Raw genomic sequence first — 133,045 nt, forward strand, 5'->3', positions numbered from 1 at the left:
TCTTTGGACATGTTTGTGTTTGTACCATAGCTCTGTGATTTAGTAGCTATACAGCCATGGGAAATTTTTCCCCAGCTGAGTTTTTCTTTTATGTAAAATGTATTTATTTCAGTGCAGGGTTGCTACAATGATTAAATGAGGTGATAATGCAAAGCACTTATTGCTGCACCTGGTATAAAGTAAGGACTCAAATACAGCTCTTCCATTCAAGAAACTTTCATTTCACGAAAGTAATTGATCAAATGGACTCAAAGGCTAGAGAGCAATGTCACATAGGTGGTTGAGGAGAGAAAGCTTAGAAAAAAACAATATGAAAAAAATAGCCACTCATCTGTATAAGTAGAATAGCACAAAAGGAATTGAAAAAATCATTAACATCCCAGCAGAGATGAAGAGGAAAATCCTACTTTTTAAAGACATGAGATAAGGCTGGATTAAAAATTCACAGAACGTGGGGAGCCTGGGTGGCTCAGTTGGTTGAGTGTCTGACTTCGGTTTGGGTCATGATCTCATGGTCCTCGAGTTTGATCCCTGTGTCAGGCTCTGTGCTGCCAGCTCAGCAGGTGGAGCCTGCTTCAGATTCTGTGTCTCCCCGCTGCCTCTCTCTGCCCTTCCCCCACTCGTGCTCTGTCTCTCTCTCTCTCTCTCAAAAACTACATGCACATAAAAAATTTTTAATTTACAGAATGTAACGCTGAACTTCAGAAATACGATCTAAATTTTTCCTGAAGAGACACTAAATCAATATCCATACTTCACAAGATGAACACATTTTTAAAAGTGTCTTTTCCTAATGTGAGTGATGACTTCATATGAGGACTACTGCCATCTGTAGTGCTGGACTTTGTGTTGGTTCCACCTACAGAGACTCTCACTTTCTCAGGATGAAAATAAAATTATTCTTCCTCAGGTACATATCAGTCATGTTAACCTATCATTTAAACAATAAATAATGTACATTTTGATGATTAAAATAGAATTATTTTTCATAGGAAAACAAGGTCTAGCTCAGTATGTTTTGAATTCATGCTCCCAAGAATAAACCCACAACTCTCCATTCCTTTACCAAAAGAGAAAAAAAAAACAAAACTCATCTGTTTTAAAGGATATGATATCCTGACATTTGGGTTAATTTACACTTAAACTATCCAAACATATTTCAAAAACTCGTGGATATTTGAGCATATATATATTTCAGATATTTTAAATAGAAAAATCACATTTTATGTAAGGTAAGCAAACCAAAACACCAAAAGATTGAATCTTGTGGAATCTATGGTCTTAAGAAATACAAATAGATTTTAAAGTTGAAAAGCTTTCTTTTTTATCCAACATTTATTCTAAATTTATGCATGTAAAAATATCTGTAATGTCTACAAAATGCCCAGGTGTTTATAATTATTAATACATGAAAATGTTTGCAGAACTTCATGCCCTTGGCCAGGACATAAAATTTAGACATATTTCCAACAAAAGAACTGTAGAATTTCTTTGATGAGTAAACCACTCATTCTGAAAATAAAAGGATATGTGCAATTCATGAGTTTTAGAATAAGGCCAAATTTGTGGTCTCAAACCACCCCACACAAATAATTTTTAACTATATCACATTCTATCAGATTTTGATATATTGTTGCCTTAGATGTAATGATTTTTTGGCCCTAAAATTTAAATGCTAAGTTTTTGGTTTAGTCAGAACATTCTTTTACAGATATATTTGTCCCTGTCCAGACCAATAACCACAAGGCTACTGCAAATCCACACTTTAAACTACACAAGAAAGGGTTCTATAACATAAATTTTCTCCAGGAAAATTATTTATAAGGTAAATAATGTTTTAAATGTTTATTTGAAAATTTTTAAACGATCACATATTTAAGTTTGATTTAATTAGATTCATATTGTACCTATCTTTCATATTTTCAAAGAAATGTTTTTGCCAGATTGTCAAATTGTCAAAATTGTACATAGCCTAGTATCTTTGAGGATTAGTTCTTCATCTTGATTAAAGTAGCCTGTTTTGAATAAATAAATCTTAGTATTTTTACATTACTCTTGAATTAAACACATCTAAAAACAGAGCATGTTTTCATTCAATCACTAGTACATGTTGATTTGCATATGTTGTTTTGGTGGCTTATTTGCCAAACATTTAGTTAAATGATAAATAGATACTCATTGAGGAATTAAACTTTCCTACAGGGTGGTCTTGATATGAGTCAAGCCAGAAAATTAATGCTCAGTTTCCAAAACACCTAATGCACACTAAAATAATTAATTCTATAGCTGTGTGGGCTTTCAATTCTCTGAATTTATAATGTCTTCCATATTTTATTAATTGTTTAGATAGTTAAGGTATTATACTTTGTCACATCATTTATGTAGGGCTGAGATACAAATGAGTTAATTTACTTGATGTAATCATTAATTACTGATTAATTAATTGCATCTCAGTTGCAATCATTCTGTTTATGAGGTAATTTCATGATGTAGACTGTTTTCCATTATTTTATAATTAAGTACCATTTCTGAACACCCTCTGGTCCCATTAGCTCGCCCTTCCATTTCCATCGAAGGAAAATGTATTAGCAAATTATACCACTGCAGCTGATTCAGGTATTATAAGAAATTGACATTTACTAAAGAAAAACTCTAGCATATACTATAAAAATAACAGTTTAAGTCACTACCATTGAACAAAACTTTTTAAAAAGTAATTTTGAATTGGGGCACCTGGGTGGCTTAGGCAGTTGAGTGTCTGACTTCAGCTCAGGTCATGATCTTGAGGTTAATGAGTTTGAGCCCTGCGTCATGCTCTGTGCTGACAGCTCAGAGCCTGGAGCCTGCTTGGATTCTGAGTCTCTCTCTCTCTCTCTCTCTCTCTCTCTCTCTCTGCCCCTCCCCCGCTCACACTCTGTCTCTCTGTCTCAAAAATAAACGTTAAAAAATTTAAGTTTGAATTGACAACACTCAATTCTGAGAGACACAACTTCTAGCCATCATGAGAAATCTACACAAAAGACTCCTGTTGCAGGCACCCAGGGATCTCCATTCTAATTTAGTCCCTCTCATTGAGACCTCCAGTTAATGAGCAGAGACCAAATCATTGAGTCAAGGATTTTCAATGGCACATCAGCAAAGTCTTGGAGCCTCAAAGACACATATTAGATGTGGAGCTGGCTACACAAAAGAGGCTAGATAATAATGGCAGGCCACAGTCCCTGCTGCTGTGGCCAAGTGCAGTGAATGTTGCAGATAGACTCCATCTGATTCCGACATGATTCCATCATTCCATCAATGATTTGGACATGATAACAGACCAGTTGTACATATTTAGAAAAGGCCAACTATTTATAAAGAAATTCATGTAAATGTCATCTGCTAATTGGTGTTTCTGCCCTTAGGGAATTTATATATAGCAATAAAATTTTATTCAGTTGAGGACCCACAACTATATGGGCAACCACCTTCAACAAAGCAGGAAAGAATATCCAATGGAAAAAAGACAGTCTCTTCAACAAATGGTGTTGGGAAAACCGGATGGCAACATGCCGAAGAATAAAACTGGACCACTTTCTTACATTCTACATTTATTAGAAAAATAAATTCAAAATGGATAAAAGACCTAAATGTGAGACAGAAAACCATCAAAATCATAGAAGAGACACAGGCAGCAACCTCTTTGACCTCAGCTACAGCAACTTCTTACTAGACACATTGCCAAAGGCAAGGGAAACAAAAGCAAACATGAACTATTGGGACTTTACCAAGATAAGTTTCTGCACAGTGAAGGAAACAAGCAACAAAACTAAAAAGCAGCCTACATAATGGGAGAACATATTTGAAAATGACATATCTGATAAAGATTTAGTATCCAAAGTCTATAAAGAACTTATCAAACTCAACACCTAAGAAACAAATAACCCAGTTAAGAAATGTGCAGAAGACATGATTAGACATTTTTTTCAAGGAAGACATACAGATAGCTAATAGACACATGAGATGCTCAACATTGCTCATCATCAGGGAAATACAAATCAAACCATGATGAGATACCACCTCACACCTGTCAGAATGACTAAAATGAACAACACAAGAAATGGCAGGTGTTGACAAGGATATAGAGAAAGGGAAACCCTCTTGCACTGCTGGTGGGAATGCAAACTCGTGCAGCCACTCTGGAGAACAGTATGGAGGTTCCTCAAAAAACTAAAATTAGAACTACCCTACAATCTACCAATCACATGATTGGTATTTACCCAAAGGATACAAAAATACAGATTCAAAGGGGTATATGCATTGGGGACCCCAATGTTTCTAGCAGCATTATCGGCAATAGCCAAAGTATGGGGAGAGTACAAATGTCCATCGATTGATGAATACATAAAGAAGATGTGGTATACATATACAATGGAATATTACTCAGCCATCAAAAAGAATGAAATCTTGTCATTTGCAATGATGTGGATGGAGTTAGAATATATTATGCTAAGTGAAATAAGTCAGAGAAAGAAAAATACCATATGATTTCACTAATATGTGGAATTTAAGAAACAAAACAGATGAACATATGGGAAGATGGGGGAGGGAAGAGAGGGAAATAAACCACAAGAGACTCTTAACAATAGAGAACAAACTAAGGGTTAATGGAAGGAGGTGGATGGGAGATGGGCTAGATAGTGATGGGCATTAAGGAGGGCACTTGCTGTGATGAGCACTGGGTGTTGTATGTAAGCGATGAATCACTGAATTCCACTCCTGAAACCAATATTGCACTGTATGTTAGCTAATTAAAATTTAAATTAAAAAAATTAAAATTTTATTCAGTTGAATTGAATAAATAAATATAATGTGTAATGAGTAAGAAATAAAGCCTAATTAATATGTGGTTTTTAAAAGCTATTTTATGATAAATTATATACAGCAAAATAATTACAATGAATTATGAATAAATTAAATATAAATGGAATATAAAGGGAATTGGAACAGGAGTTAAACATGAGTTTGTATATCTTTACTACAGATTTTATATTTTATTCTGAATTCACTAAAATCCACTGAAGAACTTTATCCAGGGAGTCACATGAAATGATTTGTAGCATACAAACATCCATTTAGTGGCAGTAGGTATAATGGTGTCAACTTGGGGAAAAGAAATTACAAGTGTGAAAACCTTAAGAAATTGTTGCTATAAATCTGTTAAGAAATGATAGGTTCCTAATAAATAATAGACCTAGGCAATACTCATCAATAGCTGTTAAAACCATTAGATGAAAGGTTATTGGGAATTTTTTAATGGATGGATTATTATGATAACACACTAACCCACTGAAAACTGGTATATTATATGTCCCCTGAAATGATGAAATAGGAGCCATCTACAGAGCATTCTTACAAAAATTGTAATCAAGCTTCTAGATCTAAATATGAGTTTATAGAAAATACAGAGATAGAGAAACACCTTAAAGACACCGTGAGGATATAATCAGAAAAATCCATAGTGTGGGAAATTCTATAGGACAAATCACCTGATTCACTCAGCAAACACATGGAAGGAAAAACAAAAGGAAGAAGGAATCTCTAGACTAAATAAGACTGAGAAAAGTAATATCAACCAAATGTAATGTGTGGTTCTTGCTTTAGTTCCAGATTTGAACCAATCTACTGTAAAAACAAGAAATTATGATGCAACCAAGGAAATATAAACACTTACTGGATATATAAGTATATTATAAAAAGTGTTATTATTTTTTAAATAAATAAAACCTGATGATAAAGGTGCTGTGCCTATGTTTAAAAAAAATCTCTTACTGGATATATAAATATATTTAAAGAAATGCTATTATTTTGTGATAATAAAGGTGCTATGACTATGTTTAAAAAAATATCTTCCTTTTAAAAATTAATACTCATGGTTTTACCGATGGATGATATAACACCTGGAACTTTGTTTGTTTGTTTGTTTGTTTGTTTAGAGAAAGAGAGAGTGCAAGCAGGCCAGAGAGAGAGAGAGAGAGAATATCTTAAACAGACTCCATGTTCAGTGCAGAGCCAGAGACAGGACTTGATCCCACAATCCTGGGATTGTGACCTGAGCTGAAATCAAGAGTCAGGCACTCAACTGAGCCACCCAGGTGCCCCACCTGGAACTTGTTTTAAAATAATCCAGTGAAAGGACAAAATAAGAAAGGACTAGAGATGAAACAAGATTAGCCAAATGTTGATAATTGTTGAAACTGAGTGATAGGTACATTTTACTTTGTTTAAAGTTTCCTATAATAAAAAATTAATAATAATAGAAATAAAAGAGGCAGAAGCTGAGAGGATGGGAAAGAAGAGAGTATGTTTGAGCAATACTTAAGAGATGTTACAAGCAGGACACGACAGCCAATTGTATCTGAAAAGTGGGAAGACAGATGGCTTCTAAACTTCTGGCTTGGTGATTAGAGGTATGTTCATCAGGGCAGGAGGTACAGGTGAGAAGCAGATTTCGAAGTGAAATTGACAAGTCTGGTTTGGGGTGTGCTGAGTTTGAAATACCAGGTCTATATCAAAATGAAAGTATTCAAGGAATACTGATGCATAGGGGCACTTGTACCCCAATGTTTATAGCAGCACTCTCAACAATAGCCAAATTATGGAAAGAGCCTAAATGTCCATCAACTGACGAATGGATAAAGAAATTGTGGTTTATATACACAATGGAGTACTACGTGGCAATGAGAAAGAATGAAATATGGCCCCTTGTAGCAACATGGATGGAACTGGAGAGTGTGATGCTAAGTGAAATAAGCCATACAGAGAAAGACAGATACCATATGGTTTCACTCTTATGTGGATCCTGAGAAACTTAACAGAAACCCATGGGGGAGGGGAAGGAAAAAAAAAAAAGAGGTTAGAGTGGAAGAGAGCCAAAGCATAAGAGACTCTTAAAAACCAAGAACAAACTGAGGGTTGATGGGGGGTGGGAGGGAGGGGAGGGTGGGTGATGGGTATTGAGGAGGGCACCTTTTGGGATGAGCACTGGGTGTTGTATGGAAACCAATTTGACAATAAACTTCATATATTGAAAAAAAATAAAAAATAAAATTCAAAAAAAATAATTAAAAAAAAATGAAAGTATTTATTACGTATATTAAACAGAGAAGAAAGTCAAGAATGTAAGTCTAGGGTATAAAAACATGTAAAGGGATGTAGAAAGGAAGTGAAGACTGAGGACTAGTATCCAGATCAATAAGAAGAAAATCGGCTGAGACTGGACTTGCTGAAATAAGGAAAGACACAGCTTTCGGGAAAGGAATCGGTCAGTAGTGTGAATTAAAGAATTAAGTGTAAGTTACAGAAACAAAATAATCCTTAGCTTTAGTAACTAAATAGCAATCAGTGCCAGTTCAAGATTACAAACTGAGCATATGGGTTAATTTCCCCTCATCCCTCAGCTCCCATTAGAGTAAGAATATACCAGTTTAAAAGAAAAGAAAACACAGAGCAGGAAAAAGGACATGAGGGAGTTTATCAATGGATGAACTATTTTAACACAGTTCTGGAAGGTAGAAATTGAGAGGAGAGGTGAAGCAGGCTAGGAAAAGACACAGCCAAGAATAGATATGAAGAGGCTGCAGCCAAGGAGGGAGCCATTCTGCCTTTCAGAACTTAGGGGAGATTATTGACTCAAGATGCCAGGTGTGATGGGCAGCAGAGTACAACACAGGGCTGAAAACAGAAGCATGCATTCAAAGTCTGCTGCTCTTTCCCCATCCTTGTATTCAGAATACACAACAGCCAGGTGTTAACCTCTAAGCAAAAAAAAAAAAAAAAAAAAAGAAGAAGGTTTTGTATGTGTGTTTTCTAAATAAATTTAACACATGGTTTAGCATAAACAAAATAAGTAACTGTTGCTGTTGGAGCATGAGGGAAAAACATTTTGAGAGTCAAGCTTCCCCAGGGTAATAGCAGAGCTGGGGAGAAGGCCTGGCATGGGTCTGAAAACAAAAGGTGGTAGACAGTGTTAAAAGGACTTCATATAAGAAGGAGAAATGTAGTTAGGATCACTACTTACAACGAAGAGCAAAAATGGAAAGAAAGACTGAAACAAACTCTTGACAACTACTTCAAGAGGGTATAGGTTATATGATGCTATAGGTCTAATGAGGCAGAAAGGCATGAACACTGGCTGAAAATAAGAAACTGAAATGAATCCCCCATGTACTTGGTTACCGTTATTTTCTAAATCTTTAAAGAAATCATTTGGTTATCAAAAACTTTCCCACCATGGGGCGCCTGGGTGGCTCGGTCGGTTAAGTGTCCGACTTCGGCTCAGGTCATGATCTCACAGTCTGTGAGTTCGAGCCCCGCATCGGGCTCTGTGCTGACAGCTCAGAGCCTGGAGCCTGTTTCCAATTCTGTGTCTCCCTCTCTCTCTGCCCCTCCCCTGTTCATGTTCTGTCTCTCTCTGTCTCAAAAATAAATTAAAAAATGTTAAAAAAAAAATTAAAAAAAAAAAAAAAACTTTCCCACCAAAAAAAAAAAAAAAAAAAAAAAATGCTGTAAGACATCTGCTCCTAGCTGAAATGGAGTAACAGCGACCAGATTCACCATGCCGCCTGAAACAACTAAGCAGTTAATATTATAATGTTATAACCATGAAAACTAAAACACCGGACAAGATATTCAGGCATCGTATATCATCTCAGTAAGCAGAGAATGTTGATTCCTAAGAGAGGGAAAACAAGCAAGGTGAGCCCCGTGACTGTCCCAGCACACTGCGCAGACAGATTTTCCAGGCTGCGGTGCAGGGAAGGGAATCTAAACAGAACCAGGCAGTAACCTTGAGTTGACAGAAGACATACATGGAGTCTAGAGAGGCCAAGAGGTGGAGTTCAAAAAGCCAAGTGCTGGAGAGAAGACAGCTACACAGAAAGAGAGCTGTGGAGATCCACAGAGATACTCCTAAAGTTTTCAGCTGAGTTTTTAGTAGCATACGACTATGGAGAAATTGCTCAAGGAAAGGGAAAGAACTACTTGAAAGGAACAGATACATAGAACTCAGACAGGCCCAAGAATAGTTCATGTTCCAAACAGCCACAGAGGAAAACCTCATAATGAAAGGACAATGAGGAAGAGCAGGTACAATGGTATCACTTCAGTAGTGGAGAAAATTACCCTTAGATTAAAAGTAATTCTTGTTTCACCTAACAAGGTTTAATAGCAAGCTTAAAAAGATCAAACTCTTACCAAGTCATTTAACTGCACTTCAGACAAATCTCAAGAATATTTATAGGGATATTAAGCTTTTAACAAGGTAAAGATCACAATGTTTGGAATTAAATTAAAAACTACCAGGCATGCAAAGAAGTAGGATAATATAAACCATAATAGAGAGAAAAATCAATAAATAAACACAGTCCCAGAACTGGCACAGATGATAGAACTGTCCAAACAAGGACATCAAAGCAGTTATTGTGACTATATTCTGCAGGTTCAAGAAAGGTAGAAGAAAGATGGAACAGGTAGAATACAAACTTGAAAGATTTTTTTAAAAGGCCCCAATTAAACGTTTTGAGATGAAAAATGCAATGCTTGAAATAAAATATACCTGGGATGGGATAAACAGCAGTTTAGACATTGAAGAATTAAAGACTATTCAACTTAAATATATCAAAACTATCTAAAATAAAATACAGAGAAAATAAAGACTACAAAATAAAATGAAGAGAGCTTCAGTGAGCTATAGAACACAACTGGCCTAATATACATGTAACTAAAATCCCCAATATCTGAGGGGCAGATATTGAAGACATAATAGACAAAAATATTTCCAAATTTAATGAAATCTATAGACCCACAAATCCAAGAATCTCAACAAACCCCAAACACAAGAACCATGAAGAAAACCACACCAAGGTATATTCGATTTAAATGGCTTAAATCCACTGATAAAAGGAAAATGTGACAAGCAACCAGAGAAAAAAGACACATAATATACAAATAAATAAAAAAATAAAAATAAAAATAAGAATGAGAACAAGTTCTTGTTGGAAAAATGTAATTAAGACAGCAGAGCAACATCTTTAAAGTACTGGTGGTGGGGGATGAAACTGTCAACCTAAAATTTTATACCCAGGAAAAATATATCTCAAAAACCAAGGAAAAAGACTCTTCCAGACATCCTAAAATGAAAAAATCATCACAGTCAGACCCTTATTATAAAAACTATTAACACATGTTTTTCAGGCACAAGGAAAATCATATCAGATAAAAATCTGGATCTATACTAAGGAATGAAGAGCAGCAGAAATGGTATGTGCATGGAAATGGAAGTCTTTTGTTATTTTTTTTTTCAAATTTCTCTTAAAAAATAGATAACTGTATAAAGAAAAATAATAATATATACTGAAGCTTAGAATATATAGAGAGCATATGTATACAGGTTGAGAAGGGGAAATAAATGTATACTGTTATTTATTTATTTACTTACTTATTTTGAGAGAAAGAGAGAGAGAAATCACGTGCATGAGCACAAGTGAGGGAGGGGCAGAGAGAGAGGAGAGAGAGGAGAGAGAGGAGAGAGAGAATCCTAAGCAGGCCCCACACTGTCAGCGCAGAGCCCAATGTGGGGCTCAAACTCACTAATCATGAGATCAAGACCTGAGCTTAACTCAAGAGTCAGAGCCTTAACCAACTGAGCCACCCAGGCACCCCTACTGTTAAGTTTCTTAAACTATACATAAAGGGGTATAATATTAACTGAAGATACACTATGATAAGCTAAAGATACTCCGAACACTAGAGTAAACACGAAAGAAAAAAGAAAAAGTTATAGCTAAGAAGCCAATAACAGAGACAAAGTGGAATAAATAAAAATACTCAATCTAAAAAAGGAGGAAAAAAAATAGAAAGCAAATAGAGAATAGACAGAACAAATAAAAAGCAAATAATAAGGAAAAGGATTTTAAACCAAACTGGATCAGTACTTACACCAAATATGAAGGGTCTAAATACCTCAATTACAAGTCATAGGTTGTTGGGACACCTGGGTGGCTCAGATGGTTAAGCATCTGACTCTTGATTTAGACTCAGGTCAAGGCTCATGGTTCATCGTTTTTAGCCCTGTATCAGGCTTTGCACTGACATCACTTGGAGCATCCTCTCCCCCCATTCACACTCACATGTGAGCTTTCTCTCTCTCTCTCTCTCAAAATAAATAAACTTAAAAAATTTTCTTTTCAACTCACAGGTTGTCATATTGGCAAAAATAAACAAAACTCAACTATATGCTGCCTACAATAAATGCACTTTAAATATAAAGACAGAAATAAATTAAAAATAATAGGATGGAAAAAAATCTGTTAACACTATTCAAAAGAAAAAAAAAGAGTGCTTGTATTAATAACAAAATAGATATTAGAGCAAAGATCATTCCCAATGATAAAGAAGGACATTTCATAATGACAAAAGAGATAATTTGATAGGAAGATATAGCCATCCTAAATGTTTATACACTCAATTAACAGAGCTTGAAAATATATGAAACAAAGACTGACAGAACTGTAAGAAGAAACAGAAAAATCCTCACCATAGTCAAAGATGTCAATATTTCTCTGTCTCTCAATAATTGACAAGACAAGTAGACAGAAATTTAGTAAGGAAACAGAAGACTGAACAACACTATCTGCCAAATCAACCTGATGAACATTTAGGGAACACTCCACCCAAAATATATACATTCTTTTCAATTTTACACAGAAGGTTTACCAAGATAGACCATTTTTCTATTTATAAAAAAGTCTCAAAAATGTTTTAAAAGAATCTGTTCATACACATTATACTCTTTGACTACAATGAAATTGAATTAGAATCAACAGAAAGGCCTCAAAAATATACCCAAGTATTTGGAAAATAATTAAAACACTTTAAATAACCTATAAGTCAAAGAACTCAAAGGGAAAATTAGAAAGTATTTTGAACTGATTGAAACTGAAAATACAGCATTTTAAAATTTGTAGCATGTGGCTAAACCAGTATGAAGGGGAAAATGTATAGTGCTAAGTGCCTACATTAGAAAAAGAGAGAGGTCTCAAATTAATGACCTCAGGTTCCATCTTAGGCAACTAGTAAAATCATAGCAAATGGAATCCAAAGTAAACAAAAGAGAGTAAACAATAAAGACCAAAGGGGAAATCAATTAAATAAAAAACAAAAACAACATAGGGGCGCCTGGGTGGCTCCGTTGGGTGAGTGTCTGACTTTGGCTCAGGTCATGATTTCATGGTCTATGAGTTCGAGCTCTACATTGGGCTCTGCACTGATGGTGTGGAGCCTGCCTGGGATTCTCTCTCTGCCCCTCCCCCACTTCCTCTCTCTCTCTCTCCCTCTCTCTCTCTTTCTTAAAATAAATAAATTTAAAAAAAAACAATAGAAAAAAATCAGTGAAACCAAAATCTTGTTGAGAAAAGCGACAAAACTGATAAATTCTCACTCATATTGATCAAGAAGCAAAACAGAAGACACAATCAATATCCGAAATGAGAGAGGTGACATTACTACATATTCTATAGAATAAAAGGATAACAAGGCAATACAGTTGACCCTTGAACAACCTGGGTTGATATTGTGCAGGTTCACTTATATGTGGATTTTTTTTCAATAAATATAATATAGTACTGTATTTTCTCTTACTTATTTTCTTAGTAACATTTTCTTTTCACTAGCTCAATTTATCATAAGAATACAGCATATAATACATATAACATGCAAAATATGTGCTAATTGAATGTTTTTTGTCTTATTATTTTAGAGAGGGATCAAGGAAGTGGGGGAGAGAGGCAGAGGGAGAGAGAATCTCAAGTAGGCTCCATGCTCAGTGCAGAGTCTGACATGGGGTCTCAATCTCACTACCATAAGATCATGACCTGAGCCAAAATCAAGAGCCAGATGCTCAACCAACTGAGCCACCCAGGCACCCCTGCTAATTGAATATGTTATCGGTAAGGCTTCCAATCAACAATGGGCTATTAGTAGTCAAGTTTGGGGGGAGTCAGACATTACACATGGATATTCAACTGCCAAAGAGGATGGAAGACAAAAGGATGACAGAAGGGACCCGTTCTTCCTCTTACCTTGCTTTTCCTGCCTGCATCACTCTGGCATCAACCCCTTATCTTGTGTTATGGATTAAATTGTGTCTCTGCCCCACAATGATATTATAGTCCTAACCCCTAGTACCTATGAATGTGAACTTATTTGAAAATCAAGTCTTTGTAGATGATCAAGTTAAGAGGAGGTGGACTTTAACCCAAGGACTGGTGTCTTTATACACAAAGAGGAAATATGGACACATAGACAGATATGGACATAGGGATATGATATGAAGATATAAAGGGAAGTCAATTTACAAACCAAGGAAAAGAACCCCTGAGCCTACCAGAACTAGAAGAAAGGCACAGAACAGATTCTCCCATATCCCTCAGAAGGAACCAAGCCTGATGGCGCTTTGATTTCAGACATGCATTCTCTAGAACTGTGAGGGAATAACCTCTCTATTGTTTTAAACTACCTAGTTTGTGGTACTTCGTTATGGCCATCTTAGAAACAAATATACCCTATCAGTGGCAGGTGGTTCCAGTCTCTAGCTTCCTTCCAGCACTGCCATAATCTATTTCATTCCACCACCCTGGGGAGTACCTGCAAGTGCTGGGCTGCAGCCCTGTCTCCGTGAGGCCATCAGGGCTCAGTCAGCTTCTGGGTTCTGTTAACCCCCATTCTTCCTTTGTTCCTCAGTCCGTAAGGATGGGAGCAGCTCCTTGCAGTTACTGTTTTACTTTGGTGTTCCTTTTTTCAGTTTCCTGACACCCATTTAACACATGCCTTATACTTAATTCACGCTGTGGATATAGGAAATAGCTAGCACAGTTTCTTCACTTCTGGTAAGAACCCTGAGTTCATCATTCATTCAGAGTAAAAGCCAAAGTTGGAAACCTAGCTTATAAAATCCTATGCAATCTGTGCCCTTCCCCTGGCTACTTCTCGGCCTGCTTTTCTCATCATTTCCTTGGTCACAGCCACACTGATGTCTTTACAAATCCTTAGACCTACTAAGCATGCTTGCTTCATGGCCTTTGACTTGCTGTTCCCTATGCTTGTGGATATCTGGATGCATGTTGCTCCCTACTTCAAGTCTCTGCCCATACCTCTGGAAACATCTTTCTTAACAATGTGTACAAAATTATTTCTCTCAACCCCTGCCTTCTCTTTCCCCATAACCCCCTTCCTCTATAGCAAGCATCCCCTTCTGGCGAATGTCATATCCACATTATCTACTGCCTTCCCTAGTAGACTGCAAGATCCATGAGAGAATCATTGTTCGCTGCTGTGTCCCCAGTGCCCAGAGCAGAGTCTGGCACACAGCAAGTGCCAACTTTTGAAAGGACAACTGAGTAACTGTAGAAAAATACTCATCAGCAGACCTACCCTTGTGTCAGTGTGCTTGACCTGTAACGAATCTTTAATTTTTAAAAGATGCGTGATTATTCTTTGGCTTTGTTGGCTGCCCTTCCTCTGTGGAACTGTACTTTATAATAGCATCTCTTGAAATTCTTTAATGATAGTGCACTTTAAGTTGCATGTTCCCTTTTGTTTAACAATTTAGATTTTTTATAATGCAAATATTTTCTCCATTTTCCAACCTTTAAAAGTATTAATTTGAGGCGCACCTGGGTGGCTCTGATGGTTAAGTGTCTGACTCTTGATCTCGGCTCAGGTCATGATCTCACTGTTTGTGAGATCAAGCCCTCCATCGGGCTCTGCGCTGACAGTGCAGAGCCTACTTGGGATTCTCTCTCTTCTTCTCTTGGCCCCTCTACTGCATGCTTTCTTTCTCAAAATAAGTAAGTAAAATTAAAAAAAAAAGTATTAAGTTGAATAAGACTGGTCAGCCAGCAGAATTTCTGAAGAGACTGGCCACTGTATGAGACAGGTGTATGACATTGTATGAGTAGGATGATTAAAGAGTATGAAATGTATGACACTGTACGATGAGATTCCTCCCTGGGATGCCCGACAAGAAGGAAATGCAATTCCTACCCTCATAGAGCTCAAAGTCTCATGGATATTTAACTCCCACGAAGAAAAAAAATCTCAACAGTTATCACCAATGCACAAATGAAAACAAAGAAAACATAACACGTAAGTGCTGGTTAGATAAGATGCAACAGGCTGAAGGGTCATTCAAACTACAATAATCCCTCGATGTTGAGTAAAAATCCAGGATTTAAAGAAAGAGACAAAGACAAATGAGGATTAGGTACCTGCAAAAGGAAATGACATACATGAATATAACTTCATTAGTTTCCTAGAGTTTATAAACTACACTATAAATTTAACCTCTCTCCTTTCTTAGTTACCTCTTCATTTTGTGCCTCTGCTTAAATGTCTCCTATTCTATTCTGAATTCACATGTTTCTAAACTTCAAATGTTTTTAAACTTTAAATGGTAGTTTCTAAACTTTAAATAAACTCTTTCCAACTCACCTCACAGGTCTCAACTGAAATGTCATTTTCACAGAGAGACTTTTCAGTGACTCAGTCTGAACTAAGTGTGCCTTGTTATTCTCCATCATAGCATGTCTCTCACACCCCTTACCACAATTTATAATTGTGGGTTAATTTATGACCTTATCATTTATCCTCCTTGCTAGATAATAAACTACTTAGAAACAGGGTCATTACTGCACATATATTGCACAGCCCAGTGGCTGGTACTCAGTATACACTTGTTGAAATGTAATAGTGCATATGTTTCTGCAAAGGCTAGAAATCCATACGTAAAACTGATTCCAATATCCAAAATAGTTTTATTTTCAACATTTACTAAGTTTAAGTTGTGCTAATTGCTGATACATAGAAACATGTAACCACATAACTATATATACATACATATATAAATACATACAAACATAATTCATATCCACAGTAATATTTTGAACTTTATCCATGAAATTAACTTCAATTTTGGTCAAATATTTCATCTTTTACAATAAACCTAATCTGTTCACAAGAATCTTCAATCCATCCTTCGTACAGGGTATGACCTGCATGTAGGTGGCAATCTTAGAGGGAGCTGCTCAAGAAAGGTGTGATGGGGCCACCCTAGTGCAGCTTTACTCCTTGCTCACAAAGACTTATTTGATTAGTCCGGCTGAGTTTGGTCAGATAGGGGGTCCCTTCTTCTTCGAACCACTGCTGTTGATTTAGCTGAAGAGGGAGAGCTCCTTGATGGAAGATCATTTTCATGTGCAAGTGTGCACAGAGCTGCGTCACATCCAAGTGGACTTTCAAGGCTCAATCTTAAGAAATAACCCAATGTCGATTCTTGACTCCTAAAAATTATGCTGTCAAGTTGGCTACAGGTGAACTATGCAACTTCCCTCTGCGGAAGAAAAAAAAAAAGTATCAGAAGTGACTTTACTTGTACAAAACTGCTTAGTGACTATACCAGTGACACTGAGAATAAATAAGCTGAGTTATATCATCAGTGACCCGATTTATTGACTCGTCATGACTAACAATACATGGGATCAATTCTAGCTCCCATGTAACAAGAAAGAAAATGCGTGTCTCATTTCAGTAATCTTTTATAAACTCTATTTCTTAAAACATAGGGTCACAGATTATAACAGCCACATAATTTTTTTTAACCAAAATTAATTTACCTTTTAAGTGTCCTTAGTCTTGAAGTACAAACCATAAGAAGGCCTGTTCCAAAACTACTAAGATGAATTCATCACTTGGAGTCGGAGCTCAAACCACTGAAATATAATTTAAAAGATTTTTTTTTTGTTTTGTTTTGTAAATAGAACATAAAACTGGTTATTTGGGAATAAAGGATTGGATAGTGGAAACCAACCCAGATTGGGTCCCTAAATCCTGTTTTTTTAAGCTACCTAGTTAGACGAGATTGTAAAATGATGATTTAATCTTGATGGAATGTCTGTTTTCTCCTGTTTATTAAATGAGAGTTTAAAGTCTTAAGTCCTTATAGTTCTACGATTTATTTTATATTAAAAGTCCTTGATGTAGGAAGCATGTCAGATAAAGCAGTCTGTGGGATCAGAAGTAGCATTTGTGATCACACATAGAAAGAACTCATGTACATACAACAGGCCCTGGGAGAAATGTTAAGGATGCCATCCCAGACCTACACTGAGCTCAGTACCGGACCAAATATCGCAGCAGATTTTTTTCAGGTATTTGAAGCGGTCACCTCTCCGGGGAGAAAAACCTACCTCCACTAGTAAATCCAGGTCCAGAAACTGAAAGGGGCAGAAGCCCTATCTGGCCACTGAGGCCACTTTAACAGTAATTAGTTTAATCCCCTGTCCACTTCCACCATCATCGACTTTCACGTTAGTTTGGCGAAGCTTATGTACTAGAAGTGAAGCAAATCCAAATATGGGGAACATTCTTCCATCGCCCAAATGGGAAAACTGCCTTATCTCTTCTTCAAAATCCCATCTACCAGAAAGTCTGCCTCCCTCTTACTCCAATGGGCACAAGGCACATTTTCTGTGCAACCCTGCCATCGGCTCACCCTCACGCCAAATTGCGGGCATCGCGTAAGCGTCAGGTCACCACTCTTGATAAGGTACAGATCTTTTTCAAAACACTTGTACACAGACTTCGACTAGCTGGGGGAAAGGTTATTATCTAGGTACATCGAGTTCATAGGGCATCCCGCTTCGGGACTCCCGCAAACCTGCTACGAATTCTTCCTCCAGAACTAATGCTTCGGTAGCCTCTGTATTTACACCACCCGGGAAATCTCCCCAGGATTTTTTTTTTTTTTTTTTTTTTTTTTTTCATTTAAAATGAACGCTGATTCTGCGGCCAACTTCCTCTGTCCTCCACCTGAGGGGGGGGTGCGCTCCGGCGTTCCGGGAAGGTGCGGGCGGGGTCCAACTGGGTTCCAGGGCACAGGTCGGACCTCGGAAGGGGCGTCCGGGCCCTGCCCGCAGGACTGGGGGCCCCGACACCCCACCGCCTGCATGCAGACGCGCTTGTGTCACCTCAGCAGGGCGCGGCACCTTAAGCAAGGATGGATACTTCTTCTCGAACAGTCTTCGGACCGCCTTAACCTACTCGGCGGCTCGCAGGATCTGGGTTGTACCCCGGCCTCTAAATCAGACCCCAAAGAAGATCTTTACCGACTTGAGCTTCGCGTTGAAAGTCACCGGCGAGCAGGGGTTGGCCGTGCGGCCAGGAGAGGGAAAGGGACGAAAAGCTCCCTCCCGCCAACTCCAGCCCACTCGGTTCATTCCGCCCCCACTCCCCGGCCTAGTTTGGGGGGTGGGGGCTAGAAGACGCCCCTTTTTTACTCACTTGCTCTCGGAGCCTCGGCCGGGCCGCCTTTAGCCGGGGGTAGTGCGGAGGGGCTCTGGGGAAGAGAGAGGAACCAGCGGGCCATCTCCGCGCGCCCGCGGGCCGGGGCCAGGGACGCCCCCAGCCGGGCGCCCTGGCGAGGCGGGCGCGCTCCGTCCCGCGCCTTCGAGGCTGGCTCTCCGCCAGGCCCTCCCCCTCCGTCCGCCGCCGCGGCCTGTGGCCCCTCCCCGCCGCAGCCGCGAGGCCGTCGGGCCCGGGGGACGCGCTCGCGCCGGGGCCGCCCCCTCCCCTCACCCCCACCTCGGCCCGGGCGGGGGCGCGCGAGGAGCGGTGACGTCAAGGGGCGCGCGGTGGCAGCACCTCCCCGCGCGCTAGTTAAAAAGAAGAAGAAAAGAGAGAGCGAAACATGAGAGGCTGTGTGAGAAGCTGCAGCCGCCGGCAGAGGAGACCTCAGCATCATCTAGAGCCCAGCGCTGGCCCTGCCTGCGTCTGCCCCGCCGCCGCCGCCGCCGCCTTTTCTGTTCCTGCTACTGTCTCACCTAAACAACTCCCGTTACACGGACAAGTGAACCTCTGTGGCCGTCTTCTCCTCCTCTTCTTCCTCCTCCTCTTCCAACTCTTTCTCCTCCTCCCACTTCCCAGCCGCAGCAGGAAGCCCCTAACCCAACTGACCCTGGCACAACTGCAAACGGTGTCATCTGCACAACCCTGTCTTGGTCCTCGGACTCCCCTAAGGCACTGGACCCATCGCCTTGTCTTTTATTTTTCGCAAAGTTGCATCGCTCTACATATTTCCGCCCCCGGCACCACTCTCTGCCTCTCGAGTGTCCCCCGCAGCCTCCTCCTGGAGCTGCGCCCTAGTGCCCCTGGTGGGCAGTGGCGTTCCCCCCCCAGCCTCCCGCGCCGAGCCCCTGCCGCTCGGGGCAGACGATGCTGAAGATGCTCTCCTTTAAGCTGCTGCTCCTGGCCGTGGCTCTGGGCTTCTTTGAAGGAGATGCTAAGTTTGGGGAAAGAATCGAAGGGAGTGGAGCGCGGAGGAGAAGGTGCCTGAATGGGAACCCCCCGAAGCGCCTGAAAAGGAGAGATAGGCGGATGATGTCCCAGCTGGAGCTGCTGAGTGGGGGAGAGATGCTGTGCGGTGGCTTCTACCCTCGGCTGTCCTGCTGTCTGCGGAGTGACAGCCCAGGGTTGGGGCGCCTGGATAACAAGGTAAGCACGCACCCGCCTCACAGATGCGAGAGTGACATGCTGGCTAGGTGGGGGCTCCCTGGGGCTCCAGGAATGCTAGTGGCCGTGAGAAGGGAGAAAACTTGTTTAGAGAGTTCTGTCTGATAACTTTGTCTGAAGTGCTAGCGTGATTCGGTGGTGCGTTCTTCTGGGGTGCGCAGATAGCTCTCCCGCCCCCACGAGTCCGTGGTCGGGATGCTGTGCACAACTGCCTGTGTCAGAAAAGAGAAGCTTCTGTGGTACCCGCATTCTGGGCTGGGTAAATATTTTAAAAGAATCGCGATTAACAGTGTGTTTTGGGTCGAATCGGGCATTGGCTGCGGTGAAACTGTAAATTAAGGTGGCTGTGGTTTCCGGTTTATTTTTCTAGGGTAACAAGATTTGTGCAGTTTTCTCCACGTGCTCGGTGAGGGAGAGGATTGAATCGTAAAGGATGTTGAAGCATGGTTGGTTTATGATCCCCAGCCCCGTCAGAGGGGGTTGTCTTGCATTACAATAGTTAAGCTGCGAAAAGGAACTCCTGGTACTCCAGTTGAGAACCCGAAAAGCTGGCCAGAGATTTTGCTGGGGCGTATTTGTCACCTAAAACCGAGACCGTTCTCCGCCCCAGTTTGTAATGTTTTGAAACATTGTAAATTCAGGCTTTCAAATGGCAGCTAGTTGTCCAGGAAGATCTTCTCTAGAAACTTGTTTTAGGACTAATGGCATTTACACTTCCCTTGTGTTCTTGAGTTTAAACGAATATGAGATAGTGTCGATTGAGTGTGAAGGCAAACTTATTTTTTTTGAGTTTCCAACATCTTTCTTGTCATGGGACGCAGCAACGTGGGCTATCTACTGTACTGCAAAAGGAAAGGGGGGATCCCGTCATTAACAATCACTGCACGTGAAATAAACAATCAGGTGTCTTCGCTCCCCCTCCCGTTCCCCATTTTAGGTTTAATTAAGAATTCCTCTGTTACAACACTGCAGTTGTCAAGGTCTGAGAGACTCTTGGAAAACTTGTGCTTCAGTCTTGCTGGCCCAGGCATTAAAAAAAAAAAAAAAAATACCCAGGCTGAATCTAATTTTTATGCTCAGTTCACGGTAGATTTCACTCTATTCTCATGTAAACAGCTCCTACGAATCAACATATGTGTCTGGGTGGTATCTCTCACTTTGTTTTGTAACAAAAAGCCATATTGCATCATTTAATTTGCTCAAGTCATGCAAATAGGAAAAAATCAATAGGACAAAAAGGGGTCGACTTATCCTCCTCCCCACTAAACTGCTGCCCACACACAGAGTCCTGTTGCTTATGGCAAAAGAATAACAACAACACCATTGTGTTTGTTAGTTGGTTCACTAATGGGTGAAACTAGAGAACATCATTCTCTTTCAGTCCCCAGCTCTGTCCAAATGTTCATGCCTTTTGAGGGAGCATTTGTCCAACTCCCTCTATTCCCAGATGAGTGAGAACCGTCTTGCTGCAGGTTTTCAGCTGCAACTCTCTCTTTATTCTTACCATATGCAGCAGTAGTCTGCGATTCAGGGAACAGATATTCCAGCATTTTATTCAAAACAATGTCATTAAGCTCCTGTGTGGTAATTGAATTAAATCAGAAAAGCTACATTCACATCATCTGCAGGGTTTTACCAGGAGCTTCAGAGAAAGGTTTAGAAATATCTGCCATTAAGTCTCCCTGTGTGCAATGTACACTATGACTACACCAGTGATCTCCAGACCCCTGCAATGCTGAACTCTACCAGGAACATGAGGAATGAAAACTTTAACTGAATAGAGTGGGGAGTTGGAGGGGCCGGGGCGGAACTGAGGGGAGTTATAGCCCTTAAGAGGAGTTACATAAAAAAAATTTTTTTTAAGAAATCATTCTTTAGGAAGAAATCTGCCACGTTAGCTATCCACATTCCTTTCCGTTTTACGTGCTTCCAATCTCCAACAAACCCCTACTCATTTGGAAAATGTGTCTGAATTAAATTCGGTACGCTAGACTTTGCTAGTTCCATTACAAGTGCTTTATAAACCAACAATACTCAAATTGTTCAAAACAGAGAAGTGATATAGCTATGCATGTGCATTCTTGACCTATGTTAGCTCTCAAGTTTTAATAGTTTTTAAAACATGTTATTTTATAATAAACTTCAGTGTTTCCTTGTTTTCCCCTAAGCCTTCCTGGCTTATAATATATGTTAGGGTCTTATTTCATAACGTGTGTACAGGAGAGATGATGGCTGTTTGAAAGGGCCCGTTTTTGTTTATGGAAAAAAAAAATCTCCAGAAAGATTTCTGCAACTTTTCAAGAAACTACAGGCACATCTTTCTCCTATAGGAAGAAACTTCATAGACAGTAGCAAAATAGGTAGGAATATTCGAGCATGCTCAGCTGTGCAGTTAAATCCAGACTCCAAACTAACACGTTTTCTTTAATGTAATGAACTGGCATTGAGTTCAATTCTTTAATGTAATGAACTGGCATTGAGTTCAATTCTTCATAATGGTATTATGCTTTTATGTTTTAATTTTTTGTACATTTTAATAATTTTGTGTATCGTAACAAGATTGTTAACTGCCATTATAAACAAATATTGCCAAAATTTAGGAAGTGCTATTGTCTTGGCAATATTTTTGCAGTTCCTAAATACAACATGTTAAAAGGACCTCATTCCCATTAGCCAAATTGAATCCGCAGCCAACTGAAATACCCCCATTTCTAAAACTTGTAGCCACAGAGGCATAGAAGCTCTCTCTACCTTGGGTGGTTTCACAGCCAAAGCTGTCAAGGAATGGGTGAAAAGTAATTGTTTTCAAGTGTGCCCTTTTACAATCATTTGTTTGCTCTGGCTCTTTCAGGGACAAAGGCTATTGTTGAACACATCCAACTAAACAAATAACTCATCCTGGGGTCCCTTTAACAGCTGCCTGAGTACAATGATCTATTTACATATTAGCCTAAAATTGAAACTGAACTCTTTAATGACATAATCCAGCACTATAGTGCCGAGACGCATGTGTTCCACCCAACAGCTGAACAGCCTTGTAGGCATATGATTTTTAGAAATAACTTTTTGTGTACCCACTGATCTTAAGGCGACATCTTAATATGCTGTCATGTATTTTCTCCTGTTGTCTGCTCATCAAAACCACGTGGGTGCCTTTTTATCCTCTTTGTTTAGTTACTTGATATATAAAGAGAAATACAGAAGGTCTCTGTCACCCATTTTACTATTTGTTGATAAGCTATAGTTCTAGGCCACACTTCACTGTGTACTACGGTGTTCATCTTACCTTTCTTCCGTGGATTTTACTTTCTTGTGGCCAAAGATTAAAGGATGACCTTCCAGATGTTATAAATTAGTCAGCAACAGCCACGGTCATTACTAGGCATGCTGTAATAATGTCTCGAAGTTTTACATGACTTTCAAAGTATATTTAGTTTAAACCACTATAATTTGATGGTTTCATATATGGCTTTTAAAAATCGAAACAGGAAATTAGCTTAAATTTCTTCTTCAGATGGATGACATTGTCAGGCATAAAGTTAAGGACCTATATAGACACAAGCACATAGGCAAAAAAGAAGAAAAAAATACCCTACACACACCAGTACTCATCTGTCTAAAACAGAGTTGCAGCTTGGGCTGAGTCAGTTTAATTGACTTCAGTAAGACTATTGGTTCATTGAAACCAAAGCCAGAATGATGGCTCTATCTATCTTCAAATAGGTATTTACACTGCAGACCTCACACAGAGCAAAATGTTACCATCCTGCTGGGCCGGAACAGCGTGAAACTTTACAAAGAATAATATTATACTGGATTGCAGATAATTTATTGAATCCTATTTCTGAAACTTTTGATGAGAGATCTTGTGGCCAGGACACATTCCAAAAATTGTAAAAGACAAAATTCTTTAGGCACTAAAATCAAGCTCTTCCTGGATAGCAGCTGGGAGAGTACATGGGGATCAGTTTGTTTCAGCTATAAAAAATGGAAGTATGCATATTCTCCATAAAACTAAAGGTAATTACATTCCAGTTTTCCAGCCAGCAAAAAAGGTGGCTTCAGCATCCTGCAGTTGTTTTGTTCTTAGGGGACTGCTGTATGATAAACAAACAGAACAAAGTTGAACAGTATTAATATTGAATAGATCTGGTGAGGTCTGCCAGAGTATGGACAATAAAAGACATTTAAAACATTCTTGGAATGCAAATTCTAAGTGTCTGGCATATGTTTCCTTTTAGAAAATTTAACCATTTAAGCAATTGTCATTTAAATAAATTGATAAAAATCAACGTGTAAATATAATTGTGATTAATAATAACTCTTCTGAATGTTATAGGTAGTGACAACACAGATGTGTGTGTGTATATATATCTATATCTATATATGTACATATATATATATATGGTAACTTCTATAGAGCTTTTAATTACTGCATGCTAAAATTTCAGCATGCTTGTATTCAGCGATTTTTTTTTTTAGCTGCTTTGTTCTTTCAGGTCCAAATTTTGTTATCACCTAGAATATCTTTATCCTAAAAAATAGAAGCCATGCCATTTACTCAAATTAGAACCTCAACTCATGAATGAAGTATTTGCTTTGAACAATGATTTAGAGTTTCAAATGTTAATTTCAGTTCCTAGTTCTAAATAGTTAAGTATAAATTTAGTTATATAAACTGAGAAAAGGTATAAAATTCATTCCCATTATTGTTTTTTATTATGAAAAATCAATGCATGATTTAGACAGCACTACATTTTACGTCTCAAATATTGTGCTGGTATTGTCTTCTACATTTATTAGAGGAGCTCCTGAAGTCAGTTTTTTAAAGTTAGTACTGGACACCAAGACCTATTTTATCTACAAATTACTAACTTCGGTGAATCAGTAACTCCCAAATTGGTCTTATTGAAAAAAAAGACATAATACTGTATAAATAAAGATAAAAGTATTCTTTTTTTTTTTATTAAAACTCACTCAATCCTATACAAAAGCACTTTTATTAAACTCCTGTGTTTATTCACACATATAACATACCTGAGGACCTGGTTAGAAAGTTTTTCCTGGCTAAGATAAAATGAATAATAAAAATTGGTCTGAAACCAGTTTCAGCTTCAGATATTATTTTTCTACAACATGAAAAGGCAATATTCCCCCCACTTTAGGAAATTTTCCCGATGCAACCTGTAGATTGAAAATGAACTGAAACTAGAAAAATGTAATTAAAGTAGTATCTTTGAGAATATCCTATCACGAATTTCAAGAGTGAAATACATTTTTACCTAAGACAGAAATGATCATATCTTAAAAAATTCTACTTTACATACAGTTGGATAAAGGTATTTAGAATTTTAAAGTCAAATATCACTATGCACTATGCAAATATCGCTATGCACTCTGATGCAGAGTAACATGGTAAAGGGTTAAAGGGTCTCAATATAGGTGTCATTTAATTTTTCATACCCAAAAGATAAACAGGCTTTGATCTGCAAGAGTAAGAAGGACTTTTGTGCATCCTTACCCTCCGCTCCCCCAGACCAGCCCAAGAGACTGTACTTCTAGCCTTATTAAAAGCATCCTGTGTTTCTGATATGATAATTCTTTTCAGACAACTACACTGGCTAAGTTATACTATTCTACTTATATGATTACAAAAAACATAACTAGACCTAGCTTCACATGAATAAAAGGAAGTTTGTTTCTGATTTATGGCTTTCAGATATTTTCTGTTACCAACAACACAGAATGTGGGAAGTTACTGGAGGAAATCAAGTGTGCACTTTGCTCTCCACATTCTCAGAGCCTGTTCAACTCACCTGAAAGAGAAGCCTTGGAAAGAGACCTTGTACTTCCCCTGCTCTGCAAAGACTATTGCAAAGAATTCTTTTATACTTGCCGAGGCCATATTCCAGGTAAAAAAAAAAAATTGATAAATTAAATAAACTACTGCAGCATATCCTCACAAGATACCTGATCTTAAATGTTTGCTTCTGAGAGTGTAAAATTTATCTCACCTTCCAAAATACCTACTTTTGCCTCACAATTAACCTTTACAAATTTGTAACCTTTCATTGCTGCTAAAAGGATTACTATCATTTCAGTCTGCACACAGTATGTTGGTTTTGATGGGATGTTTTACAGTTCTTGTTAAATCAACACTACAGTTGGTAATCTACACACATTGGATTATCAGTACAAGTTTCTTGTTGGTGTCTTCTTCATCCATTAGCATCCATATCAAGACAGCCTCCTCTTCTACATAGCTGATATGCAACTGCAGATTGTCCATGGACTTTTAAGGTAGTATTCCCTTAATTAAAGTATCACTAGAAATCCAAAAAAAGTAACACCTTACAAAGCACCTTTACATGTAATGACTAATTTGCTCTTCAAAAACTCTATGCTGCAGGTAGGAAAAGTGAAGTCATCCCCATTTGACAGATGACGATAATTGAGCCTGAGGAGAAGTTAAATGCCTTAACCAAAGTTGTGCAGTGAGGAAGTGATAGAATAGATTAATAAGTTCTTAGGTTGACAGTGTCACGAATATACCTGCTCACTACCATATTTTGGGCCCTAATAAACATATAGATTCTTGGACATGGATTAATTTTACCATCAAAAGTTTATAAACTTTGGTTGTTACTGCTTCAGTTGGAAGAATCAACATAGAGATACAAAAGAATTTAACGACACAGATTCTGTTTAGTTAAGCAAAGTCACACACAAACAAATCTACTGAAGCTAACAGTTTATAAAACTAAATGGCATTGAAGGAAAAGACAAGCTTTAAGAACTGTAGGATGCCCTTGGAGAACTTTTTAACTGCTATGCATATTTTACATTTTTCTCTGACCCAGAAAAGTGTGGATTTTTTTTTATAGAGCTCTCGCAATAACCTAAGAAAACATTTTGACTAGGATTGCTTGCTTCCTTTGGTGTACCATAACATGTATCTAAACCCATTCATGTGAAAATATTATTATTGTCTTTATAAACCACAACCATGTTTGTAAGGCTTTTCCTAAACCAGCTGTTTCTTCCTCTTTATCACGTTCCCCAAAAGCAAAGTAGAATAGGTCACGGTTGCATAGAAGGCCTGCCGAGAAGCGATAACAGATTAGGTACCATAAAGGTTTGCTGCAAATTTCAAGTCTTGAAGGTTTGCCTTTACCAATGTAAGTTGAAAAGAACACTGACACTTCCCATTTTCCTCTACCTTTATCTACTGGAGATAAATACAACTATGCTGTATTTAAAGACTCACCCAGAAAGTCTCCATCTATGTGAAGTTATTTTAGCTTCCAAAACAAACAACAAAAAGCAATATCCAGCAGAAGAAAGAGTGTAGCAAACAGCTCAGGAGCCAGAACTGCAAGCACCTCGCTCCCCAGATCAACATATGTGGTGACGAATGACAAATTTATTTTTCTACAAAGTTTGTATATATGTAAAACTGCTGAAGTGCATCAAGATGTCAAGTGCTTTTGGTGGCCACCCAGGCTGCCTTGAAAGATAACCAGATGAAAGCTCTACTCCAGTGGTAGAGAGAGCAGCAAGGGTGCTTCCCAGGGACAGGCTACAGGCTTTAGCAACAAGCAGGGGGGGGCTTCTCCTGCCTCCGTCAAATGCTAATAATCATCCTGAATACTTGTCGCAAAAGTGAGTTGTAATAACACATTCTTTGTGTTAATTTATGTTAATCAATTTGTTAGCCAGACTGATCCTTGGCACACAGTTGACCATTTTCTGAAGTATGATAGATAGAGAAGATGGTAATCCTCCCCTCAGCCCTTGCCCCAACACAGAAGGCTCTTTACAATTCTAGAACAATTATCTTTCAGAAATTGCTCTCAAAGCAAATTTTTAATATTTTCACCTTCTCAAGTTTACTTAATGACATGGTGTAACTTTTCTCTGGAGTTCAAAGTTGCAAAAAACAGCTACTTTGTGATTCTTTCTTATAAGAAGTCGATATATTTGACTATTCTCATGAACAGCCTCATCTTTCTGCAAATCAAAAACTTAAAAATACAGCACTAAGGCAAATGCTAAAAGGGGTTGAGAGAGGAAAAATAATTTCTGAGATGTCTTCATTTCCCTCCATTGCCCAGAACGTAAAGAAATAAATACATAAATGATCTACCCCTTTGCTTCACCTTCATGACTTTCAGAAAGCACCGCCAGTCACTTGGGAATACAGGTACATCTGAAAGAAACGCTTTAGAAACTTTAATTCAGAAACATTCATGGTGTGCCTATTTTCAAAAAAATGAGAAAAGTTAAAAATTAATATAGTGAGGATATACTAGTGTTTTATTAATCATAATATTCACCAGTTGTGAGTTGACTTAGGGAAGTAAATTCTTAAAACTTCTAAAAATAACAAATTGCATTTGGAAAAAAAAAAAACCCCGCACACAGGAGCTTCTTGCTCAGCATCACAGGTCTTTTCTCCTGCTGCACTGTGATGAGCGGAGTAGATGCTTTCCTGTTCACTCAGTGATGGCATGGTGCACTCTGTGGGAAGTGTACAAAAGGACAGACATGGGCCTTGCTTCTTCCTTTACAGTTGTTACCACGAGTATCATGATACACTTTTTATCACTCTCAGACTGTCATCTCTTCAGCTGTAGGTGATTTAGTGTGAAATGTCAGTATACAATTAGTTCGATTGGTTTAATCCTGTTGCTAATGAGGCCAAGGTCAAGGGTTTGATTCCACTGAGTCTCTCTAGTCCATAGCCACTCCTGACCCCAGGGAGATATCTTATACATGTGTCTTCCCCACGAGAGCAAGCCAGACGGAATGGATGGATACATCAAAATCCACTGCCTCTATTAGAAAATGCTGTCAAGTGCAGGCCTTACTCACAATGGGTTTCGTTTTGTTTCTTTCTTTATTTGCTGAACAGCATATGTAAGGAGGAAAAGTAACTTTTCTCTGGCATACATTCTGAGAGAAAAGCTAGGGCTTAGAATACTCCACAGAGAATATTTGTTTACATGAGCATGTTATGGGGTGCTTTGTGGTATAGTAGGACTGGATTCATCCCGCTCCAGGACATTTGATAAATTATCAGGAGTTTAAAAAAAATACAGCTGCTGGAATAATCTGTGTACTTCCATCATTAGTAGACTTGATGATACTGTGATGATACAGGCTGAACTAAACACCCACCTTCAGTAAAATGCTCTTCAGGGTATTGTTCCAAATAAAACGGTACTATTTGGTAAATCCTGTCTTCCCTGGCAGTAAATGTAAGCCCAGTGTCCTGAAGCCAGGTCCCTTTTAGCTCTTCACAGCAAAATATATCTTATTCATCACTGTCCACAAAATCAGATCATTGTAAAGTATTAATGAAAATGTTAGATGTGTGTAATTATGAGAAAATACCCATATCTTTATGTAAAAGTCTTTTGAGTTGACTCCCTCCTTCATACTTGTTCAGTATACTGAGATTCTATAAAAAGCTAGGAATAATTCATTGTTAATCCCAGTTTTGTTTTTGTTCTCCTTTTGATTTGGTAAGAGAACATAGTACCTCTGGAGCCATAGAGTTTATGAATCTGTACTTAATTAATCTTTAGATGTTCTATTTGAAAACGATTTCTCACTTCCACATGTTTGTCCCCAGCTAATAACTCCTTATAAAATGGAATCAGCCATCAGCATTGTTTGTTAATTTCTCCTTAAGATGGTATTGGTTTGCAGACTATGATGCTGGAATACAGGTTTTTTTTTAAAGCAAATTTGAAATTTCTTCTCAGTTACACTTTGAATTTTTTTTTTTTTTTTTTTTTTTTTTGGTGATCCTGCAGGCAACCATCGTGTTGAAACAAATTTTCTCATTTTCACATTCAATTATAAGTATATACATAGTATGACAGTATTCCTGCGTGCGTAATATTGGCATGGAGATCTTGCTGCCTGATGGGAGCTGTGTGTGTATGTGTGTTTGTGTGTGTGTGTGTGTTTGTGTGTGTATGTATCTGTGTGTATGTGTGTAGGTATGTGTGTGTATGTGTGTAGGTATGTGTGTGTGTGTGTATCCAAAAAACGATCTAGCCCAAAACTGCAAAAGGTTTGATTTAACAACTCCATTCTCCTTCTCTTCTTTTCACCTCAGATATGATCGTTCAACACTACTGGGCAGTTTTCATGTATATTCTTAGCCAGAAAAGAATGGAGGAGAAAGTTATCTTTTGTAAACAGTGACTTGCTGAAGAAGAGTAAATGCTGTGCAGCCTTCATTCCTCTCCCCAATTTCTAATCCCTGAATTTTTTCAAAGAAAGATAACCTCCTTGCAGCTGCCTTGCCCCTCGTGTGGAGCACCCCTCCCAGCTACTATGCCTACTTTCAGTCTCACCCCCCATACCCCCATACACACACACACACACACACACACACACACACACACGCATACACACACACATATACACACACAACTCCCAAGGACATCTGCTCTCACTTGCCTGGTTTCCAAGGATAAGATGCTTCTTAGTAGCCTAGTCAGATATTGGCCTTGAAGAGTCTGTCTCAGAAATTTAGAGGTGATACATTTTACTCAAAAGTTAGGTCAAAATGTACACCAAGATCCTCAGAATTCTAAGATTAGTTTTAGGTTTGAGAGGACCTAGGTCAAAGGCATAGAAAATAAACTTTTAGTCTTTCATGTTTCATTGGTAAGTCTCACATGGTTAAGAATTGGTCCCCAATTCTTGTTTTTAGAAATCCTTGCAAACCTGGACCCATTAACCACTTCTAAACATCAGCTAAGTTATAAGGTGCCTTTATCACAAAGCTGATAGGTGTACAGTAATCTAATTTGTTAGGTAAAAAATCAAAACATTATGCATAAAGATATGACACCAGAAGCAAGAAGTTAGGACATCATATGAGGTCGATTCTGGTAGCCATATCATATTCTGAGAGCAGAAATCATCAGGATATGGAAGTGAATCTTATTAGTATGCCCTCCACCACAAAAAAAGCCAATACTTGATGACTCAAATTGTGAGAGTAATGTCAAAATTCTTTTTTGTCATCAAGTCCTCTTCTTTTTTGAGTCAAGTATAGCTGTTTTTATTTGATAAAAAATTCTTAATATGTAAGAAAAGAGAAAACAGCTTTCTTTCAGACTTCCTTAAGTAAGTCTATTTTGCATTTTTGTTTTGGCTTGTTGTCCTTGTTTGTTTGTTTGTTTGTTTGTTTGTTTTCAGTGAGGGTTGGTATACCAGCTTTCTGATTGAGAAGATTGAAGGGATATATTAAGTATAGTTTTGTTTTACAAAATAATCATTATTTTATATGAAGTGAGGTGTAGGAAAAAGGCACCTACATATTTGAAAATGAAGACTCTGTTCTTAGCACAATTACTGTGAGCCAGTCACTTATAGCATCTAATTACCTTGTGATATTCATTAGATTTATTATTTAATCATATGTGAGCGATAGTACAAAAAAAAATTTGTAAAATGACCAAAATCAGCACCTAATAGCCTATCTCTTCTTTCATTCTAATTTGTTCTTCTTAATAAGTTATTTTTGCTCTGGGGGAAAATGCTGAATAGTGATCAGATAAACGTACAAGTACAACATACGTACCATAGAATCTTGCAAACAGTCAATAACAATAACAAGATTAATGCTGGATTTGTATTATGTGTATTTCAGATGAGTCTTTTAAAATAGCCAATGCAATATTACTCCATTTTAACTGAAATTCTTAAATTTTTTTTGAAAAAAATAGAAATCCCAAGCAAAAAAAAATTAGTTTTCATTCTTTTTATTATTTTCCTAGAATATTCATATACTTTCTAAAAAATCTCTTACTCTATTTTATCTTTCATATAGGATGTTTTTACTGTGACACTAAATATTTCTAATGAGTCTTTTTGCATTTCTTTAAAGGTTTCCTTCAAACTACTGCTGATGAGTTTTGCTTTTACTATGCAAGAAAAGATGGTGGGTTGTGCTTTCCAGATTTTCCAAGAAAACAAATCAGAGGACCAGCATCTAACTACTTGGACCAGATGGAAGAATATGACAAAGTGGAAGAGATCAGCAGGTTCATAAAGATAAATGCTCTTTGATTTTAAAAAAACAAAAACAAAATACCAATTGACAAATCTCGCGGTTTTATTAGTGAATCAACTGTTTCTGTGCTTGATTCCAGCAGCTATATCCTCCAGATGCTTTTTTCTTTCTTTTGGATAGTTTGCTTCTCTAATATCATGTTCCCTTAAAAGCGTTTAATGCTTAGACTACTAATCTTTTATTATCATGAGTTTGGCTTCTCTATGATTCCTGTGAATTTCATGATTACAGTTTTAAACTTGAACTTTATGCTTATTGTTAGCTTATGGAAATATTCAGCACAATTATCATTAGCAAATCAGAGTTTTATAAATAGATCTTAGAACCTTCTCTCTGAGGGCCTTTCTGTAAGGCTTAATTATTGTGAGTAAAGCTCATTTTAATTATAGTCCCTCAAAGATAAGATAATGAGCTTCTGAAATTTTAAAAGATGTAGCATTTTTATGTTGATTCTCTCTTGGACTTTCTGGTAGAAGGCTGTTTTATGTGTTCCAATGAAAGCAGTTTAAAAGAGTCCTGTTGTGACTTTTGGGGTTAACGGCACCTCCTGATTCTCAAAACCATTGATTCCTAGAGGAAGTACCTTTTAAAAAGGATGTTAAGTGCATCCTTTGCCTCCTTCACCTCAAGAAAAGCTTACTGGTTTTCTTTAACTTGTTTAGGAAGCACAAACACAACTGCTTCTGTATCCAGGAGGTGGTGAATGGGCTGCGCCAGCCTGTCGGTGCCCTGCACAGTGGGGACGGCTCGCACCGGCTCTTCATTCTGGAAAAAGAAGGTTACGTGAAGATACTTACCCCCAAAGGAGAAATTTTCAAGGAGCCTTATTTGGACATTCACAAACTTGTTCAAAGTGGAATAAAGGTTGGCTTTTTAAATTTTATTTATCTTTGCTCTGGCTATGTTAATTTTATTTTAGTGTTATCATTCTCACCGGAGGTATTTGTAATAAAAGAAAGAATATTTAAGGAGAAAATAAGGAGACAACATAAGGGAACAAGAATTATGGCAACTGAATTGGGACAGTGGCATTAAATGTCTAATGTTATTTGGTGACTATTAAGCAGTGCAATGAGATTGATATCTTGACATGCTTTCCCTATGTAATTTACACATTTAAACTAAGTCTTGGTTTTATATAGTATGTGTTTAAATGTTGTTTGACAGGCATAATGCGTAGAATTGTGTATCAGCATTTGCTAGTAGAAACAAAGAGGTCTTTTGGTTATTTGGGCAACAGCAAACCATTCTTTCCCTGCATCTGTTTGTGAGTCTGTGTCATAAAAAAAAATGCTACTTATACTGTGCCTTCCTTGTACAATGTTTTTGCAGGTAAGTCAAATGTTTTAATCTATAATTAGCCATCTTTATATTACATATGCACATATTGCCTTCTTTCTCACTTCTCCGATTGAATTCTCGTGTTAAATAATCTAGCGGCATATAAATAAAATTATTGTCAAGTTTGTTTTACAAGAGTGTGACATGCTATAATATTGGCAGTACTAAGCTGTAAAGCAAATTGTGGCATTTTAAAACTGAGGCACATTCAACAGCTCATGACTAAGTTAGGTTGAAACTAACAGTATGATTTGGGAAGAACTGGTTATCTTTGTCATGTCTTACCTGGGGAAAGAAATCAAAGGAGGATTTATACTCTTCTACTCGTAGAGAAATAAACTCCTCCTTGCTTTGTTGAGCTCTATTCAAAGGTAAGAACATCAAAACCAGAAGAAACAGTCGGGGAAAAATATAGGTATATTCCTCACACCAAGTCATTACCTACCATTTAAAATCATTAGAACGATTCCATTAGAATATAGGGATTGCCACATCATTGACACCACCCCACTTCAAGAGTGTGTTGTCAGTGTCACTAAGACATCCTGCATACGAGAGGTACCTTATGGTACTTTTGGTCCTTTAAGGAAAAGTACTTCAGCACCAACACACAGATCATTTGGAAAACCTGTTTAGCTCAGTAGTTTCAACTTTCTTCCAGGAAAAGTTTTCATTAGACTTCACAGCAGATCATCAAAAGTCTCTTAAAATGAAGCATTTGTGTTTTGCACATAAGACTTCAATAAATACTTTTTGGAATGTGTTCTGATAATTCACTGCCAGTGGTACCTAAAAGAACAAAGAATTAAGATACGGCAGCAAATACATTACTCACTAGCAGTGTATTTTTCTTACTGTGAAAGTTATACTCTCTACGAAAGAAAAAATTGGGACTGCATTTTAAAAATCATCACCTATCATCTCATCAGGTAAAGAATATCACTACTTACATTTTGATATACCTCCAACTTTTATGTTAAAATTAGATGAACTTATCCTGATTACAAAGGTAACACAGGTCCATCCATATTAATAAATGTGGAAACACACAAAAATATGTTTCCTTGCAGCTTTTTCCCTAAGCAGCTTTAAAATAAAATTGAAATCAAACCATATATACATCTTTTTAACCTTCTTTTTTTGACATAACAATATGTCGTGGGTATATTACCAAATTTGAAAACTTTTCTCAAAAACCTAGTTTTAATCTCCTCTGGGTATTCCATTTCCTAATTATGAAGTGTTTCCTTTTTAACATTGTAAATAATGTGCTTTATCATTCTTGTATGTATTATTTAACCTGCTCATGAATGACTTCCTTAACGTCCATTCACAGAGCATGACTGAGATGGGGACATAGATCATTACACATCTTGCCAATGGCTTTAGGATATGTTTTCAAGTATTTGAACGAATAACATATAGGGGCACCTGTCGGTTAAGCGTCCAACTTTGGCTCAGATCATGATCTCAGCTCAAGCCCCGTATTGGCTCTGAGCTGCCAGTGCAGAACCCACTTCAGATCCTCTGTCTCCCTCTCTCTCTCAAAAATAAATAAACATTTTTTTTAAAAAAAGAATAACATACAGCTTTTAAGTATTATTTGAATAACAATGTTGGTATTAAAAAGATAATGAATGGTAAAATGTAGGTGTTAGAAATGAGCTCAATTTTGTTGTAAGAAGTAAAGAACTGATATTCTTGTTTCTACTTTAACTACCTAAAGAATGACTGCCTCTTAATCAGGGTTCCTTCGGAACGCCTCCGTTTCAGTTTGTGCCCATTCGTTGGCGTAATGAATGAAAGTTTATCTACTCTGACTTTGAGACATTTTATCATGCAATAAAATTGTATAAGCCAGGTTATGACAGTGCTATGGTTCTGTGCTGTCTATGTTCCTCAGGCCTCTGGAAATTCTGCAGAAGCCCTTGTGTCTTCTTTCTTATGATAGTTCCAGGGCTTTTAGGGCTTAAATATAAACTTCAAAATCCATTATTCGGCATTTGTAGAATATATGACATGACATGTTTTAAAGTGCAATATTTGAATTCCCTTAAAATTTGGCACTAGTGATGTCAGTAAGATAGGAATCTATCACATGGATTTTTGAGTGTGTACTGTGTAGTGAGTAATGATACCACAGCCTTGTTCCCTCAGGTAGGTGATCTGTCCTTTATCTTAGGCTCCATGAAACTTCCATCTCGAGTCATGAGTTGGAAGTATTAGGAGAGGCTGTCGTTGGTATGATGGGGCAGATGCCAACACGTTCCTGAATTGGTCACACCACTGATTTTTGTGATATGCCCCTCAGAGACTTCTGGAGTAAAAACATTTTTAAACTATTTCACAGTAGTTTCTTTAGGCTTCTTGATGTATGAATAGTTAGTGTGTTCATGACAGTATTCTGTGCCAACATTTTGTATAGATGACACAAATAGAATTCTCAAAAATTATTATGTATATCACTTCTCTGTTCTTTCCGTTTTAAAATTCTAAGAGAGGACATAAAGCTGTTTTAACTAAGGTATTGATTGCAATACTCCGTTCACAGAAATTAATAATGTATACTAACCCCAACCTTCGTATGTTTGAAATGAAAACAAGACAAACCACAATGAAGATCCCTCCATGACAGTAATTGATGACCAGTCTGAGTATATTAAATCAAACATAAAGAGGAATTCCTGATTATAAGAGTTTCTAAAAGCTAGGGCTTGCTAGAGGGGAATCTGGAATTCCTTTTCTGTTAATGGTCAAGTAAAAATCGACAGGGGTTTCTATCACCTGGTAATGGACTGACCTTTTTGTGGCAAGGAGTTGGACTTGGTTGATATCCTCAAACCTTTACCAGCTCTGATTCTTAAAACTACTTCACAGAAGTGCCATCCACATAGCCAACCATCTAGGGAACTTAGTCAACTCTTCCCTAAACGGTCCTGTCTGAAGCTAAAAATATGTTGTCTTATTTTTAAAAACCCAAATTGTGCTGCCTATATTGCAGGAGATTTCAGTACACACAATTGTCTGTCTCACCAAACCAAAGTTAGATGCAAAACTGCAAAACACAAGCTAAAGACTTCTTTTGGCTATAGGAAATAAATTGTGGAGTTGGATTAATGGAATAAATTCTATGCCGTATGAATTTAGACTATCATTTTATTTGAGAAAAGACAATTCTATTCACAACTCAAATCCTAGAAGACTGGGGTTTGTGACGTTGCCAAATAAAGAGTGAGTCAGAAAAATGTTTTAATTTTTTTTTAACGTTTATTTATTTTTGAGAGAGAGAGAGACAGACACAGAGCACAAGTGGGGGAGGGGCAGAGAGAGAGGGAGACACAGAACCCGAAGCAGGTTCCAGGTTTTGAGCTGTCAGTACAGAGCTCGACCCGGGGCTCGAACTCACAGACCACAAGATCATGACCTGAGCTGAAGACAGACACTTAACCAACTGAGCCACCCAGGTGCCCCAGAAAAATGTTTTAAAAGTATGTAGTGATTTGATCGAGTTTTGATTATAGTACACTGTAGAAGCTAACTACTAATACTGACACTGAAGAATGACCCAAGTGATCAGCTGGTGAGCAGTCTTTAAAATCATCATTTGTGGATGTATATATGTGTGCACATGCATTGTTTGTTGTTGTTTTATCCCAAAGGGAGAAATTTAAAAAATTATACTCTCTATCTCCCCAGGTAAAAATTTGTTTAAGATACTGGTAGTGTGAGGGGCACCTGGGTGGCTCAATGGGTTAAACATCTGACTTCGGCTCAGGTCATGATCACCTGGTTCGTGGGTTCCAGCCCCACATTGGGCTCTGTGCTGACAGCTCAGAGTCTGGAGCCTGCTTCAGATTCTGTGTGTCCCTCTCTCTCTGCCCTCCCTTGCTTATGCTCAGTCTCTGTCTCAGTCTCTCTCTCTCTCTCTCTCTCTCTCTCAAAGATAAACATTTAAAAATAAGAGATACTGGTACTGTGAAATCTTTAAATTGAGCTTCTGTCTGAATTCTGAATCAGATCTTCTGGCAAGTGCCAGAACCAACTTCATCTATCTGAAGTCTTTGGAAATGACAAACCTGTGCTTCTCAAGAATGGATGCACAGTAGGGGCGCCTGGGTGGCTCAGTCGGTTAAGCCTCTGACTTTAGCTCAGGTCATGATGTCACGGTTTGTGAGTTTGAGCCCCGAGTTGGGCTCTGTGCTGACAGCTCCGAGCCTGGAGCCTGCTTCAGATTCTGTGTCTCCTTCTCTCTCTGCCCCTCCCCCACTTGTACTCTGTCTCTGTGTCTGTCTCTCAAAAATAAATAAATGTAAAAAAAATTAAAAAATAAAAGAATGGATGCACAGTATAATTGCCTGAGAGAGCTTTCAAAATTTCTGCTGCCCAAATTAAATCCCCCACTGTCTGGGATTGGGACTGAGGCATGGGTATGTTTTTAAAGCTTTCCCAAGTGATTTCAATGTGTAGCCAATTTGAGAGCCACTGATCTAGACTGAACCAAACCCCTGGGTCAGTTACATGTTGAATGAGACACATTTTTCTCTGCCCAGATTATGCCCAAGTGCTATTACTAAAACGACCACTAAGAACAAATGGTTGAATACTGGTTGTCCTTTGCCCTATACTTCTTATCACTTAATTGGCCTATACATATTACTTGTCCACTTTGAGTGAAGAGAGGAGTTAATTTTCGTGCCATGTAAGATTCTTGAAGTTTTGAAAAATAGTATTTAAAATCTCAATAATTCTGTGAACAATTGCTTTGCCCATTAAATTTTTCCTGTTTTTGTTCCTTTTGGGCCCTGGTATTCAGCTAATTGGCAAAACATTATCATTCCTGTCCCTCAAATATGCAATTTGCTTTTATATCTGTAAACCCTTGTAAAAATGACACCAAAAGCTAGTCTAGTGCAATTTTACCAAAGTTCTCCTGACTACCAAGGATCTGAAAGTCAGCCTTAGCTTTGTGTGTGTGTGTAGTAAGGACAAGCCTGCACCTGTTACCTACAGGGTGGCCCCTCAAGGAAACTAACACACAGCTTTCTCTGCCACTCAGTTCTCATGAGCGGCCAGAAGACGGAGGGGCTCACACCCACAGCAGCCCTTTTGGCTTGCAGAGTGCAGCAGACAAAGCCGAAAGACTTGTCTGTCACTGGAACAAGTGTGACTGGACTCCTGTCCCTCTCTATCTACTTGGATCCTCATTTCAAAAGATGCTTTTCGAAGCAATCCTTTTACCAGGGGAGGAGAGGACATAAGGCTGAAAGCTGCTGATTGTCCGGGTGACTGAGCCCATTGAGGTGGGACTCTTGAGAGACAGTGGCCCGGGCGCCGGGGAGCTACAGGAGCATGTGGAGGAGGACGCAGGGTGTGCCGGGGCAAGCCCCAGTGGGGCAGCCTCTGATTTCACATGCTTGTAAATCACACGCATAATTATGAGCATCGAAAGTTTAATGAAATCCAAGTGCTCGTCAACCCATCAGGGCTGATGTCCTGCTTCTTGAAAGTTTGTCCGAGACTTAACCTTTCATGTTTTTCTCTGCCTTTAACTTGCTGTCTTGATGCAGCCTCTGGAATGTCAGTATATTTTTGCTCGAGTGAAATCTAAGTGAGGGCAGAAGTGAGAAGCAATTTACTTCCCAAAAGTGCAGTGGAACATAGCATGCACACGTATGCATATGGCTGTGATTGGACCATGTGTCACATACTCCCTCAGAAAATCATTAGAAGTCTGCTTTCAAGCATACTTTAGGTTGGAAGAAAGCATGTGTTCCCTTGAAAGAAAGCTGCAAGATATATTTGGCAAATATTACAATAGAAGAATCACCATCCTAAAATGTTTTTGTATATATGACAAAATTTAAAAGTGTTTGATATTTAATATTTAAAGTGTTTGATGAAATTACTGCATTAAAAGAGAATTGCTATAGTGGTGGAAATAACCATTAGGTAACTTCATTCTGAAAGTGGGTAGAGAGTTAACTAAATAGTCCTCCTCCAAACAAAAGCTTTAAAATGCCTTCCCTTTTTTGACGTTTAACATTCTGGTTCCAAACCATTAAGTTAAAATGTAAGCAAAATGTAGATTGCAAGTAAAATTTGGGTCCTCAGTTATTTTTTTTTATATCAAAGTAGTAAGTAATTAACGATATGGTATTAAACCCAACTCTCTTTTTTTTTTATTGAGTGTAGCTGACACTTTACATCAGAATGCCCTGTACTCTGTGAAAAATGTTTTTAATTTTCCTATAAGTTTAATCTCATCTGAAATCTGCAAATGTCCACATAGAAATTATTTTACGGAAAGCAAAAAGTCCCTTGGTAATGTGAAATAATCTCAGTGTAATTTTTTGTTTGGTTAAGTTGGTTTTCATTTCTGGTGTTCTTATTTCTTTATTTTGGCATTTGCATTGTTATTGATAAAACATTTTAATAAATATAAATGAGCGTATATATGGTGCATGCCAGTGTAAGCCAGTTTAATCTATAAATTATTTTCCATCATGTATCATGTTTTTTACTGAAGCAGAAACTGAAGTGGCAGATGTAATGTCCCTCCAGTTGAACAGAGAAAGGTCTGCCTTCTCCTACATTTTAGATCCCATAAGTCACAGCTGAGGTGAGGAAAGTTTTTACATTAATGTCTTTATATTTATCTAAGACTTGAAGGGCAAAGGAAATAGAGCCTATAAATCTCAGAAGTCTGTGGTAATCATTAAAACAAGTGAAAAACTAAGAAATCTGGACCCCAGAGGAGGTCTCTGCCACTCTTAGAAAGCATCTGTGTGAACATGGCTGCCGCCACCTCACGGTATCTGACTAGAAAGGGAAGAAGAGCTATTGTTGCTACCACCTGTCATTGCTTTCTAGTGGCTGCATTATCTAATGAAAAGGAAATAGCAGGCATCCCAAACTATCTGTAAAGAGTAGAAAGTAGCACAGCACTCCCTTTTAGAGACATTCAATAGCGTTCTTTCCCAAAACTACAGTCCTCAAGCAAGCTGCGTTAACAAGTAAACTGCAGTCTGCATTCTTACTAATCGTAACCACCATTTCTCCAGCACTTCCTTTGCTAAGCCATGACACAGATTACCTCTGTAATCCTGGCATAACTCTGTGAGGCATGTATTAATATCCCATTTCACAGACGAAGAGTCTGAGGCCCAGAGGTTAGGTAAACTGCCCAGCATAGCACAGCTAGCCAGCACCAGGGCCGGATTTCCAAGGCAGCTATCTGATGCGACGCTCTCAACCCCAGCGCTCTCCTGCTCTGTGCCTTTGGTCAGCTGACTGCGTGGGAGGAAGGACGGAGAGGTGCGTTCCAGAAACAGAGATTAGTGACGGGCATTCAGTAGTGCTCCACTGGGCTGGCAGGACAGTGAGGAGGCAGACAGCCTAGATCCAGCGTCAAGCATACAAACTTGGGTTCCAGGCACTGGGTCCCTGCCATGTGCTAATTGTTTGGCCTTAGGCAGATCTCTCTAGTCTTAGTTTCTTCATCTGTAAAACAGAGATAATAAAAGGTTGCACCTAACACTTTATATGCACAATTTCACTTTGTTTCCATGGCAGTCCCGTGGAAACAAAGTGGTATTGATGTATGTGTGTGAGTTTTCTTTAATTCAAAAAGATAAACCTAGACTGTATTTTTATTTATGTGTGTAACTAGGAAAGACCATACCTTCATTTTTACAGCATCGCCTCTTGATAGTAGGTGTATACGGCATTGCTACCTACCTCACGATGCAAAATTCCCCAGTTCTGGAGTTCCTCAGGGCACATGCCTAAGGATGGTTAAGCACAAAGCAGCTGACCCAAGAGGACAGCAGCAACCTTTCACCAGAATTTCCCTGCTTTCATAGTAGTTTTTCTCAACCTGGATATTATAGTAATGAAGGTCTTTTTGTGTGTTTATTTTGGAACATGGTTTGTGTCAATCTGCCATAGAGTTAATAAATTGTAGGATTTGCAAAGGAAATATACTGGGACTGAAAACTAAGAAGGCACATATTTTTGCCCACTAGCAACTATTACTCAAAGTACAGATGTAGAATCTCAGGATTTGGAAAGGAAGCAGTTGGGCAAAGTTGCTATGAAGTTAACATGTAATGTCATGATACAGAGAGTGTATTACTCAACAAAGTTTTGCTTTGCTTTGCTTTGTTTTGTTTTATTTTAGAAAAGTAGATCAGGGGTGCCTAGGTGGCTCAGTTGGTTAAGCATCTGACTCTTGATTTCACCTCAGGTCATGATCTCATGGTCCTGGGACCAAGCCCCAGTGAGGCTCCACGCCAAGTGTAGAGCCTGCTTGAGATTCTCTCTGTCCCTCTCTCTCTCTGCCACTTTCCCATTTGGGCTCTCTCTCTCAAAATAAATAAATAAACATTAAGAAAGAAAGAAAAGTAGATCAGTAAAACTTACCATGAGGTCAGGGAAGAGAGAACTTTAAAGGAGAATTTCAAAGTTAAACAAAAGCAACCACAAACATCAGTGAAATGTACTAGAGATCAGGTACAGGAATATAAAAATGCAATGACCTCAACTATCTCCCTCTTGTTTATGTAGCATTTTGCTTTCAATAGACTTCTTTAATTTTTGTATTTATATGACATATAGATAGATTGATTTATATAATATATGATAATAATTTACAATAAATAGGTTATCAATTACTATAATACATTTTAGTTTATTTCTTGCTAGTATTCATCAATTGACATTAGGTTATTTTTAAGTCTATAAAGTCTGTTTATGTTGAATTTTCATAATGTCAAGGTGGCCAGAACTGAGGACATATATAAAGTGTTTTTAAAAACTGGATCACTGCCTAGATAAAAATCAGCTTTGGACTTTGCAATCAAAATATGCTTTGAAAAATAAAGTCCTGGGGTGTCTGGGTGGATCAGTCAGTTGAGTCTGACTTTAGCTCAGGTCATGATCTCGCGGGTTTGTGAGTTCAAGCTCCGTGTAGGTTTCTGTGCTGACAGCTCAGCCTGTTTCAGATTCTGTATCTCCCTCTCTCTCTGCCCCTTCCTTGATCAGGCTCCCTCTCTCTCTCTCTCTGTCTCTCTCTCAAAAACAAACATTTAAAATTTTTTTTAAAAAAGAAAAAGAAAGTGCTATTTATCAAGGCCATTTTGTAATGTATTATAATGAGAAAAGCTTCAGAAAATCTTTTTCGAAATCATCTAATTTCCTATCCCAGCATGACTTTCTGATACCAGGTGACAACACATTTTGTCACAGTGGCTCTCAGAAATTACCATCGAAAGGGAGGTAAAATTTGAATCCTTTAGCAGGTTAATTTCCATTTCTATCTGGGCATGACATATACAATTTAATTTTAAGTTCATCAATTCACTCATTTTAAAATAATGTGTAGGGGTGCCTGGGTGACTCAGTCAGTTGAGTGTTCAACTCTTAATTTCGGCTCAGGTCATGTTCCCAGGGTTGTGGGATTGAGCCCCGTGTTGGGCTCTGCACTGAGTGTGGAGCCTGCTTAAGATTCTCTCTCTCTCCCTCTGCCCCTTTCTCCCATGCACTCTCTCTCTCTCTCCAAAAAAATAAAAATAAATAAAATTTTTAAAATTCAAAGATAAAATCACAAAAATAAATAATGTGTAATTCCACAGGCCTATATTTCAGATCACAGAAATTCTGTAAAAAGTCATCATTAAAGATACAATATGTGCTAATTACTCTATCATACATATATATAGGTAGGAAAAGAGAACATCAATTAATATGATTAATTACATCATTGCTGGTAATTGAAATTATTTAATCTGATGTGAACTGAGCCCAATAAACTGAAGCTAATATAAAAATGAAACATTATGACAAAAGATATTAACTGTATATATTGTTACAAAATTCTTGAGAAAAAGTATGCCTTTCAAATATCCAAATATCCAATATTCCAGCTCTCTTTAAGAGCAGCTAAATTCTTTACTTTGTTTTTTAATTCTAATAAGTTGTTTCTAAACCAGCCTCTTATCCTAAAGCACCTTTGATCCAAATGGATCACAAACTTAAATAAAATTACATCTGTCCTCAGGCTATTTCTAGATAGGGAAAACACATCTGTTCTAAGAATCCTTAGCCAACAGTTTGAAACTGTTCAAAAAAATTCCTAAAAAAAAGAAAAGACAGTGTATGTAGTGTCAATGGAAGACTCTTGAAGTTAGAAAAAAATTAGGAAAGCACTATTCTAAAAAGGATGAAGAGATAACCAAATTTAATTCCCATTAAATCTTAGGTTTTCTATGAAAGAATTGATGATGAGGCTTTCACAATTCAAACATCTTTGTTGGATAAATGTGAACACACCTGTTCAGAAGAAGATGAAACAAAACTTGAAATGACTTCCATCCACCTACAGGTCACCAAGCATCTGTCATAAGTTATATTTTAGACTGGATTCAAGCCTGTGACCGAGGTTGAAAAAGCTACGTAGCTCATTTGCTCTCTTATGCAGTTGGCTGTGGTTTTTCCTCTTTTAATCACCATTCAAACTTCTGTTTAAATCTCCAGGGGTTTGGAAGGTCAGATTGACCCCATGACATTAATAACGTATTTACACCCAGGGTCTCAGTGCGTGTCACCTGGGGCTGATCTTAGTTAGAATTTTGTGACTTGCAGTAATGCGGCTAGCTCCAAAAAGATTTACCCAATAGCTGCCATAGCTCCTTAATTGCAACATAAAGACAATGAATGGCTCCTTGTCCAAGGAAGCTTGTGTATGAGTGTGTGTGTGTGTGTGTGTGTGCGCGCGCATGTGCGTGTGTGGGTGTGTGGTGTGTGTGTCTATTTTAAGATTTTAGTTTTGATTAAATGTCAATACATATAAAACTTCTGCAGAAAAACAAAACAAAACTTTTGGACATGACTGATTAGGTAAGCTTCTTCCCTTGTAAATAATCATTAGAGGCACTACTAAGTAAAACCTTTGGTGACAGCATCAATTTCCAACACCTTTGATCCCTAATGTGTTACATTCCTGTCATGTCCCGCCTCACTTGGGTATGTGTGAGAACTAATCACTGCGTGGCCTTAATACTCATCCACTGCCAAGACAAGGGTACCAGTTTTGCCATTGGTTGTGTGACCTAGAGCAGTCTGCTTAGCCTTCTAGGATCTCTGGGTCCTCATCTTTGAAGTCAGATGACTAGGCTAAATGATACCTTAGGTCCTTTCTAGCTCTAAATTCTGTGAAATAGAAAGCAGTGTAAGTCTCCCAACTGTTTCTGAGGGAATTACAGTAAAGAGAAGCAGTCGGTGTGACTCAGGCATTGGGAGCTTCATGCTTGCCCAGGGTCAGGGAGTGTGGGGCTACCTTTGCTTTATTTTGGTTTTTGTCTTCTTTGTCCTGATGCAGCAACCCCATCAGTGTCTGCCAATGCAGAGCTTACTGGACACCTTACCACGCTGACCAATAAGTGCCCTCGCCTTCTGTATGATCATCATCACTCCAATTAAAGCTGCATAACTCAGCATGAAGTGAGACTTCAGGTTTCAGTTAATAATGGCAGGGCAATGTCTTTAGTGTATAGGGATAACGGCTGGTTAAGTTTTCAAACCTTCAAGTCTGAAGGTAAAGATCTATTCTGACCTTGAGGTGGGCTGAGGAAGAGACCACTCTGGAGCTGGGGAAAGAAAGAAGAAAGTAGTTCTAGAAGATGAGGTCACAGAGTTGGGCATCTGTGTGTTGGTGGGGGCAGGAAGTATGTATTCATTATTTAATGCAGGGTCTCACATGTTCTCGGGTCTTTGGCTTTTACTCTGAGAGAAATAGGGAATCATTGGAGTGTTTTGAACAGAAGAGTGACATGATTTGACTTAAACTGTTTAAACAAGATCAATAGCAGCCTTGTTGACAGTAGACAAGGAAGAGCAAGAGAGGAAGCAGGGATATGGAATACTGACTTCTAGCACCGGCTCTCCTGTGAATGTGGCCTGTCATTGAGCACTCAAGCTTCGATTCCTCACCTATAAATGAGCAGATCGATAATGGCTTAGTTCCTTTCAGTTCCAACCTCCAGTGGGTCAGTACTTGGAGGAATATTTAGAAATTTATCCTATTTAATGTAATCACGTTTACACACAGTGTTCACTGAATTTACCTTCTTTCCCATAGTTTTAAAGTGCTAATTTTCAAACTCGGTACATTAACAATGTAGAGCATTCAGTGGGTTCCGGTGAAAGGTTGTAAATTATAGGAAAGTATCAATTGTGATACTATAAAGAAGAGGGCTCACTCTGCCAGCTGTAAATGATAATTCCTGAAAATAATAACCACAACCAAAAACTATGTGTGCACACATGCGCACACACATACCTCCTTGGGAAATGCAAATTTAAGTAGAGAAAAAGAGTCAGATGACTTTTTTAAAAAGATAATTACACTTAGGATCGCCTGGGTGGCTCAGTTGGTTGAGCATCTGGCTTCAGCTCAGGTCATGATCTCACGGCTCGTGAGTTCAAGACCCTTGTGGGGCTCTGTGATGACAGCTCAGAGCCTGGATCATGCTTTGGGTTCTGTGTCCTCCCCCCAGTCAAAAATAAGTAAACATTAAAAAATGTAAAGGATAATTCCACTTGGATTTAGCGTACCAGAAGCCAAATAAATCTAGGTGTCTTGAAGTCAGAGAGGATTAAAGAGATGATAGAATACAAAACTATGGACCTTTAATAAGAAGGATATGCAAATGTTGTCGCAGGGAATTTCTAACCATTTAAATGATAAAATAATGGCCTTATAAAATACCCATAATTCACTCTCAAGTAGAATATTCCCAGATATACTCAGTGAATTTCTTCTTTGTGGTTGGCAACTGAACCTCATTTAACTAACCAGTCTTTGGGACTATAAATTCAGCTGGCAAAAAAACGATCTCCTTTTCTACCTGCCTGTGAATCTACAAAAGTTAATTTTGTTGTGGATAGAATAGACTAGATGTGAGAAATTGAAAAGGGAAAGAGAGTAATGCTTGATCATTTTACTTGCACTTGTAAGGATTTCAGTGCTCTGTGTTTCTTTGAGAGAAATCCCATGGTGCCAATTAACCTAACTTATTCCAAAACAATTCGCTGTTTGGAAAGAATAATTTTCATTGTGGGTGTTCCTTGAAATTGTATGCCTCATCCCCTGTTATTACTGAGATGTGTGCTGTGCAATTGAAAGTACCAGCTTCGTTTCCATGCACTGTAGAGATTAGAGCTGTATCCCACACACAGTGTCAGATAATCTGCTTTAATTTTGTCCAATGCACACTTTTAACCTTAAGTAATTTTTTAAATGTGGAAAAGCCATCCCAACTTAATATTAAACCAAATATTTCATGTCAACACTATCAAAAACACGAAAAGCAGGAGATTTGTTTTAATCAGGAAATCAGTTTTCTTGAAAAAAAATGTTAAGTAAGTCAAGTTTCTTGGCTCGGTTTAAATGACATTTTTATTTTTCTTTGAAATAATGTGAATGTGTTTTTTTGCCTCCAGCATAAGACAAAACTGGACTAGAAAAGATTGAAAATAATTTAGCTAACTTGGTAAATGCATTCTCCACTTTGTTAGACTGTGTTGTCTATTTGGATTTCTGGAGTATTTTTTTTAAAACCTAATAAATCAATTAACCAGTATTCATTCTAAGATTTAATTCAGTGAATAGAATATATGTGCTTTTCATCAGGCCACACATCTTTTTTTAAGTCTGAAACCACCACACACAAAGAATTTAATTCTGACAGACATTTGTTCTCGGCATAAATACTTTAGGGCCAATAGTTGTCCCCACTTAATCATGCTTCTTAAAAGTGAATTCCAGAAGACTTGAGGCCCCCAATGACCCCTGGTAAGGTGAGTTGTCAGTAAATTACTTTTATGATGTGCCCTAGGGAAGCAGGTCTGCTAGAAACTTGGTAGGGAGCTGGCCCCCTCTTGCCTGTAGGGATGACCTTTAACTTTATCTAACCTTTGCATTTCTAATTCTAAATTTCTGGGAGGCATTTAGTCACATTGTTGGATATCATACGAAAAGTGAGACCTTTCTTGTGCCCACAAGATAGGGTTAGCCCCACATTTGTTGTTAAACTTCCAGATGAAGCATGCCAGTAAGCTTTTTATTTCTACAATTTAATTTTTTCCCTTTCTATAATTCGTAACAATTTAATTTTTAATACCAAACATTTAGTGAGTTGAAATATAAATGAGTTCAAAACAGACTTATAGTTAAATTATGACTGCCTTGGGTGACATTTGGAAAACACTGTAGAAAATTTAATCCCATAATTTTGGTAATTTGAATTTATTGTGGCATTTGAAAATTTATGGCAGCTATTAAAGATGAATGATGATATTGCATCAGAATACATTTAATTTTTCACAAAACATTTAGTTATTGAAAACAAGTCTTGTCAACTTTTTTATTGTCTCCATCATGAGAAAGTTTTTATTGTGCTTTTTGGGATGCTAATGTACATTGAAATTATCGAACAGAGGAATTCAGATTAAGTTTTGGATTAAAAAAAAATATACCCTCATTTGGCTATATTAGACTGAAAACATTGGGAAATAATGCCTTTTTACAAGATAAAAGATACAAAGTGATCATTAATGAAATGTCCATTAATAATCAGGGCATAACTTGGTTGACCCAGATGTTCGTGTTTTATGTGCATGAATGTCTAAGTTCCCTTCCTTTCCCATTAGTTTTGGACATTTAATGGGGCAGTATTTTTAATTCTTCCCTTTAAAAAAGTATTTCACTGCTCAGTTTTATTGTCTATAAGTGTATTACATGGTTTAAAAATATGTAGTATTTACATATTTACACACATACTTCTACGTATACTTGTGCACAACAGAACCTTGCATGGCTGGATAAAATATTGCTAAAGAGAAGCTTGTCCTCAAAATTACACACCTAATTTTTATTCAGACAGTGTTTAGGTATATAAGTGTAAGTGCACAGAGTAAATGTAGAATATTTCTATGATCTTTTTAATTTTTATTTCAGCTTATAGCACAAGCTAAGCTAAACTGTCTAAGCTTTGCATTTCAGCCCTTTGAAGAGATCAACAATAACAGTCGTAGAAGTAATTACTATAACGTCAGTGATTTTTTAGTGGGGAAGGAAAGAGATCAGCAAATTCCTTCCTGTAAATCAAAGGTTCTGGCTCAAGAGCATATATAAACAAGATGTAAGTTTTAAATATAGCTTAAATGCCACCCAGGAGAGAAACTTCATGGTAAAAGAATTGTCAACAGACAGGAATCTTTAAATGACGGGGACGATATTAAATTGGTGACACTAACATTAAGAGTACACATGCATGTGCTTCCAAAAATTTCAGCACAGAATGTCCTCTTCCCCACACCCTGCCCCCAATTGTTTATCTCTGGATCTGGGAAACAGACTAATTAGTAAAGCAGAACGTAGATGTAACTTGTTGATAGCCCTAAGAAGATTTTACTTGAGAAAATGGCAAACCCACAATTTTGAACTGAATTTGAAAACTAGAGTGAGAATAAAATAGATGATATGTGTTAAGACACTAATATTCAGACTGTCTTAGGTTGTTTGTTTGTTTTAATCCTACCAAAAGCATTTGTTTGTCATCATGTCTGCACCTGCTGAGATATGGCCAGGTGGCTTTTATTTGTCTGTGTGTTTGTTTTTGTTTTGCTTCATCAAAAATTTTATGTTAAGGTATCTTGATGATTTTAGCCAGTACAGCCTGCTCTGACACTGTCATTGTCTGGAGACTTGTTATTCAATTACCATTAAACTTGGACCAAGAAGCAATTTATAATATGTGTTAGGTACTGAACTCATCTTTGGAACCCAACCCAAAACCCAGGACCTGGAATGTGGAGGATAGTTGCCCACAGGAAAATCAGAGTGCTCTGACCACAAGGAATGGATGGTCCTTGCAAGAAAAGCAATAGGGATATGAGAAACTCAAATCTAATGAGGGAGCAGGAACAATAAATTACCTGGTACATGGGAAACAACTCTTAAAGGGGATGGCCAGAAAAGAGACAAGAGCCTTTCAATGCAGAAGACATAGTCGGGATTGAGATAAAGCTAGAGGCAAGGGACAGGACCCATAAAGGGTCTTATACCCTCAGCCAAAGATTCTGAGTTTCTTTCTATGGTAGACGACAAGAGCAATGATGGCCAGCTTCCAGTGATGTGGTTGGCCTCTCTGTAACCAGTTGGCTTCTTCAGGCTGCTATGACCGTTCTACTTTCCCTTGTTGGTGATTTGGGAGCTTTTCCTTGTCTGGAGGGCAAGGCAGCTTAAGAACTGAATCTAGAAAGAATTGAAAAATGCATGCAAGGGGAGAAGATCCTAGGAAAAACAAACGCAACTCAAACAGGCTTACTCCAAAAACAAAACAAAACAACTTCTGGCTTTGCTTTCTCCTATTTTGGCATGGGTTTCTCTTATGTTAGCTTCATTCTTGGGCGGACTTTCTTCCTGTGGCACAGACTGTAGCAGCCCCAGGCTCACCAGCGTAATTCAGAGGAGTGCAAGCTGCTTTTTTCCTATGAGTTCCAACATAAGTTTTATAACTGAGGCCCTCTTGAGTTTCAGAACATGTGCCACTATTACTGGCCAGGCCCGGGTCATGTGCCCTTCTCTGGAGCTAGAGGCAGAGATTAGCGTAGCCCAAAGCACTGAACCCCAACCGTGGAAGGGGTAGAGCCCCAGGGGAAAGTCCAAGTGTTCTTACTAGAGGAAGAGGGCATGGCTTCTAGGCAATGTAAACAGCAGACATTTATGCTCTTGGGCCAACTAAGCCTGCTCTGAATCAGAGTCCTGAGCTTTCATCTATGTCATATTTTAGGGACATTCAACGGTTGCAAAGTAACCCAACTAATGCTTTCTGTTGGTGTGATATACCTAATTAGGTGGTGCTTTGTCAATGCTCACTTAATACTAGTTTCTTGCTTGTGTCCACCTTCATCTTTAAGACCTATAGACCAAGATACCTAGATTTGATGGACCAGTAAAATATGCATCAGGAAGCATTGCTGAATTACCAGAAACAACGGGGTCCAAGAGACTGACTTAATAACTTCCAAGCTGCAAAATACGACTGCTATGAAAAAAGGGCAGCTGAGGCTCTGTATGAAACACATCTACACAACCCACAGGCCTCTCCTTATTTCGAAAGACTTTTTTAAAACTTTAGTTTCAACTCCATCTATCAATCTTATTTATTGGTGAGGCACTGTAGAGTGTACATCCAAATCTACAAGGATATCAGATGTATGTAGGGAACTGTCTCCAAAATGCTTAGAGAATATGAAATATTTAATGATAAGGTTTTGTATTTTCATAACATGTAGTTTTGGAATATCTTGCACCCTGTGGCTATAAAATTCACATTCTCTTTCCATTGAAGTTGAGCTCCATTATGTGCAATTTAATTAACCTTGGGAACCAAGTATGGTATGTTTTCATTTGTCTTTAGTCATAATAGTGTGATTAATGTGCCGTAGACTACTTAAAGAGTGATCTTGTACTTTTTTATACTTTGAATATTTACATGAGTCTGTTAGTGTGACTTTGCTAGGTATTTAATATGCATGTTAAAATATGTTCTTGCTTATTAACTTAAATGAAAGCAAGAGAAAGTTTGAAAGGCGCAAATCCTGACTCTACACATGATTGTGTATGTTTATCTCTAACAATTAGGAAGATCTTTAAGGTAGTCGTTGGTTTTTTCATTGAAAGCCTTTGTCACATTTAAACATGTTTTTCATATTAATGCTAACTGCATGCAACAAGCATTCAAAAAACAGTTAATTTCTTTTTAATGGAAAAAAACCTAGTTTATATCTTACATGTCTGAGTTTTAAGTGGGAATAGTATTACAGAAGTATATGACAGACTTTCCCTTTTGTTCTCTTTGCCTAAAAACATGCCTAAACTCTCATAAGCCTTCACTTAAATGGTTAACTTGTTTTCCTTAACATATATTATACCATTCTCAGTCATATTTGTTCCTTCTAAAAGCAGTGTTAATGCGCTCATGTAGAAAGTTGAAATGACTTGGCCCTTCTGCTTTATTTCACTACCCAGACCCCTTGTCAGACTGTTCATTCTGCCACTGTTATGTCATATGATGGGAAGGCATTTTTCTTTGAAACTGGCCTTTCACTCTAGGAAGGTCCAAGTGGGATCCAGCCAGGGGATTATTAACTAGGAGATGGTAATAAAACTACTTTTGGTTCAATCAAAAACCTGACAGAGCTGTGGAATTCAGCTTAAAGGAATAACCTATTTTCTGAAGAGTTTTTGTGCAGGAGCTTACTGAATGTCTTGTAGATCTGCAAAAGTAATATGGCTCAGCTCCACACGGGGATGATGGCTTTAAGTGTGTCATTCATTCATTGATGGACTCATTCATCAAGCTAATGTTTATTGCATTCTTCGGATTGAGCCAGAGGAATTGGGAAAAGTCCAGAAATGCTCTCTTTGTATTTTGATAGATTACAATGAATTAATTATAAACATTTAGATAGAGATTGGTAGCATTAGAGAGAAAGATGGATGGGGCGCCTGGGTGGCTCCATCAGTTAGGAGTCCAACTCTTGATTTTGGCTTAGGTCATGATCTTGGGGTTCCTGAGTTTGAGCCCTGCCTCAGGCTCTGCTCTGACATCGTGGAGCCTGCCTGGGATTATTCTCTCTCTCTTCCTCCTCTCTCCCCTTTCCCTGCTTGCACTCCCTCGTTCTCTCTCCCTCTCTCTCTCTCTCAAAATAAATAAGCTTAAAAACAAAAAAGCAAGATGGAGGGAATGAGGACTTTTGAATTTGTGTGCCAGGGTTACTTTCTCAATAGGTTCAAATATCTTCCCATTTACTTGTTCACTTATTTGGTATGGGGTTGTCTGATTGTTCCCAATATTGACCTGCAAAATACTAAAATGTGTAAAATTTCCATTTATCTGTTACGGGAATGGGAACTTCTTATTAACTGAATATTTTAATTAGCTAATAATTTAAAAGACACGTGGTGAAAATTATCAGTTTTCAACGAATGTACTTGAAGTGTAATGAAAAACATGAAAATAATACCAAGCATCATTTATTCCTCAATGCTGAATTTGAAACATTGTAGTACTCAGGTCATCAGGTTTGCCACTTCTCACCATCCTTTACATGAAACCCTTGAGACAAGATGAGTTTCAGAAATCTGGGATTTTCAGATTCATCCTACATCAAGGCGATTCACATATTACAATCCTGCTGGGGTCTGGGATGGCACCTTGTAATAATGTACAGAAAAATACCCAAATATTCAAACTGAGTGGAATAAAAAAAAGACTATAAAAACTTTACAAGAGTTCAGGTCTAGTTTTGCTGGCAAATAAGTTTGTGCTAAACTTGTAAGAAAGCTTTTGCTTTTCAAAGCTTTTTGGATCACAAAAATGCCTAGAAGAGATCGCGGACCTCCTAGATCATAATACCGAGCTTGAGCATCTCATTTGTCTAGCAGTTGGTTCAACTTTTAGTGACAGAGGTGGGAAAGCAAAATTAAGCAAAAATGGCTTCTGAGCTTCAAAGAAAATAGCTGTCACTAAGCACCATGTGCTTTAGTCATAAAATCATGAAACTTTTAGGAGCTGAACAGATCTTTGGAATCATGTAACCTAGCTCTTTGCTTCTACAGTTGAGGAAACGAGAGCCTAGAGAAACAAAATGATTTGTTTGAGGTTGGTTAGCCACACAGAGTCAGACTGACATTGAATTATATGTAAAATTAATCTTCATTATTTAATAAGTCTGATGTTTTGCTATTAGCGTTCCCAGAATGTTCATGTTTCTGAGCAACAGTGAAGAGTGGATTAGAAATATGGAGAATCTAGAGGGCAGCTAAGGGCTGACTTACTGAGAAATGGAAACTGATAGCAGGGTAGGAAACAGCAGATTTGCAGGGCAGAAAAAACATGCCATAACATACCCTGACGTCTAGACAGCACGACTGATGGATTCATGTCAGGATGACAATACCTGCTGGTTGTTCAGATGCACTTCATCAAAGGAAATGCAGTGTTTTTCCATGAACACAAAGTGAAGGTCTGCGTGGCACTACTTGTTGCCAACCTGTTCACCTTGGGTTAGATTTTTTCTTTCAAAACATCCTCACATATCAAGATAGAAAGACGATTGCATTCACTTTCCATGGATATTTCAATTAAATGGAATTTATTAAGGAAAGAGAGACATGAACCAGTATACTACCAATGCTGTTGATGATTAGCATTATTCCCAGGAAAACAATCTCTAGGTGTGAAACAAAATGCAGATGAGATCATTTCTTTACAGGATGACACTAAGACATTAAAATTGTTTTTACAAAAGCAAGAATATATGAAATATATTTTACAAGATCAACAGAAAAATTTTTATTAGTTTGATCTCTTAAAATGCAAATGACCCTGATAAAACTGCTTATCCTTACCAGTCTTTTTAGTGTAGTGAGAACAAATACCAGCTCTTTTCTCAAATGCTGATTTTGATGGTAAGAACGTTTGAGGATCTTTGGGTTCAAAGAGGAAAACACAAAGAAATGTAAAACCTGAGAGAGTTTAGGCACTGAAAACAAATCTCTAGGTTTATAATCTGGCCCACAATTCTAAAGTAGTAACTTTGGTAGAAGTGTTAACTTCCAGAATTAAGCTTCATTATCAGATCACGAGCTTTTCCATTCTCGTTCAAAATTTTGAAACCTTATTAATTTGTTTAGACTATTCGTATGCAATGTGATGTTCCTCATTTTCTCTTTAAAATAAAGAACTTAGATCAGATTGAACAGATAGAATATTTTTCAATCTCAATCCTCACTTAGGATAAATGTCCAAAGCAAATGCTTTTATTTACTCTTCATTTTTGTAGACAAAACAAAGAATAACTATGGTATATTTATGAGTTTCTGAATATAAGAGGTGACCTATTGTTAAAAAACTAGAGCTAATTACATCATTTTCTTTTGTTTTAATAATGTCAAAGATTTAACAAAGGGTCACTGTTGTTACAGTGGTTGGTCCTTGGAAGATAAATTTAAGATTATAGTTAAATAATTGAATTTAAAGCATGTAACAATTATACCAACTATTTCAACACATGTGGATATTATATAGCTTGTAGGCTAGAGTAAAGTATACTTAAGACATACTGTGTGGTAATCACTTAGATTAAGGGTTGGCAGACTACAGACCAAATCTGGCCCACTGCTTATTTTTATAAATAAAGTTTTATTGGCACACAGCCACAACATTTTTTCACATATTATCTGTGGCTCCTTTTGTGCTACAACAGTGGAATTGAGTAGTTGTCACAGAGACCCTATATGCCCCACAAAACCTTAAATATTTACTATTTGGACCAGTAAGAAAAAGTTGGCTGACCCCAAATTAGATGGTCAATTAGTTATTCTCAGTACACTCCTCTCTACGAGGTTATGTTGCTTTAAATCTTTGAAGACTACTAGACTATCATTTATACAATATCTTAACAAAATTAGGGCTGTCTTTAAAGAGTTAATATATTTGTCTAAATGCACATTTTAGTCCTATCAAAAAAATCCTAATTTTCTTATGATTCGTATTTCCTGGAGTTTTACATTTTTTAGGATACCATTAACAAGAACTGTTTTTGCAAGTTCTATATATGGGACTGGTAAAAAGAAAATCTAGATGCTTTTGATTGTGTTCTGCAACTTCCTCCTCTAAATGACTTATGTTGAATTTCCATCTATCATTGGCACACCTGAGACTTTTATACATCTCTCAAATCCCAACTGCATTCTTGACCCCCTAGACATACTGCTGCTTTCTACCATTAACAGTGCAACATTGTCTATGTATATAACTCCATCCTTCTGCTCCATACAAAATAGGAGAAGAACATTCTTTATGAGTTACATCCTTTATTATAAGACTAATCACCTTACACTACCATTATTTTTCCGTATAGACCATAAGCTCTTAGAAGACAGGGACCATACTGATGTTATCTTCCTATATTCCAGCCTTCTACATCATTTACTCTACAAAACTGATATTTTTGTCTAAAAAGTGTACTTGTAGAATTATCCTCCTTTGCCCATGATTAGCAGATGAAATATGTATTAAAATAAGGGTGACAATTTAATTTGTCCTCCGAACTGGTATACTTTTGAGAGTAAAAGTCTCTTGATTTTACTAGAACATAAATGAGAAATGCATCCAAGCAAACTAGGACAAATAGTCACCCTACGTTTTATAACTTTAAAGTGATGGGGCGCCTGGGTGGCTCAGTCAGTTAAGTGTCCGACTTTGGCTCAGGTCATGATGTTGCAGCCCATGAGTTCGAGGCCTGTGTTGGGCTTTGCACTGACAGCTCAGAGCCTGGAGCCTGCTTCAGATTCTGTATCTCCCTCTCTTTCTGCCCTCTCCCACTCACACTCTGTCTCTCTCTATCAAAAATAAATAAACATTCAAAAAATTATAATTTTAAAGTGACAAAATGTACTTAACTATACCACATCTGATCATTAACTATGATCAGACATAAAAATGATCTTGATCATGGCAACAAAATGACTGAAAGCAAACATGTTTTAAAAATTGAGAGAATATCCATTAGCTTTAACTTAGTATATCTTGTGCCTGATGAAGCAGCACGGTGGCCAAACCTCCTTCTTCTGCTCTCCTACTTACTTGCTATCTTCTCCTTTCAGTCTTCAAGAAAAGCAGGAAGAGCAGGTGGTTGTCATTACCAATAAAAGAAAAAGAGAAAAAAATAGGAGTAAGAAGCGGGCTGATCCAGGCTTGTGTCAGAATTAGGAAGCAATATATATCTTGCACAAGCCATCGTGTTTCCTTTTTGTTTTTTAATCACTGTTTCTTAAAGAAAAAACATAATCGAGCATGCATCAACGTTGCAATAAGCTTCACTTATATGGTAAAACTCGAGCACATGTTAAATTATGCAGTTCGCTATATCCAGCCAGGACTTTCCAGTCCACCCAGAGTTTCCAGTAAAGTTCTGTTTGACCTTTGTATAAAAGACCACCTTTACTAGGTGACTTATTTTTGCTGCCCTCTTGGGTGGTCGAATGAGGCAGATTTCCGTGTTGAACAACATACAACCTTCTTTTTGCCAACTGAACATTACACTGGGATGTGGCTTGGAGGAACAGTTTCTCAATACTATAAACAACGGCTTTCTTGGAACAGCTTGTTGCTGAAGCATAAAGAGAGGTTACTCTTGGTTTAGCCTTGAGTAGCATATGAATTGGTTAAGGAAGTAAGTGTGGCTGACCCACCAAATTACAGTGGCCATAATATAATTAAGTTCAGTATCCTCCCTGGAGGCTGTAAGAAGTATTATTATGACACCAAACTTAAAGAAAAGGAATTTTTTAAGAGCCAGGAAATTAGTGAGAAGCAGTCTTTGGGGAAATGTTGCAAGGCTTAAAAAAAATCAGTAGAAACAACATAAAAGTTGTTCAAGGAAAAAGGCTGGTTAAAATGCAGAATTCTGTTATCTGTGATCCTGAGTGCATTAAATGTATCTTTTAAAAGAGGAGGAGGTCTTGGGATTAAAGATGCTATTGCAGTTAGGATGGGGAAAAAATAGGGAATTAAAGATGTATTCAAAATAGTGAAAACAAAGTAAAACTAGGAAATGTTCTTAAAAGAAAGCATTTGCTCTCTGCTTATCCAAATTAAGTGGTGCTTAAAAATAAAATTTCTAATAACAACTTAGACTAGTAAGTTATAGGCTTCATATAGATTATTAAAATGCCATTAAGAATGTAAATGACTCTGAGTGGAAAGAAGGGGACAGAAGATTGAGACTGTAGAGCTGTTTATGGGCTTGTCAGAAGGCCACAGCATTCTAGGCAAAGCAGCTTGGGTGGTTATCAGAGCTTCCCAAAGTCTTTAGTCCGGCCTCAACAGTCACAGGGACGAAAAGTTTCTCAGAGTATGTATGAAAGCATAAACACTGAAAAGAAAGATGCTTAGTCTGGATTTCTTTCCAAATCATTGTTGTTCAAGGTATTATTCTTTGTTTCTTAGGCTCCATGACAGATTGGCTTAAAATAAGCGATCAAGTCGCCAGGGCAAGGGTGATCTATTCTTTGGTAACATACCACAGTTTTGTCATTCTGTGTAATTGTTATATTTAGACAGTCCCCTAGTCATTCCTTGGTGACAACTGAATAATATAGCAGATAATCCTACTTATGTCTCCTTCGATATCCTAATAATATTGCCTTCATGTGTCCTGCCCAGAGACATTGCAATAAACATTGCTTTCATAAAAAAAGAGTGCTTTGACGTAGAGAAGAAGGACTGCTACTCGGTGTAAAGTGTGACCCTTCAGATGATGCTGGCCAAACAAATCAAGGGGCCGGATATAGTATCTGGCAAAGCCATCTTTATACAGCCAGTCTTCTGCATACCTTTAGTTTAGAGAAGAGGATACGCCTTTTTGAAATTCCACTACTTTCCAGCGTTGATACAGAATACACATCCATTTAATCCTTGCAATAGTCCTATAATCGGGCATTGTTATTCTTATTTTATAGATAAAAAAACTCATGTTCGGAAGAGTTAAGTTAACTTCTGAATGATAAATATCTAGTAACCGGCAGAACTACGATTCAGATTCATGCGGTCTTACCCCAGTAATTATGCACAGTTCAACTAGTAACCATTCAGAATCCAATCTATGAACATTTGAAAACAATTTTGTTCCAGAATCAGCACTGATATCCAATGAGGCTGTCTTCTGTGACCATTACATAATAAACTAATAGAAAGTTAGCTCATCAAGTTCCTGCTCAAGGCAGCTTCTGTTTCCAAGTGGGGGTCAACCTTGGACTAACTTGTTGAAGCAGAAAAAGTAGCTACATTTGATTTGGCCTTGAGCAATATGAATTGTAAAGGAAGCCATATGTGGCTTGCCAGAAGAGCCCCAGTTTGATACTGGTTGACAGAGTGCCCTTCTGTAGAATTAATTATAGAATCTTTTTGAAGTTGTACGCAGCCAACAGGTGTAAATGCATTATTCATGCAGGTCTTAGGGAAAAGTTTCACCTGTGGTGAGATAAGCCTTTCCTATCCTGGGTGAGTGGGAAGTTTGATTTTTCTGCCAAAATAAATTGAGAGTCTAAATATTAGAACTTATGGGGAAGGGTTAGGCCCTTCTAATGTATTTGAAGAAACCTGTGTTTCCTTCATTCTTTTGTTTTCCTAAGTCTATTTTATACTCCAAAAGACACATATCACGGGGTGCATGTTAAGTGTCAAAGAAACTATGTAAAGTGGTATATATTAATTCTGCCAGATGAAACCCTGCGAGAATGGGAAGTGAGGAAATGCATCATCTAAGAAGTTATATGCAAAAATGGAAGGGTTGAGAATTCATTCTCATACATACAAATCTCAATTCTCTTGTGCCTCAAATTCTGTGTAAGACGTAATTACCTGTAAATTGAATGTGGATAAAGGATATGATGTTTTATGGGTTTAAAGTGGGAACACCAAAAACTCTAACTATAAATGTCATCAGAGCACTCATTCTCCATGAAGTTTGGGGTGGTATAAATGTCATCTAATGCCCATGCCATACCAATAGGCAGATGACTTTTGGGAGCTGATTTTAGATACTGAATCCATTTCAGTGACAGATGAATACCTTCCAAAGAGTTTGGGTCGCAAAAATGAAAAAAATCTTTTCACAGTATGCTGGATTGGGCCATACAATTGTCTCAGCCCATAGTGTTTAAGCTACACCTGCACATATGCAGTTTGAAAAGATAGTTTGACTTCAGAAAGCTTTTCTTAATGTATTTTATTTCACCCAGGAGGTGTTCTCTATAACAAACAGGAAACCTCACTAAATATAACCCAAAGTTTAAGCAATGGAAAGGCACATAGATGATGTCGTACATTATAAATATTTTTTGTACTTGCTAGTTTATTTCTAAGGAAATTATGAGAATGACATCATAATGATGACTGACTTTTATTAGTGTTTGTGCTCTGAAGCTCTAGACAAGTAGTTATAAGAAAAAACAAACTGTCTAGTGTTACTCCCTAATACTTTGCTTTATGTCTTCTAGTGACATTATCCTAGGAAGTGACTCTAGGACTACAATATTATCATTAGTTGCCTTTTACGCATTTATCCTGAAGAACAGCAATGTCGTAAAGCGCAAACTTTCCTAAACTGCATAATGGGAAATAATTACCTTTTATTTTTGTCTGAACTACTGCATCACTTTGTCTCCAGCTCGAAAAAAAATTTTAGGCTAATATTTTATTGTATATGTTAGCAATATGCTCCTTTGTTCTACTGATACGAGGGGAAGTCATACCTTTTCTAGATAAATCCTTTTAAACGACTTATTTGATAAAATAAAGTCTTAAAAGAGTATAGTATAAACATATACACAATACATGAGATAGAGCTATAGGGTTTATAGTTTTCTATTCATATACTCAACAATAGTTGAGGGCCTATGAGGTATCAGTCATTGGGCTGAGTGCTGGGGTACAGTCAAAAAATAGTGAGACTTGACTTACATTGAAGATTTCTTTATGGTGTAGGGACACTGGTAGGTACAGTCAACACCAAATGATATGACAGTGGTGTGGTATCCTAGCAATATGCAGAAAGCACTAAGTAGGAGAGGCCTGTTCAACTCTGGAGTCTGAGAGTAAATACTTTGCAGAAGAGCTGGATCTGGGTCTTTAAAGATCAGTGGATTCCTCCAGAGCAACTAAATAGGGATGGTCTTCTAAGCAGAGGAAGGATCCAAGTGTAAAGCCAACAGGATATGAAAGCCTAGGGGGCATGGAAGTTGCCTCGCTGAAATGGCAAGAACATGAGATCAAACAGCAGAAGTTAAGGCTGGAGAAAAAGGTTAGGCTGTCTTGTGATGGGTCGGTCTTGTGTTCCCTGTTAAATAATTTGGACTCATTCCTTAGGTGGTGAGAGTCAGAAAGTTTTGTTATTGTTTTAAGGGGGCCGCGTAAAAGGATCAGATAGGTTTTTCACAAACCTGTGTGAAAGAAGTAGGGTAAGGCTGTTCTAAGCATCTGACAGTAAATAGAAACAAAAAACTCTCATAGCCAAAGAAGAAAAATGAGTTGTCCTTTATCCTGTCCATGCTTTTCTTAACTCCATTTTGACTTATATCAGAAAATTAAAGGAAACTTCAAAGGAAACTTACCTTTATCTGTGTTTCAACCAGTGCAGTGGTTAGACACTAAAGTCACTCCAGCATTGATAAGGGCAGTTCTGTCTCAGGCCATTTCCTTCTTCTAGACTATTCTGGAATGACATGTGATATTATACAAACTAATACTCATTGTACATTTGGAATTTCTCTAGACAATCTTACACGTATCTGTGATAGTCTGCTCTTTATCACATGTTGAGAAGATTGCCAGTTTTCCAAGAAAAGAAGTAATTTCCTTTATCATTTTTTAGCAATAAAAGGTAGGCTTCCAGATACCTGGATTTCTAATATTCACATGAACATGACCCTACATTTTGGTTATAAATGTAAGGAAAAAAATCCTTTAAAGGTTTTATATAATGTGTATTAATTTTGATAGGTAATTTTTTTTTAATATTTATTTATTTTTGGGAGAGCACAAGCAGGGGAGGGGAAGAGAGAAAGGGACAAAGGATCCAAAGTGAGCTCTGTGCTGACAGGATTGACAGCAGTGAGCCCGATGTGGAACTTGAACTCATAAACCTAGAGATCATGACTTGAGCCAAAGTCGGACGCTTAACAGACTGAGCCACCCAGGTGCCCCTTGATAGGTAATTTCACATTGCCTGAGTCCCTGATTCCCACAATCCAGGCTTAGAGGTGGAACATAAAAGGCAATATATTTTGTGTCCGTAAATATTTTTAAAGGAGAAGAACAAAGCAGTTTGTTGATATTGCTGATATTTATGTCCATAATTTGGCTGATGAGTTGCTATTTCTAGAATTTTACTTTTTTAACCATATGATGAGTTTTTTTAATGTTTATTTTTGAGAGAGAGAGCATGAGCGAGGGAGGGACAGAGAGAGGGGACAGAGAACCCAAAGCAGGCTCTGCGCTGTCAACACAAAGCCCAAGGCAACGTGGGGCTCTGACCCACAAACCATGAGATCATGACCTGAGCCGAAGTCTGGCACTCAACTGACTGAGCCACCCAGGTGCCCCTAACCATATGATGATTCTTGAAATATCTATATAGTTTTGTGTTAATGTATTTGTGTTTATGTTTTCTTTTTTAATATTCACACATCACATATAAATACAAACGTAAGTATCCTTATTTATATAATTGAATGAGCCTATGTAGATTTAGATTTCATATATAAGAAAGCCTTTATAAATTGTTTCCTTTGTTTGATTTCAAACAATTACAAATATACAGTAAAACAGGCAGCTTTACTGCAAATGTCACCCATGAGAAAACTAAGTGCCATTATCAGTGCCCCTTTCAAGGCCCTCACCCCTAAAGTCACTCATCACACACACCATCAAATGAGGGGGAAAAAATCAAACATTTTATCTAACTGTAGTTTTCCACTTGAAACCATGAAAATGGAGAAAATAGTTTTCTCTATCAAAAATGAAAAAATTAATAGTGCTTAGGAGGAATAATTGAATTATCCTTTCTTCTGAAGCTGACCTTATACTTTTTTGGGGGTAGTGTCTTAGCTTGGGGTTATAGCTCTGGCAGAATAATCAATGAATGAATACATGATTATTCATCCCTGGTAATAATCTCAAACTTCCAATCCTTCCTTACATTTAAGGATAGCATTCCTGGGCCCTCTGTCATGTACGTGAACTACAAGTCCATCCCTCTGCTCTCTAGCTTGAGGAAGAAAAGAGCTGATTGGTGAGCACCTAATATGTGCCAGCTAGTAACCGAGTTAACAGTTACCGAGTGTTAGTAACTGTGAACCTTTATTTTGTATATTTTTCATTAAAAAAGCAATCTTGTAAAGTAGAAGTTATAATTCATTTGCAGTACAAAAAAACCCTGAAGCTCAAGGGTATTGTATTACTTTCCCAAACAGCCTGTAAGTCACAAGGCAAGGATTCAAGCCCAGCTCTCATATTGAAGAACCCACATTTGTTCCACTCCATTAACATGTGCCCTCAGATACCAAGCACTCTCACAGCCAGAGAGCAAAGATGGGAGAGAATATATATACTCTTGTTCTCTTCCCTTGCATCTCTCTTTTCCCAAAGAATCATACTCAGTAAAGCTTCTTTCTGGGAGATGGTATTTTTCTTTCCTTGGAATTTTCTTCCCTCTCAATCTCTGGCCACCTGAAGTCCCAGCATGAATGTACATCTTTGGAGAGGCCTTCTCTGACCCCCTGGTCTTAATTAAATTCCCTCTGATATGCTTTCCCATAATACCCTCTTCTTATATGTTATAACCCTTTTCAAAATTTAATTATGTATTTAATTTAAGGGCTCACTTGTTTCAAGTCTCCTTCCACAACTAGAATACAATAGCCCCAGGCATTGGGTACAATAAGTGGCTAATTTCTATTGACTGCCACTGGTGTGTTGGAATCCATCCTATACTCTCTCCTTAACTACTTCTGGACAACCTATTAGATAGGAAATGCCCCTGTTTTGAAGGTGATTAAATGGAGACACAGAGAGGCCAAGTAACTTTTCCACACCAGAAAGCTAACAAGTGAAGGAGCCAGGTTCCAAACCCAGGCAATCTAAACCCCTGAGCCCATGCTTGTAAACATAAATGCATAGGAATTTGATGCACAGTGACACGGAAGCAACTGGCTTGCCATATTTACCCCTGATGATTGAGTGGAGTTCTGGGAATCTGAGAGCAAGGGATGTGCAGTAAGCAAAGGTAAATGGTAATGACATTACAGGTGTTGCAGAGAGTGGATGCTTTATAAATACTTCATTTGATTTAGAACCAGGACCCTTTGTCTGCATGGTGAATCTGTGCATTAAAATGGGAATCATTTGTGTGCCATCAGTTTTGTTCAAATTGCTACATATGCTGAACTATAAACATTAGAAAACTCTAGTCTGTCTTTCACTCTTTGGCTCTTCCCTCAGGTTAACTAAGAACACAGTGTCATGAAATTTGAATATCAGAAGTTCCCCAAATTCTGCCTTTTGGCCCCAAATTATAGTATCCCTAGATACATAAAGTAAGTTTTCCATAATATTAAGAATTATAAGAAACAGAGCTTCCTTTGCATTGAAAACTGTCCTACTGTGACACTTCCATGGAAAAGGTGAACAGCCATTGTCATCCTTATAATTAATCTTCATGTATTTGAGGCAAGGTGTGTGTACTCAGAGTTTTTTCTTTCTGCTTTTTTTAAGTTTATATATTTATTTTGAGAGAGTGAGCATGAGCAAGGGAGGGGCAGAGAGAGAGGGAGAGAGAGAATCCCAAGCAAGCTCTGCATCATCAGGTGCTAAGCCCAATGCGGAGCTTGATCTCATGAACCGTGAGATCATGACCTGAGTCAAAATCAAGAGTTGGATGCTTAATCATGTGAGCCACCCAGGCGCCCCTTTTTCTTTCTGAACTTAAGAAATCCAAGCCCTCCCTTTTATCTTTCTTTATAAATTCCATGGGACACCTGGGTGGCTCAGACAGTTAAGCGTCCCACTTCAGCTCAGGTCATGATCTTGCAGTTTGTGAGTTCGAGCCCCATATCAGGCTCTATGCTGACAGCTCAGTCTGAAGCTTACTTCAGATTCTGTGTCTCCCTCCCTCTCTGCCCCTCCCTGCTCACATTCTGTCTCTATCTCTCTCTCAAAAATAAATAATAAAACATTAAAAAAAATTTTAAAGATGCAAGGAATTTGATTTTGCTATTTTATTAATTGCAAGTTTAATTGACATACAAATCCTGTAATACAAACCCTAATAGAAATAATTTTTAAAGTACCATAATTTTTATATGACCTTGAAGTTGCCGTAATATATTGCATAACTTTTCAAGAGAAGTAACATAGAGGAAACCTCATATTTTCTTAAATTTATTAGTGCTCCTTGGTGGTCTAAATGGTTTGGGTTTTCTTTTTTAAAGGTTTCTTTTCAAAGCAATAATCTTACTTAATTGTTTAACGTTTGTTCTCATATAAGTCAATTTGAGTTCTTAGAGTAACGATAGGAAATATATAATGGCAAAGAGCAGTGAAACATGGCTACGAAACTCAAGTATACTAGTGTTATATTTCTATATAATGATGTGAAGATAATGCTTTTAGCTGCATGACCACCATATTAGCCACACATCATAAACAACAAATTTGATAAAAGCAAGAGGTCAAATTCATTAAAAACAATTTTGTACTCTTTGCTGTAGTTAAGCATTTATTTTCAGTATTGTCATTTTCTTCATTGAAAGGACACTGAATCTCTTTTTTCTGACAGGAGAAAAAAGACTTTTCAAACCAAAAAGGTATAGATCAGATGAAACTCTCAAGGAAACATACCTTATAGTTCTAGATTTAATGTTTAAAACAGAATGTCCAGACATTATGCCTCAAATATTTTAGTTTTAAGGATGGTAAGTGAAATCCTACTAGTCTATTTTATTTCATTAGTTTTCTAATTAAAAATTTAGTATTCCTAATAATTCCATAAAAATTTACTTTTATTCTTACAAATATTAGAATTATTAACCTTCATAAGACCCTTATTAATAAACTATGAAAAAAATATGTTTCTTTATTATAGACAAAGTCATTCTTTTTTTTTAAATTTACATCCAAGGTATTTAGCATATAGTGCAACAATGATTTCAGGAGTAATCCCCTTACCCATTTAGCTCATCCCCCCTCCCACAATCCCTCCAGTAATCCTTTGTTTGTTCTCCATACTTAAGATAGACCAAGTCATTCTAAGAAAGATATTTCCAAACTGCATGATGATAATAGAAGGACATCTTCTTTTTCCTACTCGTTTAAGTAAAATAAATTTGAGGGGTTTGTAGAAATTACTAACAAGGCTTGCCCAACATTTATCAACTTAATAATTTTTAAAAAATAATATACTTTAAGAATGATCCTGTGGGGGCACCTGGGTGGCTCAGTCAGTGAAGCATCCAACTTCAGCTCAAGTCATGATCTCATAGTTCGTGACTTTGAGCCCCGCATCGGGCTCGTGCTGACAGCTCGGAGCCTGGAGGCTGCTTCAGATTCTGTGTCTCCCTCTCTCTCTGCCCATCCCCTGCTCACACTCTGTCTCTCTCTCTCAAAAGTAAACATTTAAAGAAATTAAAAAAGAAAAAAAAAAAGAGTGATCTTATGAAGGAAATTCTTGAGAGAGTAAAAGGTGGAAAAAATGAAATTCCTCAAATATAAATATTTCCTTTATTCTGTAACATCACCTAATTTGGGGGGATATGTATATTATTGAATGGATGTACATTGTCTCATACATTTTTGAATAATCTTAAATTCTTCCTTAGTTTATAATTAATATCCAAATTTGAATCTAAATTCAGTATCTTTTATTCATATAAAAGTATTATATTACTCAATATTGCTCTGAGGTCATTTTCACAGTTGTTTGTCAATATCAAGAATGCATATTTTTTTTTATCATAAATCTTAGAAGGGCATTTGTCGATAGAGTTTATTTTTGGTAGAGAGGAAGGATCATTGTGATCTGTATCGGTATCCTGAGAGAACACTCAAATGTTGGGGTTGATTTGTTTACTAAAGAAATTACTTTAGGGGCGCCTGGGTAGCTCAGTCAGTTGAGTGTCTGACTCTTGATTTTGACTCAGGTCGTGATCTCAGGGTCATGTGATTGAACCCCACATTGGGCTCCTGGGCTCCAGGAGAGCCTGCTTGAGATTCTCTCTCCCTTTCCCTCTGTCCCTCCCTGACTGGCACACATGCACAGGCATGCATTCTCTCTCTCTCAAATAGAAAAAAAAAAAAAAAAGAAAAGAAAATATATTACATCATGGTTAACTTTAGAGTACCTGAACACTATATGTATTTTTTTAACTAAAATAATAATAATAATAATGTTCCTGTGGTGGCCAAGTATGTATATTTCAACTCTAAGATACATTCAGATTACCTCCAGTCTTGCAAATCATTTATAAATAAGCCATTGGGAACAGATACCATCTAAATCTTCTGAAGAGATGTGGAATGATCTTTATCAAAACTATGTGGCGAGCCTGGTGCTAAATAGAAGTATAAATGTGCCTCTCCATGCCTGCAATTTTCTGAAGTCTGAAAGTTCTCTGAATGATATGGAGCAAGACAATACTTCCTGTGCATATTTTAAATGCACTCCTCACCTGGTGAAAATGTAAGACTACACATGCTGTATTTCAAAATTACATTCCCTTCCAAAATCTTACTATTTTACAGGTCAGTTGAATTTCAGGATGGCTCCGACCTCTCTATTGACTGTAATCGCTATCTTTTATTCAACTAGCATGTTGGAATGTACAAAGTGATTTCACATTCTTTGATTATCTGAGCAACCTTACGAGAAGGCAGAAAGATAATTTACTAAGAAGTTTTCACTTGCTCTGTTAAATAACCAAGTAACCCCTTTGAAAGGATTCTTGAGTGTTCTGCTCTGTTTCTTGGTGGTATGTTAGCTTTTGTGTATGTTTCATTTAAAAACAGGTGAGAAATACCACCTCCCTCATGTTTAAATAATGATTTATTTATTTTAACCCCCCACTTAACTTACAAAAATATTTGGGTACTTAACATTGAGAAGGACAGGTATATTAAAATTTTTAAGCAGGAGAAAAAAGAAAGGAGCACAATAGTAATGGAGAGAAAGAATAAAAGAGGTTTGAAGGAGAATAGAAATATTCTACAATGGCAGTCATGGGCTTACAAAAGCTAATTGTGTTCATCTCATCACATACCCGTCAGTGACATCAAGTTGCCAGTTTGAAATTGGCCATGGTGAGAGTACTTATACCATGGACATATACACAAATCAGGAATTTCTTTTTACAGATAGTCAGTTTATCAGCCCATTGCCCTAAAACCTAAATTAATTTTTGTGTTAAAATAACTGAGATATAACCTTCATTTTATTCCCTCACAAAACTTTGGAAATTTAAGTAGAGCTGTTTAAATAATGCCTCAAGCCATGAACAGAAAATACAATCTATCCATTGTTTGTTCATTTCTTCATTTAGGAAATAGTTGGTGGGGCAATGTAACATAATAGTTCACATTATTTGTCCTCCAATCACAGACAATCTCTGCTTTGCCACTTCTTGTTGTGCATTTTGGACAAGTTACTCAAATCCTCTATGCCTCTGTGTCCTTCTCCAGAAAATAAAGACAATGATAGAATAGTATTAAACTCTAGAGTTGTTATAAAGTTTCTACAAGATAATACTTGCAAATTGCTTAGCATGGTCTCAGGCACATAATAAGAATTCAATACATGTTACCTTCTATAACAGGGCTCCCACTGTAGATGAGATCCTTTGTAATAAACCAGAAATACCAAGATGAGATCCCTGCCTTCAAGAAGCTTACAGTCTAGTGGAGAATTGTTCTGGTTCCTAATTTACATATCTGGCATTTTGCTGTGTCTAACAAGGTAGCTGCCCAATATTTTATCTGTTTACAGTTCGATCTAGAAATGTGTACATTTTCAAATCTAAGGTCTAACAAGTATTAAATCTCTAGGCTGTGATAGCAAAGTTTAGTATAGCTCCAAAATTTTTTAAAATTATCGTTTGTATTCATTTTTAATTCCCATGAATATTACAGTTTTTGCCAAACTCTTGTTAATTTATTTTCATGCAGCCTAAACACACAGCATAAGAGCTGTGCTTTCTCTAAATGTTTACAACATCTCTATAAATTTTCCTTTTTCTAAAAAGCATTTAGGGCTAGGATTTTGTTTTTGAGAAGAATTTATACTTTTTGTAGTTTTATTATTTTTCTGTTATTTCAAATAGATGCTTCACACAATTTAATTTTATTGAAGTACTTCTTTTTCTTTTAGAGAAGTTGTTTTGGAAAACTGAACTTTGGAATACCACAGATACTATTATCCTTTGACACATATTAAGACAAATGGTCCCTAGTGTTCAAGCCATTCCGTGGCATCATGTTGGATTTCTTGAGCAGCATATATTACCAGTTCTACAGCAGTTCACGACTGCCAAGACAAAGTAAAAGGTCCAAGTCCATCCACTGTCTAATATGCCATACTGTATCAAATATCATGATTAAAATAGGTAAAAAGCTTAGGGAGAAATAGAAATATGAAACATCATTCCATCTGACAGATGTAAAGTTTATATAAAATCATGTACATCCATAATAAAATATTATGACCATAATAGTTTTTAAGTATATAATTGAGCATTTTATATGTCTTTCCCTGTAGGTGTGAGACAGCAAAAGAATATTAGTATTTGGACTAAGAAGCAACTGGGAAGCTGGATTTCTAGAAAAGAACCATTTCTAGTATCTTTCCTCTGTGTAGGTCATAACTTAAACCCAGCATGACTGATTTATTTTGTTTATGTTTAAAAAGAGTGGGGAAGAGAATTGTTGAGGAAAGTTAGTGGTCTAGTGGTTTCCATCCAGAATAGCTCCCATTTGTACTTTTTTAGTCTGTTTTTGCATTCGCTTCAGAAGACAAAATGTACCATCCTAAGCATAGATGCAACACGGACCAATTGCTACATAACAGAAATCATACACCTCACAAAACACTTCCTAAAAACTCTGAATTGCTGGGTAACCTCCAGCAGCTCTCCAACTTCGTTTGAAACAGGACAGACTGTTTTCTTTGTCAAGGGAGTGTGGCGGAGATGCGCTTGGGTTCTGCAAGCATTTGAGAATTGTATATAATTTCTTGGAGAACTAGAACAGTGAGTAAATACGATTAAGCAGAAACGAGGCTTCAAAGAGACAAGACAGTGCCTCGAAGAGCATACAGTTATCATGAAACCAAGAGAATAATTGGAATAACTTAAGGACATACCTAAAAGAAAAGCCAAATCTGGGGAAAAAATAGAGGAAATTTTAAAGAAAAGGAGCAAACTAGTACTATAAGTGATAGTTCCTCAGTATGTTCTGGCTAGTTTCATCCCCAGAGAACAATGAAAGTGAGGAAAGCCAAAAGAGTGAATAATAAAATGACACAAGATATTTTATAAAAATGTGAATTTCCAAGTAAGATTTGCATGACTGGAAGACTACCAAATTTTTCCTGACTACTCTCTAACTTCAGATTTTCAATAGAGTTGATCATGATCTCCTTCTCCCCAGCAAGGAGGATGGGCTAAAGAACCTCCCAGATTTTTTTCTGGAGTGTTTTCTGACACCAAATGAGAGAGTTTTTTCCTCATACTAACCAATCATCCCAACACCAACTGGGTGTCCGACAATTCACTTCAATTCTGATGCTAGCTATCTGGAATTAGCCCAGACAGTACTGATTAAGGGCTTTGTCCCACAAGACTTCCTCCACTTCAGGTACCAGTTGCAAATAGGGTGCCTAGGCTGCCCACATTTCTGCCCAGCTGACTATAAATTCAGAGGTTCCCATTAGCCTCCCCTCAGGCTTAATAACTTACAGAACTAAAAAACTTGCTTTACTTACTATTGCTGGTTTATTATAAAGTCTACAACTCAGGAGAAGCCAGACGGGAGAGATTCATATGGCAACATATGGGGGAGGGAGATGTGGAGCTTCCTGCCACCCTCCCAGCACCTCAATATGTTGACCAACCCAGAGGCTATCTAAACCCTGTTGTTTAAGGTTTTTATGGAGAATTTATTATAGATGACTGATCAAATCATTAGGTGTGATGATTAGATCCTGTGTGGTGGTGTTTGAACTCAATTTCATCTCTCTCCCTTCCCTGGAGGTTGGAGGTTGGGGTGGGGGTTGGGGGTTGGTACGGTTGGGCTGAAGGTTCCAATCTGCTAATCATGTTTTTGGTTCCTCTGGCTACCAGTCCTCATCCTGAAGCTATCTAAGAGCCTGCCAAGAATCCCTTCATTAGCATAGACTCAGGTAAGGTTGGCAGGGTTTATTGTGAATAACAAGACACCCCTGCCTACCCTTCCCATAAGCTAACTCAGGGTCCTCAGGGAATTGATTCCTCTTATAAGACCAAGTTAGACTTTTGAAACTACTGAAAAGCAATGCTTGTCATCTTTTCCAGGAGTTATGAAGATATTAACACTTTACAGTATGTTTCAAAACTTATGAACAAAACAAAATAATGGTAGTAGAAATGGTTTGTCTACATTTTATTTTTACCTTCTTTGCATCCTGTGATTAATATAGCAGTTTTGCTCTTGACTGAGTTTATATATGCCCACATGTTACCAGGTGGTCTTCCCCTTCTCTTCCTCCTCCTCAACTGTGAAAGGTGTTCTCACTTCATTTTGAAGGGTGTTGGTTGTTCTTTCATTATTAACAGCTAAGAGAGAGTGCTTGCTGTGATAAACCTTTCCTTAAGTATCTCTGTGAACTTGTACATGAACTTCATTTGTCTTCTCATTCAGGATGCTCCCAGTAGGGCACGGCCAAGATGAGTCAGGTCATAAGTACTTTCAATCCTTTTTCAAAAACTGATTAAAATATCCATGTACTGGGCAGAATAATGGCCCTCCCCAAAAGGTGTCCTTGTCCTAATCCCTAGAATATGTTACTTTACACACAAAAGGGAATGAAGGTTGCAACGGAATTGAATCGCTAAATGGCACATAGGGAAATTATCCTGGATTACCTGGGTGGGCTCAGTGTCATCACAAATTCTTAAAAGTGTAAGAGGGAGTAGAGGATGTCTGCATGGTGCCATAGGAGAAAGATACATCCCTTTAACTGGTTTTTGAAGATGGAGAAAGGAGGAGACAAACAAAGGAATGCCAGATGACTTCTAGAAGCTGGAAAGGAAAAGGAAATGGAGTATCCCCTAGAGGTTCCAGAAGGAAGCACAGCCCTACGGACACATTTATTTTAGCCCAGTGAGACCCATATTGGATTCTAACTTACAGATTTTAAGATCATACATTTGTGTTGTTTCAAGCCACTAAGTTAGTGGTAATTTTTTTACAGCAGCAATGAAAAGTGAATACTTCTGGTATTGTGTTTGAATGAACAATTCTCAAACTAACCTATTTCTCATTTCTGAGCTGCAAAAGGTTCTAGTCTAAGAGAAGCAAAGGAGAGGCCCATGTTGGTTTCCAAGTTCTCTTGTTCCTTTCCTGGTGTGCACCAACAAAATGTAGACATGTGAATAACAAGTAAAAAGGGAGCTGGGATGATCAGCCTTGTAATAAAAGTATATATTTTGTAGGGAATTAAAAATAGCATCAGTCTGTCCCTATGTTAATTCTCAGAAACTTGTTCATTATTAAGAGAACACGAATTCTACCAGAGGTCCTCATTCATACCTGTGTCATGGGCATAAAATAAATTGGAAGATGGTCTATTTGCAGAAACTCTACCTAATATTCTTCAGGTAATTTAGATATCATAAAACCAAGCTTTTTTCTTTTCCTTCCCAAGTTTTAGAGTGAAGAAACCTCAGATGCTAATATACTAATTAGCCTGTGTGTCCAAAGTTACCCAGAATATGTATTTATTCCCTTTAATACTCGTTTTTTTGGGCCATGCACATTTATAATAGTGTAGCAGTGTTTAACTGTCTCCTTTGCACCCCAAAATCAGCATCACAAAGAAGTATGGTGGGAGTGAAACAGCTAAAAACTTACCTTGTTATCTGACTTTGTTATCTGCTTTCATGTATACTGTAAGCTTGCAAAGGACAGAGATTGGTTCTTATTGGTTGTCTAGTCTTGTCCCTAGTGCCAAGTACAATGCCTAACACATACTAGGTATTCAATGAATATTTGTTGAATGAATGTTAAATACAGACTTTTTTTTTACAAAGATTATACATAACAAGGCATATCTTGAACTTAGCACTGCATTATTTAGTTTAATTTACACTTCATTGCTTTCTCAATACCATAAGGCCATTCTGTAGGCTACCAAGCTTGAAGCTAGTCACTTGCCAAAGAGTCACTAAGAAAAACTGTGCAGAAGTGAGAAATGGTGCTTCTAGTTCAGTGTTGCCCAGTCTTGTTTCCTAAAATATACAACCCTGAGAAAGGTTAAGGCAAATTTTAAAGATAGAAATCAGAAAAAATTAACTTTAACCACATTGAAAGTATGAAGGGACTGTTTTTCTTAAAAATCAATGAGAGACCATGCCCACCATTTCTCTTAAAAAAGAAAAAAAGGGGTGCCTGGGTGGCTCAGTCAGTTAAGCATCTGACTTTGGCTCAGGTCATGATCTCGTGGTTTGTGAGTTTGAGTCCCACATTGGGCTCCACACTGACAGTGCTTGGGATTCTGTGTCCCTCTCTCCCTCTCTGCCCCTTCCCCACTTGCGTGCATACACATTTTCTCTCCCAAAATAAACTTTTTTTAAAAAAAAGAAAAGAAAAAATATTTCTATTATAATCATTTTATCATTACCTTTCTTTTTCCAGTAGATACTTCCCTTTTCTTCAAAGAAGAGGAATATTAGTCAACTGGTTAGAACTTTGATGTGTTCATCAGGGAAGAGTGTCCCAAAACTATAGGACTAGATCTGATCTTGTATTTACATTAAAGTCGTCAATACTCTCTGTTTGGAGTTTTTGTCTCTTTTCTGTTGACCCTGTGAAATTGCTCTGAAAGCTGAACGATACCTAGAATGGCAGTTAACTACTCATTTAAAGTCTCTAGGAGAATTTTATGATTTACTCTGAAACGGGTCAATCTCAAGGTTTTCAAGTATACAGGGACGTTATTTTCAAATCATTCACCTACCTGTGCTTGGTGAGGGGCTGTCCCAAAGTCGGTGCAGTTTGAGAAGGCTGAACAAAGGGGAAGGAAGTTCCCAATGGTAGCCTAGGATGCTTGGATGAAAAGTTTCCGGCAGTTAATTTTAACAAAACAAAACAAAAAAGGGCATTACGAAAACAGAGGGAACACTAAAGTGTTCTTTATAAATTACTCGGAGCCAATTTCTAGCATTCTAGCAGTGGTGTATGTTCCTGGAAGTGTGCACATAGTGAAATGCGCACATAAAGCATTCGGTATTAATAATGAAGTACAAAGTATAAAGTGAACGTTTCGATAAATCACTGCTTTTCACATGAGTCAGGATAAGCATTTTGGACCTCGGCTAATGTTTTCAAAAGTATAAGGTTAGAAGTCAATGTGTTTTTGAAAGGAATGTCTCCCTAGACCACGACTCTTCCATTTGCCATTCTATTCATTGTTTTTCTCCCTTTTTGGCCAGCTTGGCTGAACTAATCACTAGAGGTTCATTCTCCCCAGATGCTCACTAGAAACAACTTGATAATTTGACATTTCTGGAAGGAGTGCATGATTTTTTTTTATGATTTTTAATTCCATAAAGCGACACATAATTGAGAGGAGAAGATGGGGAGTAGTAAGAAGAGAGTCAGTAAAATGCACACAAGGGCTTCCCCCTGAGCCTGGACAGCTGGTCTGCGGGTCTGCCCTGCCTCCAGACTCCAGCGCTCAGGATCTCAGGCTGGGCAGTTTCCTGGTGAAGACTATCATTGAAGCCTCCCATGTCCGGTGGTGTTTCTGGCCTTTTGGCCTGTAATAGACCCTGCCTCAAAATTAAACCTTTCATGCCCAATCAACATATTTGTCCATATAGATCTTGAAAAATCACCCAGACCTCAAAGATAGGTTTGCATTTGTGAGGAAAATCATGATGTGTCGGTAACATACTTTAAACAGATGATCTAATTCTAAAGGCCAATTCAAGGTAAATGTTGGCCTATCGATACTTTAATCTCCTGACGGTGGTGGTATACACCCCCTCTTCCCAATCTCTGAACATTTAGGAGCCATGTTATGCTACATAGTTTACAAAGCTAATTTTGAGATACACTAGCATATTTATATAATACATTAAATTTTTTTATGAGTATCGTTAAGAGAGTGAGTATTTCTCTGAAATAACTTAAGAGTAATTAGTCATGTTTCTAAGAGCCAACCAGATCACTACCTGGAAGCTGACTTTAAAATACGAAATCATAGGGGCGCCTGGGTGGCTCGGTCGGTTGGGCTTCCAACTTCGGCTCAGGTCATGATCTTACAGTCCGTGAGTTCGAGCCCCGCGTCAGGCTCTGCTGACCGCTCGGAGCCTGGAGCCTGTTTCAGATTCTGTGTCTCCCTCTCTCTCTGCCTCTCCCCTGCTCATGCTCTGTCTCTCTCTGTCTCAAAAATAAATAAAAACATTAAAAAAATTAAAAATAAAAAAATAAATAAAATACGAAATCATATGTAATATAATAATTAAACAAATGTAAATCCTACATCCTAAAAACTTCAGAATTACTGACTTTTAAAAAAATTGTTTTCTTTTCATTTATTTTCTTGTAATTCAAATGTCTCATTACGTTTCTATATTTGGCACCTTAACAAATGCCAGTGATGCCCCCACATTCATTTATGTGACAGGTGAATCTCTAAAGTGAACAATTACCTTCTGTCACTTGTGGATTTGTTTAAATCTCTTTCCCTATCTCTCTATAGTGCATGAATTCTACACTCCTAATTCCTGAAAAGCAGTGAGTACAGTTCTAAGCCATGTTGCTATCCAACTCAAATTGTATCTCAGATGATTTGATTAAAAACTATAAAAGAACTGCTTTCAGCAAAAGCTCCTTATAGTGGAACGCAAATATTTGTGAAGTGGGTATAAAGTACTTACCCTGCACTTCAGCTTTAAAGTGAAATACATTCGGAAGAGGAATTAATCGCAAACTAAATCCCGCCCCTCAGCTTTCTTATACATCCATCAAAGAGATTTAAATGTGCTTTTCTACAATCAATTCTTAGTCATGCATCCCAGCTTTCAACATCTCATAAGAAGAGATATTTGCTTAATGAAGTTATTTAAAAAAGCGACATCAAATCAATACTAAAATCACTCTAAGAAAAAAAATCACTCTAAGATCATCTGAAAAATAGAGGCTCATTTTCATTCCTCACAGTCATTAGATCCATCCCCTTCAATGAGATTGTTTTGATTAAAATTAATATTAAGCATATTGTAGCTTACAAATGAAGAGGTTGGCTTTTTTGACATTTCAATTATGCTTTGGTAGTTCTGGAATATTTGCATCCACTTTCTTATTTATACACTCTTAAAAGTGTTTCCACTTTGGATGGCATCTCTCTGAAAGCAGTTTTTCTCTAATCCAAGAGATAAATCAAACAATGGTTATTAAAAGTGAGCTTTTATACCTACAACTTAAAAAAATTTAATGTTTATTTATTTTTGAGAGACAGAGCGTGAGTGGGGGAGGGGCAGAGAGAGAGGGAAGGACAGAACCCAAGGCAGGCTCCAGTCCCTGAGCTGTCAGTGCAGAGCTGGACGCGGGGCTCGAACCCACAAACCACTAGATTGTGACCTGAGCTGAGGTCGGACACTCAGCCCGCTGAGCCATCCACTACCCCCCCCCCCCTTCCCACAACTTTAAATTCTTCAGTCCATGTAGAATCCCACCACACACAGCTCTGTGCTTCGGTAGTAACACATGGTCTTCTGGGGGAGAAGAGCAAAAGAGTGCTTCCATTACCAAGCATAAACTTGTGAAGAAGTCGTAGTGTTCGAGACTTATTTCCCTCCTGTAAGATTTCCAAGGGGTAACTTCTAGCTGTTTGCCTCAGGAGACGAGACGGGTAATGAAGTAGCGGGGGTAAGGTGATGTCCTAGCAGTTGCTTCATTTCAGTTTCTGTGTCGTATTCTTCACCAGTTTGGATAATGCCTCAGACTACAGAGAAAGCCCTCACTGGCTTACTAGAATTTGAACTTTTAAGTCTCTGATCTAGATAATTTCAGATACTATAATTTCATTATAGAAATTCCGGGACTACTTGTGGGATAAAGCAAATGCTAAGACCATATTGAGTTTCATTAAGCTGAATTAGCAGGCAAATAAAGATAAAATGCCTTTCTATTTAAGAACATAATGATGTTTTAATTGTTACAGCATTTGGCATGCCTAATGTATACAATCCTTGACATTCATGTAATAACAAAGAAAGTTGTTTGGGATCTTTTTTTTTTATTTCCTAGTGTCCCCTTTCCCCTCTAGCATTTCTCCCACCCCCGTCCCAGCCCTGGTGTTTAGCTCCCCTCCCATTTCTCCATCCTTCTGTAAAGAAAAGCTCGATGCTGTGAAAGGATACATGTAAAAATACCTCCTTCCTCTGTAGATAGGCCAAGGCTGCTTATTACCTAGTTATGATGAACAGACCACCATCGTTGTGACAAGTGATGTAGATGCCTCCAGGGTAAAACAAAGGTTTACATATTACACAAGCAATTTAACTGTTTTCTAAACATATTGCCAAGACAGTGGGAGTTGGCAGCCCACACTGTGTTTTAGGTTTGGGAGACTTGGATTAGAAGTGACTGCTGATTATGAACCTTTTTATTTGTCTTCTATGAGCTACAAGCAACCTAGTAACCCAGCAAAGAATCACAACAGTTAAACTTGTCCTCCTAGCTTCCCAAGATTGCATACACAAATCACCGGACAAAAGTGGTGTAAGGGTCTTGTGCATAGAGAGCCACACAAGACAACTGTCTTGTTCTAACCCTTAAAGAGTTCCGCAGAGTGAAATGTTTCATGATCTTTTTTTGTGCAGTGGGCAAGGAAGAAAAGAGTTTGGGCAAAGATTATCCAGAAGAAAAGAAAGAGACTCTTTTGGGGTTCCAGTTGAAACACAATAAAGAACATAATTAACTTCACAATTCTTTGTGTTTTTCATTTGACTGCAGGGAGGAGATGAAAGAGGTCTGCTAAGCCTCGCATTCCATCCCAATTACAAGAAAAATGGAAAGCTGTATGTGTCTTATACCACCAACCAAGAACGGTGGGCTATCGGGCCTCATGACCACATTCTTCGAGTTGTGGAATACACAGTATCCAGGTATCACTCACTACAATGCACTGAGGCATAAATATTTTTCAATCTTATCTTCTCATTATCTCTTCCTAATTATTTTAGAAACAAAGGTGACCATAATTAAACCACAATCTTCACCTTGCTGAAAACCCCCTATGTGCCCTTAAGGAGAATTGAGAAAAATGATAGCTTTGGCACTTTTCCTCTCTTATCTTTCAGCTTAGGTGCTACTTCTGAAACTTAGAAAATAACGTAATTTTTCAGTAGTTTTTATTAGTTCCATTTCAAGCATGTTTCCTTATTTACATGCCAAGTGTTTGCTCCCCTAATTTGTGTACCATTTTTACCTTCTAGTGGATTCACCTAAACACCTTTAACAATCATGGTATTGTTTCCTCCCCCCAATGTAGAAAAAATCCCCATCAAGTTGATTTGAGAACAGCCAGAGTATTTCTTGAAGTGGCAGAACTCCACAGAAAGCATCTAGGAGGGCAACTGCTCTTTGGCCCTGAGGGCTTTTTGTACATCATTCTCGGTGATGGGATGATCACACTGGATGATATGGAAGAAATGGATGGGTTAAGGTAAAAAAGAAAACAAAACCAAAAACGTTCCCCTTGATGTTCAAATGTCTTAAGTGTCAGCCGGGGAAAAAGGGTCAGAGCAGTGAGTTTAAGAGCTGTCTTTGGGAAAAAAAAAAAAAAAAGAACCGTCTTTGAATTATGTCTCCTTGGTTAAACATTTAACTTTTCTTATGGGTGTTTGCATTTGTAAAATGAAGAAAAATTCAGTAATATGCTGATGATATTTTTGGAAGTCGCTATACCCAGATGCTCTAGAATGCATCAGTGCTGCGTGGTTTGCACAATACACAGGCTGGATGCACAAGGTCCAGTGGCGCTTCTGGGGGCGCAGAAAATCCAGGGATTGGCAAAAACTAAGGAACAGCTGCAAAATGTAGCACGCTACTGATGCTGCAGTCCTCGGCCACTACTCAGCTGTGTCAAGGTGCTGCCGTTTCTGTGAAACCAAACTGCCCCGGTTTCCTTTCCCCACGATATGGAATTCATAACTTTAAAAATTTTGTCTCAAATGGGGGAATGATTCTTTGACTGTGGAGCGACCTTCCCACATTTAGGTTAGGTAAACTATGTAACAAAAGCAGAAAACACTGACCCTCTCTGTCCAATTTCTCAGTGATTTCACAGGGTCGGTGCTGCGGCTGGACGTGGACACAGATATGTGCAACGTGCCTTATTCCATCCCCAGAAGTAATCCGCACTTCAACAGCACCAACCAGCCCCCGGAAGTGTTTGCGCACGGCCTGCATGATCCAGGCAGGTGAGAACACGACCTGCCCCCCTCCCCCACCACCCCGCACCTGCTATAAACCCGAGCCCGGCCGGGATTCAGGAACTGGAAAAAGAATGAGGGGGGCGGGGAGGGGGGGGGGGCAGGCACTGAGCAGCCACGGGTGGTGTCCAAGGTTGCACCTGTAAAATCACACCAGCTCATTATCTCAGCACTCTTTCTTCTATTAATGTGTGAAGCAGATTGAGACGGCAGATTAGACATATGGAAGAGAACAAATTCATGGAGGAAAAGTGCCTTAAAGTTCTAGAGTGTTGTTTTTAAACACTATTGGACTAGTGTAATGATTAAGAGTTCCGTTTTTCAGATTTAGATGATAAACTTTTTAATTTTTCTCCTTAAACCCCTCTAAATGAAATTTTCCATACGCACCGAATGGAGGTGGTAACAGCTTTTGAGGATGCTGTCATGATTAAATGAAAATCTAGAAAAAAAGCAAAGTAGAGTGCCCGACACACCTGATAGGTTTTAAATAAATTGTGTTTCTTATTACAGCTTCACTTAAATATGATGATGCAGTATGAGTTTGTAAGGAGTTGAGCTCAATGTTCACATTTTTCCACCTGAAAAAAAAATTATAAGTAGTAAAGGAATTCATACTGACCGTTTACTACAATGAACTATAAAGAAAGGAACACTGAGATGTATGTAGAGTGAGAAATTTGGGGTACACTTAAAAATGCTATGGAGTATAATATAGCAATTCTGTGATGAAAGCTTCATCCAATCTGTGGTCTCTTATTCATACTATGGGATATTTGGCCACATTCATTCATTTACTAGCTAAGTTATTATTGCTATTTAATGTTTATTGAGTGTTCACTATGTGCAAGGTGAGTATTTCTCGAACTTTTTATTTTTATAATCCCTCATGCCCTTCATCTCCCCTCCATCAAAGTCCAAGTCTACAGTTCATTTCCTTTTTGGCATCTCAGCAGATCTTAAAATCTGTGCGACAGGGAGTACTTACGGTGGGTTCAGGATGTGGAGGAAACTGTCACATTCCATTCCTATAGCTCAGAACTCGCAGATACCACCGCAAAGCAGCACTTTGAAGTTGAGCAGCCTGAGTCACCACAATCCCACTGGAGCTTTCGTGCAACCTTCCAGGGGTCCTGGACCCTCAGTGCAAAAACACAGGATGAGGCACTTTACAGACCTTGCATATGGCAGGATGCCTATGCTGTAGAGTCTTACCTCCTCCGGCAGCAGAGAGCTTAAGGGAAACTGCACCTCCCTTCAAGAGTATTTCAAGCGGAGAAAGACTTAATAAAGCAGAAAAGAAAGTAAAACAATTCTTGGCTAAAAGTAAAGCTGACTTGTGTTAAGTACCTTGGTGCAGAGTGCTGAACTCAGTATCTTACGCACATTATCTCATTTGTGACATTCAGCAGTACTCTGAGGTCCTGCTGACATTAGATACCGCTCTTTTTCTTTCTTTTTTTTTTAAAGACTTCAGTTTTAAAGACGGCAACATTGGGCAGAAGGTACAGAGATTTCCCACATGTCCGCTGCCCCCACACATGCCCAGCCCCCCCATTAGCAACATCCCAACCAGAGTATTCCATGTGTTACAATGGATGAACCTACATGGACACATCATTATCACCCAAAGTCCAAAGTTTACATTAGGGTTCACTGGGGATTGTATGTTCTGTGGACTTGGACAGATGTATAAGGACCAGTACCCATGTGTACCCACCTCTTTTTTTTTTTTTTTTTTCTGAAAAGAAACTAAAGGTTAGAAAGGTCAAGTGGTTCCCAGTGGACATAGTATTCAGACAGAGGTAGGCCTGATGGCATCCGGCCTACCTATCCACCTTTGGGAGACCTGGCCTTTTCTTCCAGATTTGTTCTTTTCTTGATAGAAAGTGGTCAAACCTTCTTTTGTCATAGTTCCTCCATCTTAAAAAGAAAGGCAAGATGGGAAAATGTTCTCCCTATCCATGGATTTAGTTCCACCTTAAGTCACATCACGTCTGTGTCATGTTCCCTGCCAGGCATTGTACTCTGTGAATCGTTGAATTAAAGACAATAAAGGGACTGTTGCCACGGAACAACTAACTCATCTTTGGCAGGTCAGGCTTAGAGTTTCCCTATTATGAATGGGATCATTTGGATGCAACAGTTTTTATTTTGTGGCTGTTCTTGTTGTTGAGATGATTGCTGTGTGTGACTCTTAATATGTCTTAAGCCCCAGAACCTACTCCCGGGTTGTTTTGTTTTCTAGTTTATTTAGTAGCCCCAAAGATTCGGTTTGGTTGTTAAGTCATTAATGTATTTTGTTGACCTAAAGGAGTGATTCCCAATGGGATTATTTTGCCCCCAGAGAATATTTGGCAATGCCTAGAAACATTTTTGGTTTTCACAACTCTGGAGGAGGGGTTCATGCCACTGACATGCTGCTAAACGTTGTACATGCTCAGTACAGAACCTCTTCCTTCCAGTTTCCCGCTCAAAGAATGATCTGACTCAAAATGTCAAGAATGTCAAAGTTGAGAAACCTGAAAACAAAGCAACACTGTTTTCCACATTTGTGAGAACTTCAGAAGTAATTATATTATACAGCTTCATTCTTCTCGCAACCCAAACTCCACATGCCCAGTCCCTCATTGACTTAAACATTCAACAAATATTGAGCCCCTTTGATATTCCTGGGTTTGAATTAGGTAACAGAAACACAGTGATAAAGAAGTTGGAAGGGGTCCCTGCGCTAATGGAGTTGACAGTTGGTGGCTTAAGTCATAGAAATATTCTAACCCCAGATTGGGGGTGACGTGAAGACACAGTCAATATAACATAAAAGACTTCAGTGGTTGTGGGGACCAGCTTTATTTTATACCTTACATTGTAGTGCACGCTTTGCAGCTTGAGCTTTAGAATATAGCCATTCCATGTAAAAACACAAAACAAAGACCAAAACGAAGTCTGTTTTGTGTATTGCAGATGTGAGTTGCTGCTGCTGAAGGTTCTCCTAACTTCCCAGCATATTATATATGCGATAGTCCTTAATAACAGCACCAACAAATGTTTCAAGTCAGTGTGTATGTTCATACTAGCGAGAGATACCAAGGAATATTAGGAAATATTCTCCAGAGATCATTTAGCTTCAGCAGAGTGAACAAACAAATCAGGATGTTTCTGCTGAGGATCCAAAGGAAATAGCCCATAGGGTCCTTGCCAGCCCACCAAGGGGTTCCTCTGTCAGGAATCTCCAGTCTCAGTTTAGAAAATACCCTGGTAGGAATTCATGGATGTCTCCTTTTTGTTATGCAGATGTGCTGTGGATCGACATCCCACTGATATAAACATCAATTTAACAATACTTTGTTCAGACTCCAATGGAAAGAACAGATCATCAGCCAGAATCCTACAGATAATAAAGGGGAAAGACTATGGTAAGTAGAACATAATTTGTTGATTTGGCTTTAATTCGGGCTTTGTTTTACTTTAGCATATGCATTGAAGAGAAAAGGATTTCTACAAAATGAGCTTTTGGGAAGGCATAAACACACTGACCCAACAGTGGTAAGCGAGTAAATTGCACACGTTTTTAAAGGTCCAGTGACTCTTATGAGCCCCAGGAATTCCATTTGGGTAATTATCTTTCCAATGGATTAAACTGTGCTCTGTAGGTGCAAAAAATTTAATGGACCTTCAAAAATTAGCTGTTTATATTTTGCTCCTCTGAGAGTCAAGATGAGTAACTTCTAATATAAGGCAGAACTTGTCATAACATCTTATATACAGTGGAAAAAAACAAGTTAAAGGTAAGAAATTCCTCAATCCCCAATATTCTAGTCTCAACAATTAGAAAAATTGTGTTTCAAATAGTAATGTAATTTCTTTAAGATACCCATTGTAGAGAAAACAAAGTAATTGACATGTAAAAACATGTTATTTACCCACGTCATGAAAATGGAATGTTTAGACATTACTTTTACTAACATGATTACTAGAATGTTTTAGAGATATATATACAAAATAAAGTTGGATTATAATGAAGTCCAAAAATCTTAATATTTTTCAGTGTTTTATTATTTACTCTTTTTGGGGGAAGCAATATATCAAAATTATTATGATTCAGGGAACACAGTAGATTAAGATTATTAAATTGATTGCTTCTTCTATTTACTCATTCAATACAGATATTTATTTAGCACCAGGAATGAAGCAGCTGTGTTAGTTCATGTGGTATTCAGTTATTTTACTTTATTTTTTTTTCAGGTATTCGTGTGTGCGCGCACACACATCTTATAAAAGCCAAACCAAAGAATAATGTGGTTTGGGAAAAAAATCTCATGAGTCACTAGTCTGATGGAATTTTGGCTATATTTGTAGATTAAACTCTAAATTCTCTAATCACATTAAATGGGCCTCAGCTGAAACTGGCTACAATATTGATAGCCTTATATTTATGTTTTCAAAACACATCCACAGAATCCCCTCACAATGTATACGTATATCAAATCACCACAATGTATACTTTAAATATTTTATAATTTTATTTGTTATCTTTACTTCAGTAAAGCAGAAAACAGAAACGAGAACAAAATAACCACGTGTCAGTACTGACTACCTGCCAGCCCCTGTAGTAACATTATAAATTTGATTCATTTCATTCACGGAACAACTCCGCGTGATAGGCACTATTATTGGCCACATTGTACAGATGGGGAAACTGAGACACAAAAAGGTTAATTATCATACGACGTAAGTGGCAGGGCCTGGATTTAAACCCAAGCTGACTGACTCCAGAGTTCATGACCTGGAAGTTATGCTTCCTTGCAGTGCACTAGTTAAAACTTAATCTTTCCTACTTTTTATAATATATTCACCCTAATTACATGGGAAGGGACAATTACTTTAAAATTACTGTCTCTCCACCAAAGTTTTTGCCTAAAATACTGCCTGTTGATAGTGACTTATTTGACATTAAGCACATAAGTAGCAATTTTCAGATTAATTTGCAACTGGCTTTAGATCTTTTCCATTGCAATTAGTGTACATGTATTCAAGTATATAATGGCACGCATGGAAAGATTGAGATATGTGACTATACACATGTAATTTTAAAAAGAATGGCTGCAATAGACTTTGTTAACCATACAACTCTATAAACAAAACTCTTAAAATAGTTTAAACGAAGATATTACTTGAGTGATAATGTTTTTAAATATACAAATGCGGTTTTAAGGACCTTTTATTTCCGTTAAAATATGAACTCTCCAACATTTTATATAACTTGACAGAAGTCTGGATTAATTTACTACATATATGCAGAAGCATTTCTACAAAAAAAATCAACACAAAAAAATTATAATTTTTTAAAAGTCTTTGGTTCTTAAGTAAATAACCATGATTTCCACAATATCCAGATTCTAATGTCACTGAAAATTTGGTATGTGTGACAATTATAACAGCAAAGCATTCACAGAGCATTCCCGTTTCAGTACGATGCACATGGAGAGTCTTAATATTTGATATGGTTTAAGCAACGGGAATTATTTCTACTAAATATCTACAACACGGGTTCTGCCTGTGTACTGTGGAACATACTTCAAATGTAAAATGAATGACCATAATAGTATTACTTGGCCTACATTACTTTTATTTCATAAAAAATATGTTTCATTTGATCTAATGTTACATTGATTTCTTTCCAGAAAGTGAGCCATCACTTTTAGAATTCAAGCCATTCAGTAATGGTCCTTTGGTGGGTGGATTTGTTTACCGAGGATGCCAGTCTGAAAGACTGTATGGAAGCTATGTGTTTGGAGACCGGAATGGGTAGGTTTCCTGGTACCATAATTTCATGTATCAAATGACATATCCATCAATTAGTGGGCAAACTGCCATAAAATATTCAAATGATTGTCTCCCTTTGGGGGTCAGGTCAGGTACACACATAAAGACTATTATTTTCTTTTAGTTCATTATCTATGGTGGTTTTGTTAAAGAACTTCCTAAGAGATGCTTTTTAAACAAATTTGATTAAATTCATAATATAATTTTTAAGAGCAGAGAGGTCTTCATATGGACTTTGCATATGATATAGGCTTTTCCCTTCATCCTTAACATCAATTTACCATGATAATGAGTTACTTGAAAACTATTGTTATACACAAGTTGTACAAGTATTTTCCAAATTATTTGGAAATTGGGAGGCTAAGAATTTTTGTTTTTGCCATACTTTTTAGGACTTTTAACAATAGAACTCAGTTTGTCTTTATTGGTAAGAATACTACAAAGTTACATTTTAGCCTAATTTTTAGAGGTCACATTGTGGATAATTAGAAGGAACTCTGTGATGAAACCCAAATTAAGAACCTTGTTTCCCGAGTCACTGGCATTCAGGCATATGGCAGAGCTGATATGCTTGGTCACTAAAAGGAACTAGAAAAGTGTACTGACCCCATGATCTTCCCCCTGTCCCTCTCTCTGATTAATAGCACAGCATGGAGTCTAGTCCTGGAGAGGAAGTATCATTCTCTGGATGAAGGGGAGGGCTTTTCTCATACTCAGGTACTTTTAGTGCCCCCCTCCAAACAAAATATTATCTTTAAGTACTTTCTCCCTACATGAGAATTTCAGAGTATTTGCACACATTATGGGCTATATTACTTTTCCTTTTAGAAGCCAGGTTCATGGCACAACAATTATTTATTGTGAGCTTTATTCTAAGCCTTTTATTTATTTATTTTTTTAAGCAAACGCCTATTTTCACTGTAAGTTTACGGTATGTTTTTGTTGTAGGAATTTCTTAACCCTCCAGCAAAGTCCCGTGAGCAAGCAATGGCAAGAAAAACCACTCTGTCTCGGCAACAGTGGTTCCTGTAGAGGTTACTTTTCAGGTCACATCTTGGGATTTGGAGAAGATGAATTAGGTACTGTACAAACCATTTCTATTAAGTTGCTTTCTCACTCCCTTGCCCAAGAGGCTTTGTTTTAATAAGAATAACAATCTTGTCCTCCATTTGCTGACAATGGTAACCTGCAGCAAAGATGACCCACTGTGGAGGTTAGAGATGGCCCAGTCACGTGTTCTTTCCCAATGAGCTTTCCCTGGGCATCTTTTAGTCTTATCTCCATGCCAGAAATATAAAAGTAACAAAGCAGGAAAATGGAAGGCAAGAACAAAAGAGAATTTTTGAGTCCTAAAGAGAGAAAACCTTAAATATCTACTTAAACTTTAGGTAAAGCTGTGTCATTTGTTTCTATTCTCTATCTGAAAGCCTTTCCATGTCTCTTGGAACAAATTTTTAAAAAATTGTTGCAATCTGAGTCTCACCTTATCCTCTATTTCTGATTTTTTTTAATCCATTGGGACATGCAATTTGTGTAAGATAAGCTGAAGTTTTAGGTCTGCTTTCCAACAGAATAAAAATGATCTTCTGAATGACGATCTATGGGATAACACATAATATGTTTGTTCATATGTTGTCAAAATGTATGTAACTTACAAGCAAATAGAAGTTGAAATTGGAATGCGATCAAAGAGAAAAAATGCTACTAATTTTAAATCATAGAGATAAACATAGCTTTCATAATGACACTGTTTAAATATCAGCACCCAAACAAACCATGGCTACTATGCTCCCCCAGGCTGAGAGATGAATTTTAGGTGTTAAGAAAGAAGAGTTGTGTTTCCCATCTGAATCCGAATATTTTCTCTAGAGGTCCAGCTTTGGTTTTATTACATCAAATGGGGAATTCATAAGTAAATAGTTTTATGCCATTCACTTAGTTTAACAAGGGACTTAACATGGATTTCAGAGCCACAGGAATACAATGATTTAAAGAAGAGAAGTCCAATCTGTTCTTTTCTTGTTCCAACATTGAAAACATTTACAATTAATTTTCCCTTGGTATCTCCTAGCCCACTCAGAAAAACCAAAGAGATACCCTTCTCCACTGAAATACTCTGTAATGTAATTTAAATTTCATTGGCAAACCCTGGTTTTAAAATATAAATGAGGATTAAATTGTTTGTGGCAGAGTTAGAAATGAATATTTAGATGTTGTGACTGAATCATTCTGAGTTCCCCAGACCTTACTGCAAATGACTCACCATCAATCATCCTGTTAGTGTCACCACCATTGGTCAAAATATGCAAACATCTATCTGCACTTAATACTATGTTGGGAGTAGACCTAACAAATGAAACATATACAATCCCTACTGTCAAAAGCTACAGCATCGTGTATACTTTATAATTAAAATTAAACTGGCTTTCACTGAATTACCCCTTAATGTGATACTCTTTGGCTTTGATTAAGAGCCCTGTGGGGGTGCCTGGTTGGCTCAGTTGGGGAAGCATCCAACTCTTGATCTCGGAGGCATGAGTTCAAGTTTCACGTTGGGTGTAGAGATTACTTAAGAGGGCACCTGGCTGGCAAAGCCTGAGGAGCATCCAACTCTTGATCTCAGGGTTGTGGGTTCAAACCCCATGTTGGGTGCACACATATGTATATGTGTGTGTGTGTGTGTGTGTGTGTGTGTGTATAAAGAGAGAGAGAGAGAGGGACATATCTATCTATATATAGTGTCAACTGGTAAATGCTTTGGAGAAAAGTCCCATTGTGAAGAGGGTTGGGAGCAGTGCAATTTTAAATAGTGCAGTCAGAAAAGATGATATTTATGTACAGACTTGAAGGGGGAAAGAAAAGCCAACCTAGTGGAGATCTAGTGAAGGACAGGAGGCTGGGACAACTTGGGACAGATGCTGTGACAGGTAGAGCCTGGAACAGAAGCTGAGATAGGAACTGAGTCAGGAGCCTGACGAAGAGCCTGAAACTGGGGGGGGGGGGGGGGGGGGGGGGGGGGGCTCCTTAGACAGGAGCCTGGCACAGGGGCTGCCTCATGTGTACAAAGCCAGGAGGCCACTGTGGCTAGGAAGGAGTGAACAAGAGGGTGAAGCATAGCACATGAGGTCAGAGCAATAAGGGGAGGCATCATAGGCCACTGCCAGGACTTACTTTTGCTCTGAGAGAGATTAGAAGCCATTGGAAGTACTGAAACAAAGGAACGTGATCCAACTTAAACAATGTAACTTGCTTTAAGGATCTTCTGTGGATGGTATGTTGAAATTAAACATAGAAGAACAAGGGAGAAGCAGGGAGATCAGTTAGGAGGCTCCTGCCCTAATCCAGGACACACTGGTATCTGCTTGTTCTGGAAATAGTAGTAGGATGTGGAGACAAGTGACTGAATTCCGGATGCACTGTGAAAGTAGACTTGTGAGACTCTCATAATCTTTTTTTTAATGTTTATTTTTGAGAGAAAGAGAGAGAGAGAGAGAGAGAGTGGGGGAAGGGCAGAGAGAGAGAGAGAGAGAGACAGACAGACAGACAGACAGAATCTGAAACAGGCTCCAGGCTCTAAGCTGTCAGCACAGAGCCTGATACGGGGTTCGGACCCACCTATTGTGAGATCATGACCTGAGCCGAAGTCGGATGCTTAACCGACTGAGCCACCCACGTGCCCCAGAGACTCTCATAATCTTTAGGCAAGTGATTTTCTTGAGGCTGTGAGGAGATACATAGAGAGATACAGATACATGACATATACATGCGCATGCACATACACACATATACGTACACATACATATATACATATGTACATACATACGTATACATATGTACAAATAGATACAAAAATAAATATATAATGTCCATTTATTGGGACATCTGGGTGCCTTAGTTGGTTAAGCCCCCAACTTCGACTCAGGTCATGATCTCATGGTCTGTGGATGTGAGCCCCACGTTAGGCTCTGTGCTGACAGCTCAGAGCCTAGAGCCTGCTTCAGATTCTGTGTCTCCCTCTCGCTCTGCCCCTCCCCTGTTCACACTCTGTCTCACTCTCTTTTTCTCAAAAATAAATAAACATTAAACAAATTGAATAAATAAATAAAACAAAATATCCATTTATTTATATGAAATAATCTGCTTCGACAATAGGAAGTAAGGCTTTATAATACTGTAAATTAACTTACTGTATTTCACTTTTCACAGGTGAAGTTTACATTCTATCAAGTAGTAAAAGTATGACCCAGACTCACAATGGAAAACTCTACAAAATTGTAGATCCCAAAAGGTGAGATCTCTTTATATTCCTTGAAGTCAAGCAGTTTGTCCAAGTTGTTTCAGTGTCTTCACATTGAGGACGATGAATTGCAATTAGCAATCAACAAAGATGAACACTTCTGCCTTGTCCATATGCCAAGTGCTATCCTGGGAGAACCCTCCACTCCAGTCTATGAGGGCTAGACTTGACCCTGCTGAACTTTATAAGCCCCATTATGTCCACATATTCATGTCATTCTTGTTGCCATCGGAGAGGAGCATTTGATTTGTGGAATCAGCATCCTCAGTTACATGCCAGAAGAGGACCCTAATGTGAAAGGTATTGGCTTTCATGTTGGAAGCAATAAACCTTCCTCTTCTTTCTAGAAAACTAGAAACATATTGGCAGACGTTATAGCTATTCAGTATGATTTTTTTTGTCAGGTAATCAAGATAAGCTATTTGGCAGTTTCAACATCTGAGCCTCATTTCAAAACTATCTGGAAGCTCACAGCTGTCATGCAGGCTAATGTGACTAAACAAATGGAAACTAAAGAAATGTTGTCATTTACCGCAGCAAGAGGAAGATTTGATGTTTAATCTTCTTTTTTTTTAATGTTTTAATCTATTAAAATTTAATCTATTTTATTTATTTTTAAAAGAGAGAGAGACAGAGACAGAGCATGAGCATGAGCAGGAGAGGGGCAGAGAGAGACAGAATCTAAAGCAGGCTCCAGGCTCTGAGCTGTCAGCACAGAGCCCGACGCAGGGGCTCCAACTTGTGAACTGTGAGATCATGACCTGAGCCGAAGTCAGATGCTTACCTGACTGAGCCACCCAGGCACGCCTAATTTTTATTTTGTTAATGTTTATTTATTTATTTTGAGAGAGACAGAGAATATGAGTGGGGGAGGGGCAGAAAGAGAGGGAGAGAGAAAGTCCCAAGCAGGCTCCAAGTTGTCAGTGCAGAGCCTAACAAGGGGCTCGATCTCAAGAACCATGAGATCATGACCTGAGCTGAAATCAAGAGTTGGACTGAGCTATCCAGGTGCCCCGAATGTTTAATCTTTTAAATAACATATTTATCCCCCGTGCTCTTTTCCACCGACACATCACAACATTGTTATCTTGAATCATAATTAGTCAGTTCTTAATTTCATGGATAAGTTGGAACTATCAGAAGCTGATAAAATTATATACTGTCAAATAGATATTAGCCATGAGTTTAGAAATAACTGTTACAGAACCTAGGTGTCCTCAAATACCACTACTGTTGAATGCACTGTTGCCAGACTCTAGCTCCACCAGGGTGTGAATTTCAAAATCTTTCTGTATTAACTTATCTTCCTGAGCCCATTTGCGTATTTAAATTCCCAAATTTCACATCTCTTTAAAAAAATTTTTTTTAATGTTTATTTATATTTGAAGGAGAGAGAGACAGAGAGTGAGCGGGGAGGGGCAGAGAGAGAGGGAGACACAGAATCCAAAGCAGGCTCCAGGCTCCGAGCTGTCAGCACAGAGCCCTACGTGGGGCTTGAACCCTCAAGCTGTAAGATCATGACCTGAGCTGAAGTCGGACACCCAACCATCTGAGCCACCCAGGCGTCCCTCACGTCTCTTTTAGAAGAATAAATTCCAATATCTAAAAAGTTTGCTAAAAGCAAATTTACACTTTAAAATATTATCTGTAAGTTATAGTGTATGTTTTTCCCCCAGAAAACAAAATAGAGAGTTTTGTCCTCTTCCCATACCACAAAACACTATCTTTCTTGAGAAAAGTGTAAGTTAACATTGGTACTACAGAACAAAAAAAAAAGGAGTGATCAGTCCTAAATGGTCTCTTGGCATATCATTTTCTTCCACGATAAGAGAAGCACCTATTTATATGTTGTAGAGCTTTTCCTCCTTGGATGTGAAACGAATGTCCTCTTTGCCAAAAGCAAAGTGATGAATGAAAAAAATAACAGGCACTTCAGTGGTGGTTGAAGTTGGCAATATTAAGAACAAAAATCAAACTAACGTTAATTCACAAAGTAAGCATTCTAATGATTCATAATGGTGTCTGTCTAGGGATTTCACTCAGATCTAATGCCCTTCGTTTCAAAATAGTCATTGTTATTTCATTAGGTTTGTCAAAGCTGATATGCTTTTACAAGCTTCCTGGTAGTCTTATAATGAATTCTTCCTCCTTCTCACAAAATCTTTCTCTCGTCATCTGGATTGTTTAGTCTGCTGGTGGTGAGCTGAGGTGAATTTTACACCTTCAATCCATTATTCGTGTCTAATTAGCAGGGTTTCCATAAGGGACCTTGGCTTCGTGATCTGAGGGCCTCCTCTAGTAGGGTGGTCTCAGAGTGACATACCTGAAAAGTCCTGACTTCTCATTACAGTGCCTGTTTCTGCTGAGTCCTGTCATGTGTGGGGCCAGGGTTCAGATGTGTGTTTGGTTTTCAGAAGGTGGGGGTAGTAACAGAGTCCCAAACACACTGTCCTTGTACACAGGCATGGACATAAATTTTAAGATTAAACCAACTATAAGAAAACAAATGTTTTCATAAACATTTGTTGGGAGCCTCATGCTGTTTCAATTTGGATGCCAACGTTTATTATTATAGTATTTCTCCCTAGATGAGTTGAAGTTCTATAGAAGCAGACCCTTTAGTGTATGTGAACGGGATTATTTTAGAAACGTGAGCTAATTACTAGCTTAACATTGTTCAGGATGTCTGCTTGAGAGCCAAACTGTTTCTCCAAAACTTTTGAGAGAGAATTTGAAGAAAGAGCCTCATGAACTGAAGAAAACAATAGATAGACATTTCTTGTTATACCTAAAATCTAACTCAACTTAAAATCTTAGGTTAATTGTATTCTTGTGGAGGAGTTCCCAGACTTGTAACAATAATGTTTTCAGAATCATTACTTTCAAACAGCACTTGACTCATGGTCCTAGAAGAGAATAACACCAAATTATAAAATTTTTATATTCTATATTACATGTCATAGAAATTACATTCTTACTCACTATAAGATTTATGTTTTTTGTTTTTCCCTGCACACACACACACACACACACACACACTCACATATAACAAAGACGAGAGAGTTTAAAAACCATATGCAACATTCTTAAGTCATTTTGGCAAAACTAGATTAGGTTACAGCATTAACCTCAGTCTATAAGGACAATTTGGCCTAATGCTATTTGTTACATAAGCATTTACGTAAGCTTAAAATTATTTTACACTGGGCATCCTTCTCAGAAAAGGATGGCAAGATAACCTGTTAGAAAAATCAAAACTCATTATTTATCATTTAAAAACATGTAAATTCAATAACACTACAACCAGGTTTTCCTAAACGTTAACTAGAACTCAGGAATCATTTAAGGGAAAAGTAGAGAAAGAATGAATTTTCCTCCATGTTAGAACATTGAGGGGCACCTGGGTGGCTCAGTCAGTTAAGTGTTCGACTTCGGCTCAGGTCATGATCTCTCAGTCCATGAGTTCGAGCCCCGTGTCGGTCTCTGTGCTGACAGCTCAGAGCCTAGAGCCTGCTTCAGATTCTGTGTCTCCCTCCATCTCTGCACCGCCCCTGCTGGCACTCTGTCTCTCTCTCAAAAATGAATAAGCATTAAAAAAGTAACAAGAACATTGAACACACTTCAGGAATATTGTCAAAGTTGAACCACTTGCATCTCATGACAGAGTGGAGTTAGGATCAAGTCAATACCAATCACCCAGCTTCCTGAGTCAACTCACTGGATCCCCAAAAGTCTCTAATATTGGGTCCTGCCTGCCCCATCTAGGGGAGCTCCTTTGGCCAACAGTTCCAGAAAACAGATTTCAATACACTGAGTACAAGAGGTGGGCAATAATTTTAGTTTCACCAAAATTTAGTGCCATCTAAGACTAATCAAGACTAGGAACGAGTCCATCTTGTCAGGACACAGAGTCAACTGGTCTTGTCTCTGAATTTTCCTTACCGAAGGACCCTGCATGAAGGTATTTAACTCTACTGTGCCCCTTTGCTCATCAAGAGAGTACAGCTGATCATTCTGCCCCTTCCTCATTTCTGTGGAGTGCCTTTGAAGATAGTTAAATAATACATTTAGAACATCGTGAATTCTGTAGTATTGTTGGTATTCATCCTATGCATTCAAGAATTATTTTCATGTGGAGCCCTTGGCTGGCTTAGTCGGAAGAGCGAGCGACCCTTGATCTCAGGTCGTGAGTTTGAGCCCCGCGTTGGGTGTAGACATCACTTAAATAAAACCTTAAGACAAAAACATGTATATAAAAAAAAGAATTATTTTAAGGTGATCTCTTCCGTTTTCAGGATCTCTTCCCAAAATTGGGGTAAAGATGTTGGTGGAGCTTTCAAGAGCTCTTAATACTTAGTTTCCAAATGTCCAAGCATCATGCCCTGGTTGCTTGCTCTGAATTAAATCTTTTCAGAACCAAACAAATGCTCCTGTGGGGTGGAAATTAAAGAATTCTAACAGTTACATACCGTCCAAGATTTATTTTTATAGAACATAATTTTTTTTCATACTGCTGCCAAAGATTCTTTAATTTTTGTGTCAGATGAACTTAAACCAAATGACCCCCCCCCCTTTTTTTTTTACTTTGAAACATTTCCAGGGTTATTTCTCCAGGAATCTGTAAAACAAAATTCTTCCTAATCATATTGATTTAATTACCATGTAGCCAGTCTTGCTCTATTTTAACATAGTGCTTATCTGTTATCTGAACACGTCACACAAGACCATTCCCTTAAGAGGTCTACAAATTAACAATGCAAATTCCAGGCTTCAGAAGTCATCTTATAGAAACGTTGTATCTTCAGACTCCTGCAGTGACCAGTACCAAAAACTGCTCCCCATGCCTCCTCCCCATTTCTCCCCTCCATGGCCCTACTTACTGCCTTTTGTTTATTTTTTTCTTAATATCCTCATCCTACTCCTTATTATCCTGGATGCTGAAGAATACTTAAAAAAAAAATCACTTCATAAGAGGAAATCAGTTGTTTATCCTTCGCATATGTCTCAGGGAGCCTGCACGCAGCCTTGCCATCCTAAGGAAAGTCACACATAATAGAGAGGCTTTAGCCCAATAAGCCAGTCTAGTCCCAATTCATCAGTCAAAGTTTTATGCAAGTGGCCCCCCTAGGTTGATAAATCCCCACAGTGCCTGTTGACCCAGCTGCCGAGTCCTCTTGCCGCAGGCGGTGTTTTCATGGCCACCCTGACAGTAATACAAACTGTTTAGCAGCTCCATTGACCTTTCAACTATTAACAGGGACACAGGCTCCACTAGGGACTAGTTTTCAAACATGACAGAATTTCTTAACAGTAAAGGTCATGAACAAGTATATGCCCTATAAAAATCCATTCAGCATGGTGGATTTGAAGTCTAAAAGACAAGGATGCATGTTTTACATGTTTGTTATTATTCTTCTTCTACATATCGGATAACTACAAATGGATATATTCTTACCTGCCAGCTTGTATTTTACTCTTAATGAGCTATACTTTATGTTGCGATGCATAACACACTTTTGACTGACAAATCCTTTCTAAGCTGCTGTATAGCATTTGAAATTTTGAGGATAATATTACAAAAGAAAGGGGTAAGATCAAACTAAAAACTTCTATGAATGAAGGAGCATGCATGCATAATGTATGGTAATGACCTAAGAATAACTGGAATTTTGGTCATACTTTACTAAGATTTGCATATGGATACATATGCACACACATTTAAGCCCACTCAAGTAAGCCATACCCTGCTGCTTAGAACCCCCACCTATTTCAAAATAAATAGAAAATATTATTTAATAATTTATGAAAAAAATCATTGTCACTTAAAATGCTTCTATAAGGCGTTCTTTCTCTCTCTCTTTCACTCTCTCTCTCTCTCCGTATATATACACATATATATCTCCATATACACACACACACACACACACACACACACACACACACATATATATATGGATATACATGTATCCATGGATATACATATGTATGGATATACATATGTATATATATATGTGTGTGTGTGTGTGTGTGTGTGTGTGTGTGTGTATCTTATTTCCTGGAGATGTGACATATGACCACAGCATTCTGCTTTATACTAATTGTAATCTCTCTTAAACTATCAGTTTTGAAATGTTGAAATATCAATTCCTAGAATTAATTGTACAGATTGCAATGAAGACTTCATTGCCACCGAAAATGAAAAATATGAATAATGAAGAATATATTCTTCAAAATGAGACTCTTTTGTTGAGTAGAAAATTCTTTTTTTTTTTTAATTTTTTTGTTTATGTTTATTTATTTTTGAGAGAAAGAGAGAGAGACAGAGCATGAGCAGGGGAGGGGCAGAAAGGGAGACACAGAACCTGAAGCAGGCTCCAGGCTCTGAGCTGTCAGCACAGAGCCCAACACGGGGCTTGAACCCATGAACCATGAGATCATGACCTGAACCAAAGTCGGAAGTTCAACTGACTGAGCCACCCAGGCGCCCCAAGAGTCGAAAATTCTTTAAAGCTTTTCTTTTTAATTCCCATGTTACTCCCCTGCCTAGGGCAATGGTGAAGTCAGATATTATTAGATCTCCTGAATATTTTGTAGTTTCATTGTAAGGCAATGTGTCATCAGATATTGCAGTAATTGAGATAAAAGCAGATTTAACCTTGCATAAAACAGCTCCATAAATTTGTAAAAAGATGTTTTCTAGAGGAAGGTGTACTTATTTATTTATTTATTTAAGATTTTATTTTTAAGTAATCTCTACACCCAATATGGGGCTTGAACTTACAGCTTCAAGATCAAGATTCGCACGCTCTGTCAACTGAGCCAGCCAGGTATCCTGAGAAAGATGTACTTTTTAAAGGAAAAACTTCATCTTAGCATCTTTTCCTCCCCCCCCCCCTTTTTTTTTTTTACTAATTCAAAAAAAAATCTGTTGCTTACACGACTTGTTTTTGTCAACACTGACAAATGAATCAAAAAATATAACAACAAAATTTGGGTATTTGTCACCCTCATGGTCTTGAAAGAGAATTTAAATCGACATTCTTGTGTTCTTTTAAAGACAGAAAGAAACTTGTGTTGAATTTTTGCTTCCCATTTAAAACGTTTAGTGATATTTAAAATTTCTGCCTTCCTATGATGTAAAATTAAAACACTGATACCTCTACAGCTTTGTAAGTGAGAAAAAGATTTATTTATTTTTGGTGATTTCTAAAAGAATATACTGTAGGCTTTTAAGTCTTTTGAATCATAATGTAATCAAGGTGTTTTAAATGCCTAGTTTCCCAATTACAGGCATTTATTTAGTAGCTAAGTTTTTTTTATTAATTATGGTTTTATAAATTAAGTTCTTAAGTTAAAAATTGCTTTTGAACATAAACTTCTGAACAGAGTAGATTTCCTTCTTTATATTAGGAAGCAATGGCATTGACTTTTCACTGTGCTCCTATTTTTCAGTTTTTATTTTTATCTTATCAGAGTAAGTATACTGTTACACTCCAGAATTAAATCAGGAGATTTAATCAATCTACAAGTATCTTTTACCTGTCTCCTGTGTTCAAGATATTGTATTATGTGCTACAGAGGGAGGATATAAATGAGAATTTAGTCCCAACCTCTAAGGAGCTAATTTTTACCTTAAATTGGGAGATTACATACATTATCAAAAACATAAATAATATTATCTGAGATAAATAACACTTTGGGACAAAAAAAAAAATTATGCGAGAACATTGTACACTGTAACTTAACAGTATTAATAGTCCAGAAAGCTATGGATACTGAGATGGGTAAGACTCACCATGATTTGGCTCCCTGGCCCAGTCCGTTCTGCTACACTGTGATTTTCTTTAACACTAACTCTCAGATAAAAGAGAACAATGACCATATAACATGGAAATTATGTAGCTTTTCAAGCAAGTAGGGCTATTATTAGAAGAAAAAGAACAAACCCTCAGGCCGGCTGTTGCAAAGGCAGAGGAGGCTTCTCAGCTCAGAGGTAAAATGAAAGATAAGTGCCTGCATGGGTGTTCCTCCCCAGAGATGCTTCCTGCAGCCCCTGCTCCATGCAGGTTGCACTTCCCAGGAGCTCACCACCATTTTGTTTTTGTGTGTCCCTAATCTCAGCTGAGGCAGCCTCCAGCTGTCCCAGCGCTCTCCCAAAGGTTCCAGGTTTTGTTTTTTTAGTTACAAAGTTGCACAGATCTTGACAGATCTTCCCCAACCCTATTCTTCACATAAACCCTATTATTTTTAATATGCAGTTTTGTACCATAGAAGATTTTTCAGGAACGTGTACGTTGAATTAAAGTGGAAATGCCTATTTTTCTGTATTCACCGCTGATAATTGGGGTAAACCTGTTTCTGAATTTAGGACATTGAAAACATAATGCAATAGACATTGCAGGCAGTTTAAGAAAATTGCACTTTTTTTTTTCGGTAAAAGATGACATTATCATCTAGTTTCATTAATCATTTCTCCTAGGTTTTCCCTTTGAGGAAATACATAATTTTTCATTTCCCAATTTTTCCATGGAAATATATATACATTGAGTTAATCTGAGAAGTTGAATGAAGGAGACCCATATACCCTCGTAGATATTTGTGTATTGTGGTGGTGGTATTTGGATGGTGAGATTAATAGGGGCTAAAATATGGGTACTTTGCTCCCTTTTTCCTAAAGAAGACCAGTTGAATGGAAAGAACACTACGCTAGGAGATAGTTCCAGACTACCTGTAACTAGTTGCGTGAAAGCCATTTAATCTCTTTATACATGTACTGTGCCTGTAATTTGGGGAATAACAGGACTTGCCTTGCCTCATGAGGATAAAGTTGAATATGAAATTACTGAAAAGTGTAAGTGGCTTCATTATTTGGTTTTATTATGGTTGCATCTTTAACCATAGAACAGAATTTAGTGCTATTTGTTAAAGTTCTCATAATCTTATTAGCCCGAGGCAGCTAAACCTGTGGCTCCCTTCACCAAATCATCACTGCCTTTGCCCCTTTAGAATTTAGTGCTCACTCAATCCCAAACTGCCCAGGTATTAAAGCCAGTCAGCATGACTTCTGAGTGAGCATATGCTCAGCATTTAAATTGCAAGACCTCGAAATGAAGACAACGTTAGTCTCAGAGAAAAAGGCCAAGGCCCAGCCCCATTTTTTCAGCACATTTCAGAACAGAGAAATGTAGTAGCAATTCAAAGCAATGTCTAGGGGAAAAAAATGGCTTTATCCATCCTAAATTGGAATTCTAGAAATATACAGTACAAATTAAAAATTGTAATAGGATATGTGATGTACATAAGTTCAAAGCTATTCTCTTTCTTTTTCATGTTTATTTATTTATTTATTTATTTGGGGGTGGGAGGGGCAGAGAGGCTTGAGAAAGAGAATCCCAAGCAGCCTCCATACTGTTAGTGCAGAGCTCCATCTCACAAACTGTGAGATCATGACCTGAGCCAATACCAAGAGTCAGATGCTTAACCAACTGAGCCACCCAGGTGCCCCCAGAGCGATTCTTGAATTTAAATTATCTTTCCCTTTACTCCAATATCAAGGTTGCTCAAGACATGTATAAAAAGATATTTCTGCAGCCTCCATGTAATATAATGTCAAGGACAGCATTCCTTAATGACACTTCAAATAGTACTTGAAAAATACTGTTAGGAAATGTATTCAGCCATCTATAATTCCATGAAGTCCCAGTGAGACCATTATTGCATGGCTATGTTTTTACCTGGAATATGATTGTATTATGAATGTATAAGATTCCTTACAGTCAAATTGAATTTGTATAATGTATTGTCTTACTAGTTGCCACAAAATGGCTCTGTGTAGTCCCCAAACATGGTATAGATCTAGTGGAATACAAAATTCTACTCCTTGTGGATAAATTGACACTGAAAAGAGAAATGTGAACACAAGCAAGAAGAATTTAGTGAACATCCAGACTAAAAATTATCCAGACTTCAAAAAAAAAATCAATTTATATATTGACCTTTGAGAAAAGCACTAAAATGTGTATGTGAAAGATGGTAACAGTTCTACTAAGTTAGTGCTTATGCCTGTGCCCAAGTTACACAGATGGGAAACAGTAAAATCTATCCCATTATGAGAAGTTTCCATTCCCTTAGCTTTTCTTAGCTAAAAGTGCTGGATATTGGTCTTAGAGATGATGCATGATTATGGATTATCGCTGTGTATCAAAATGCTTACAGTGAGGAAACCCATTAAACCATAGAATCCATGGTGGCATCCAAAGACGGGCTTCCTGTGCAGTGGCAAAGACTCCCTCCAGTCATACAATTTCAAAGCATTCTTTACTTAGAAGCTCCTGGCCACACTAATTCATGGCCACATTAATTGCTACTGGCTAGGAAATGGCCCTAAGTGAGAACAGTGCTTCTCAAACTTGAAATCGCATGTGTGTCACCTGACACGCTGGCTATAGTGTAGAATCAGTAAGTCTGGGGAGGGGCCTGAGATTCTATATTTCTAACAAACTCCAAGGTGACGTTGGTTCTTCTGGTCTGGAACCATGCTATGAGTCGTAAGAACTTAGATTTATCAGTTTTTCCTTTCCCATGAGAATAGAAAAAGCATGGAAGAAAAATAGTTTTGCGAAGGTTACAGTTGCAAAGGAACATTTTTCCATGTGTCCCAGTGTGAATGTGGATAAAAGAATAAGACAGTTCTTACATCACCTTGCCCCCTTAAGCAGATTGTTAACTAAGAGAAGCTATAGAATTGTTACTTCTTCTGAAACCTCTAATGAGTCAGGATTTTATAAGTAGGTATTACTCATGATTTTATGTACCTTGTTTTACACTAACATGAATTTAAAATCTGGGCCGCTAACAAAAGTTTCAGAATGAGTCCCCTTACTTTTTGTAAAAAACACAATAGATTTCTGACATATTCAATCTGAAGAACAGGCCTGCTCAGATAGGATTTATCGTTGTGCTTCCATACAGATACACAGAGGACTTCTTATTTATTGATTGGTTGATTGATTAAATTAAATATCATAAAATTAAAACCATCTATAATCTCACTACCTAGAGACATTCACTGTTGGCCTTAGCTACTCACAAAAAGTCATCACATGTGATTATGTTACAAATCACTTATGCTTCTCAACTTCTTCCTTTATTTCAGGAAAGTATCTAAATCTTTATGATACTACCAAACAGAGTAGGTTTCTAAGAAAATGCAGAATAGAACACGTAGTAATGCAAAGCAATATCTCGGGGGTGGGGGGTGGGGGAACATTGGCTTTATCCATCCTAAGTTGGAATTCTAGAAATATACAGTACAAATAAAAAATTGTAATAGGATATGTAATGTACATAAGTTCAGAGCTATTCTCTCTCTCTCTCTTTTTTTTTTCCATTGTTTTTCCAGAAACAATGCTTTATGCACTAAAGAATTTGGGGCAGTTTTCTGGCACTAGCCCTACTGTTTCATTGTCAAGTGTAGAAAGATTATAAAGTGTGTTTTTCTGATTTAAATTAAGTTTGAAGACTATAGAGATAACTATCAACAAATGGGTTTGATGTATTCTTTATCACAAACCTAAACATCCTTTTGGGTAAGTTTTCTACTTTGAAAGCTACCTTGGACTTCATTCACTAGAGGTAAAGATCCACAAGTTAAAAAAAAGTAATTGTTTAAAAGAAGAACAAAACTATTTAAGCAATTCTTAGTACACCTACATTAAAACACCCAAGTTTCCAGTCCAGTAAGAATAAGAATGAAAAATGAAGCAATCTATCACAGCTATGTACTCTAGAATTTTGTTTAGATGCCATCTAGTTGGGTATATGTAGTATTCATGTAAACATATGATAGTCTATTTCAAGGTGAATAATAAAATTCAAATTTACTTGTTTTATTCCTTTTGTTTTCTCTTCATTCCATGTAAAGGAACCCTATTCTTTTCAATGGAAAAAAGAAATGTTAGTAGAACAAAGAGGGAGTGGAGGGGATGGTTGGGATGACCAAAACTCTCTGTCACACTTTACCAGATATATAACCAGAAAAATGAATTTTAATACATTGGCTTAATTCCCAGCTAGAGGAAATAAGCAATCATATTTCTTTATGTCATGCTTACTTTATGGTCTGTTGTTTATTTACTATGATTATAATTAGTGTAAAAATGTTTCTTTTAAAATGAATGTAACCATGCCTTAGAAGAATTTTGTAAGATTTGAGTTAATTTAGGCAATACAGAGAAATATAGCAAGTGTTTCTTAGTTTTAAGCTTATGATATAAAAGTATAACAGATTTAAATGATATCCCTCCCCTAAATAGCCCATATATTCCTAATGTCTTTACTCAGTAGCACAGAAAATAAACACTCTCTTAAAATTCCATATTCTTATTTGTTCATTCATTCAACAGATTTTTAAGAATCTTCCATGTGCTTTACATTTTTCTAGGTCCTGGAGAGACAAAAAGAAGAGAGGGAAACATTTGTCTTCATGGAATTTATATTCCAGAAAAAGCATTTGAGAAAGTTTCTACTATATGCATTCAATAAACACTTATTGAATGCCTCTGTAGTGTTTTCCTAGCTCCTATGTATATAAGTAGTTGAAGGGGATAAAATACTTTGGTGGCTTGAATATCATCTTTCTAAAACATCCCTCAATCCTAAACTAATTGCTTCCTTGTCTGTATTCCTGTGTGGCTTTATATGCACCTATAACATAACAAAGGTCACACTGCATTATACTTGTATACTTGTTTGTATACTTGTATACTTGTTTGAATGTCTCTCTTCCCCGTGGTGTCTCCATGATGACTGGAACCCAGTTTTATTTATTTCTTATCCCCATGAAGAGCACAGTACTTGCCTGAGGGAGTGACTGGTGTTGAAGAGGGTTGAATATGTCACTTTTGCCTTCAGAAAGCTTTCATTTCAATGGGGATGGAAAAGGAGATAGGAGAACCCATTCATTAAGTCAAGTTCTATAAGAGATAGGCTATCCATCGTGTAAATTTTCAATTAAAAGATCCCCAACAGAATAACAATTTAAAGAGAGAGAGAGCATTTATTTAACATGCTAAGTGAGGAATGTTGGCCACTTCATAAAAGAAAAAAAAAAGATTATTTTCCTAGATATTTAAATAAAAACTTAAGGGAATCATGTTTATATATGACAGCCTTAGTCTCAGATTAGCTAAAGCAAACAAGCCCACGTATGAAATAATTACATCCACAGAAAGATAAGCATTTACTAAATCTTTGGCAAAAACCAACTTAGAATCCGCCTACCTGAGTTTCCACATATTTGAATGGTGAAAAATACTCAAAGCATCTAATTGGAGGATCAGCAGGGAAACAGGAAGCGGATGCTCTGCCCTGAAGAATTGTGTTTCATTCGCAGTCCTCCTTTGTCACATCCTCATTCCTCTTCCCAGTATACACGGAATCAGTGCTTAACACTTCGACTTAAATGGGCAACATCTTCTGGCGGCTGTTGTTTAACTGGTCACTTATATTCTTGATGTAAATGGTGTCCTCTTCTCTATTTTTTTTAATGTGTATTTATGAGAGAGAGAGAGCAAGGAGGGGCAGAGAGAGACAGGGAGACAGAGGATCCGAAGCAGGCTCTGTGCTGACAACAGAGAGCCCCAACAAGGCTCAAATTCATGAACCTCGAGATCATGACCTGAGCCATAGTCGGATGCTTAGCTGACTGAGCCACCCAGGCATCCCAGTGTCCTCTTTCTTCCTCTTTAAATTCATCTGCTTAGACATAAACCATATTGTCAAGGAGTGTAGGAGCTACATGCCTGCATATTTTGCATCATATATAATGTGTGATATATTTTTGACACACTCTACTTTTTTAATATTTATTTTTGAGAGACAGACAGAGAGAGAGAGTGAGAGAGAGAGAGAGAGAGCACACACATGAGTGGGGGAGGGGCAGAGAGAGAGAGGGAGACAGAGGATCCCAAGTGGGCTCTGTGCTGGCATGGGCTTGAACTCAAGAATTGTGAGATCATGATCTGAACTGAAGTCAGACACTCAACCAACTGAGCCACCCAGGTGTCCCTGACATACCCTACTTCTGAGTCTTTTTTTCTTGAATGAGTCAGAAAGAGGGTGAATGAGTGAGTAATCAGTAGAAGTTAGATAAACAGACTTCGGTTACCAGTAAAATTTGAACAATACCTGTTTATTGAATGCCTGTGACTCAGAAGAACTTCATGGCTGTTGAAAAACAGCTCCTCTAGTGATCAAAAATGCCACCATTGTTTCACAAAGTAAGAGTTTTATTTTAAAGTTTATTTATTTATTTTGAGAGAGAAGGAGGGAAGGAGGGACAGAGAGAGGAAGAGAGAGAACCCCAAGCAGGCTCCTTGCTTTCAGCACAGAGCCTGACTTGGGGCTCAGTGTCATAAACCCATGAGATCACGACCTGAGCCACAATCAAGAGTCCGATGCTTAACTGAGCCACCCACCTGCCCCAAGAATTTTATTGAGAAAGAAATAGAGCCGACTTGGGGTATTCAACAACAAAACAGGAAGGTGAAAGTAATGCCCCCACTTTCCTTGGCATAACCATTTCATTTTTTCTCCACCTCATCGCACCTTGCCCTCTCTCCCAGAAAGACTCCCTTCCTTGGGGAACACATGGAAATTATTCATGTTGTCGGACTGATAATAGGCCCAGCCCATGGAATGCCTTGAGGACCTTTCACATAAATTGACATTTCTAGATTTAAATAAGAGGTTAAGGGAGCTTTCTGAATTGTCACATTAGTTGCAAAACTCAGTACTTTCAACGTAGAGTGGGACTTTTAGTGGAGAGAGAAGCGAAAGATGTCACTATGTATTTTGAATATGGTTTGAGTCACTGTAGACACAGCCAGAGGTCAGGCCCCAAAGTATTTTCACTGCCAGAGGGACAGAACAAGATAACCTGTCTCAAGAAAAAGGAGTCAACAGGGCCTAATTATGTGCTTCTCTTAGAAGGCTATATCATTTACTTCTTCTGGTGGCTTTGACCTATAATTATCACCTTCTTTGTTATGGTCCTTAAGGAGTCCAACTGCTTTGGCCATCCTAATGGTGGTGATCTGAGTAGTGCTGAATGTTTGTTTACATTCCTGAACTTTTGGAAAGCACTTGCTCCCCACACTGTGACCCAGGCAACAGTGACTGATAGAGGAATCCCACTGTGCACTGTTTCTCCTACATTAGGTGATGAGCACTTATGACCATGCTTCTAGCCCGACTTGAATGACAGCCTCTTATTTCAGAACCAGTAAGAACCACAGACCTCTTCTTTTGAAGGCATCTCTAAGTGATGGCAGTTGTAGAGCAATTAAAACAAAGTCTGTGACTTTTTACTTAGCAGATACGATGTTTCTGTTTGCTGCTAATAGCATTATTTTTCTTCAGAGCAGGACAAAATAAAAGATCTGAAAATGTATCTATATATCTATATCTATCTATATCTATCTATCTATCTATCTATATATATATGGTTTATTTTTTGCATAAAGGGTTGAAAATTTGAGTCAGTCATACACACACACACACACACACACACGATATCCCTTCGAGAAAAATCAGTCTGAGAAAGGTATTTCAAGAGAAATGTAAATTAAACAAAAAATGTTTCCCAAGCTTTCTTGGGCTGCAAGTGGCCATTTAGATGAATGCCTTCACCCCTGTGATATTGCCAAATATGCCAATAACAAGTGAAACCTATCTCAGATGTTATTCCTAAACATTTTTGTAAACCGGGGTGGGGGGGGGAGTTTTAAACTATGTGTCTTTATTTTAAGAATTTTAATCGCTAGAAATGTTTAGCTACCAAATAGAAAACACCAATACAATATAATTATATTTTTAATTAGTGAATTTTGATCATGACAAAATTTCTTGTAATGTTCATTATGATGTTCTCTGGTCCAGAACTGGTTAGGTTGTTTCTTCATTGGTATGTATTTTGTATTCTCAGAAAAGTTGTCCGTCTTTCTGACCCACTTAAAAGAAAGGAAAAGAAATGCTTTGCAAGCTACAACTTCACGGGATTTCATCCTGATACTGGTTTTCAACCCAAATACACTTTGATCCATTGTCTTTTGACGCAGACCTCTGATGCCCGAGGAGTGCAGAGCCACGGTACAGCCTGCACAGACATTGACTTCGGAATGCTCCCGGCTCTGTCGGAACGGCTACTGTACCCCCACGGGCAAGTGTTGCTGCACCCCAGGATGGGAAGGGCACTTCTGCAGAATTGGTCAGTATATCTGTTGTGCCCAGGAAAGGCTGGGCACGGGACAGTCCTTAGGAGCTCAAGAACTTACCATCAGCTATTTCTTCTAGAATTATCTACGGCTCAGAATTTAGCCGTTTATAATGTGAATGCTCAGCCTGTTTCTGAACTTGCAAATGAAATCTTTCCCATTCTCTTAATGTAAACAATTCACATACATAAGTTAATCATAAATGTAAAAGACTCTGAAATAATTGAGTCCTTTCAAATGGTGAAAAATGAAAACAGCACAACTAGATCATCTGTACAGGCTCTCAGTCCTAGGTTTGAGATTTCACACCAGCCAATGACCTAGTGTTTGCAAAGCCCCTCTCCAAGTGCCAGCATTTTCCAGACACCCCATAAATGCCCTCCCTAACTTTACTGCCTGCCTTCTTGCTACAGTGCACTAAAAACAGGGTTTTTCAGTGGGTGTTATTAAATAAAAAGGAGAAAACGCAATTATCTAGGGGCACATTATGAGATTTTTTAATTCTTTTTGCCACTCCCTTGTGAACCATCAACTAGGTATGCAGCTGCTCAGAGACAGCAGAAGAGATTTATTCCACAGTTACTCTATCCTTTAACCAGGGATTTCCTCAATTACATGCAATGATGTTTAAATTCTACTTGGTGTGAAGAAAATTAGATAGATTCAGATACCTAGCGTCTAGGATGTATGTGGTGAAAATCCATTTTCGGGAGAATTTTTTTTTTCTTTTTATGTTATCTATATGTGATGATGGATGTTAGCTAAATCTATTGTGGGAAATCATTTTGCAATATATGTAAACCAAACCATCATGCTGTATACCTGAAACTTTTACAGAGAGACATGTCAATGACTTCTCAGTAAAACTGGAAGAGATTTCCATGAGGACACATGCATTTTTAATGCATTTTCAACAACCAGCATATACATATTACTTACAAATATTTCAAATCTTGAAGCCTCTCTTGCCAATGAAAATGTGTTACAAATTCATACTTAATATTATAGTTAATGTGTAAATGTTATTTTTTCTTTATTTGAAACACATATTTGTTCCAAAAACTTCAACCGTAACTTCTCTATATATTGTCTAACAAAACGTAGGCCACATTTACAGTCACATACGCAGTGTACAATTTAAGTTTAAATTGATTCAGCACTAATAACACTACCTGGTTGATTAATACCATGGTTATATATCTAGGAGAGAGTTATCATAATTAAAAGTCTACAGAAATTAGGTAATTACATTAGTTAAAATAGCTGCTTACATTTTATTTACCCATTCTGTCTTCTTTTTCCTTAGTTGACAAAAAAATGAGGATCAGTGTTCAAATGCACAGATATTCTAATTCCTGATAATGTATCTTCATTCTGCCCCCTTTAATGCCTGACAATACCTATTCTCTCTGCTTCTTTTATATGGTGTCCATTCTGTTTTATTCCTTACTTTGCATTTTGCCTGACCTCGTAAGTCACCTCAAGCTATCAGATAACAAATATTTATTGAGTGCCTTCTAGCAACAGTATGTTTAAACTGAGGGTAAACAAATTATTTTAAATGTAGGTGCATTATACATCCCATTATAAATAATGATAATAATAAGTGATGTAAATGAAAATTGGCATTCTTTGAGATAACATGAAGTTTTATTTCAGTAAAGTACTTTAATCTTTCCAGTTATCAGTTTAAAGAGTTTGAATATATAAGATCAGAACCATTTTATAAAATAATCTATTCATGATATTTTTGACCTAAGCAAGAACTTTATTCATATACTAACATAGTTCATCAACCACAAATGTAAAAAAGAAAATCACCTCATTATTCTCTTGTTTCTTTTCCATTTGTCAACCACAGACTCCTGGGTTTTGATTAATGCATTTGAAAAGGTTAAAATAACCCTGTCTCTTGAAAGTATGAAGACACGTGTTCAAGAAATTTGTTTCTGTCTTCGGTGGCTGCACAGCCCACATTTATCCCATCAGTAAAAGACAACTTATAAAACCAATTTTATCTCTCCACCTCATTTTAGCAGTAAATCTTTACATTTCCCACCTATATTGTGGTGGTAAAAATCCTTTTATGAAGAGATTCTGTGTGGAGAGCCACCCTGAAAAGGATTGGCCCGCTGCACTGCCCCAGAAGGGGCCACGAAGTGTAATCAGAGATGAAGCGATGCTGTGCACCCCCTGGGAGCTAAAGGCAGGAGGAATGTAAGGGAGCTGTTCCATCTAACCAAAACTGAGAACTGACCCTTCCTGTATGTTGCCCTGGAGATGCTGAAGCTGCTGCGTCTCCCTCTCAGGCCAGGCCCTTCCCACATTAAGGCCCTGCCCTGGAGAAATGGGAACATGGAGTTACTTGGAAGGCCCTCTGTTGGAAATGCCCTCATGCAGCAGAGATATTTGAAGAACTAAAATCCTCGTTTTAAATAGAGTCAGTTCTGCAAGGGCTTGAAATGGTTTCCCGTGATCTCCGCTTCCCTGGAAATGTCTCCCATTCTCTACTGAGTCCTGGCTCCCACATAACTGTGGGTCTGGAAACCTTCTTTCCTTCTTGTTATTTACTATCTTTTGGATCACTGTTTGACTGGCTACCTCCTTCTTCCCCTCCTTTCCCTTACTCATCAGATATTTGTTGGCCTCGTTACTCGGTGCTGTTTCTGACATGCAGAATGAGAGTGTGATTTTGTCGCTTTTTCTTTTCCTGCCAGCAAAATGTGAGCCAGCGTGTCGTCATGGAGGTGTCTGTGTGCGACCGAACAAGTGCCTCTGTAAAAAAGGCTATCTTGGTCCTCAGTGTGAACAAGTGGACAGAAACATCCGCAGAGTGACCAGGGCAGGTATTCTTGATCAGATCATTGACATGACATCTTATTTGCTGGATCTAACAAGTTACATTGTATAGTTTCTGGGACTGTTTGAATCTTCCTTTCCAATGGGCATTTATTTTTTATCCTGTCATTAAAAAGAAAGACTGTTCTCCTGCTACACACTTCCTGTGATTTCATTTTCTTTTATTAATTTAAAAATAATTTCCAGAAATGTGCAGATCCTGTGTGTGTATGTCGGCACGTTTGTTCACATATGCACATACACACACACACACACACTCACAACCCCTATACGCGTGGTTGCATAACAGATGGGTTTTAAATATATATATTTCCTTGTGTGGGGTAATTTACACAGAAATTCCATTGTAAATTGATAACGGAATTTTTATGTCACCAAAAGAGATTATCTGACTTCCCAGGAATTTTCTGTCTGTAATAGCTAAAGTCAACTTTAATGGAGTTTTGAAACATTACTGTGCAATCTGATGGATCTAATAAAAAAGGCAATATTTTTATATTAAAGGATTATAATGTGAGAGATTGTTTCAGAACTCCCTGATGAATTTCTAAATGGGCGACGATATAAAATTGTAATCTTCATTTGTATCAATGTATCCAATTACAGAATGTTACCCACTTACCTTCTTATTGGCAGAGAAATCCGGTTACTCTAGTTTAATCTCAAGATTGTTTTCAAGCGTTTTATAATTAAATCATAACGGCATATTCTGAAATCAATCTTCCTAAAAGGTCTGCTTTTATTATATATTGTATCTAACAATAGGCACTGGGTTTGTGTTACCTATTTATATTTTTTATTTTATTTTTATAATATAGACATCACCTAGATGAAACATCTTTGCCCTGTCCTGTAAAATACTAAAGTTACATTTTTCACCAACTTAGTTGGAAAGAAGGGGAGGGAGAAAGCAAACAGTCTTTAATGTGCTGTGGATCTAATCTAGCAGTGTGCCCCTGTGCCAACATGTAATCATTAACGACGGATGAAAAAGCAAGAAAACAGCCAATCCTTATAAAATTCCAGCATTAAACATATGTAAAGTGCTTTTCACCATAGCAAGACTGTCAGAGTATATGTGATTAGAACGTTGCAGATTTCACACTGAATGAAACTCACTGGAGAAGAGCTCACTCGTTTCTAACAAATCTTGGCTATGTAAGCTTAAAATACTAATTCTTGCCAAATATGAGTTTTAATGTATATGTTCCTTTTAAGACCTCAGTGAAAATCCTCTTTGGTTAATGTATGAATAAATTTCTATAAATGTTCTGTTCAGGTTTTTAAAGAAATGCCATGATCTAATTTAAAACTGCAAAAAGTCTGATAGACATTTTTCTTACTGGTTTTTGAGGCCAGCTCTCCACATTTGGATTGTAACAAAATCATAAGGCCTCTTTGCACTACTGAGAAAGCATCTATCGTGACGTGCACACACCCGCTATGGGTTGTCCTTCTGTAAACATCTGTTCTTCCAGAATCTAAATTGTAGACTAGTATAGAATATGAGCACAGGCTGACTTTCCAAACCCACTCCTTACCTTTGGGAATATGAACCTCAATTAAAAAGAATAAAATCGGGTAACTAGTATTTCTCTATTGTTTTAAAGTGAGAGGTTTGTAATTAAAGCACAGTGAGCATTTATGTAGAAAGGTTGGTTAAGTACACTGCTCTTGTCTTCCATATATGATTGCTTAAGTTTCAAGTGACCTCATGCCAAATGGAAATGGGTTGAGAAATCTTGGTTCAGTGCTTAGTGAACAATAGCCTGCATTAAAAAGTGCATGCATAATTTTGCACAATTTAGATTCAATTGACAGTCTATTCAAAGAAGTCTCAGGATTAAATGAGCATGGAGACCAAATTGCCCTCTTACCCCAGAAAAGGGGTGGTCCCTTCTAGTCACACTAACACTTCATTGGCCCAAGAGTGTGACAAATCTTGCAATGAACCTGCAGTAGCCCGCATCTGGAGGTTAATAGCAGTCTTTTGTCTCCTTTGCTTTCTCTTCATAGCCCTTTTACTGAATTCCATCACAGAAAGTTTTACAATTAAAAAAAAAATGTCCTGACAACCATTTTTGTAAATGGACCTTACCATCTAATCGTCCCTTATTCAACGTGGGTGACATTAACAAAATGTGAACTTCTGGTGAGGGAGCCAGCTGTCTAAATCTGTCAAATTGTGCAGTTTTATTACACATTCTCCTGTTCATAGTTTCACTGAAAACAATAAGGATACTGCTATATATTCAGCAAAATCTGAAAAATCCAGGGTTTCTTCTTACACACTTAATCTTTCCATCTCTTCCAAAAGAATCTTTCCAAACGAAAAGGTGTTATATTGCCACTAGTCCTACTGTTTAAAAATATCTATATTAAATTGACCAGACCCAAACGTTTACACAGTCCTTTCCCAAGTGAAAGAGTTTCAAATGTCTTAGAAAAACATATGTACCCCAGGTGTCACTGCCTTTTCTATTGTGAATCATTAGAATAAAAGGCTAAACTCTTCTAAAAGCGAAGATAGCAAGATCCATGGATATTAAACCCGAGCAAAGAAAGTCAAGTCGTTGGAGCCATTTCTTTTTGTTCTTGGGAGAGACGTAAATAGCGGTGGCTAATTGATGGAGACATATTTTAAACTCAGTGATCATTTCAAAAAAATCTTTTGACCTTTCTTTTTTCCAGTCAGATTTTTAAACTGTGACTGGAGAATTCTCTTGAATGATACATGATAGGCAGGTAGGAATTGGTTAAAAGTATGAGCTAGGGAAAAAGTTATTGTTTTGTCCTGTGAATGGCAATGTCTACTTGGTTCTGGAAGCACACAATCAGAATGCAAAAAATTATGTCCTTGGTATGAGTGTAGATGTGTGAGATAAAGCTAAAATAAAGAAATGGAAAAATGTATATTATTACCCCTTTGTCCATTCTGGACCTTAAGCTTTGGGTGTCCATTTAATGTGAAACGCTGTTATGGAAGTTATAAAGGGTTGGGAAAAAAAAAAAACTTTCTACCATGGCTTTGGCCAAACTCTTGTCCTGGTTAATAGAACCCTGCTTTCTGGCCAGTTATTTAAGGTAATGAGAAGAAAACTGAATTGGCACATCATTAAACTGAAAAGAAAAGAAGAGTTAAAAAAAATAAGGTGTGCGATGATAAAAAGTTCCATCTATACCTTTTCTTCTTGGAATTTTGTTTCGGTGTGGCTATTGTAAAATATAGGTCTTATTCTTTCACAAAGAATACTCAGAAGTTTTCTCAGATTATTGGACTATCTCATAAAGAAAGAGCAGAGAAACATACACATACAACATAGACGCACGACCTGAATAGAAAACCATTCTCTTTTTCATTTATATACTTCAGAGCAGGTGCCTCTTCTCTATTGATTTCTTTGAAAATAATTACAGCCCAATGTATTAACAACCTTAATATGTTTCTTTTCGGTATTATTTTTTAATCTCTGAATCATAAACTGTATAATAAGCCTACCAGGTATGAAATATGAGGTTAGATGCTACATCCAGGGTCTTTCAAAGCATACATTAACTTAAACTTAATTATTAGTCTAACATTCTTAGCTCTGAAACAGAAAAGAGAAAGCAAGACCAAATTTTTAAGAGGAAAAATATGTATACCCTAGGCAGATGTAGTTGGCCGATTGATATATTAAAGTTTCTGAGCGTCTCTTCCATTTCTATCGGTTTTGACTAAACAAACATGTCTTCAGTAGTACACCCATAATGAAGATGTCCTGGGGTAGATAGCTATTGATTTTGCTCATTATGACCTTTGTTTTCCTGAAAAACACCCTCTCCCAATGTCACATGTGCTCAGACTCTATCATGAAGAACAGTAGACAAATATGAATATATTAGATCGACCTATTACAGTTGTCGAAAAAAATAACCAAAAGGATAAATGACTACAATCCTGGATGCTCCAGCTTGGCTTGTGTTCCATCATAGATACAGGAAAACACAAAGAATACCCCAGTCAAGAGCTTGAGCTAACAGTAGTAAAAGTTAGTAGCTATTTCCTAGTCAGGCATGACCATCTGTATGGAGTCTGTTTTGAAGATTATTCCAAATCTCTCCTTTCCCCACCTCTGGGTTGAGACTTGAACTTGCAGAGAAATCAGACCAAAGTTCCATGCCCAGAAAATGTACATATATCTGTATCCGTGCTAGGAAGTTAGTGAGCCTATTATTGTGAATACTTTCAGAAAGGCCCTCTTCAGAATATCCTAAAGAAATACGTTTGCTATCTTACGTTCTTTCTCTTCATCACTCTAACACAAATTAGTCATACCTCCAATAATTAACGATGTCAGAGAAGGTGGACACTGAATAATAGAAGCATTTTGATATGAAAAATACTAAAACCATGACCTTAAAATCTGCCAAACACTAATCCTAGCCAACTTCAACACTTCTGTCTCTTAAATATCTTCTCGTAAGGTTTAAAATTGCTTTAAAATAAGTGTTTAGGACAGTGAGCTGCATTCAAGACAGCACGAGTGCCATTTTCTTGTCCATCATAGTGGTACCCTCCCTAGCTGATAGGAAGAGATGTATTCATTTGTCAGCTCAGCACTTTTCTTAAAATCTCCAATTAAATCTGAACCCAGGAGATGCCCATCATTTACCTTGCTTTCTTTTGTATAGGTCATATATAAGCAGATTGAAAAAATAAAGAGTAAATAATGGATTCCTGGTATCCACATAAAGCCTTAGGTCTAAAAATTGTTAATGCTTTTTTTTTTTTTTTGCCAGATTACACACTGACTTACCACAAAAAAAAAAAAAAAAGATATCAATTCAACATGAATTCTAACCTATTAGAATTTGCTCATGTATATCACAGTCAGACATCTAGTTTCAGTAAGGATATTTTTTTGCATGTGTCAATTATATATTACTTAAAATCAAAATATATGTATATTTTATATATACATGCAAATTAACAAATGTTTGGTGGGTTATCTCAATTGACTATAATATGTTAAGTTAAAAAAAACACATTTTTAGCACATAGGATTGAAAGAACATAACATTAACAGTGCTGTAAAATTCATAATGGATAAATTTACAATAAACTTTGTCTTCATAGTTAGAAACTAATTCCAGTACATTTCTCTTTGCACTGACGACTAGCCAATAGTTTCCATTCATATGAACAATGTGTGATCAGGTTTGGTGTAGTCTATGCCCAGAATGTATGTTGGGTGTTTACCCCATTCTTAAAATCTGAGACATGACTTTTCCTAGAATAAGTTAAGATTACATGTATAGTAGAACCTAATACTATTAATACATTCTATTCATAATACTATTATTGAGAAATTAAATTGACAGCCTTATGAGAATCAGGTGCTCTCCGTATCTCATATCCACAGGACATTTTTGGACATGCATTTCACCAAGAACCACATAGTAACAAGATAAATGATATGAAGGTACTATGGAATTTGGATGGCTTGATTCCCTAGGACATATTAATTTGAAAGAAACCCATCTAATTAAAATGAAAAAATTATCAAATCATTATCATCAATAAGCATAAAAGAAATCTGAAAAAACAAAACAAAACCCCTGTGTCTTCCTTGGCTTTATCTTTATGATTAATTTAGTCCAGTTTTAAAGAATAGTTAGCTTTCTTATTCTTCTAACGTGTTTTCGTTCTTCTAGCTGTTCATTTTCCTTTAGGTTGTTGACAAGTAACGAATCCTTGCCTGAATTTCTGTTAGGACGTGGAAAGCTGTGAGAACAAGTGGTAAAGGCAGGTACATGTTTGAGGGAGCAGAGGTAATATAGGTACTAGTTGGGATTTGCATAAATGTTCTTCTGAAGGGTAATAGGCAAAGTCATTGGCTCAGATAATCCCTCTAAATTTGACTTAATCTGATTTATTTAACCAAGTTATTAAAACATTCAGTTCTCTTTGATCAATCCTCTATTATTCAGCTACCTTTCCATTCATTAACTCCACAAATATTTATTGAAGTGCCTGGAATGATTATGTGCTATAGAAAAGGCAAGGATGTTTACAATGGGGGATTGTGAGCCCAGTGGGTATGATGAACATGTTTGAAGCAAAAGACAATAACCAGTCACACCCAAGCAGCTCCAATTCAGCTCAACTTAGAGTCCAGCAATAATAGTACAGATGGCCTAAAGTACATCTGTGTGTATCTGTACGTGTGCACACACCCATGTATATATATATTTATCTATCTGTACAAACACTACATATGTATACACACTATCTATGTAATATATAATATATGTATAATGCATATAAATTCTAACAAGTGTATTTGTGTTATCTTTAAAATAGAACGATTGTATCTTAAAGTGGTAAATGCAGAGAATTGGATTTTATTGTTGATCTGTGGATTTAATGATTTTTAGGTGAAAAGGATGTTTAAGTGTACAATTTCTTTTCTTAATTTAATATATTTATGTAAATGCATGCCTGAAATTTGGTTAGATTGGCTGTGTTTTGTGTCCTTTAACATGATCAAATGTATTAAACTTTATCTTATGACCTGATATATATGTGCTATTCTAAAATTCTTTTTTATTTTAGTATTCAAAATTTTTCCTAAATATTCAGAATGGTTATATAAATGCTTATTTTTAAATATTCTGTACACAAACTACTTCTTTAAAATATGCTTTCCTGTTGTCACTTTTCATGTTCTAATTTTAAATTTTTATTCCCCAAAATATATGCCAATGTTAAGGGTCAGTTTCATTGCATATATATACATATATATATGTATATATACGTATATACATATATATGTGTATATACGTATATATACATATATATATGTATATATATGTATATATAATATGTATATGTATATGTATATATATGTGTGTGTGTGTATATATATATATATATATATATATATATATATATCAGATGGCTATAAGAGGTTATGTTGATTCAAATTTATTCTACATTGTAAATAGTTTAAATCTGATCCCTTTAAGTCAGTAAGAATTAATAAGTGAAAAATGTAAAAGAGCAGTTGAGAGTACTGAGTGCCCAAATTGAAAGGAAGAAGTATATAGAAGGGGAGGGACATGAGAAAAGATGATTGCAGATACCCCAAAACTTGCCATTTTGCCTCCAATTAACCCTATCAGGAGTATTTATATATATCGTCAGATATGGTATTTTGAACATAAATTTTAAATCTACCAATATTCTTTTTTTTTTAATGTTTTATTCATTTTTGAGAGACAGAGACAGAGCACAAGCAGGGGAGGGGCAGAGAGAGAGGGAGACACAGAATCCAAAGTAATCTCCAGGCTCTGAGCTTCCAGCACAGAGCCCGACATGGGGCTCGAACCCATGAACCGCGAGATCATGACCTGAGCCAAAGTCGGACGCTTAACCGACTGAGCGAGCTACCCAGGAGCCCCATAATCCACCAATATTCTTTAGAAGAGCAAAATGATTTCATCTGGGTCTCCTTTCTTCCTGAATAAATACATCTCTTTGACTCATTGAGAAGAAAAGCTGTTTCTCCATAAGAAATCATTATTTCTAAGAGAATAAAAAGTGTTATAAGGTGCTTATTCATAGGCAGAATCCCTGGGATCAGCTTAGTCTCTAAAAGTTTCAAGTTAGGCAAAATCACTCCATGAAAAGTACCCTTTAGTTCATTCCACATTGGCTGGGGAGCACCAGAATTCTGTCTTCCTCAGGCACTGCACTTCTAGGTCTTAGCGTGTGTCCCCACAGTTTAGCCCTTAATCACCCTGTGTTTCCTGTGCATGTCTGGTCTTCCAACCAGATCATAAATCTCCTGAGGGCATCTTCTACCTTTGTAATCCCTGACAGAGCAGCTCCTGCATACTTGCCTTAAGGAAAATAATAATCATACGTATGTAACAGCCTAGAGACGCAACTGGTTTTTTGCTGTTGCTAATCTCTCTGGGTTCCCTCGCTCTCCCTTGATTGGCTTCTCAGCTCTGCAATCACCAGTGTAACCAATTCCCCCACATTCAATTTCCTTTGTTGTAAACACTTGTGATGGTTTCTGTTTTCCTTTTTTAGAACATGATACATGTATTAATTAGAGTGCTTTAGACACAGACGAGAAGAGAGAACATAGTGGAATTACGAAGGGACACGATGAGATCTCCTGTAAGAGAACACATTCATAATTCATTGCCTTCAATCCCAATGTAATCACAGGAAGATGAAGTCAGAGAGATCTTACCTGGAAACCTGATACAAACCCTTAAATTATTTAGGCAGCTGCCAATGGAAAAGGCATTCCCACAGTTGTCATTAAGAATTTTCATACCTCATGGGGTGCCTGGATGGTTCAGTCAGTTAAGCATCTGACTCTTGATTCGGCTTGGGTCATGATCTCATGGTTTGTGAGTTTGAGGCCCGCATTGGGCTCTGCGCTGACAGATAGCTCGCTCTCTCGCTCTCTGTCTCTCTCTCTCAAAATAAATAAACATTTAATAAAAAAGAATTTTCACACCTCACATATGTACTATCAAAAGTATCAGCTCCAAAAACAAACAAACCAAAACAAAATCTATCAGCTTCTAGTTTTGTCCAGGAGTCTGATAGCTAATTCGAGAGATAGTTTTATGAATTTGCTTCTTTATGCTCATTTTATATATATATATAATATATATATTATATATATATATATAATATATATATATACATATATACATATGTATATATAATATACATATATATATATACACATATATATACATATATATATTTAGACTAATATACTATTTCCAAAGGAAGATAGCAGCTATGCTTAGTATCTCATAGAAAAGGTACAGTTTTTCCTATTTGGAGTTCCAAAGAGGTCTCTCTGGAGATTAAAACCTACCATCATTCAAAGATGAGAAGATAAAAGGGAGAAAAACAACTTGGATGAAATCTTTCTTCTGCATTTCCATAATTTAATTTATGTTTGATTTCTCTATGACATTTTCTAATGTTAAAACCAACAGAATTTAAAAGAGGAAACAAGGGGCCAGGAAGAGGGAGGGAGAAGCCTGGGTACCTCCTGACTATAAAACTCATTCTTCTTGGGAATATGCCCACATCAGAAACTACTTGAGCTCACTCTTGTAACTTAAGAAGATGTTGTCAGATCCTTTTGACATATTTACAGCCTTATAATTAAAACTACTTGATGCAAAATCCATGTGCTTTATGTAAAGCAATGTATATTATCATAGACACTCTGTTCTATGATCTACAGCTACCAAAGCCATGTATTCCAGGTAGATTGTCAGGAACCCCGGACGAGAGCTGTGAGATATGGATCCTGGTCTTGTATCTACACCTAATTAGCCAGGTGATATTGCATAAATCTCTCGCTGCACCAGGACTCAGTTCCTTATGTAAGGTTCCTTCCAGCTAATAACTCTAATACAACTAATGCTGTAACAAGTATTTCTGTTAATATTACTAATCCGAGAATCCATGTGGGTGACAGATTTGAAATTGGGAAATCTTAGATAGGAGTCTGTTAACTACTCCATTTCTTTTCTCTTTTTTTAAATGTTTTTATTTATTTTTGAGAGAGAGAGAGAGAGAGAGAGAGAGAGAGAGAGAGAAAACGAGCAGGGGAGGGGCAGAGAGAGAGGGAGACACAGAATCCGAAGCAGGATCCAGGCTGTGAGCTGTCAGCACAGAGCCCAACTCAGGGCTCGAACTCACAATCGGTGAGATCATGACCTGAGCCAAAGTGGGACGCTTAACCCACTGAGCCCCCCAGGCGCCCCGATATTAACTAATTTTTAAATAAATTCATTTTAATCTTAGCTAGCTGGACCACACATTAAAATTCCTTTTCAAAGATTTCTTTTCCACAAACTTTCTACAACTTACTATTCTCTTACCAATAATGCACACCCTTCCTTGCCTTCTTCTCATATATGGTCATTTTCTTCCCTCCTTATCGTTCATATCTATCTCTATATATATATTAGAATTCTAATATATATATTCCGTCTATATATATATTCTATATATATATTCTATATATTAGAATCCCTTAATTCTTAGTGAACACTAATAAGTAAGCAATTGTGGACCAACAAATTTATAAATGCGTTTTATAATACCTAGAAGCATACGCCCTTTTAAATAGTACAGTCTTTCAGTGTGGCACAAGACATGGTTGCTAACAGTCCTAAGTTTATCTTTAGTTTCTCAGCAATAGGAAGACAAAAGTAGACAAACCTATGTTCAGTGGTCAATGTTTTGGTGTTTTATCTTGCTTGGAAAATGATCCAGATATTTAATGAAATTCCAACATTTAATTTAACTTAGCAAAACCCGACAGTTTCAAGTTACCAAAAAAATCTGTGGAAGCTCCTTTTTTTTTAAGTACACATACCATAAAACATAATTATTGTGCCTAAAAACTCTTATTCCATATTTGTCGATCTAAATCATTTGTTCCCAACAACTATGTTTACATTACTCACAAAAACTTTGAGACATTGGACAAGGTAGACACTATCTCAAGTGGATTTTCTTGCTAACAAATTTTGAAACAGAGATAACATGAATTAATTTGACTAATAAGCCCAGGGAGAATCAGTTATTTATTGGCATTATATTTAATGCTGATAACTGTGGGGACAACTGGGTGCCTCAGTCTGTTGGCTGTTGGACTCTCGATTTGGGCTCAGGTTATTATCCCAGGGTTGTGGGAACTGAGCTCCACATCGGGCTCTGTGCTAGGTGTGGAGCCTGCTTAAGATTCTCTCTCTCTCCCTCTGCGCCTCTCCTCCACATGTACTCTCTCTCTCTAAAGTTAAAAAAATATATGCTGATAACTCTGAAGACACGCCATTTTTATTAAACCAACAACTTAAAGGAGATTTTATTTATCAAAGATTATCTCCAATCATGTGAACTCGAAAAATATTTGGATTAGTTTACTTAATTTATATAAGCGCTTTTTTTCTTTAAACCAATTAAATAAAGCTCTTTACAAATTAATTTTGCCAATATAATCCAGACATAGAAAAATATCACATATCTATCACATACATAACATACAAATAACAGAGATCTTCTAGCTTTTGTTTAAGAAATTTTGGGGGCGCCTGGGTGGCTCAGTCGGTTGAGCGTCTGACTTCGGCTCAGGTCACGATCTCACGGTTTGTGAGTTCGAGCCCCGCTTCGGGCTCTGTGCTGACAGCTCAGAGCCCGGAGCCTGCTTCGGATTCTGTGCCTCCCTCTCTCTCTGCCCCTCCCCTGCTCATGCTCTGTCTCTCTCTGTCTCAAAAATAAATAAAACATTAAAAAAATTTTTTTTAAGAAAAAAAAAAATTTTTGGCCATGCCTCAGGTATGTTGGATTTAGGCTCACCTTAACGACCTCATTTTAACTTGATTACCTCTGTAAAGAACTTTTCCTCAAATAAGGACACATTCTGAGGTACTGAAGGTTAGGACTCTCACATACACATTTTGTGAGGGTGACACAGTTCAACTCATAACCCCGCGCTCCACAAATGTCATCGGACTTACTGAGGTCTCATTTTCGTTATCTTAAGGCAGAGCTTCTCAATCTTCAGTGGGCCTCTAGTCACCGGGGGGCTTTGCTAAAATCCAGATTCTGATTCAGTAGGTCTGGGGTGGGGCCTGAGATTCTATATCTCTAATAAATTCCTAGGTAATGCTAATACAGCTGGTACGTGTCCCATCCCACACTTTGAAGGGCAAGGATCTAAAGCCTGTTTTATAGGTTTATAGGCTGTTTTAACTACAAGGCCAGAATCGTAATACTGTCCTCGATGGAAACATGGCTCTGCCTCCAAAAGGGAACCGAGGATGTGTCCTATATCTTAATTCCAGGCCTGTGCTTCATTGAGTAGAATGTACACAGGAGCACAGAGCGAATATTTGTGCGTGGCAGTTGGTCATCCTCATGGTGTGAAGCTGGGGCTGCTTGCTGCTGGTAACACAGCTGCTGTTTTCATTTCAGCAATAGCATCATAATTGCACAGCTACGATGTTTTCAGGTACGCTGGAATTCATCTACCTGTTCAAAATAAACCTAAACTGGGTTGCTAAAGCAATATGTAACCATAAACAAAATATATGCTAGTTCTAAGCTATGCAAATTGTGCCAAGATAGTAGGTAGTCATAACAGAAAGCTGTGAAAGACTCCTATCAAGAGAAAAATATTTTTAAAGGAAAATATCACTGTGAATAGATATATTTAAATGAAGATACAGACTTGAAAAAGTAGAAAATCACTTTATCTAGAATTATGTCAATTCTTGGTAGAGAACTTTTGGAAGCAACTTTTAATGCTGCTCACTATAGAACAAGACATACCATCTGATTCAAATATTTATGCACTTAAAAAAATTTTTTTAACATTTATTTATTTTTGAGAGACAGAGAGAGACAGAGCACGAGAAGCGGAGGGGCAGCGAGAGAGGGAGACACAGAATCCAAAGCAGGTTCCAGGCCCCCAGCTGGTAGCACAGAGCCTGATGCGGAGCACGGGGCTGCAACCCACGAACTGTGAGATTATGACCTGAGCTGAAGTCGAATGCTTACCCGACAGAGCCAGCCAGGTGCCCCTATTTATGCACTTTTTAGAGCAGGGGCTGCCCAGTAGAACTTTCTGTGATGATAGAAATGTATTCTGTCTGCAGTGTCCAATACAGTAGCCACTAGCCAGCCACATGTAGCTATCAAACACTTGAAATGTGTGACTGCGGAACTGAATGTTTAATTTTATTTAATTTTAATTAAATTTAAATTTAAGTTACCAGTATGAAAATAGAGTGTCTCCTTCAAAAACCAGACCTAAAGGCAATTCAGAGAGTTCAGTTTATATGTGTTGGTGATGTGTTTGTTTGATAATCCCTTATATATAATCCACACTAAAATATTTCACATTCCCTCTGACTTTGTTATGTTTTGATCCCATAGCTTATTCCAAATAGTATACTGTACTCTTACAGTACTAAAGAGTACTGTATAGCCTTTGCTCTGAAATTTTTTACATTGGCTTTTGACCAAAACCAATAAAATTTTTAACTCTAGGTATAGTTTTATAGTACAGTTAAAACCATTATGCATGTGTGGAAACTATGCACTGTAATAATGTGTACGCACATCTCTGAGTATACAGATGAAGAATAGCACCATATACATAGAATGTTGGTGGACACAAGTGATAGTGGCTGACTCTTATCATATGCCAAACTTCCCAAAGTACAGACAGAGGAACCAGGGGCATGGGAGTGCCCCATGTGCCTTTATTTTTAGTTCTATAAAATTCTCCTGGAAGAGAAGAATTTTGGAGCCATAACCAACAACATTCAGAGAGCACAAATCAAATCCATTAGGCTGATTCAGTTCTAACAATTTTACCACATGCAACCTGAAGTCAACTGTGAAGCATGAACAATAAGGTACAGTTAAGCATAATGTCAGGGGCCCCCCAAAAAATGAAAAAAAAAAGATCTTTTCCTAAATGGAAGTAGACACAAAAGGCATAAGACAGTAGCAGTTCAGCTCAACCATGTGGAAGTAAGTGCGGGGTAAAAGTAATAACATCTAATACTTAGTGCTATGTGCCAGGCACCTATTCTAAGTACCATAAAGAACTATGAAGGGTCTGAGATTTCACTCTACTTAGAAGCTAACAAATTAGGCTGTCACAATTTCATAAATGCTGGCAGAAGACATGAAACTCCTGGTTCAGAGACAAAGGACAGTTTATTACTCAAAACAATAACCATAACCAACATCCAGTTTTCTGAGCCCCAAATTTCATAAAGTAACACAAAAGGGGCCAGGTGCTACTTGCACACACAGTGGGTTCAGTTGCAGAAAAGGAATTTCGAGCTTAGGAACACCAACCCTTTTATGATGAACAGTAGGCAAAACTACCTGATCTTTGCATTAGAGGGAGAAGCTACTTCTGTTTTCCAAGGCTGTTTGCTATGTAAGCATCCTTGAAAAGATAGTTCAGAACAAAGGCATTCAGTGCTTCTGCTTTATAAGATATACAGAAACACAAAAGACCCATGAAGAATTGTCATTCGATGAGCATTTTACAAATATGAACTCACTTAACCTCCTCAACAACCATGTGAGGTAGGTATTCTTTCACCATTTCATACATGAGGAAACGGAGGGATACAGCATTCTCGTAGCTATTAAGAATATTAATATCTCATATTAAGCTATGAGAATTTGAACCCAACAATCTGTCTCTGGGAATGGCATTGTCCAACAAGATTATTACATAAGCCCTGTGTATCACTTAAATTTTTCTAGTAGCCACATTAAAGAAGTAAAATAAGAAATAGGTGAAGCTATTTTTAATAACATATTTTATATAAATCCATGTACCCAGAATATTATTTCAACATGTAATCAATGCATAAATTATTAATGAAATATTTTCTATCCTTTTTTATACTAAGTCTTTGAAAACCAGTGTGTATTCCACACTTACAGTGCATTTTAATTCAGGCATGAAATTTTTATCAAAACTACTTGACAGTTGAAAAAGTAGATTCACATACCCCAGTTGTTCCAGGCATACTTAAATGCTTCTAATATCTGGACCAAGTTTTTACAGGTAAACCAGTCAGGATTAAGCAAATTAAACATTCACTTCTTCAGCCACAGTAGCCACATTTCAAGTGCTCAATAGCCATGCCAGGCTAGTGGCTCCTATATTGAACAGAATAACTTTAGAGCCTGTAGACATAAACTCTGTGCTCTCCTGCCTCCCAAAGAAAGTGCATTAAAAATGCACAGAATTGTAACTTAATTCTTTGTTTTTCTATTTTAATTGTTTAACAAAGTCACAGTTGTTTATTTAATTATGCATGCCCTGCAGGTTGTGAGAGGAGCCAAGAGAGGGGACAGTGCAGTGTGGAGAATCAGAGCGCAGGCTCACAGACAGACTCAGTCCGATCCATCGCTTCTCAGCACTTCCTAGCTGTGTGACCATAAATATATTCCCTGACCTCCTGAAGCTCCAATTTATCTTTAAAGTAGGGCAATAATAGCCCCTCTGAGGACTAAACGAAGCCATTCACATGAAGGGCCTGGCCCAGTGCTTGGCACATGGTTCATGTTAATAAATGTCAGTCATTATTTGGTAACTAGAGAAAATTTAACATGAGACCAAAAGTGTTTAATAGTACCTCATTTTAAGATGCCCATTTGCTTCCTGGAGGGAGGCCTTTCTCCCTCAGCTGTGCAGCCCAATGTCACCCTCTAGTGCCAAAAACCTTGAACAGCAGGCATCACATACCAAACTTGCAGAACACCAAGCTCTGAAAGAATGTGTTCGTTTCTTCAACTTCAGATGCTGTATCTGACCTCGATCCCCCAGTCCCAATCCCCAGTCCTGTTAATTAGTATTCTGTCTTTTGGGCCAGTGTTTCTCAAACTTTAATGTCCTTTCTTACCAGTTACCTGGGGGATCTTGTGAAAAGCAGTTTATCCACTAAGTATGAAGTGGAACCTGAGAGTCTACATTTCTAAGCAGATTCTGACTCCAGTGTTGCTGCCCCATAGACTCCTCTTTGAGCAGCAACACTTCAGGAAATCCTATTTATCATTTCAGCTCTTTTGAAAGTAGCCTCCACATTGTTAGAAGAAAAAGACCCAGGATTAAACTAAATGTTGTCTTCTTTCTCCTGTAAACATGCACAAAAGGGAAAGCCTTAACTGAATACTGAAGCTGAAATACACCTGAATTTTGGATGTATTGGATGGCTTCCAAGAGGGCAACAGTGCTCTTCCAGGGGGAGTGCCTCAGCACATGGGGGTGGACGGGCTACTATGGCAATTCTTGTTATACTCCTTTGACTTCAGAATGTAATTCAAGATCGTGCACTATTCTAATTGGAAATCTATGAATTAATGATGACGATATAAATTAATCTGTGTTCGGGGTGCCTGGGTACTTCACTTCAGTCAGTGAAGCCTCCAACTCTTGGATTCAGCTCAGGTCATGATCTTATGGTTTGTGCATTCGAACCCCACATCAGGCTCTATAGAGCTGACAACGCAGAGCCTGCTTGGGATTCCCTATCTTCCTCTCTCTCTCTCTGCCCCTCCCTCTCCCTCTCTCTCACTCAAAATAAATAAATAAATTTAAAAAATAAATATACAATTAATTAATTAATTAATCTGTGTTTCTAGTTAGAAGCCCAAGGTAATTTGAACTAGATAATGGCATGATGGTGGAGTTGCTGGACGAGCACTGGAAATTAAGTCAGAAGCCACTGATCACTGTGGTCTTTCCAATGTCTTATTCAAGAGACACTGAATGATTAACATTTGGAAGACATCATGATCTATATTTATTTCAATTTTTTTTTAACGTTTATTCATTCTTGAGAGACAGAGACACAGAGCATGAGTGGGGGAGGGGCAGAGAGAGAGAGAGGGAGACACAGAATCCGAAGCAGGCTCCAGGCTCTGAGCTGTCAGCACAGATCTGGACGTGGGGCTCGAACCACGAACTGTGAGATCATGACCTGAGCTGAAGTTGGACACCCAACCGACTGGGCCACCCAGTCACCCCTATCTATACCTATTTCATATCTGATAAAAATGGATATAAAGATAATTGCCAAATTTCTGCAAACATTAAACAAGATAACATAGTGAAAGTCCTTTGAAAATAGTGTTCCATGGATATAACTGCAATTCATTTGAAGTCTGACTGACAAAACTGGCCCAGCATCTCTTTAGTATAATAAACAATACTGTTTTTTGTCTTTTTTTTTTCTGGTAAGGAGAAAAGGGGGAGGGGGTTTGGAATTTATTTAAATCTGTCTATCCATTTTTCTAAAAACTTACTGAGATTACAATGACTTCATTACTCCAAATTTCTAGGTATTTGCATTGCCTCCCACAATGTGACTGCCAAATTAATGATAATATTTATTCTCATTTTGTTTTCAAACATTTATTTCTGATGATGAGTTTCATACACTACAATGTAGTCATACTTTGTTGGTAAGTTTGCTTGTTATCTAGCTGGACTCACTATGTTACCAACTTTGGTAAAAACACAGCCCACAGGATTTTTCAAAGGCATGCTGAATATCAAATACAGCAATCACACGGCGGGGAGGGGGGTTCCATAGCATTTATCTCACAAAGCATTGTGATATTGTTCCGGACATGAACTCACACGTCGTACCTACTTTCAACCTCCTCCCGACACAGATACATGTGAAAACTGACCTCTATACTTCCTTGTTTCATTATAGGAAATTATCTGATTTGTTTCTGTTGGCTTCTTAGAAGCTTGTTTTAAAGTATTTCATTTCCACTCATTTTGAGTTAGGCTCTCCTATTAATGTGCTTGTAATTGAGCCCTCTACAATACTAGATATCAAAAAAACCACATTCATATCAATGTATTATACTTACTACAATGTAAAGGGAGAAAGGGAAGTTTGGTTACCAAAGTTTCAGAAAAAATATGAAAACAAAATAAAGCCAGCCCTACATTTCTATTATGAGAGAAAATCAAAGAAAGAAGGTAGGAGAATGGAAGAAAGGAAGAAATTTGGAGGTTTCCTTCCTATACACTTTCTCTCACATTTACACTATAGAACCTGACTTTAGGGCCAGAAAATACAGAACTAATCACAGAGGGCATTAAGAATGCTTACAACAATGCACCTAGTGACAAATAGTTACTGAAGACTAGTCCAGGCCCTGCTGGGAAGACAAAGGTGTAGAGGGCAAGTTTTTTTTTCTCAAAATGCTGAGAACGTGGGAGGAAAGACAAGATCTAGACATAAAAGATAACATATGTGTCTACAGTATTTACCTGGCAAAGCCAATTTTTTGGTTTAAATCCAACCCACTTTGGTTATTTACCTAAGGCCTGTGTTTGGAGCCTGGGTCAAGAGAGGATGGTGAGATCTTGTGTCACAATTAAAATTCCAGATGAGATTTCCACTTAGTCCATTAAATGAACCCAGCATCATTTGTCACTCTGGGCATTGTTAAATTTCCCATTTCCCACTTCCCATATGCAGGCTGACTGGACCCCTGGGTCAGCCGTACAACCTTGCCACCATCACTGTTTCATAAGCTCTGGCTTCCAGGCTCTTTGATCAGCCTGTCTATTCAACTCCAGTTCAGGAAGGATCGTCTTCTTTTCATTATTGTGTTCATGATCTACCTCACCAGAAGCAGAGATAGCCACAACAAAATACATAGCCAGATTCAGAAAAGTTTATTTGCAGGCAGGTAGCCTGGGCCAATAACAGTATGGCATTATCATACTGCTCCAAACATAATATATTTAGGTCATGTTCTATGAAGTTAAATTTCCTAACAAAAAGATACAACCTGGATATATCATAGTGCCATAGAAGCAAAGCCAGATTATGGAGCTTCTAGAGATTAGAACTTGGTACTGCCGGTCTTACTTCATTATCCAGTTTGCTTCTCTCCTCATTATAAAAGAAAAACAGCAATGCTGATATTTGTAAGGAATCTTCATCTGAAAACCACCATTACTCTTCCTTTAGGAGACAAAGTGCATTTTGTGTATGAAAAAAAGCAGTTTTGAGATTGCCCCCAAAAACTATACTTAGAAAACTTTGACTGGACCTATTCAATCTCAATTCCACTTGTCCCCCAATCTCTTTCCAAGGGATTTAACAAAACACTGGAGGCATATGTAGTGAAAGTTGAGCTAATTACGGGCAAAAACTTAAAGGGAGCCCAAAATGTTCAGCAAGTAGTTCCTACCCAGATGTAAACAATCATATGGAAAGCCAATCAGTAGCCAAATGTCTCACTATCTGGCTAGGTAAAATGTGATCAAAAGATCATACAGTGAGGTATCTGTAGCAGAGAATTCCCTTGACATAACCACTGCCCTTCTAGAAAAACTAGATAGGGCAGCAGACTAGAGGGAAGGCAGGTACTTGATAGCAGAGGCTGCTCCTCTAGGAAGAGGGTCTGGGTCGTGGGCTTCGGGTACAAGAAGGCCAAGGAGCACAGGAGGAGTCTCAGAACGTCCGTGTCTTCTGAATGAGAACTAAACCCCATTGGAGAAATGCCAGCTTATGAGGAAGAAGGGGTAGGGGAGGCTTCTTACCACTGCTGTGTAGTGATTGCTGCATCCTTTAGAAACTGGGTGGGTCAAAGGGAAAGGTATTTCACAAATGATGTGTTTTGGTTTCTTGAAAAAATTGAGTTAAAGCATCAATTTATCCTGGCATTTAGGCATTCGTTGAACATTCAGCTAAATAACAATTGCACACCCACTCTGGGCTAGGTACAGGAATAACCGAGACAGATTAGGCTCCAGGCCTCAGAGAACATACATTCTAAGGAGGGAGACATAATAAAGAAATTAACAATAAACAGTATAATTACATATTGTAACAAATGGATTTGTGGCAGATTGTACTTTCTTTCCAAGGTTGCATGTAACAAGATCTCCCATCCCACATGCTTTCCTAGAGCCACTCCCCATTAAGACGTGGAGGTTTATTCCTCCATCATTGAATCTGGGCCAATAAAACGTAGAAATGAAGCTGTAAGACTTTCAATGTCACTATGTCATAAAAGGTTATGCAACTTCCACTTTGCTCACAGGAACACTTGGCCTTTTGAAGTCTCAGCCACCATGTAAGCAGTTGGATTACCCTGAGGCCACTATGCTGTGAAGAAGCTAAAACTAGCCTGCTTAGAGAGACTAAGAGACTACACGAAGGAGAGTGAAATCCATCCAGACCCCCCTGCTCCAGCCACGTGCTGTTCCAGCTCCGGTCACTTCCTAACTGCAATTGCTTCTGCTGAGCAGAAGCCACTCAGCCCAGCCTTTCCTCAATTCCTGTCTCAAAGAAATTTAGAGATATATCATAGAATGATTGCTTTTGCTTTAAGCCAGTAAGTTTTGGGGTGATTTGCTGCATAGTAATTGATAAATAGAACAGTTAAAATGGAAATGAACAGGGTGATGGCACAGAGAGTAACTGGGAGTGAGGGCTACTTCAAATAAGGAGGCTACAGAAATCCCATCTCAAGAGAAGGATGTAAAGAGGTCTGGAAAAGGGCATCCCGGACAGAAGCAAAACCCAAGACCTGGAGGGAGGAAAGGACTAGTCATGGTCATGGAGGCCAGCCTGGCTGAAGCATTGGAAGCAGAGGGAAGAATGAGGCTGGATGTGGGTAGGAGACAGTTATGCAAGGTCTTGTAGGTCATGCGAAGGAGCTGGGGTTTTAAGTGCATTGCAAAGCCTTTGGGTGATTTAAATCCACTAACTAACACCAGTCCAAACCATTACTCCAGATGCCTTAGTTCCAAGGCCCATCCCTCCAAGCCACAACTCTCTTGCTATATGATCATTAATTCAAAGAATGGGCCTCAGTGTCCTTTGGAAACTGAAGTTAAGTGACATCAAGAGATAGCACATCCACAATCTCAACCACCAGTGTCTGCTCATATTGCTGTGGCACGTGTCTCTTTTATCTCAGAGACTGGCACTCTATCCTCTATAGAGTTTCCTGGTGACCAAGATGTCTGGTCTCAAACTCTCTCAACGTTGCGCTCTAGTTTTTCATCTTCGTACTTATTTCCCCCACAAGAAGCTTCATTTTGGTATTTCCCCAGAGACCCTACTACTGGGTATAGACTCGTTGAATGGATGACTTTCTAGAACAATGCAAAACCACAAAAGACACACCAAATGTTTGATTTCGTAGCCTAACCTGCACATTTAATACTCTGCAGTCTGCAAACCCTGTTCTTAACCCCGCAAACCCTGTCCTTAGCTTATCTCCATGGGTTCTTCTGGATGAAGTCTTTTGTGCTAAGTGCCTTCAATAAAGCTGAGGTTTGTGGAGCCTGTTTTTTAAATAGCGTTTGGAATCTATAGACATTCCCAGACATTTGAGTTCTGTGAGCAAAGAAGGGAGGTGGAGGGGAGTGGGATGAGCTGGGCAGGGTGGACCGGGTGGTCGACTGGTTCTTATCATAACTGTTTAGTTTCACTTACATTTTTTCCCTGGGTTGCTCAGGTCCAGGGCAGTGTTATTTGATGCTGAACACCTGCCTTCACACAGGGAGACTTGCAGCTAGCCCTGCCAAGAGCAGCACTGACATTTCTGCTCTATGGAATTGTACAATGGGGCGAGAAGGTGGACACCCAGGAGCTCCCGTCTGCTTCATGGGATTCTGGCTCCAAAGGAATCACCTCATTCGTGATTATAGAAGGACTAGAGTCTCTGCTTGTGTTTTTAGTGGCTGCAGTAAAAGCAAGCTTGTCAGGGCACTTAAGCTATTGGATTTTGTTCATTGGCCATTTTTATAGGTCTCAATTCACTCTCTGATGAGATGTGAGTGAGAGGTGAGAAAGACCTAGACTATATTGCACAAGCTGACTCTCAGGGGGTCCTCGGTCATATTCAGTCAGAGCCGTGTTCAGATTGAAAGCTACGTGGCTCAGAGAGCTTTCTGTTGTGAGGATCCAGAACAACTGACAATGTACTGGGTGATAACAAATGTACAGGGGCCTTGGGAGTGGTGCTTCTCACACCTTCATGTCTGTACTAATTACCCAGGCACCTTATAAAATGCAGATTTAGATACAATAGGTCTAGAGTGGGACCCGAAACTTTGTGTTTCTGTGTGATGCCAATGCTCTTGTCTAGGACCATGCTTGGGGTAGGAAGAGTCTAGACTCCAGATTCTACAGCCCATGCACCTAGGATAGTGGTTCTCAGAGCATGGTCCCCAGACTGCAGCGTCAGCATCACCCGGGAACTTGTTAAAAATGGAAATTCTCAGGCCTCACCTCAGACCTACTGGATCAGAAATTTCAGTAGCGAGGCTCAGCACTCAGCGTTTTAACGGGCACTTCAGGGATTCTGACGTACCGTGAAGTGTGAGAAACGAGGCACTGTCAGGATTCCCCCACTCAGATGCACCTAAGAATTTTAGCCCAGTCTCCAAACTCTGATCTAATAATCAACAACTTTAAAATCAACAAATTTGATGTATCTAACACAAATCTAGAGTTTAGAGTTTAAATTATTTTCAAAATGTTTTATCTTCATCAGGATGCAGCTTCCATATAAAAATCCTCAGCATTTTTCGTATTTAAAAAGATTAATCATTCAAGGGCGCCTGGGTGGCCCAGTCAGTTAAGCGTCCGACTCTTGGTTCAGGTTCAGGTCATGATCTCATGGCTTTGTGGGTCCAAGCCCTGTATCAGGCTCTGCGCTGGCAGGCAGTGTGGAGCCTGCTTGGGATTCTCTTTGTCTCTCTCTCTCTCTCTGTCCTCTTTTCCCCTTTCCCACTCATGCTGTCTCTGTCTCTCTCAAAATAAATAAACTTACAAAAAAAAATTAATCATTTAAAGATCTTTGGGTTCAATAATATGATCTTGGGACAAGTCCAAAATCCTGAAAGCCAGGCTCTTGATGCCCAGGTACGGACACCAAGCTAAGGGGCATTGGAGTCTGTGAAGTCTAGGTACATCTTTGAACATTTCCAGGGGCCTTGTGGCTATTCCTGAAGGGAGGTGAGTAGACAGCTCAGTGATGTATCAGACTGAAAAATGGTGGACATGAGTCATTTCTTCTACTCAAATGGAGTAAGCCAAATGGAGGGCCGCTTCAAATGATTGGCAGGATCAGTAGGCTAGCAAGAATTAGACTGCCCTTCTTGTATAGGCTGGAAAAACATCTCTGACCTCAGACCTTGAGGCAAAATTTCCTGGGCTGCCAAGACCCTGTTAACTGTCTATCACCTCTGAAAGTGTGAAAGGGCAGGTTACCTCTCAGGTCACCAAAGAAGGTGAAACCTGGAGCCTGTCCAGGCCACATAGCACCACCCGGGATGCCTGTGAATCAGGCCTCGAGCCTTCATACCTACTCTGGTTTCAACTTTCACAACTGGGACCACTTTGCAATTTCAGTTTTAAGAGTAATCTTGGGGAGAAACGCATAAACCCCTGACTAATGCCTTCTTGACTGTAACTGTGGTAGTCCAAGACTGTGCAGCAATTGAATAACGCTGACTAATAACATGTTAGGCTCTTATAGCCTTTTCATTTGAAGACCTCAAAGCACCCTGCCCAAATGACCTCACTAATCCTTGAAACAACTTCTGTGAAATATATGGGAAATATCATTATCTCCATTTCTCAGATGAAAAAGAAAAGAGCATCTGTGAATTGCCCAGGTCTCACTCTGAGCTCATAACTAGGCTCAAGGCTAAGAGCAGGTAGAGAGATTTGGGTCATTGAAGGGGCTCAGGAAGAAGGGGGATAAAAAAAAAAAAAAGGTAATCCAGAGAGGAAACAACTGTAGTTGTAATGTAAGCAACATTAATCACGAAACCAACAGAATTACTAAGAAACAGAAAGAGGGTTGGCTTTGGGAATTTTTGTTGTTATTTCACAATACATATTTTTATATCTTCACGCTTTGCTTTAGTCTTTACACGGGTCATTGTAGGTTTTGGGGGAAAAGGGTTGATGGGAGGTTATTGCATTATCTCTCCACATGGCTCAAATTCATCTTGTGAAGTGCTGCCCAAAGGTCAGTGGCTAAGCTTACACTTAAGATTCTGATCCTTAGTTTCCTGATTGTTCCCTTGACTCTAACTTCTTTTTCCCAATACCGCTTTTGTAATCCACATTTCATTTATGCAACAATTGCAAAAATTTCCCCAAGGGGTCATTGAGGATATTATCAAAAGTACCTCAGATTTCCAGAACTGATAAGTTAATTTTTGAAACTTTTTAGAATTGGTGCAATTGCTCCTTTCTTCTTTCTTTCTTTCTTTCTTTCTTTCTTTCTTTCTTCTTTCTTTCTTTCTTTCTTTCTTTCTTTCTTTCTTTCTCTCTCTTTCTCTCTCTCTGTCTCTCTCTCTCTCTTTCCTATTTTAAAATGTCAAAGACTTCCTGACATGCTTTGGCCATGGAAATGGAACATATTTTCTCATTAGGTTAATTAATGGCTCTGCTTGGGTGGCATAATTTGGTGTAAGTTTCCTTTTAGAATTCTGTCATAACTAAAAAGGATCTTATTTTTGTTATGTTTTGTGGTGTCTTTAAATTTTTATGACTTCTACTTTGTTTAGTCTGTGTGTAATCCTTCTTTTGAAACCTAATGTCCTAGAAAATTTACAGTTTTCTCTCAAAACTGGCACTTTTTACATTTTATGGTGATTCCTGTTTCTTTGGTTCTCACTAGAACTTCATTTAAGTCCTTACGGTATAATTCGCAGCTCAGGGAATTTATGATTACATCGTCAAAGTAAACTCCCCAAGTGCAATATATTAAATCTGACAAGATGCTGTTCATTAATCTTTGAAATATAGCCAGGTGTGATGCAGGGAAGTGAGCCTTCCAACGAAGAGCGGGCTGAAGAACTCCAAACTGCCCCCCACTGGGGAGGATTCCTTCCTCCTCACTGCCAAGGCCGCCTGGGTGGGGAGGGAAAGAGCCAAATGCCCTTGCTTTGCCAACCATGGTGTTCCCTGTCTCTGCTGGTGTTCCTGTAGCCCCGCAGTTTCTCACCTTTTTACGCATTCACTCATTCATTCAACAAATATTTATTAAGAGCTGACTTTGGGTCAGGCACCAGGTAGACCTGGAAAGACGGCAGTGACCGAAATGGAAACAATCCCTTGCTTCATGGGGCTTACATTTTTAGGGTCTAGCTACCATCTATAAACAAAGGACTCAAGACTCCTTTACTGGCCCACGGAACCCACATGGAACGACCTACACTGTCTGAGTGAGCAGCAGTTCTTCTCTGCTGAGATGCGCCTTTGAGGCTAAATGACTCCTGATACCTGTGAGTGAGACTGCAGCCCAGCTCGAAGAGTGCCCTGATAGAGATTTGCAAATGACACTGTCAAGGACGACCAACCACAGCCATCTTGGGGGCAATCAGTGCCTGGTCAGAAAAGCAGAGGGTAGCTAAGCATTGTGCAACACTACCTCTAGAGCAACATGGAAGGAAAACCTAGGAAAAAGGCAACACCTCTTAAAGGCAGTTGTGGGTCTCTCCCCAGACCCTTCTGCTTGCCCAAATAAAACATAGCAGGCTAAAAGCAACGTGGTATTCTGGACTGGATTCTGAAACAGAAAAAAGACATGAGTGGAAAAGACAGGTAAAATCTGTATAAAGTCTGGTGTTTCCTTGGTAGCATCATACCAATATCAATTTCTTGGTTTTGTCTAATGTGCCATTGCAATGTAGATATTAACACTGGGGAAACGGGGTGACAGATATTTAGAAACTCTTCATACTGTCTTGACAGCTTTTCCACAATTCTAAAACTACTCC

The 133,045-nt window shown here is 37.9% G+C and overlaps 2 protein-coding genes across 7 annotated transcripts; one reads left to right on the plus strand and one right to left on the minus strand.

Annotated features, from left to right (window-relative positions):
• Window positions 1-15,831: 15,831 nt before the first annotated feature.
• Window positions 15,832-18,835, minus strand: LOC144616134 (uncharacterized). 5 transcript variants are annotated; one of them, XR_013555122.2, is made up of 4 exons: window positions 18,063-18,369; window positions 17,283-17,425; window positions 16,710-16,805; window positions 15,832-16,426 (listed from the first exon to the last, which is right to left on the minus strand). XR_013555122.2 is itself a non-coding variant. In XM_078445720.2 (2 exons), the coding sequence occupies exons 1-2, from the start codon at window positions 18,833-18,835 to the stop codon at window positions 16,401-16,403; spliced, it is 486 nt and encodes a 161-aa protein (XP_078301846.1). In that variant the 3' UTR covers window positions 15,832-16,400. The 5 variants fall into 5 exon arrangements, 1 of the variants encoding a protein (XP_078301846.1); XR_013555120.2 differs by lacking the exons at window positions 17,283-17,425; window positions 18,063-18,369 and adding an exon at window positions 18,376-18,835; XR_013555123.2 differs by lacking the exon at window positions 17,283-17,425 and having other exon boundaries at window positions 18,063-18,364.
• On the plus strand, window positions 18,778-111,090 carry HHIP (hedgehog interacting protein). 2 transcript variants are annotated; one of them, XM_060654062.3, is made up of 14 exons: window positions 18,778-19,584; window positions 25,322-25,514; window positions 31,517-31,673; window positions 32,365-32,566; window positions 76,942-77,093; window positions 77,480-77,653; window positions 78,267-78,410; window positions 81,717-81,838; window positions 84,107-84,230; window positions 85,197-85,327; window positions 88,455-88,536; window positions 104,664-104,812; window positions 107,537-107,661; window positions 108,497-111,090. In XM_060654062.3, exons 1-14 carry the CDS (start codon window positions 19,306-19,308, stop codon window positions 108,509-108,511), a joined length of 2,049 nt encoding a protein of 682 aa, XP_060510045.1. In that variant the 5' UTR covers window positions 18,778-19,305; the 3' UTR covers window positions 108,512-111,090. The 2 variants fall into 2 exon arrangements, with proteins under 2 accessions (XP_060510045.1, XP_060510043.1); XM_060654060.3 differs by lacking the exon at window positions 108,497-111,090 and having other exon boundaries at window positions 107,537-108,490.
• Window positions 111,091-133,045: the final 21,955 nt, after the last annotated feature.

This window comes from Panthera onca, chromosome B1 (assembly GCF_046562875.1).
Source record: "Panthera onca isolate mPanOnc1 chromosome B1, mPanOnc1 haplotype 2, whole genome shotgun sequence".
Classification (NCBI taxonomy): domain Eukaryota; kingdom Metazoa; phylum Chordata; class Mammalia; order Carnivora; family Felidae; genus Panthera; species Panthera onca.

Excerpts from the sequence above, each read along its gene's own strand:
- LOC144616134 (XM_078445720.2), bottom strand. The coding sequence starts at position 18,835 with ATGATGCTGAGGTCTCCTCTGCCGGCGGCTGCAGCTTCTCACACAGCC. Across the intron at positions 16,427-18,375 it reads GGCCGAGGCTCCGAGAGCAA|AGGGAAGTTGCATAGTTCAC; the intron begins GTGAGTAAAAAA and ends TTTCTTCCGCAG.
- HHIP (XM_060654060.3), top strand. The coding sequence starts at position 19,306 with ATGCTGAAGATGCTCTCCTTTAAGCTGCTGCTCCTGGCCGTGGCTCTG. Across the intron at positions 31,674-32,364 it reads AAAGTGGAAGAGATCAGCAG|GAAGCACAAACACAACTGCT; the intron begins GTTCATAAAGAT and ends TAACTTGTTTAG. Across the intron at positions 84,231-85,196 it reads GTGTTTGGAGACCGGAATGG|GAATTTCTTAACCCTCCAGC; the intron begins GTAGGTTTCCTG and ends TTTTTGTTGTAG.